Raw genomic sequence first — 144,179 nt, forward strand, 5'->3', positions numbered from 1 at the left:
CTTACTTTATTGTGCTGAGGTTAAAAGGCGCACCTCTTGGGGAGCGGCATTACTCTGCCCCCTGCTCTCTTTGATATAGCTGTGCATACAACAAAGAACAAGTCAGCTCAGTCAGACGAAGCCCAACACAGTTTGGGGAAAACTGAAAATGACCTGTGACAGGAGATACTGTCACTAGATTTTTATTTTTTTAACTGATTTTGGTGCACAGGAGGGGATGAGTTCTTTATTTTTATTTAGTCTGTAAAGGTACAAATTACTTGCAAAATAATAATTAAAAATCTGTATGTTAGGGTGATTCTTTAACTACGGGCACTATTGGCCTTGTAAATGTAATTTCCACCACACCATTACCTTACAATATAAAGCGCCTTGAGGCAACTGTTGTGATTTGGCGCTATATACATGTGCTCTGATGTCACTGTTTATCTCCATAGAAACTACCCAAACAATCTTTCATACAAACTGTTTAAAGGGACATTATGTGTTGTGGTGGAAATTACGGCAATAGTGTGGGACAACTACATTTTGTTTTAAAAAGTCACAACAGTTGTATGACATTGAATACCCCAATTATGTTTTGATTATTTTACTGATATTTTAAAACATTAGAAAAAATGTTTACCATTCATTTTTATCATTTAAGATCAAAAGTCTGCGTGTGGGACAAGCACAAAATGGCAATATTTGCATATAATGATGCTGAATAAAGGTGAAAAAGTCATCATAGACTACTAGAACAAATTTCTTAACACACTTTCATTGTAAAGATAACTATAAAAGTGTGAAATTTCCCCTTTTTTCTGTTTTTCATACAATATGATCAAAGGACATAAGTGCCCATAGTCTAAGAATCACCCATTAATTCCTGGCCCTGCAGACTGGCGTCCTGTCTGGGGTGCACACCGCCTCATGCCCTATGACTGCTGAGATTGGCTCCAGCCCCCCATGGCCCTTAATTGGAGTTAAAGATGAATGAGTGAGTGTATGTTAATTCCAAGAAATAAAGGGACTGGACAAATCAGTGTATCATTCATTCATTTGTTTTTCAACATGAAACCAAAAATGAAAGAAGTAGAAAAAACACTCATTGGTTTTATTTCAATTCAATTTATTTCATTTTATATGTTGCCAAATCACAACAAAGTTGCCTCAAGGTGCTTTGTTGTGATTTCTAAAACTAAAATGAAAACAACAACAACAAAAAGATAACTCATTTTTTCAATTTCCAATGTTCTGCAAATATGGAAAAGCAGGTAACAAGCACTCATATCCCATTTTAGAGTTTAGAAGTTTATTGAGCAGATTAAACAATACATTCATATACATTTATGGGGAAAAGAAAACATACAGCTCAAAAGGAGTAGGCTGAAGCTATTGCTTATGTGAGCGTACCCCTCTACAGTATCATCGTTTGTAAGCTGCTTCTTTTGCACAAAACTCTTTCAATAATTTTCATTACACTTTTGAGTGATTACTCAAAAGTGTACTTTTGAGTAATCACTCAATCACAACACTACTGTAACCAACTTCAGTCAGTAAACCAGTAAGGTCCATCCCAGCCACATGCACTCCACAGTGTGCAGGTGTCTGTCCATAGACCTTTTAAGTTTCACACAAATAGATCATTGATCTTTAGCATCCTCTTTAAATACATACATTTTATATAGTCTTTTAAATTGTAATATACTTGTAGCATTTTTCAAATTATCCTGTAATGCATTCCATAGGTTCACCCCCCTTCTGGTAATACATTGGCTTTTGAGATTTATATGTGCACACTGAACTTTGAGGTTGAGATTCCCTCGTAACTGATATCCTTCTCTTTTCAAAAACATATTTTGGATGTTACTAAGAAGTACGCAGTAAACTGCTTTGTATATAATAAGTAGAGTTTTCAACTTTATTATATCATCAAGTTTTAGGATTTGGGATGTTAGGAACAGTGTGTTAGTATGGTCCCTAAAGCCAACGTTATGCACAATCCTAATAGCTTTTTTTGCAGTCTAAAGTGGTGTCAAGTGGCTAGCATAGGCATTTCCCCAGATCTCAGCACAGTAGTTTATGTAGGGCAGGATGAGAGAGTAATACAGAATGACTAGAGCTTTTTGATCAAGTAGATATCTGCATTTTACCATTATTGCTACGTTTTTTGCAACCTTCTGGCAAATACTGGTAGTCTGCGGTCTACAGCTAATATCATGACTCAGAATCACACCAAGAAATTTAAATTTTACACAATCAATTTTTACATCAATGTGGATTTCGGGTTGGGTTTCCTTTCTACTTTTCCCAAATAACATTTTTGTTTTTGATACATTTAATAATAATTTGTTTCTATGAAACCACTCTTTAATTTTGCACATCTCTGCTGTGATTTCTCGGTCACCAGAAGCTGTAGATCTTTGCCAGAACCTTGTATTGTTGTGTCGTCTGAATACGTAGTATAAATTTTAATTTTGTGGTTACATTACAAAGGTCATTTATATATAACAGAAACAGTTTAGGCCCTAAAACAGAGCCCTGTGGGACTCCACACGATATAATTCTACATCCAGATGTGTGCTCACCCACCTGTACTTACTACTGTCTATTGTTAAGATATGATTCTACCCACTTTAGCGCAACCCCTCTAATCCCATATTTGTATAGCTTTTTTAATAGTATTTTGTGATTGATAGTATCAAATGCTTTCTGGAGATCTATGAAAATGCCTATGGAATGCATCTTGTCAATTTGATTAGTTACTTCCTCGATAAGATCAATAAGAGCAAGTGAGGTTGACATGTTTTTATGGAAGCCATATTGACAATCACTGATTAAGTTATTCTTGTTTATGAAACTGTCTAATTGAGCAACAAAGATTTTTTCTAAGATTTTTGATAGTTGTGGAAGTATTGATACAGGACGATAATTTGTAAATTGCTGACTGTCACCACCTTTATGAATTGGAATGACCTTGGCAATTTTCATGAGGTCTGGGAATACACCAGTTCTTAAAGATAAATTAATATCCCATTTTGTTTTCTTCATGTGACACAAGTGCTGTGACCCGGAAGTGACTGCACCAGCAGGAGGTAATTTATTTTCCCATCCTGTCTCAGTCCAACCAACATGGGTTATGCCTATATGCCTCCTGCTCATTACTGACAGCTACCAGTTAGTATTTTCCTCTTCAGGAGACATTTAAAAAAACAAACAAACACGTGGCCACCTTTATCCCATTTTGTTTTGTTTTTTCATTTGACATTGTTTATGATGTATTTAAATTGTGAAATAAATGTATTGTCTGGGATAGGGTCCAGCCCCCCTGTGATCCTTCATTGGAGTGAGCATGTATAGAACATGAATGCACAGAATAAGTGTGTTATATCCTGCATAACATGATGTTTTTGTTGTCCTCTGGAAGTTTGTGACTTGTGATGGTTGTATGTGTGTGTGTGTGTGTGTGATGGCAGTGCATATCGCTCTGTTGATTCCTTTAAAATGCATCCGCCGTGATGCTTTTTCTGAGATGCTGCTGGTGTTACATGTAATATGTTATAGACCTATCGCTGACTCAAGTGGTTTGTGGATATTGACAACATTGCTTCAATGCAGTTTATTGCTTTAAATTACACTGAACAAGAATATGAACGCAACACTTGTTTTTGCTCTCATTTTACATGAGCTGAACTCAAAGATCTAAAACATTTTCTATCTACACAAAATACCTATTTCTCTCAAATATTGTTCACAAATCTGTCTAAATCTGTGTTACTGAGAACTTCTCCTTTGCTGAGATAATCCATCCCACCTCACAGGCGTGGCATATCAAGATGCTGATTAGACAGCATGATTGTTGCACAGATGTGCCTTAGGCTGGCCACAATAAAAGGCCACTCTGAAATGTTCAGTTTTTTCACACAGCTCAATACCACAGATGTTGCAAGTTTTGAGGGAGCCTGCAAGTATCATGCTGACTGTAGGAATGTCCACCAGAGCTGTTGCCCATGAACTGTTCATTTCTCTACCATAAACCATCTCCAAAGGCATTTCAGAGAAATTAGCATTACATCCAACCGGCCTCATAACTGCAGACTACATGTAACCACACCAGCCCAGGACATCCAAATCCAGCATGTTCACCTCCAAGATTATCTGAGACCAGCCACCCGGACAGCTGCTGAAACAATCGGTTTGCACAACCAAAGAATTTCTGCACAAACTGTCAGAAACCATCTCAGGGAAGCTTATCTGCATGTTTGTTGTCCTCAGTGGAGTCTCAACCTGACTGCAGTTTGTCATCGTAACCGACCTGGGTGGGCAAATGTTCACATTTGATGGCGTCTGGCTGCTAATCAACTCGAAGCGAAGGAGATGTGTTGCACTGTGTGGGGCAAATGGTCACCAGATACTGACTGGTTTTCTGACATCCGAGACCCCCCCATTAAAGCAAAACTTAACATTTCAGATTGGCCTTTTATTGTGGCCAGCTTAAGGCACACCTATGCAATAACTTGCTGTCTAATCAGCATCTTGATATGCCACACCTGTGAGGTGGGATGGATTATCTCAGCAAAGGAGAAAAGCTCTAACAGATTTAGACAGATTTGTGAACAGTATTTGACAGAAATAGGTCTTGTGTATATACAAAATGGTTGTTTATATTTTTGTTGAGTGAGTGTATATGTAATTACAGCTGGTCTGGTCATATTTGTGTTGATTATATTATAATGGTTGGTTATGATCATTATTGTGCGTCAATGCTGTGCGAATATAATACAACCCCAATTCCAATGAAGTTGTGATGTTAAATGTAAATAAAAACAGAATACAATGATTTGCAAATCCTCTTCAACTTATATTCAATTGAGTACATCACAAAGACAAGGTATTTAGTGTTCAAACTGATAAACCTTTTGTTTTGTGCAAGCATTTACTCATTTTGAAATGGATGCCTTTGTGGTGTATTCAGTTTAATATAGGTTGAACTGGATTTGCAAAACAAGTACGAGGTCTGTTAGAAAACTATCCGACCTTTTTATTTTTTGCAAAAAGTATATGGATTTGAATCATGTGCGCTTGCATCAGCCAAGCTTGAACCTTCGTGCGCATGCGTGAGTTTTTTCACACCTGTCGGTTGCGTCATTTGCCTGTGAGCACACTTTGAGTGAGCAGTGGTCCACCCCCCTCGTCGGATTTTCATTGCGAGGACAATGTCTGAACGATTTGGAGCTTTGCTGCGTCAAATTTTTCCAGAAACTGAGAGACAGCCAGGTAGAAACCATTCGGAAGATTCAGACAGCTTTCAGGGACGATTCTATGGGGATCACACAGATTAAGGAGTGTTACAACCGGTTTAAAGACGGTGCACAATGGCGGAGGGCGCGCTGTGCTCCGAGTGGCGATCAACAGGCTGAAACGACCAGATCATTTCCAAACTGAATGCTGTGTTGATCTGGGACGTCCTCTGACTACCAGAGAAATGGGAGAAGATGTGCACATAGCACTTTTTCGCCACATTCCACTGTTACAGGAGTTTTTGTCATGAAAGAGGAGCGGAGGAATTCGCCACGGAGTCGCTAATGACGTGGGACAAAAGCACCTCCGTGTTCGTCTCACAGGACATGTTGTAACATGCCCAGCTCTTGCACCATTCAGAAGATTCAGACAGCTTTTGGTGGCTTTTCAGTCGTGTGACTATCCGAGAAATTGTGGACGAGCTGGACATGCCACAACATGTCCTGTGAGGCTTCATCGTGGTGTTGCTTTTTGTCCCGCGCCATTAGCGGCTCCGTCCCAACGCGTGAATTCCTCTGCACATCTTTTCTTCATGTGAGTTTATCACAGGGGGCGGGGTCGCCCCCCCCCCCCACACACACACAAAAAAGTGAGCACCGGAGGGTACCTGCCTCTGAGCATGCATATTGAATTGGGTGCACTCCTAGAAAGCTCGTGTAATTAGGCTACACCGTTGTAAGAGACTGATTAAGAGTGAAGACAGTATTTTTTAATTATTTGAACGTATAGACCCTCGGTCAAGTGATCTCCTGCATACCACAAAACCAAACCAACAACTGATCTGAGAAACGACACAGTAGATTAATCCCACATACAGCCCTCCATCACAAGGGCAAACACAGTGCAATTGAGCATGACAGTCACACAACGGGTCAAAGATAAACCTTTCATGTAGATACACCAGTGGTCCCTTGTTTATCGCGGGAGTTACGTTCTAAAAATAGCCCGCAATAGGCGAAATCCATGAAGTAGTCAGCGTTATTTTTTACAATTATTATAGACGCTTTAAAGCTGTAAAACAACTCAGTACACACTTTATTCACTTTTCTCAAACAGGCATTAACATTTTCTCACTTTTCTCTCGTGTGTAAACACTCTCAAAGTTCAAACCTTAGTAGAAAAACAACACCAACCTGTTTTCAGGCCCAAACATTTGTTTGAGAAATAAAAATAGAACGTTTTCCTATAAATAATTATGATGGCTTTTAGAACTAACAAATTTAATTTTTAACAATCTATCTACGAGGTTGGACACATAAGAAATTATTAATAGTGACTGACCAGTATTTCACAGTGCCTCTTCGTCCTGGCGCCGTGCCACTGTTGCGCCGTTTTCCACTCACACCTCGCTGCAGGTGTCTTTTTCCGAGTTATGGGTAGTTGTTGGCGCTCTTTTTTCTTCTGGGTGAGAAGATTCTAATAAACAGACACGCAGACACAATGCGTGTGCTCTCCCTTCGCGGTGCCACAACAGGTGTCCCGTCATCTCGACAGAACACCAGCCTGCTTGATGAGGACGCAGAGCACAATGCGCTGTAAAAAAAAAACAAAAAAAAAAAACATGCAATGTTGGACTAAAAAAAAAAAAATCTGTGAAACTGCAAGGCACTATATTTGCCAGTATTTTTTTATTTTTGATAACTCTCACATCCGAGGGCACGAGGTTGATGACGTGAGGGGGCGTCGACCCCAAACGCCCCCTCGTGGCGCCGGGTCCGTTCTTAGGTTTGTCATATTTGTCACCCGTTTTCACTCCATTCCATTTTGAGTTGACAACGGGTTGACTGGTGTCGATGCGCAGAGTTTCCGGCAGCATTCGCAGAGTGAACGGGCCTAGACGGTGGGTTGACAAGCGCTGACGGCGGGGTCTCCAGCAGCGGTGGAGTGGATGGGCTTTGACGGTGCATTGAAGAGTGCCGACAGCAGGGTCTCCAGTGGCAGCGGAGTGGATGGGCCTTGATGGCGGGTTGACGAGTGCCGACAGCAGGGTCTCCAGCGGCAGAGCGGACGGGCCTTGACGGTGGGCTGGCAATCGTAGGAGGCACTGGAGAGTGAAGGCGGTGGCGACACCATCTGGCCTGGGCTTGGCTGCAGTTGTCTATCAGCAGGCTGGTGTTCTGGCTGGGTAGCCTAGCCTACCAGCAGCTTACCACCAGACCTCAACAACTGCTAAGTGGTATAGCACGCCGGGGCTGCATAAATTTGTTTATTATGCCACCATAAAGGTCATAAGTGGAGAAGAACTAGAAGAGATAAAACAGTCTCTGAACTTTATGTCGGAAGAACTGAGTGGTGTGGTTAAAAAAAAAAGAAAAAAGAATGAATTACTGGGGTTTTTTATGAAGGAGGTATGTGAGCTGAGAAAATTGATGCAAGAAAAAGACAAAATTAGATTTTTGGAAAAATGAGTGGACGAGTTGGAACAGTACTCTTGAATCGATGATGTTATTGTAACAGGATTGAACACTAGACATCAATCATATGCCAGGGTAGTAGCTAACAGTGCTGGAACTATGGATGAAATGCAGGAAGAAACATTCCCTGGAGCAGCAGATCATTTTTTTGTCAAAAGACATCCGCATTAATAACAGTGACATTGCAGATTGTCACTCATTACAAGGAAGGATAACAAGGCCAAACCAACTATTATGATCAAGTTTGCGAACAGGAAAATTAAGAATGATTTGTTGAGTCTGACCAGGAAGTTGAAAGGAACAAATGTGTACATTAACGAACACTTGACAAAGAAAAATGCTGATATAGCAAGAGAAGCTAGAATCTTTCAGAAGCAACAGAAAATTCAGGTGACTTGGACAAGAGATTGTAAAGTGATAATTAAGACAAATGGAGCCCCGGAAGAAGCTAAAGTTATAGTGATAAGAGAACTTGTGGATTTGGAAAGATTTAAATGATGGGTTTTTGTTTCATTTAATAATGATTATGTCTGTGTTGTTAAAAGAACATGGGTATGATTAATTGGGGGCAATGATTTCCATGGTATGCTTATGTTTGCATTATGTTGGACTCTGATGTTAATTGTGTTTTTATTTTATGATGACAGCTGATCCTTTTGAATTTATTTCTGTACAAGAATTACAACCTTTTCATTACACTGAACATCATATTCAAGATTGAGAATATGAGATAGACCCGGACAGTCATTTTTATTCTTCTGTAAATTGTAAGTGCCAGTATTATACTGATGAACAATACAATAAATGCACTATATGGGATGGGAAGTTCTCAATAATCCACTTTAACAGTAGGAATTTGTACAAGAATAGAGTATTAAAGACTATTGAAAACAATTCTGCCAACCTTTCAGTATAGTTGCTATAACAGAAACTTGGCTTGCTGACATTGACGATTCAAATTATGAATGGAGAGTTATGAATTTAATCAGAGTAGATATAATAGAGGAGGCGGCGTAGCATTGTATGTTGATGTTGTTGTCCATTCGGCTGCTCCCACTTTTGTCTGGGGTCGCCACAGCGGATACAGCAGATCCACATTGGTATTTGGCACAAGTTTTACGTCAGATGCCCTTCCTGATGCAACTCCACTGTAACCTGGAGAAACACACAGCACTGGTGTTCCAAAGAGGCCTCCCATCCAAGTACTAACCAGGCCCTGCACTGCTTAGCTTCTGAGATGTGTCGGGATCGGGCTGACACAGAGCAGATCAGCTGCTAGAGTTGTATGTTGATAAAAGGCTTACAGACAAAATCAATGATCAAGTGAAAATGGCCGAAGAAAATCTTTTGGAATGTATCACAATTGAAATACGAGGTCTGTTAGAAAAGTATCTGACCTTTATTTTTTTCAAAAACTATATGGATTTGAATCACGTGTTATTGCATCAGCCAAGCTTGAACCTTTGTGCGCATCCGTGAGTTTTTTCACGCCTGTCGGTTGCGTCATTCGCCTGTGAGCAGGCTTTGTGTGAGCACTGGTCCACACCTCTCGTCGTTTTTTTTTTTTATTGTGAATAAATGAACTATTTGGACTCCTGCGCACATCTATCTCAATGTGCCGAAAAAGTGCTGAAGTCCACGTCTTCTGCAATTCTTGTGCTAGTCAGATGACATACCGGATCAAGACAGTGTCCAGTTTAGAAATGAACAGCACATTCCACTGTTACAGGACTTTTTTTCATGGAAAGAAAAGCGGAGGAGTTCCGCACGTCGCAGTGGAGCCGCATGGTGCAAAGCAACGCCGTGATGAAGCCTCACAGGACATGTTGGGGCATGTCCAGCTCATGCTCAATTTCTCGGTTAGTCACGCGACTGAAAAGCAACCAGAAGCCGTCTGAAAGCCATCCTGTGAGACCAACACGGAGGTGGTTTTGTCCCGCGCCATGAACGGCATGGTGGCGCAATCCTCCGCTTTTCTTTCCATGAAAAAAACTCCTGTAACAGTGGAATGTGCCGAAAAAGTGCTGAAGTCCACGTCTCCTGCCTTTTTGTGAAAGTCAGACGAAGTCCCGGATCAACAAAGCCTTCACGTTGGAAATGATCTGGTTGTTTCAGCGGGGTCTGAGCATGTCGATCGGCGCTCGGAGCGCGGCGCGCTCTCAGACGCTGTGGGCCGTCCTTAAAGCGGCAGTAGCACTCCTTAATCTGTGTAATCCCCACAAAATCGTCCCTGAAAGCCATATTAATTTTCTGAATGGTGTCCACCTGGAGATCTCTCAGTTTCTGGAAAAGAAATTGATGCAGCAAAACTCCAAATCGTTCAGACATTTATTCGCAATAAAAAAAACGACGAGAGGGTGGACCACTGCTCACACAAAGCCTGCTCACAGGCGAATGCCGCAACTGACAGGCGTGAAAAAACTCACGCATGCGCATGAAGGTTCAAGCTTGGCAGATGCAATAACACGTGATTCAAATCCATATGGTTTTTGAAAAAAATAACAAGGTCGGATACTTTTCTAACAGACCCCGTATGTTTGGGAATAGGTAAAAATATAATTATTGGTTGTATTTATGGAGCAGCTGGCTCAAAAATTGAAGAATTTCAAAATTGGATTGAGAAATATTTTTTACAGATGGGTAATAAACGAGTATTTATCTGTGGAGATATAAATATTGATCTTTTAAATCTGCATCAACATAGTGACAGATGATTTCATTAATACCTTGTACAGCTTAAATTTATATCCAAAAATTACGAGGCCTTAAAGAATAACTTCTCAGTCAGCTACCCTTATTGAAAATATACCGATACCAAAACAAGTGGTTTATTGATCAATGACATCAGTGACCATTTACCAATTTTTATAGTAACGGAGCTGAATTTGAATACTAAATGGAAGGAGAAAATGCAATATTGAAAACATTTGGAATCTGAAGAAGCTATTACCGCTCTAAAAAATTATTTACAGCTGCAGGATTGGAATTCCATTTATACGGAGAATGATGCCAATTTAGCATATGCCGAATGCGAAAATGTATTTTTTGATATACGAGGTCTGTTAGAAAAGTATCCGACCTTTTTATTTTTTGCAAACACCTGATGGATTTGAAGCACGTGTGCTTGCATGAGCCAACCTTGAGCCTTCGTGCGCGTGCGTGAATTTTTTCACGCCTGTCAGTTGCGTCATTTGCTTGTAAGCAGCCTTTGTGTGAGGATGGGTGTAGTCTCTAGTCATTTTTTTCTTTGCAAGGAAATGGCGGAATGAGTGGAGCAGCGCGATTGCATCAAATTTTGCCAGAAACTGGGCGACAGCCAGGTGGAAACCATGCGGATTATTCAGATGGCTTTCAGTGACGATCCTATGGACATCACACAGATTAAGGAGCGGTACAACTGGTTTAAAGACGGCTGCACAACGGTGGAGAGCGCGACATGCTCCGGTTGGCCATCAACATGCTGAAATGACCAGATCATTTCCAAAGTGAACACTGTGGTGATGTGGTACCGTCGTGTGATTATCCGAGAAATTGCGGAAGAGGTGGACATCAGCACTTTTTCGGCACATTCCACTGTGACAGAAGAGTTTGGCATGAAAAGAGTGGTGGCGAAATTCATCAGCACGAAGCTGATGGCGCAGCAAAAGCACCTTCGTGTTGAAGCCTCACAGGACATGTGACATGTCCAGCTCGTCCACAATTTCTCAGATAGTCATACGATTGAAAAGCCACCGAAAGCTGTCTGAATCTTCCGAATGGTGGACGAGCTGGGCATGTCACAACATGTCCTGTGAAACTTCAACACGAAGGCGCTTTTGCTGCAATGATCTGGTCATTTCAGCATGTTGATGGCCGACCAGAGCGTGGCTCGCTCTTCACCGTTGTGCGGCCGTCTTTAAACCGGTTGTACCTCTCCTTAATCTGTGTGATGCCCATAGGATCGTCACTGAAAGCCGTGTGAATAATCCGAATTTCTTGTCTACACGTGATTCAAATCCATCAGGTTTTTGAAAAAAATAAAAAAGGTAGGATAGTTTTCTAACAGACCTCGTATATAACAAAAATGGTTCCAAATGGTATGAAAGTGGCAAAGGTGATACCTTTATTTAAATCTGGTGACAAACATCTTTTTACTAACTACAGGCCTGTGTCTTTTTATTTTCTAAGATACTGGAAAAACTTTACAATAACACTGGATAGATTTATTGAACTACACTGCTTGATGACATCTGATGACATTCAATATGGTTTCAGAGCAAAAAGGTCCACTGCTTTGGTTTTGTGCAATGCAATCAAAGAGATCAATAAACATGTGGACCAAAGGGAATTAGTAATAGATCTATTTATTGACTTAAGAAAGGCTTTCGGCACAATCAATCATAACATATTTCAAAAGTTGGAACGTTATGGGATTAGAGAAGTGGCTCTGAATTGGATTAAAAGTTATTTGCAAAACCGGAAGCAGTTTGTTAAAATCGGGGACTGCTGTTCTGCATATCTGGTCATTGTTTGTGGGGTTCCCCAGGGCTCTCTGCTGGGACCAACATTATTTATTTTATATATTAATGATTTATGTAAAGTTTCCAATGTGTTTAAAGCAGTTCTCTTTGCTGATGACACAAACCTGTTTTGTTCTGGAGAGAATTTGCAGCAATTATTGTTTGATTTGAGAACTGAAATGATAAAGTTGAAGAGCTGGTTTGACATGAACAAACTGTCATTAAATTGGGCTAAAATCAGTGGTGGGCACATCTAACCAAAAAATTAGCTTCGATAACAGATAATCAGCTAATTGAAAAGTTATCTTTGATAAAGCTAAACTGATAAACCAACCCAAAAATTTATCAGAGGCTACAGCTAACCGATAACTTTCAGTATTGTCTCCGGTACACTTGCAACTACCAATAAGCTGATTGAGTTTTAACACCACAATAGCTTCCGGTAGCATCAAAGGCAACCACAAACCAAAACAATGAATCAGCACTTTTATCTTTGTGCGTCTTGCTCACTGCTGAAAACTCCTGTTTACTGCATAGCTTGCACCAGTGAACCACTTGAGAGAAGGAGCAAAGCTCAACTCTGTACAGTGGTGGCACCGTGAGGCGGAGGTCTTGGAAAATAAAGCAGTGCTAACTTAAGGTTTTGATTTATAAATAAAATTAATACAGATAGAAAAAACTCCATTAATGTCAATTCTGTCATTTGTACAAAGTTTAAATATAACACATATCTTTTAAATAATGCACTAATCCTGAAGTTTTTTAACAAACACAGACAGATGCCAAAGGGATTATGGGTAAATGAGCCTCCACCAACACTGGTTGACTCATTCTATGTTAAAACCAACACGTTAATGTGACATGATGTGTATGCTGGTATTTAAATTTGGTTTTGTAAAATATGCCATTTTATTTACATGTAAAAACAAAAAGCCATTTGCTGAAGCCAAAACTAAGGCAAGTTGTGATTTGACAACCATCTGATGTAACCGGGTCAAAATGCAGAGAACACTGCCGTCTACTGACACCCAGACCCTTACCCATAATCCTTTGCGTACAGTTTTTTTAATTTGCGCCAGAGAGTTCTGCAGTTTAAACAACAGAATCCATGACGATTGTAAATTAACATTACACAGCCAAAATGTATATTTTTATTTCTTTAGCTGCAGCAAGAGGGTGCAACAACTCTCAGGCATGCAAAGAATTCTAATTTATGTGAGATCTCAATACCTAGGATGAATACTGCCATGAACACTACTGGCTAGTAGATGGCAGTAGAGACTGTAGAGCAGGGGCGGCCAAGTTCGGTCCTTGAGATCTAACTTCATGACACTCTTAGTTGTCTCCCTGCTCCAACACACCTGAATCCAATGAAAGGCTCATTAAAAGCCTGCTAATGAGTCTTTCATTGGATTCAGGTGTGCTGGAATAGGGAGACAACTAAGAGTGTCAGGTAGGTAGAGCTCGAGGACCGAACTTGGCCACCCCTGCTCTAGAGCAAGCAGGAAAATATTGGAGAAGCAACCTGAGCTTCTTCTGACATTTAAAACAAACAAAAAGGCAAGTAACAACATCTATAAACCCAGAGAATATATTCATGAGAGTTTTAGGCACAATATACAGAGAGTTTAATGCTGTTGTCCGTGTAGAGCCTGATCAGAGCGTATCAAATGCATTTCTCCTGTTGTGACTGTACTGCGATTACCCATAATTCACCAGCATGTCCACACTAAAACCTTCAGAATTAGTGCAGTACTTTAAAACAACATATAGCTGATAATTTCACTTTATAAAACTTCAGAAGTGATGTTAATTTAAACAACATGTCCGAAATTAATTTGGTTAAAATTTTAACCGTAAGTTTTACTGTATGCCTCTGGATGACTTGGGTGATATTGCCGGTGAGTTAGCATGGGGTCAGGGGTAATTATCTTGTGACCAGCTCTTCTCTGACTGCAGAGGATAGAGCAGTTTTTCTGCTACAAAACCTTTAACAGGTAAGCACTAAAATCTTTGATATCAGATTTTTATGCCTTATTCATTTCACTCTCAAGAACATATTAGCGATCTAAAAATTATTGGACCAAAATTTATGGGATGATAATTGGTCCGATGATGCTTTTCAAAGTTATCTGAAAAGCTAATCTGGTAATGAAAACATTAGCTTTTATAATTAGTGGAACTGTGCCCACCACTGGCTAAAACTAAAATGATGTTATTCGGAAATCATAAACAGGATGTACAAATACAGTTAAATATACTTGGGGTAAATATAGATTGTGTCAAGGAGAATAAGTTGTTAGGTGTGATTATTGATGATAGAATTATCTGGAAAGTGCTTATTCAACATATCCAAAAGAAAGTTTCTAAACATATTGCAGTATTAAATAAGGCAAACTACATTCTAGATGGTAAATCGCTACACACTCTGTTTTGGGAGCTGTCTGGAGAAATATTTATATTTGACTTAGCTATGTGCTGCTGATTTTCAGATTGTGTTTGGCTATAATTGTCTATGTTCAGGCATATATGCCTGGTTTGATTTGACTTTATACAGAGGTGTAGGCGTTGATAAGTGTTGCTTCTGCTGACACATTTAGGCACAATGCATTTTATTTTCTTATATTTCTTTTCACTTTTGACTTTTCTGTTATGAGTTTGGTTGTTTGTATACAAGTGAATTTCTGTTATGCATGGGTGTCTAATAAATTTAAATTAAAGTCAGAAAACTGGCAAGAAAACCAATTTACAGGCTTATACCAAAAGGGCCCATTATGTAATGCAACCCATTATCTTGGCTTTTACGAGGTCTGTTAGAAAAGTATCGGACCTTTTTATTTTCTTCGTGCGCATGCGTGAGTTTTTTTCAAGCCTGTCGGTTGCGTCATTCGCCTGTGAGCAGGCTTTGCGTGAGCACTGGTCCACCCCTCTCGTCGTTATGGAAATGGCGGAATGATTTGGAGCTTTGCTGCATCATTTTTTTCCTGAAACTGTGAGAGACCTCCAGGTGGACACCATTCGGAAAATTAATATGGCTTTCAGGGACGATTTTATGGGGATTATACAGATTAAGGAGTGCTCCAGCCAGTTTAAAGACCGCCCACAGCGTCTGAGAGCGCGGTGCGCTCCGAGTGCCTATCGACAGGCTCAAACCCCGCTGAAACAACCAGATCATTTCCAACGTGAAGGCTTTGTTGATCCGGGACGTCGTCTGACTTTCACAAAAAGGCAGAAGGCGTGGACATCAGCACTTTTTCGGCACATTCCACTGTTACAGGAGTTTTTTTTTCATGGAAAAAGAAGCGGATGAATGCGCCACCGTGCCGCTCATGGCGCGGGACAAAACCACCTCCGTGTTGGTCTCACAGGACTTCTTTCAGGTAGCTTTCAGACGGCTTCCGGTTGCTTTTCAGTCGTGTGAATATCTGAGAAATTGAGCATGAGCTGGACATGCCGCAACATGTCCTGTGAGGCTTCATCATGGTGTTGCTTTGCGCCATGCGGCTCCGCCGCTACGCGTGGAATTCCTTCGCATGTCTGTCTCAGTGTGCCGAAAAAGTGCTGATGTCCACGTCTTCCGCAATTCCTGTGCTAGTCAGACGACATACCGGATCAAGACAGCATCCAGTTTGGAAATGAACAGCACATTCCACTGTTACAGGAGGTTTTTTCATGGAAAGAAAAGTGGAGGATTGCGCCACCTTGCCGTTCATGGCGCGGCACAAAACCACCTCCGTGTTGGTCTCACAGGACGGCTTTGAGATGGCTTTCAGACGGCTGTCGGTGGGTTTTCAGTCGTGTGACTAACCGAGAAATTGTGGATGAGCCTGGACATGCCAGAACATGTCCTGTGAGGCTTCATTACGGCATTGCTTTGCGCCATGCGGCACCGCCGCGACGCGCAGAATTCCTCCGCTCCTCTTTCCATGACAAAAACTCCTGTAACAGTGGAATGTGCCGTTCATTTCCAAACTGGACGCTGTGTTTTATCCGAGATGTCCTCTGACTAGCACAGGAATTGCGGAAGACGTGGATATCAGCACTTTTTCGGCACATTGAGACAGACGTGCGGAGGAATTCCACGTGTCGCGGTGGAGCCGCATGGTGCAAAGCAATGCCGTGATGAAGCCTCACAGGACATGTTCTGGCACGTCTAGGCTCATCCACAATTTCTCGGTTAGTCACACGACTGAAAACCCACCGACAGCCGTCTGAAAGCCATCTCAAAGCTGTCTTGTGAGACCAACACGGAGGTGGTTTTGTGCCGCACCATGAATGGCACGATGGCGCATCCGTCCGCTTTTCTTTCCATGAAAAAAAAAAAAAGAAAAAAAAAAAACTCCTGTAACAGTGGAATGTGCCGGTAAAGTACTGACGTCCACGTCTCCTGCCATTTTTGTGAAAGTCAGACAACGTCCCAGAACAACAAAGCCTTCACGTTGAAATGATCTGGTTGTTTCAGTGGGGTTTGAGCCTGTCGATCGGCGCTCAGAGCGCGGTGCGCTCTCAGCCGCTGTGGGTGGTCTAAATCGGCTAGAGCACTCCTTAATCTGTGTAATCCCCATAAAATCGTCCCTCAAAGCCATTTGAATTTTCCGAATGGTTACCACCTGGAGGTCTCACAGTTTCTGGAAAAAAAATTGATGCAGCAAAGCTCCAAATCATTCAGACATTTATTCGCAATAAAAATCCGACGAGAGGGGTGGACCACTGCTCACACAAAGCCTGCTCACAGGCGAATGACGCAACCGACAGGCATGAAAAAACTCACGCATGTGCATGAAGGTTCAAGCTTGGCTGATGCAATCACGTGATTCAAATCCATATGTTTTTTGAAAAAAATAAAAATGTCCGATACTTTTCTAACAGACCTCGTATAATAAGTATTCACAGCCTTTGCCATAGAACTCAAAATTGATCTCAGGTGCATCCTGTTTCCATTGATCATCCTTGAGAAGTTTCTACAGCTTCATTCTAGTCCACCTGGGGTAAATTCAATTGATTGAACATCATTTGAAAAGACACACCTGTCTACATATAAGGTCTCACAGTTAACAGTGCATTTCAGAACACAAACCAAACATGAAGTCAAAGGAACTGTCTGTAGATCTCCAAGACTGGATTGTCTTGAGCCACAAATCTGTGGAAGGGCACAAAAAGGTTTTGGTGCTTTGAAGGTCCCAATAAGCACAGTGGCTTCCATTATCCATAAATTTTAGAAGTTCAAATCCATCTCAATCTGGCCATCCATCTAAACTGACTGATCGGGGAAGAAGGGCTTTAATGACGGAGGTGACCAAGACCCTGATGGTCACTCTGTCACAGTTCCAGCAGTCCTTTGTGGAGAGAGGAGAACCTTCCAGAAAGACAACCATCTTTGCAGCAGTCCACCAACCAGGCCTGTATGGTGGCCAGATGGAAGCCTCAGCATGGTGTTGGCAGCATCATGCTGTGGGGATGTTTTTCAGCAGCAGGAACTGGGAGAATAGTCAGGATAGAGGGAAAGATGAATGCAGCAATGTACAGAGACATCCTAGATGAAAACCTGCTCCAGAGTGCTCTTGACCTCAGACTGGGCGATGGTTCAGCTTTCAGCAGGACAATGACTCTAAGTACACAGCCAAGATATGAAAGGAGTGGCTTCAGGACAACTCTGTGAATGTCCTTGAGTGGCCCAGCCAGAGCCCAGACCTGAATCCTTTTGAACATCTCTGGAAAGATCTGAAAATGACTGTGCACTGATGCTCCCCATCCAACCTGATGGACCTTGAGAGGTGCTGCAGAGAGGAATTGGCAAAACAGCCCAAAGATAGGTGCACCAACCTTGTGGCATCACATTCAAGAAGACTTGACGCTGTAATTGATGCCAAAGATGCATCAACAAAGTATTGAGCAAAGGGTGTGAATACTTATGTACATGTGATTTCTTAGTTTTTGATTTTTAATAAATTTGTACAAAAGTTAAACAAACAACCTATTTTCATGCTGTCATAATGGGGTGTTGTCTGTACAATTATGGGGGAAAAATGAATTTACTCCTTTTGGAATAAGGCTGTAACATAAAATGTGGAAAAACAAATCACTGTGAATACTTTCCAGATGCACCGCATGTAGACAAGTGTGTGCATTTCCAAATCATGTACAATCAACTGAATTTACCCCAGGTGGACTCAAATTAAGTTGTAGAAACATGTCAAGGATAATCACTGGAAACAGGATGCACCTGAGCTCAATTTTCATGGCAAAGAGTGTGAATACTTACATGTGACGTCTTAGTTTTATTATTTTTTAAATTAATTTGCAAAAAAGAAAAAACAATCCACATTTTCATTATGGGGTATTGTGTGTTGAATTTTGAGGGAAAAAAAATGAATATCATCCATTTTGGAATAAAGCTGTAACATAAAATGTGGCAAGGTGAAGCTCTGAATACTTTCTGGATGCACTGTAAATCCACAACCAAAGTCCAAGATGAGGGTGAAAGCTGACCATTCAGGATCAGGATCAATGATTAGTGATCAGGATCAGAGGTCAGCAATCAGGCTCAAAGATGCGTGATCAGCATCAAAGGTTAGCGTTTAAGCTTATTGATCAAGATGATAACGAATGATGTAAACAGGCCTGCTGGACCTTGGCAGACATGAAACCTCTGAATGCCCTAGTTGTCAATTTTTGGATTAACTTTACCTGCACCAGCTGAAGATGAAATGAATAAAGTATGAATAGCTGATCAAAGTATGAAATAAGTGATTTGGCTTCAGAGAAGACTGAGCTCCAGGTGGAGTGCCCGGAGCCATCCAAGATGATCTGTCTGACACATCAGTAACTTTCATTCTGTTTCACTTGACATCACAATGGTGGGATACCGAAATTACAAAATTAGTCAGAAAACAATCCAGACCTCAACAAAATAGAACTGCAATGACCCTGATTTCTCTAAAAGTGTAATGCAATACAATTTTATTTGTATTCTAATGACATATTCCTTTTATGTATAATCTGTTTCTCTTGAAGCCTGTCGGCCTCGGCACTCATTATTTTCAATCATCCACCAAAAGCTGGTTCACTCACAGCAAAATATCCAGTTGTTAGGAGGGCTCTCCCTGCAGAAGAGCCTGTTTTAAAATCAGTAGCTACGGCTTAATGCACTACAGCACTTTGAGCAAATGCAGATGACTATTTGAATAAGTGCTGTGTCTCCATTTCTACGGTTATTAATCATGATGTGGAGAAGCTTTGGGTTCTTGGTCAATGCAAACAGAAAAATTAGGTAGAATGTCTCTCTTCCTGCAAGTCTCTGCACATCTCTCCTGTTAATTCTTTGTGCTCTTGTGATGATCTAATAAGGACTAATGTTTCACAGATGTCTGTAAGCGGTAAGAAACCTCACAGTAGTCCAGTCAAAATGAGAAAAAAGGTGGAACCAAAGAATAAAAAGCTGAAAATTGTGTGTGTATGCATTCCTCTAAGTATCCTTGATATCATGTAGGAGCTTCCACTATTATATGAGTGAAGCGACGCGCAGCAGCGTGAAGCTCGCTCTTAAGGTAGACTAAGGCAAAAACCAGAAATGCCACAAAAACTCAGCCCCGGTGGAGAAAAAGCCACAGACCAGACAACTGTAGACGAACATAGACATTATAAAGAGGAGTAGATGCTGCATTGGTTGCTGAGACGCAAGAAATGTGGTTGCCATCTTGGAGCGGTCATCGTAGTGCAGGGGTGGGCAACGAGGGCCGAGACACTGCAGGTTTTCCTTGCAACCACTCACCTCAGCAGGTGGGTTGCTGATGAGCTTCTACCTTAGAGAGAAAACTGACCCACCTTTCGTCAAAAAAGTGACAGCTGCCAATCAAAATCGGCCACGTCACTAAGCCCCGCCCCCTCTATGACGTCATAGCCAATCAGAATTAATGACGTCACTATGTCCCGCCCCTAAGCCCCTCCCCTAGTCCCGCCTCCAAGCCCCGCCCCTTATGACGTAACAGCCAATCATAATCGATGACGTCATTATGCCCCGCCCCTAAGCCCCGCCCCTAGTCCCACCTCCTAGCCCCCGCCCCTTATGACGTCACATCCAATCAGAGTCGATGACGTCAGTATGTCCCGCCCCTAAGCCCCCGCCCCCGGCTCCTCCCCTAGTTCCGCCCCTGGCTCCTCCCCTAGCCCCACCCCCAAGCTCCTCCCCTAACCCCGGCCAAGCACCGCCTCCAAGCCATACCTCCCCTCCCACCCAGGGTCTAATATTTTAATGTCACTTTATTTCATGAATTAAAGAACGATTAAAAATACCTAGATCTTTTAATGTATTAAAGAATTAACTAATTCTGAAATAATTAAACATAAATCAGTGTCTATTATTTAATGCCCCTTTAATATTTTTAATTCTTAAATTATTACGTTTCCTTTTCTGTTTTTTAATTCGTAAATTAAAGAAGGGGGTACAAATAGCCGTCTCTCGGCTGTAAGTCTTTGCAGCAAGACGGTCAAATACCCACGCATAGAGCCGCTCGCGGAAACATGACCCCACGGCTGTAAAACCTGTTGCAGAGCTGTGTCTGTGTGAGTGCGTGTGTGTGTGCGTGTGTGTGTGTGTGTGTGTGTGTGTGTGTGTGTGCGTGTGTGTGTGTGTGTGTGTGTGTGTGTGTGTGTGTGGCGGGACACCCGCTGAGCGGAGATGCTGCCCCGAGGTGATGAACCCGAAGAACAATAAACAATGCTCCTTATCACTCACGCCAGATGATGTTTTCTTTTAAGATATTAGCCGATCGATCATGGGGCGCGGGACACCCGCTGAGCGGAGATGCTGCCCCGAGCCCGAACAATAAACAATGCTCCTTATCACTTACGCCAAACGGTGTTTTTAGAGCAAAAGGTAAGGAATTACGCCCCGCGGACGAAGAAGGGTTTAAAAATCCCCTTTCGACGATAGAGTGACATACAGCATTCACCATGGCGAGACGAACTCCGATCCTCCGCTACATCTGCGAGACCCCGGTTAACATCACCATGACAACAGAAGGCTCGCTTGCCCCAAAAAAAGCGAGAATGTACGTCAGCCGTCTGAGCCAGCCGATACCGGAGGAAGATCTGACGTACAGCCTGGAGGGGCACGAACGTTTAACTTACACGTTCGACCCGTATTATGCCCAAGTAAGTTTCTTCACTCTGACCGAGGGTGAGACTGCCACTCGAGGAACCCCACGGGTGGCGCTTACTTCCGCCGATTGGGGTGTCTTCTCCGCGGCGGCGGGCTCGATGATTCGCGACACGGTCAACCCTGAACCTCCAGGAGATCGGACGCCGGAAAAGAAGAAAACACGCTTCCAACTCACCTGGCTCAGCGCCCAGGGGCCTCGCTATAGGGTGATATTCCAGCGTGGACCTCCTGACACTGTCTCTGAGGGTGAAATTAAGTTGGAGCGGGTTAGTGCCAGCGGCCACGTCAGAAGCGTCACAGCTGCGGCTGAGAGCTGGCATGAGATGTTCAACACCTGCAACGACAGGATTACGGGCCTCTTTACAAGGTGCCTGGCCTGGAGGGACGTTATCGAAGTCCGAAAAAAACTTGGCCCCTCTTTTTACTTAAAAAAAATAAATAAAAAAATAAAATAAAAAATAAAATAAAAAAAAATAAAAAAAATAAAAAAACTCTGACGTAGCTCCTCCCCGCATGCACGGGGATTTCTATAAAAACCAGGGGACCACATCTCATTCAAGCATCGGACGACGAACCAGCATGAGCTCCTCAACCTCTCCCATTGCAGCGGCCGACGACATCGCTTGTGACTGCGCGCTCGACTGTGGAAGAGACCGGCCCTCCCTGAGCCAGGCTTCACGGACCCGCGGTGGGTACGAGAGCCCGTGGGGAGTTCAGCTCGAGGCGGTCTGGGGCGAGATCCATCCTTCTCACGCGCTTTCCAGCCCGGGAGGCGTGGGGTCTCTTCCCGCTGTCACGGAGGCCGCGAGTCCGCGGGAGGTACAAGACCTCGAGCCGGCTGAGAAATACGCCACATCTTTCGCATCTGACCGGCCTGACGGGTTCCTGTCAGAGGAATTCCTGAAAACGGTGAAAGTCGGCGTGGCACACTTACTTTTGGCTGTGATCAAAAGTTACAGACAAAAACTCTGTTACGGGTGTGAGATCGATCACCCCAGCCAGCGCCAGCACGAGTGCCTGGACCCGTTAAATGAATATTTCTTTACCGGACATTTTGAGAGATTAATGGTGAGACTCTGGAGACCGACCTTCATCCCGGCTGTGGTAAAGCTCCTAGCCCAGCGCTTCCTCAACCCATCGGCTGCGAGGGTTCAGGGGGTGGTAGAAAACATCCTCACTGAGCTGAAATACACTGATACTTTTGAAGCAAAGATCAACGAACTGTACACATGTTTCGGTGAAGACGCAGATCTCGACCTGGAGGGGATGGTAGCCGTCTATAACCCAGACGACTGAAGAAAAACCTGTTGTTTTTTTTTTTTTTTTTTTTTTTTTTTTTTTTTTTAAATATCATTATATTGTTTTACAGTCATGGGTAATTGTGTGATGATTCTCTTTCAAAGTTTGCGGGAAGTTTATATTATACGTGGACTCTCGTATAAGCTGGAGCGGGTAGTCATTCGCAGGCTGGAGATCCCAGACGCCCCGCCTTTATGCGCTATGGAGAGGGTTTTCGACGTTATCAGACGTCGCCCCGGGCCCGGAGTCTGGACAGATCATATCTACAGCGCGGCTCTCCATTCATCTGAAAAATCTCTGTACAACGTATTACTGAAAATCTCTGTTTTGACCACTGACGATTTTACACGGTGTAATACGATGCATCTGCTTACATTATACACTCTGTTTGTGGATGTGATAGCGTGCCGGGTGAAACAGATGGGGGTGTCCAGAGGGGAGATTGTTCCTACACTTTTACAGCTGAATACTGAAATAACCGTAAATGCGGGGGAGATGTATTACTGAGAGTTTTCCAGTTTTGTACGTGAACGTATGCTTTTTTCCTTCACGTATGCTGTGTTTAATAAACATGAACAATTGCTTTTTTCTCTGTGTGTGACTTTAATGAATGTAATAAAGCACATATTCTAAACCTTATACGGCCTGTGTTCTTTCCTATAATATTGTTGAAAAAGGGTGAAATGTTTTTCATATTGCAAGACAGAGTCATACAAACGAGGTTTTGGTGGAAAAAAGGTGCTCGTATGAATTAATGAGGGGTTTTAACACGGTCTCATTAAAAGCTCGAGGCTGCTCTGTGAGCGCTCTCCGCGGTGCTGAATCAGAGTTCAATTTAACGTTTCCAAGAGCTCCTATTTAAAACGTATACTTTTTTCCTTCACACATGTTGTGTTTAATAAACATGAACAATTGCTTTTTTCTCTGTGCGTGACTTTAATGAATGTAATAAAGCATATATTCTAAACCTTATACGGCCTGTGTTCTTTCCTATAATATTGTTGAAAAAGGGTGAAATGTTTTACAAATCAAATTTATATAGCGCCAAAACCACAACAAAACAGTTGCCTCAAGGCGCTTCATATTGCAAGACAGAGTCATACAAACGAGGTTTTGGTGGAAAAAAGGTGCTCGTATGAATTAATGAGGGGTTTTAACACGGTCTTATTAAAAGCTCGAGGCTGCTCTGTGAGCGCTCTCCGCGGTGCTGAATCAGAGTTCAATTTAAAACAAAAGACTAATATTTATGGTCGCTAAAACATATAAAAATGCAAAAGGACTATCCGGTTCATCATTCTGAAGAGATCCGTCTTAAAAGATGGGTGATGAGGGTTTAATGAAGGATGTATATTATAGTCCGGTAAATCCGGGGAGTTTTGGAGGGCCGGAGCGTTTACGCAGGGCTCTGCATGATCAACACAGCTCTAAAATTCGTATGAAGCATATCAGAGATTTCCTGTCGGGGGAAGATGCATACACATTACACAAACCTGCCAGGACGCATTTTCCAAGAAATAGAGTATTTGTCACAAACCCGCTTAACCAATTTCAGGCGGATTTATGCGACATGCAGGGGTTATCAGATTTTAACGACGGGTACAAGTACCTGCTGACCGTTATCGATATCTTCTCAAAAAAAGCGTATGCCAGACCTCTGAAGTCAAAGCAAGGGCGCGAAGTCTCACAGGCCTTTGCCTCACTCTTAAAGCAGAGCGGGGTGCCTCTGAAGATGCAGACTGATGCCGGGAAAGAGTTTTTTAACAAATCGTTCAAGGATTTAATGAAAAAACACCGGATTCTACATTTTGCCACCGCAAGTGATCTGAAAGCCTCGGTTGTCGAGAGGTTTAATCGCACGCTAAAGACGAGAATGTGGAGATATTTTACTGCTAAAAACACGAGAAGATACATCGACGTCCTACCGTCTTTACTCACGGCTTATAACGAGAGTTATCATAAAAGCATTAAGATGAGGCCGAATGAGGTTAATGATCGAAATGTCGATCAAGTGTTTCAAAATTTGTATGGGGCATCCACCCTACGCAGGAGGCCTGTGAAGTGTAAATATAAGGTCGGAGATATAGTCAGGGTCTCCAAGCTCAGGGGAGTTTTTGATAAAAAATATGAACAAAGTTTTACGGATGAAATGTTCACGGTGTCAGAATGTATACAACGTACGCCGCCCGTTTATAAATTGAAAGATTATGACGGTGAGATCATTGAAGGCTCATTCTATGAACCGGAATTGCAGAAGGTTAAAATAGCAAAAGACAGACCGTATCAGGTTCAAGAAATTATTCGTGAACGTTTTACCAAGGGAAAGAAATTTGTATTTGTCAGATGGAAAAATTGGCCCGAGAAATTTAACTCCTGGGTTCCCGTGGACCAGCTGATGGCCGTATAAATATGAGAACTTCCATCTTCAACCGACATATGAGAAATGGATCGGGATCTGAAACACGGATTTTATATGACTCTGCCTTCAAACGCCAGCCTAAAAGTATTCCCGGACAACACAATTTCATGCTACCAGGTGGACTTGGCTCGACACCTGGATCTAGAGGGTGACTGGGATGTGGCGCTGACGGAAATTTGTTATCCGCACACCTGGTTAAATATCCCGGAAAAAGCCTTCCTGTACGTTCCAGGTGATGAAAATTACGGGCAAGAACAAACTCGCCGTTCACTCGCGATATTTTGACACGGGATATTATGATAACTTTGAGGTTATTGCAGGGCTGATAAACCCTCGTTTGAAGACTATAGATCCGAATCTGACTTTAAAATATGACGATATCCAGAAAAAGTTTCTGTGGGAAGGAGACGGTACCAGCCAGGTATATTTTGAAGCCCCGACGGCGTACATGCTGGGGATGCACCCTAATCAATGGCTGAGATGCGGACCCGGGGTCACGAGCTGTCCCCGCTACCCCGATATAAAAGCAGGGATGTATCACCTGTTCTGTTATACAGACGTTGTACAGCCTCAGGCGGTGGGTGACGCTTTTGCTCCTCTCCTCCGAGCGTTCGAAATTGGAGGTCGTTTCGGGGAAATAATTACAAAGAAATTCAACCCCGCTTATTACATCCCGGTCTCCAAAAGACATATTGAGACAATACGCATCGAAATCAAAAGCGATCAAGATCAAACGGTGGATTTCAGATACGGTAAAGTGGTTGTGACATTACATTTTAAACCGGCGGGATAAAAAAAAAATGGCTGGGGCAGCGCACAAAGCCGACATTTATAGATTTGTGCCTTACTATGAAAATCAAGTCGGGAACGGCCTTCACGGCTTCCACGGCGCTCCTGTTATGTACGGGCGCGGGCTCGGGAACATATTTTCGAAACTGTTCAAATTTGTGTCGCCGCTGATTAAACAAGGATACACGATCGCCAAACCTCACCTGAAAAACGCAGCCCGAAGCATCGCTTCCGACGTAGTGAGCCGCGTTGTTGAGAGGGCCGGACGGAGTCAGGAGCCCGAGCAGCAGCGGGGGTCCGGGATCATGGTGCTCTCAAGAAGGCCCCGGAAACGCCCCCCGGGGAAACGGGTCAAAACAGTTAAAAAGCGAAAGACCCCCGGAAAAAGCAGAACAGTTCGAAGGAAGCATAAGAAGAGGAGGTTGTCCGGGGATATTTTCTCTTAAACAATGTCTCTTTTGCGAAATAATTCCCCCGAATGCACCATGAGCGAATTGGATTTATTCGCCGTCCCCGGGACCCAGCTGTCCATCGAGCAAAGCCAATACGTTGAAGTCAGCCCGTTATCAGCCCTGACGGACATGGGCCCTATCGAGTTTTTTATCCCCGGAGACGGTGAGAGGTATTTAGACCTCAATAATACGCTGCTTTATCTGCGAATGAAAATTACAAACGCCGACGGGACTGACCTGGCTAATGACGCCCGCGTGGGCGTCATAAATTATCCTCTCAATACGATTTTCTCACAAGTCGACGTGACTCTGGGTGACCGGCTGATTTCCCAGTCCAGCGCGACGCACCCGTACAGGGCAATGATTGAGACGCTGCTGAACTTTTCCCCCGCTTCATTGAAATCGCAGTTCACGGGCGGTTTGTTTTACAAGGACACCCCGGGTCAGCACAATTCGACCGCTGTGGATGACGCGGGCCCGAATAAAGGCCTCGTGAGCAGAGCGCGCTTTAGCGCCGAATCGCGTGAATTTCAAGTTCAGGGTCCGCTGCACGCGGACATATTTTTCTGCGAGAGGCTTCTTCTGAATAACATTGATCTAAGAGTTAAATTAATTCGAGCCAGCGATGCTTTCTGCCTGATGGGGCTGGCGGCCTCCACTTTCAAGCTGAAAATTCTGGGCGCATCCCTATTCGTTAAGAAAGTCACCGTATCCCCTGCAGTGAGATTGGGCCACTCCGCGGCTCTCATGAAAGGGAACGCCGTGTACCCGTTATCACGAATCAACGTTAAGACTTACGTGATCCCCAGCCATTCCAGGATATGCAACCAGGAGAACCTGTTTTTAGGAACCATGCCCAAATATGTGGTTCTGGGTATGGTGAATCACAATGCATTCAGTGGGAGAAGAGATCTGTCCCCGTTTGAATTTGCACACTATGACCTGGAGTACCTCGCACTCAGTCAAAACGGGAGACAGCTGCCGGCTAAAGCTTTCCAGCCTGAATTTAACAACGAACTCTCTGTCAGGGAGTTTTACAATCTCTACACCGCGACCGGACGACACCTCAAAGACCAGCCTCTCTGTATAGACCGGGAGGATTTTGCGCGCGGCTACGCGCTGTACGTCTTCAATTTAAACCCGGAGGAGGACAGCGGCGCTCTGAGCCCCGTCTCCACAGGCACCCTGCGACTTGAAATGAGATTCAGAGTCGCGACTCCGCATACCACCACGCTGATAGTGTACGCGTGTTATGATTCTCTCCTGGAGATTAATTCCAAGCGACAGGTCCTTGTGGATTTTTACTGATGAACACCCTGGAATTGGACGCAGTTATGAGGGGCTTAATAGGAGACCTGTTTGCCGGTGTTTTTGCGTCTGACGAGTTATTCCGGATCAAGCCGGGCCCTCCCGTATATTTCATTGTAAACACCCACCCTAGACATTTACCGGGAGAACACTGGTTAGCGCTCACCGTTGAAAAAAATGGTCAAGCCACATTTTTTGACTCGTTCGGCCTCAGCCCTGACTTTGATTACTACCCTAAAAGCATCCTGCAATATCTGGAGAATCTCCCAGATGTTAAAAACATTCTGTATCACAACAAGCAGCTTCAGCACGAGTTATCCGACGTATGCGGACAACACTGCGTGTATTATCTGTATAACAGAGCCAGTGGGAAGTCGTACCGGGACGTGGTGTCTTTATACTCCGAAAATACTATCGCGAACGATGATTTGGTTTCTGATTTTGTGAAAAGATATCGTTATTGCCTTAAGAAAAGCTGCAATACCTCCTGTAACCAGCTAGCAGGGCCTCTGCATGAGTTTAAATATTGTCACGGCTTGTGTTAACCGGCGTTCCTATTTTTTTATGTTTTTCCGTGTGAAAATGTAACCCCCGTCTTAGAACGCTCTCCCGATCATACCTTTAAAGTTTTATTGCGTTTGGAAAATTTAAACCCCCGTTTTTTAAATGTAGAAAGAAGCCTTGACCTTTGACCTTTGATTTTTGTATGTGTTTTTTTCGCCTGAAAACGGGGTGGATGTGTGAGAGCGGCCTTCCGATCATACCTTTAAAGTTTTAACGCGTTTGCATAATGTAAACCCCCGTTTTTAAACGTAGAAAGAAGCTTTGACCTTTGACCTTTGATTTTTTGTATGTGTTTTTTTTTCGCCTGAAAACGGGGTGGATGTGTGAGAGCGGCCTTCCGATCATACCTTTAAAGTTTTAACGCGTTTGCATAATGTAAACCTCCGTTTTTAAACGTAGAAAGAAGCTTTGACCTTTGACCTTTGATTTTTTGTATGTGTTTTTTTTTGCCTGAAAACGGGGTGGATGTGTGAGAGCGGCCTTCCGATCATACCTTTAAAGTTTTAACGCGTTTGCATAATGTAAGCCTCCGTTTTTAAACGTAGAAAGAAGCTTTGACCTTTGACCTTTGATTTTTTGTATGTGTTTTTTTTTCGCCTGAAAACGGGGTGGATGTGTGAGAGCGGCCTTCCGAACATACCTTTAAAGTTTTAACGCGTTTGCATAATGTAAACCCCCGTTTTTAAACGTAGAAAGAAGCTTTGACCTTTGACCTTTGATTTTTTTTATGTGTTTTTTTTTCGCCTGAAAACGGGGTGGATGTGTGAGAGCGGCCTTCCGAACATACCTTTAAAGTTTTAACGCGTTTGCATAATGTAAACGCCCGTTTTTAAACGTAGAAAGAAGCTTTGACCTTTGACCTTTGATTTTTTTTATGTGTTTTTTTTTTCGCCTGAAAACGGGGTGGATGTGTGAGAGCGGCCTTCCGAACATACCTTTAAAGTTTTAACGCGTTTGCATAATGTAAACCCCCGTTTTTAAACGTAGAAAGAAGCTTTGACCTTTGACCTTTGATTTTTTTTATGTGTTTTTTTTCGCCTGAAAACGGGGTGGATGTGTGAGAGCGGCCTTCCGAACATACCTTTAAAGTTTTATCGCGTTTGCACGCTTTAAACATTGTTATTAAGTACAGAAAGAAGTGTTAATCTTTGATCCTAAATTTTTTTTATGTTTTTTTTCGCCTGAAAACGGGGTGGATGTGTGAGAGCGGCCTTCCGATCATACCTTTAAAGTTTTATCGCGTTTGCATGATGTAAACCCCCGTTTTTAAACGTAGAAAGAAGCTTTGACCTTTGACCTTTGATTTTTTTTTTATGTGTTTTTTGTGAAAAATGTTCCGAATGTGTAGAAAATGCACCCCCGATCATACCTTTAATGTTTTTGCATCGTTGTTATTAAGTAGAGAAGTGTTGAAAGTTGTTTTTTAAACCGTATACCGAATAAAAGTGATGAAGGCCGGAGATGAGTTTCAGTCTGTGTTTTATTAGTAACAATATACAAAAACGTGACTGACTGCGATGTATTTTAAAGAATCTTGATCATAATATCCAGTCAGTTTTTAATTCGATACCCTCCTTTTATGGTGAGAAACCTTCCCAGCGTTGGAAGTCTTTTTTTTTCTTAAGTTTCTTCCTGGCCGGCGAATCGGTTAAAAGAAGGGATTCATCCGGCGAGCTGCTCCGGCCTTTTTTAAGCTTCTGAAGCTGCTCGCGGGCTTGCGGGTTTGATACGCACGCCACCGGGATGTTCCGCTCCTGTAAAATATTGAGGAACTTCACCCAGCCTGTAGGAGGGCTCGATTTCTTGAACGAGGATCCGAGATGTTTCATAAGATCTATGGCGTGAGACCCCCTCACGACTTTCCCCTTGTAAATAAATTCCCCCGACGGACTCCAGCGCGTATCACCCTTCGATAATTTCCTCATAATATATTCAGCGTTTCTACGCTCTCTGGAGGGGATATTCTTCAGGACCTCTGTGACAGTCTCATCCTCCTCCTCCTCCTCCTCCACCCCCTCCTCCTCAGGTTGCTTAGCGACGCGAGTCTCTTGCGGGGGTGAAACGCGTGATTCGAGTTCCCCCTGCTTGATCAGGGTTAAATAGCGCTGCAGCAGAGCCTCATACTTTTTAATTTTTTCATAAGGAGAGTGAGTACGTTCTTCCAGTATACCTCGCATTCGCGAGTCTAAATCATTTTCCGCCGTTTGTCTGATGTTATTTCCGCTCGGCGGAACGGAATGACCGAGTTGAAGCATCTGCTGTGGAGTGAGTAAAAACATCTTTTGCGCCGCTTTGAACGCCATTATCCTCTGGGTACTATTAGACTCGTTATAACGGGCAGGGCCGCGGCGAGCAGAGGCAGGAGAAAGCCGCCCGTCTGAATCAGCGCTCCCCGCTTCTTTTTATAACTGGTTTTTCTGTCGGCCAGAAGACGTAAAACTCTTTTTTCGTTTTTTCAAGGCCCGGAATTGAGAGTCGCTCAAGGCGATATTCCCCTTTAATATATTCAAAGCGATCTCGGATAAAGTTTTCAGAAGCTCCGCCCTGCAGGTCTTCAGGCTGTGGTGACGCTCCCTCGCCCCGGCTCTGATTAGCGCTTTAAGAGCGGGGGCGTTCCTTTTTAAAAGAGAGCTCATATCCGTTTATCTTTCTGTAAATAAACTGTGGGCCACTCGTGCGGGAGTAATCCCGATCTCAGTCTGAACTGATCTGGACACTCCTGCGTGCAATCCAGTAATAAATACCCGTAAGGTACGCTCGTAGCATCATCAAGTGCCTCCAAAAAAAATTGTTTTCTGCCGGGAAACATTTGCTGAGCCAGAATGTTCATCTGTAACTTGTCTCTGGGATTTTTAAACAGCACCATATAATTACAATTCAAACTGATGGTTCGACTGTATTTCCCTTTATGAAACACGTTCTGTGTGATCATGATGACGCTCATATTCCGGTGATGTCTGTACTGGGTGAAAATTCTTACAACTTCAGGATGATCCGTTGCTTGAAAGATGAGATCGTCCAAAATAACCAGATGGCTCTGACCTTCAGGGAAAAGGCTGTCGTCCAGAAATGAGTCAGGGAGTCCTCTTACAAATTTAATATTTTTATTCTTCAGTTCAGAATACAGAGGTTGTTCAGACGTATACAGCCATACAATGTTGTCAGGCACATGTCTCATAGCGTGGCTACAATTTTCCAGCAATGTTTTCACAAACACAGTCTTTCCCGAACCACTCGGTCCAACGATGAGACAGGAGAATGGGAGCTGAAGTCTGGGGTCAATCTCCACCGTATTTCCAGAGTGAGACATGTTTCAAAATCCGAACGGTTCGGTTTCCCCGTCCTTTAAAAGACGCCGCTTGTCATACACCACCCTGAAGGATTTTTGAAATGACACGTTTGTCAAACTGAAACTGCTTTTATGACGTTTAATTCCCTGCTGCGGCGTTATGATAGATGCAGCGAGGGCGGGATCTTTTATATAACCCTCGACCAGATCTTTGACGCTGTCAAAGTTTATTTTCTGACAGCTTTCGTGGGTTTGAGTGATCCCCTTCACACGCATGACCGTTTTACCTCGTGCGGTTTTATATGCGTAACTTTTAGGTCCCGCCGCTGCAAACTCTGTGATGACGTCGCCGTTCAACTCGTCGGTGAGCTGCCCCAGATAATTACCGGTAGGCAGCGGGGTTTCACCCCGCCTACAAACGTAAATCAGGCTATCGGTATCATAATACAGAATCCTGTCAGGATTTGCCACAGCCTCCATAAAACCGTACAAGGTCAAACGCGCGTACGCCGTTGTAAACGCCGCGATGAAAATATTGACGGTTTTACCCGGTCGGCTGACGTGCCGCGGGCCGTACCTCCATTGAACCATAGCCGCCTGACTGCTGAGGAATGTTAGATATGTGACCTCGTACTCTTCAGAAAACAGATACCTGAACAGATCGTCAGCATTTTTAACGAGCGCGGTCTGCGTCAGATTTGCCCTCTGGGCGAATTTCCCCCAGAAGGAGTTGAGGCAGATCTTAGCCATCTGACGTTTTGCCGGATTGTGACTGATTTTTTCTGGGTCTAAACGAATCTTCTGATTCAGCCAGTAGTCCGTGATGTATTTTTCTCTGCTCTCGGAGTCTTTATCAAATTCGGGAGGGAAACCAGAGGCTTCCTGCTTGTGTTTTAAGAAGGTGTTTATGTACCCCTCAAAGATTTTATCACTTTTTTCCTCAAAATGCCAGACTTCAAAAATCTTAGCTACAGCATAGCCTGTATCCAGAGCTTTGTGGAATTCCGGGGTCGTCCAAGTCCCAGACAGAGCTCTCTGCTGCTGACTGTGTGTGCACGCTGCAGCTTGATTATTTTCATCAGCGCAGGTGCGACACAGAGTAAACACCAGTTTACCGTGAGGAGTTCTGTGTGGGAGGACGGGGAATTTTAGCCCCTGGGGCGGGTACACGATGGCTTTGATGAGCCCGAAATAAGTCCTGGGGTCTCTGAAATTTCTCTCTATAATTTCCGGATGCCCCGTGGGATATGTGAAATTTACGTTAACGTAAGGATACAGCGAGGTCACGTCGACGTAATAGACCGTCTCATCTTGCTCAGCCGTGTACCTCAGACGGGCCGCGCAAGTCCGACCGCCGTATAAAGCGTCGCGAGGTTCGAGGGGCGGCGGTAACCCCCTGCGGGCGAGGAAACACCGAACGCTCTCATCCCTCAGCCTCATTTCAAGCCATTGATGCTCCCAAATTACGTTGAGGGTGACGCCCGGCATAGCCCGCAGAAAGGCTATTTTTTTCTGACACGCTGCGTGGAGCTCTCCAAATGAGGTGTTTGTGAGAGGGTTTATTTCATGCTGTGTAAAACACCTTGCACACCCGTGGTAAAAACATCCGAGAAACTCCCACACTTTTATCCGGCCGTCAATCTGAGCATACCCATCAACATAATAACCTCCTATTTTTTTCTCGCCCCTGTTTAGAGCATGATCGATGATAATGTTTTGCGTCTCAGCAACCCATTCTAACCATTGCACGGCCACGTCCGAATATTTTTTATGCCTCGTTCTATAATTGTCGGCGGAGGGGATCGCCAGCGTTTTTGGAGCAAGAAAGTTAGTTTGGAAGACTTTCATACACGCCGAGGCGATTGTAACGCAGGTAAAAGGATCCACGAGTGTTTCAGCGATGAATTCAGACATAAATTTGGAGCAGGCTGCAGCCAAGATTTTTGTGTCGTTATCACAATACATAACGGCCTCGGCTTTAAAATCGAAAATTGCGTTTTTTTCCGCACGTACCACGCGTTAAATTCCTCTCTTTCTCCCTCTGACATATTTGCGACCCCGTAAGCCGCTGAGTCAGGGTACGGACCGACATAGTTCAGATTTTTTTCTGAACTGAACAGGTGCGGAAAGTAACCTTTGCGGATGATTTCGTCTTTCAGCCGGATCCCCAGGGCTTTAGGCATCTGAGATAAGCGCATTGTAAGGAAAGATAACGAATCTATATATTTCTGTTTAAAGGCGGCGTCTGTCATGAGTAATAGTTTACTCCCGGTCATAATCACAGCGGGGGTTACGCCCTGCTGGACTAAATACTTTAGAAGCAAATAGCCGTCAAAACCTTTTGAGTTGTGAGCGATGAACACGTATTCTTTGAATTTTCTCGTTCTAAAATGTTTAAAGAAGCGGGCTATGCAGTCTGTCCCCCATGCGCTCCAAAAATCACCCGTCTTTGTTACAGCGCTGACGTAAAACGGTACGTGTTCCCCGTTATTATCGACATACGTTTCAAAATCATAAAAAACATATTTCTCTGAATGCGTCTCTTCAGCTTTGAGCGGGGTCATATAGCAGAGGTGACCCTCGCTCGGCTCCTGGAGAGCCTCGCCGCATATATGACACCTCTTCTGCTTACACACGTGCGGAGCGCTGTTTTTAGAAAACGCTATGTAATACTCACGTTTACATCGAGAGCATTTTTTCTGTTATCACACACATTAACGAACTTACCGGCGGAAGGACGATACTTCGGCTGTTTATGCAGGCTGTAACAGGTGGGAGAGCGACACTCCTTGTTACATTCGCTGCAGAATACAGGGTTATTTTTCTCATAACACTGCGTGGATTCACAAATTTTACAATATGACGGACAATTATGGGAGGCGTGGTTATTGTACCCCTCAAAGCAAAACTTACATACATATTTCACTCCCAAAAATCTCTTTAAATCGATGATTCCGTAAAAATGATTATTAAACAGAAAAACGAAAAGAGTTTTCTGCTGCGCCGGTATTCCTGTCTGGAATTTTGTCAGCTTTCTCTCCCCTTCGGCTCTGAAAAACACCACAATTTTACAACCCAGAGCGTTTTCAAATTTTCCCACCTGCTCTAAAGATACCGGCGTAGCTTCCGTTAATCCGACGCTATTTTGTAACGCCAGTCCGCGCTGCTCCGCCTCGTGCGTACTCAGATGAGGATTCAATAACTGAACGAGGTTTATCGCGAAACATAAACTGTTGTCAGGATTATACACGATATTAAGGCATTTGGATTTTTTCCTCAGAACCTCGTGATGGAGGAGGTCATCTATTCTGCGCTTCCCCGCGCCGTTCTGGTTGCGGATGACTTGAACCACTAATTCCAGAGACTCGTCGGCTAAAACGTTGGAATTTGATTGTATCAATCGTTCTAACAGATTTTGGAAGCCCGTCACATCGCCAGCGTCGTTATATGAGCTGATCAAAGCGGCCTCGTTGTAGACTGAGTCCCCACGAATCTCCATTTGGATAAAGTCCCCGGCCCTGGCGTGTGTTAAAGCCTTTTCGACCGAGTTATGAAGAGCCCCAACGACGTTACGGTAAAATTCCGCGTAGTCGGGAATTTCGTCGGCGCGCTGGAAATTGAGAGGCAGCCTGATTTCGATATTGTTAAAAGCAGGTCTCCTGATGACGTTAGCAGCCCCACCTCCTGTCATGGGAGAGTGTCGGCTGGGTCCCGGTCGTGCATCATCTCCGTCTTCCATCAAAACAGAGATCGCCGCGTTTATCGGGGTTAAACGAGCTCTGTTTAAAATCTCTTCTCTGCGCGCATTGCGCGGGGAGGGACTTCTTAAAGGTGAAAAAGCGCGAGCGTCGTTAGGCGTTTGATTTAATTCATCCACCGCGGATTGGACGTGAGGATTAACTTCACACGCGAGGAGGTTTACGGCGTTATTTAACGGAGTCAGACGTACCTGGTTCAACGCCGCGGGACCGGACTCGTCTGGAGGTGAGGTGTGCGGGGGGTCAGGGGGCTCTTCAGTATCAGACTGGACCGTCGAATTTATAGCGTTAATCGCAGAAATGATGTAGGGGTTAATTTCTTCCGATTCTCGTTCAGCCGCTAAATTGTTAAGAGCCTCATTTAACGGTGTTAAACGAACACGGCTTAAAAGTCTCTCTCCGGACTCGATGTTATTTTGAGGCGGCGAATTTAACGCCTCGGGTAATGGACCATCTGCTCCAGGAGCGCTCCCTGCTGAGTCGATTATTGAAGCGTTTAAATCCAATACACGTCCGAAGTTATTTTCCCGATGTGAATTCTCTCCTTCCATCTTTTAAAATCTGTAGCAGGAAGAATCTACCTCAAGAAATTCAGTTAATATACCTCTTCAAAATGAATTCTCCCGTTCCATCGGAATAAGAGAAAAAATAAAAAAATAAAAACAGACTACACATTTTCAAGAAAGTTGCGTGATGAGGTTAATCCCAGCTCAGAATATCTTCGAGCCTTGCGTCTCGGTGGAAAATAGACGGTCTCCCTCCACCGCGTGCTGAAAAAAGAGAAAATCGTTAGTTATTAAATATTTAAAATAAATAAATACATAAACTCCGACTCCTTACCGTGTACATCCGCGGATCGTTTTACGGGTCTCTCCCACTGACCCGCTTCTCCATGGGCTGTGACAGAAAAAATCGGGTTATTCCAGAGTTTTAATCGTGATTTAATCTCGATCGCTGTACTTACATCTGCGTGGTGAAGTCGGGGCTTCCAGCCTTCGAACTTCTTCAGGGGGCTCTGACTTGATTTCTAGAATTAACATAAATAAATGAATACAAAGCATCACCCTCGCAAGCGGATATTCTGTACTATTTCAAATATATTACCGAGGACGGGTCCGAACGCGCTCTGGACCGTCTGCGTGGTTTTGTCTAAAAAAAAATAAAAAAAAACAGTTTCAGACGGCGTGCATCATTTAAAAACACTCATTTCTATCAAAACAGATTACTTAAATCACTTACCCTGAAAGCTGATGCGGTTTTCGCACTCTGCTCGAAGACAAGAAAACTTAATTAAACAACATGGTTTTCCAGGATTTTTTCCGCAAATTTATTCTATTTTATACCCATAGCTGGGGGTCCAGGCATCTTCACTCTTCACCGGTTGTAGTGGAAATGCTCGCTGACTCGTTCCCAGGGACGTAAGTGATAAGGAGCATTGTTTATTGTTCGGGCTCGGGGCAGCATCTCCGCTCAGCGGGTGTCCCGCGCCCCATGATCGATCGGCTAATATCTTAAAAGAAAACATCATCTGGCGTGAGTGATAAGGAGCATTGTTTATTGTTCTTCGGGTTCATCACCTCGGGGCAGCATCTCCGCTCAGCGGGTGTCCCGCCACACACACACACACACACACACACACACACACACACGCACACACACACACACACACACACACACACACACACGCACACACACACGCACTCACACAGACACAGCTCTGCAACAGGTTTTACAGCCGTGGGGTCATGTTTCCGCGAGCGGCTCTATGCGTGGGTATTTGACCGTCTTGCTGCAAAGACTTACAGCCGAGAGACGGCTATTTGTACCCCCTTCTTTAATTTACGAATTAAAAAACAGAAAAGGAAACGTAATAATTTAAGAATTAAAAATATTAAAGGGGCATTAAATAATAGACACTGATTTATGTTTAATTATTTCAGAATTAGTTAATTCTTTAATACATTAAAAAGATCTAGGTATTTTTAATCGTTCTTTAATTCATGAAATAAAGTGACATTAAAATATTAGACCCTGGGTGGGAGGGGAGGTATGGCTTGGAGGCGGTGCTTGGCCGGGGTTAGGGGAGGAGCTTGGGGGTGGGGCTAGGGGAGGAGCCAGGGGCGGAACTAGGGGAGGAGCCGGGGGCGGGGGCTTAGGGGCGGGACATACTGACGTCATCGACTCTGATTGGATGTGACGTCATAAGGGGCGGGGGCTAGGAGGTGGGACTAGGGGCGGGGCTTAGGGGCGGGGCATAATGACGTCATCGATTATGATTGGCTGTTACGTCATAAGGGGCGGGGCTTGGAGGCGGGACTAGGGGAGGGGCTTAGGGGCGGGACATAGTGACGTCATTAATTCTGATTGGCTATGACGTCATAGAGGGGGCGGGGCTTAGTGACGTGGCCGATTTTGATTGGCAGCTGTCACTTTTTTGACGAAAGGTGGGTCAGTTTTCTCTCTCTTACCTTGAACATAAACACCTGGTCGTCTTGAAATTACCTGCTGAAACACCTGATCATTAATGAAATCACCTACTGAGGTGATTGGTAGCAAGGAAAACCTGCAGTGCTTTGGCCCTTCATGGCACATGATTGCCCACCCCTGTCATAGTGATTCTATCACAAGGCACAGTGAAGGTTTGATTTTATAATATTTTCTTTTTTAATCTTTCTAACATAATGTGTGAAATACCAAGTGTTCCAATACTTTTGGAGGGTACTGTATCCTAACTTTGTGATGAGTGCAAAATGAGTGTGGTATTATTAACTGTTTTAAGAATGTTTAATTTTCACTGTTGCTGCACTTTGTGTGAAATCATAGTCATATCTTATATAATATTGATATGACAATTTTGAGATATGATAATTTGACCATATTGTAGGCAAAAAAAGAAAAATGTTTAAAAAGGCAGGGGGTCTGGGGGGCGGAGCTCCCCCAGAAGCTGAAAGGCAAAAAACAAAACAAAAATTAAACATGTGAGGGGTCTGGGGGAGCAGAGCCCCCCCAGAAGATGAATGGTTTTAGCCATGCTCATGCTCCACCGAAGCATTTACTCAAAAACAAAACTCTGAAGGACCTAAATGACATGCTGAGATCCTGAAGAGCTTCACTCGTCATGTCTGCGACATACATATATACATATATATTATGAGCGAAGTGATGCACAGCGGAGTAAAGCTCGCTCATGGTACAGGGAGTCCTAAACAGGTGCCAAATTTGAGTCCACAGTGTAACAGGAAATGTCAAATGTCAAACTTCCTGGATGGACACTTCTTGGATTGACAGACAAGAACTCGTGGGAACTCAGTTGCAAGTTCACACTGAAACAGGAAATGTCAAATGTTGAACACTTCCTGGCATGGGCTGGCCTGCTTTTGATACTGTTGACCATAAAATTTTATTACAGAGATTAGAGCATGCCATAGGTATTAAAGGCACTGTGCTGTGGTGGTTTGAATCATTTATCTAATAGATTACAATTTGTTCATGTAAATGGGGAATCTTCTTCACAGACTAAGGTTAATTATGGAGTTCCACAAGGTTCTGTGCTAGGACCAATTTTATTCACTTTATACATGCTTTCCTTAGGCAGTATTATTAGACAGCATTGCTTAAATTTTCATTGTTACGCAGATGATACTCAGCTTTATCTATCCATGAAGCCAGAGGACACACACCAATTAGTTAAACTGCAGGATTGTCTTACAGACATAAAGACATGGATGACCTCTAATTTCCTGCTTTTAAACTCAGATAAAACTGAAGTTATTGTACTTGGCCCCACAAATCTTAAACATGGTGTCTAGCCAGATCCTTACTCCGGATGGCATTACCCTGTCCTCTAGTAATACTGTGAGAAATCTTGGAGTCATTTTTGATCAGGATATGTCATTCAATGCGCATATTAAACAAATATGTAGGACTGCTTTTTTGCATTTGCGCAATCTCTAAAATTAGAAAGGTCTTGTCTCAGAGTGATGCTGAAAAACTAATTCATGCATTTATTTCCTCTAGGCTGGACTATTGGAATTCATTATTATCAGGTTGTCCTAAAAGTTCCCTGAAAAGCCTTCAGTTAATTCAAAATGCTGCAGCTAGAGTACTGACAGGGACTAGAAGGAGAGAGCATATCTCACCCATATTGGCCTCCTGTTAATTCTAGAATAGAATTTAAAATTCTTCTTACTTATAAGGTTTTGAATAATCAGGTCCCATCTTATCTTAGGGACCTCATAGTACCATATCACCCCAATAGAGCGCTTCGCTCTCAGACTGCAGGCTTACTTGTAGTTCCTAGGGTTTGTAAGAGTAGAATGGGAGGCAGAGCCTTCAGCTTTCAGGCTCCTCTCCTGTGGAACCAGCTCCCAATTCGGATCAGGGAGACAGACACCCTCTCTACTTTTAAAATTAAGCTTAAAACGTTCCTTTTTGCTAAAGCTTATAGTTAGGGCTGGATCAGGTGACCCTGAACCATCCCTTAGTTATGCTGCTATAGACTTAGACTGCTGGGGGGTTCCCATGATGCACTGAGTGTTTCTTTCTCTTTTTGCTCTGTATGCACCACTCTGCATTTAATCATTAGTGATTGATCTCTGCTCCCCTCCACAGCATGTCTTTTTCCTGGTTCTCTCCCTCAGCCCCAACCAGTCCCAGCAGAAGACTGCCCCTCCCTGAGCCTGGTTCTGCTGGAGGTTTCTTCTTTTTAAAAAGGGAGTTTTTCCTTCCCACTGTCGCCAAGTGCTTGCTCACAGGGGGTCGTTTTGACAGTTGGGGTTTTTCTGTAATTATTGTATGGCTTTGCCTTGCAATATGAAGCGCCTTGGGGCAACTGTCTGTTGTGATTTGGCACTATATAAATTAAATTGATTTGATTGGTAGAGCTAGAGTGGAGGCCAGGGTTGCACTGGACTCCCCTGAAATCTGATTGGACACATCGTAGCACTGCATGTCTGGTTGAAAAGAGTTGCATTTTGCAATGCAGCTCCAATTAGTGGCAACACTAATTACTAGTAAATTGAATTTCGAGTGTCTATATGAAAAGAGAGACAGATGGGAGATTTGTACAACCCCTGGCAAAAATTATAGAATCACCGGCCTCGGAGGATGTTCATTCAGTTGTTTAATTTTGTAGAAAAAAAAGCAGATCACAGACATGACACAAAACTAAAGTCATTTCAAATGGCAACTTTCTGGCTTTAAGAAACACTATAAGAAATTAAGAAAAAAAGATTGTGGCAGTCAGTAACGGTTACTTTTTTAGACCAAGCAGAGGAAAAAAATATGGACTCACTCAATTCTGAGGAATAAATTATGGAATCACCCTGTAAATTTTCATCCCCAAAACTAACACCTGCATCAAATCACATCTGCTTGTTAGTCTGCATCTAAAAAGGAGTGATCACACCTTGGAGAGCTGTTGCACCAAGTGGACTGACATGAATCATGGCTCCAACACGAGAGATGTCAGTTGAAACAAAGGAGAGGATTATCAAACTCTTAAAAGAGGGTAAATCATTACGCAATGTTGCAAAAGATGTTGGTTGTTCACAGTCAGCTGTGTCTAAACTCTGGACCAAATACAAACAACATGGGAAGGTTGTTAAAGGCAAACATACTGGTAGACCAAGGAAGACATCAAAGCGTCAAGACAGAAAACTTAAAGCAATATGTCTCAAAAATCGAAAATGCACAACAAAACAAATGAGGAAGGAATGGGAGGAAACTGGAGTCAACGTCTGTGACCGAACTGCAAGAAACCACCTAAAGGAAATGGGATTTACATACAGAAAAGCTAAACGAAAGCCATCATTAACACCTAAACAGAAAAAAAACAAGGTTACAATGGGCTAAAGAAAAGCAATCGTGGACTGTGGATGACTGGATGAAAGTCATATTCAGTGATGACTCTCGAATCTGCATTGGGCAAGGTGATGATGCTGGAACGTTTGTTTGGTGCTGTTCCAATGAGATTTATAAAGATGACTGCCTGAAGACAACATGTAAATTTCCACAGTCATTGATGATATGGGGCTGCATGTCATGTAAAGGCACTGGGGAGATGGCTGTCATTACATCATCAATAAATGCACAAGCTTACGTTGATATTTTGGACACTTTTCTGATGTTTAAGGATGATGAAATCATTTTTCAAGAAGATAATGCATCTTGCCATAGAGCAAAAACTGTGAAAACATTCCTTGCAAAAAGACACATAGGGTCAATTTCATGACATAGTGTTAATGTCAACGAGCAGATGTGATTTGATGCAGGTGTTAGTTTTGGGGATGGAAATTTACAGGGTGATTCCATAATTTATTCCTCAGAATTGAGTGAGTCCATATTTTTTTCCTCTGCTTGGTCTAAAAAAGTAACAGTTACTGACTGCCACAATCTTTTTTTCTTGATTTCTTATAGTGTTTCTTAAAGCCAGAAAGTTGCCATTTGAAATTACTTTAGTTTTGTGTCATGTCTGTGATCTGCTTTTTTTCTACAAAATTAAACAACAGAATGAACACCCTCCGAGGCCGGTGATTCCATAATTTTTGCCAGGGGTTGTATTGATCCGGGGAAACCTGCAGGTGTATTGGTTACTTTAATATTTATGCCCCTCCAGGAGGTGAGTGGAAACTTTATAAACGCATTTTTCACCTGTTGAATTCAGAGGTATAGGGCATTCTAATTTGTGGAGTAAAAAGAAAAAGCCTTCCAACCCAGTCAGAAGAACCAGAAAGAAGTCTACTCCAGTTGCTGCTAAAAGACCTAAAAGGGCAGTTGCTCCAGTTACCTTGGAGGAAAGTGACCAGGGTATCGACACTGACAATGACTCATGGTACTGCGTGATATGTGATGAGGATCACGCTGAGACAGTGGTAAGATGTAAATACTGTAATGCATGGATTCACCAGAGCTGTGCCGGAGGGCTTCCTCCTGACTATCAGTGATATTTGCTTGTAAAGAAACTGTATTCAGGACTTTAGGCCAACATGTCTGTTAGATTGTATAGCCTATATGGCAATCTGACTGTTAGTGTTATTGAATGTTAGGGGCTACATTTGATAGACCCTATTTGAAATTGAAGTTTTGTTCACTTATTGACTGTTTATCATTTTTCAAAATGTTAATGAAATGGTATTAACTGTTATTTTCTATTTTTGATGACCTATAGTTTTTATTTTAATGTAAATCCTTGTTTAAGTTCACATATGGATGTCAAAAGGGAGTGTGGTCACTTAAGATAAGTACTGTAGCTAGGAATATATTTCAGCATACTCAGCAATTACATAGATGACATTTCCCCTCCTGCCTTGAGCTCCTGAAGTGAAATTAACTGAGAACTTACATTTTTAGTTTATATCTTTAACTGAGAGCTCAACGAAGCATTGTTAAAGAGTTTCTATGCCTTTGGAAGGTCATAAGATTGCCAGTGACAAACTGTAATAACATTGGACCACTGGTCCAATTTAGTTCACCGGGTCCGGATATTGGACCATTTTGAAAAAATTGATGTTGCCTAATTTAACAAAATATATAATAATATTTAGTGAACTCATTGTGTGCATAGACTGCTTATTTTACCTTATCCCTTGATGTAAAAATACAATTAATATGATTGAAGAGAACAGAGGTACACGATTATATTGTTAGGTGGTCCAATATAGGTACACCTCCCCTAATGATGGAGGAGCTCGGTCTATCAGACATATGGAGAGATCTAAATCCAGCAATGAGGGACAATACTTTTTTCTCACTCACATTCTGTATTTTCTAGGATTGATTATTTTTTTATGCTTCAAAGCAATTTAGACAGGGTGATAAATTGCTGCATCGGGAACGTGGACCTATCAGACCACACACACTAATTTCTATAGATCTGAGATTAAGTTTTGAAAAGAAAAACACTATTTGGATGCTAAATACTGGGATTCTAAATCAAATAAGGGAACAAATTAACACAAATATTAAAGATTATCTTGAGGAAAATGAGAATGGGCAAGTATCTCCACAGATTCTTTGGGATGCACCCAAAGCTGTACTTGGGGGGGTGGGGGGGATTATAGGCTACTGCTCTAATATAAAAAGGAGAGGAAAGACAAATTGGAAAGATTACAAACTGATTTTAAAAAATTTGAAAATGGCATAAAGAGACACTGAATGAAAAAAAAAAGAAACAGACGAATTAAATGAAATCTATTCAAGTGATCTTAAAAATAAGTTGATGTTACAGGACACCCCTCTGTTTTAGTAATGGTACGCTCCAAGAGTAGAAGAGCACATACGCAAACATACCCGTGTGTGGTCTGTATGCCAGTGAGCTTGCAATCACTACATTTTTGTGAATAGCTCTGCTTTTCGGTGTCATCACTACACAAACATGGTGTCAGAAGTGGTAACTCCAAACACCACCTGAGCAACATTGTTATTGTTGTAAGGACATTCTTTGTTGTTAAACGTCTTTCAAGTTTAAACCAGCGCTAACACCGGCTAAGAGGTGACAACATGGCAGCAACTATTCTGCCTCATGAAGAAATGAAACTGACCGGAGATGTGGCAAGTAATTGGGACAATTTTAGAACTGAATTTGAAGATTACTTGCTGGCATCTGGGTTGAATGATAACACGGAAGCAGTGCGGGCAGCAACACTGAGACGAGTGATGGGCAGTGAATGCCGTCACATTTACAAACATAATCTGGACTTGTCGGAGGAGCGACAGGGAGATGTAAAAGCCATACTAGATGCTCTGGAGGGCTATTTTAAGTTTGTTACAAGACTCAGAGAGAAAGCTGCCACTTGTGATTACGGAGAGCTGCGAGAGGAGTTAAAACGGGACAGGCTGGTTCTTGGTATCAATGATGAAAGCATACGGTGCCACTTACTCTGAGAAAATGGCTTTCGCCATTGATATATGCAGAGCTGCAGAAGCGACTGATGTAAAGCTAAGAATGATGGCTCAAGACAGACCAATGGAAAATGTGCACGCCACAAACAGCCGACAGTGGCGAGCCCCATATAAGTTTGACTGTTCAGGCAGGACCCGTGATAACAAGAGGCAAGTGGCGGTCAATAAAAGCGCATGTAAATACTGTGGCGATGCACACAAATGTAGGTGAGATGCATGCCCTGCATATGGCAAGATCTGCCGTCATTGTGGGATCCCCAACCACTTTGCAAAGGTGTGCATGAAAAGCGCACGAGCAGATCAAGTGAATGCAGCAGATGAGATGAGCAGTGAAGATGAGAACGCGGAGGACAGCATCTACACGGTGGAGAGGATTGGAGGGAAAAAGTGGTTTGCCACTCTGAAAATGCAGGGGGGATCACAAAGGTGCCAGCTGGACTCTGGTGCGACTTGTAATGTTATGAGCATCAAAGATAAGAAAACTTGCACCAGATGTACCACTTTTGCCCAGCAGAGCTAAACCCGTATTGTATTCAGGTGAAACGATGCACTCAGTTGGCATCTTTAAAACTGAATGCAAGGTGCAGGGCACGAGACATACATTGGACTTTGAGATAGTTATATGTAATCACAGGCCCCTCTTATCAGGCTCAACATGCATGCAGCTGGGTCTTATGCACTTTACCATACCTGAGGAGCTGAATAAAGTAGCACGATGCCTCTCACTAAGGAGCAGCTTATGGACTCATACGCAGATGTATTTAATGGACCAGTCCTCTCACTCCCAGGGGATGTTCACTTTGAGTTGGACACTATGGTGACACCTGAACACGCATCTCCACGGAATGTCCCGGCAGCACTCAGAAGCACTGTCAAGGCTCAGTTGGACAAACATGAGAAGGATGGTCACATAACACCTGTGTCTGAACCAACCGAGTGGATCAGCAATATAGTAATTGTTAAACAGTCAGAGAAATTGAGGATTTGCATTGATCCCAAGTTCCTTAATAAAGCTCTGAGGAGGTCCCATTACTTCATGCCCACACTGGACGACGTGCTCTACAAGCTCCCTAAAGCTCGGATCTTTACGCTTGTCGACGCATGCGATGCCTTTCTACAATGCAAATTGGACAGAGAAAGCAGCTACATGACAACATTTTGGACCCCATGGGGCAGGTATCGATGGCTGAAGCTGCCTTTTGGAGTATCTGTTGCGCTAGAGGTCTATCAATGGAAACATCATGAACTTTTGTCAGGACTAAATGGCCTCGAGCCAATAGCTGATGACATATTGGTTGTTGGGTGCGGAGACACTGATGTAGAGGCAGATCATGATATTAAACTGACAGCATTGATGGACAGATGTGGTGAGATTAAATTAAGACTGAGCCTGAAAAAGCCCCAGTTTAGAGGTAAGGAAGTAAAATTTCATGGACACATTATGTCAGCAGAGAGTCTGCACCCCGACCCTGAGAACATCAGGGCAGTTCAGGGTATGCCCCTCCCCATGGACATCAAGGCAGTGCAACGATGTATAGGATTTGTAACCTATCTTGCAAAGTTCCTGACATGCCTTTCAGAAGTGTGTGAACCGCTGCGATGACTGGTGTGCTAACCACTGCAACGACCTAAACACAAGGCAGCCTTTCAGGAAATCAAACAACTGGTCACGGTGGCACCAGTTTTAAGCTACTATGATGTGGACAAGCCGATCACCATTCAGAGTGACGCTAGCCAAAAGGGACTTGGCTGCTGCCTCTTGCAAGAGGCTCAACCTGTAGTATTCGCGCCTTGTGCACTGACACAGACTGAACAGAATTATGCACAAATTGAGAAGGAGTGTTTGAGCATTGTGTTTGCATGTCCACGTTTTCATCACTATCTGTATGCAGGGAAGAGATAACAGCGGAAACGGATCATAAGCCTCTAGTTACGATTTTCAACAAGTCACTCCTCACCACACCTAAACACCTACAGAGCATGCTCCTTACTTTGCATAATTATAATCTGAAAGTGATTTATAAACCTGGCCCAGATATATATATATATATATATTAGTGACACTTTAAGCAGATCTACTGTTAATTCTAACATGCCTGAGGCTGCATACAGGTGTAATTCCATTTGCAGTCTGCAAAGGGAACAGAACAGATAAATCAACCTGACTACTTGAACGTTACCAGCCAATCCCTGGCATAGATAAAGAAGCATACAGAGGACAATAAATGCCTTTAAATGTTAAAGACCATAGTCTTACAGCGGGGGCCAGAGCACAAAGACGATACTCCCATAGCCATTAGAGAATATTGGTCTATGAGGGACGAGATAAGTGCACAGGATGGGGTGCTTTTTAAAAGCCATAGAGTGATCATTCCAAGAGTGCTGCGATTAGAGATGCTTAAATGCATCCATGTAAGCCATAAAGGGGGTGACGCACGTGTCAGGGTGTGAGGTGGCTTGACACAGGTAACAGGTGGAGGCCAATGCAAACTCACAGGCATGGTTGGTTTTGATGGATAAAAGGCTTCATCTGTTACACAGGCATGGGGTTCAGTACACAAGAGGTCTAGCTTACAGGCAGAGGTAGCAGACATGGTGCAGGCTGAGACTTTGTCCATAAACCAGGCAGGGTTCATACACACGGCGTCGAGGAACAAAGCAGGCAAACAGAGGCAGAGTCAAAAAAACAGGCTGAGTTCAAAGTAACAACAAGGCGGAGATCGGAGTACACAAGCAAGGTAAAAAAAAAAATACACAAAAGCAAACAGGACGAGAATGAGAGGCGAGAAAGTGAACAGAGTCAACAATCAGGCAGTGAGCTGTGGAACTGTGAGGGTTTTAAAGAGGAGCAAACTAATCAGGTTGATGTGAAGCAGGCATGTGGAAAGAGGTGTGGCGAAGTGAACAAAGAGGAGAGAAGAAAGGCAAGAGTGTGCGAGAGGGCAAAACAAAGTGGTGCAAAAAAAGAGAAGTGAGTGACAGAAAAACTAACAGAGAAACATGACGTGTTCAAAAATGAATGTGAACAAAAACAAAAGGGGCAAACTTAAGAACTACCGTAACAAATCAAAAAGGGGAAAACCAGAAAATTAATGCTTAAAACTAAAACTACAATGGAACTGTAACTGAATGGTACAGAAAAGTGAATACAATAAAATGGCAAAACAAACTATTGGTTAAACTGCAAATAAACAAAACCCACTGAACACAGAATAATGCAATGATAAAACAAGATAACTGATAAACAGAAAATGTATATATATACACAGTAATTTGATCATCTCCCCTTCTTGGACAAATGGTTCAATCCACGAAGCGTGCCTGCATTCATCTCTCTCTCTGCTCTGACATGTGTTTGTGTCATGTGGTGCTGCTGCAGGTGGCGCTCATTTAGCAGAGGCGCTGTCCTGTGGGCGCTGGTGGTAACCTTGCCCAGCCGCGCTGTCAAGTGATTTTTGCGAGGTATTTATTCACAGTTTATGTCTCTGAATGTGAAGAGCAACTGCAACTTTCTGAAAAATGCTTATTTTTTTACTCACCTAGCTACCTATCGCAAAACACAGTATATTGTTCTACAAATTAGTGCGCGCTGTGCGTGGTCAAATGTAAGACTGATTCAGTGTTGTCTTTTTTTTCAACTAAATCCTATTGTCATCTACTAAATAGTGCTGCCTTTCAATCTGTGTAGCTTCCATTAACAAATCCCTCTCCTACATCAAATACCATGTACACAGATCTGACCTTAAATGCTTAGTTAAGGTCCTTAACTAAGCATTTCAGAATTAAGACAATAAACTTTACCACGAAGTTTAATGCACAGCATGATAATAAGTGAATAATTTAAATTCCCGCTAAACAGGCATAAATCATAAAACTCATTTTGTATTTTTATTTGTTGGCAGTAAGTGGCAAACCAAGCCTGCAGTGCAGTGATGGATATCAGAGCATTTTTTTCAAATGCAAAAAAGCTTGAGGTGATGTTCGTGCACTCTATAGCAGCAACTTACGCTATAATTTTGGACCGTTACGCTTATTTTCGACCATTACGATTTTCAATACAGCGTCTGTAATCAACCGTTTCTGCAGCGCAACTCCAGTTTGAAGCGTGAATCGAAGCAATGCTTCGATTCAATGGCTCGTGGCTCTTTGATTCGCTGCTCTTCAGAAGCTGTAAGTCCGCTTCTTAACCCCTGTGAAAGCCATTAAAATATCATGAGCCACTTTTGTGTGGATTAAAGTCACTAACTGGGACTCTTGTCTTGTTGCAGTCGACAAAACGAGAATCGTCCTCTGTGCGGCTCTCTGCTGAGACAGAGTCCGCTCGGAATTAATAACTTCAAAACAAATCGCTGCTTTAAATAAAATGACACCTCTTACAAACATTGCAATACAGACAATAAACTACAATTGACTAAAACGTTTTTTTCCTCCCAAAATTAGACGTCTTGCATTCTTTATAAACCTGATCTGCAGCACAGCTGTAAGAGTTCAGCTCATAGGTATGGAAATATATTCATGCCAATAATAATGTCTGAAAGGAAATGCTTTTGACAAAAACTAACAGATTTTATTTTTGTTTATGTCCAGAGATCAAGGATCCACCATGTAAAGTTTATTATGTCCAGAGTTTAAGGATCCAGTAACCAATTTATATTTATTTACTTTAAGACTCAATAAAATGTTGTTCAATTTCAACTTAATCAGCTTATAAAGTGCCAAATTACAACAAAATCCATCTCAAGGTGCCTCATACAGAACAGTTCAACATAAAAAAATTTAAATAAATAAATAAAAATAAAAAATTCAAATTCCCATTTAAAAACTGAAGTAAAAGAATAAAACATAACAAAATAAAAATGACTCATAAGAAAGAGAATAAAAACAGGTTTTAAGTATTGACTTAAAAATATCCTCACTGAGGGCCATGTACTGGCTAACCCAGAATGAGATTGCCCACTCAACAAACTTCCCCACCCTTCTGGACATGATGAAGGGACTTGGGCTGTCGTACCTGGCTTTTCCCTTTTGGGTACCCCTAGAATGACAACTATGACATAATAATCTGTTAAGATGAAATAAAAAATCTTCAATAACTATATAGGCTCATAATACTGTATAAAAACAAGGATAATATACTGTACTCAGCCTCTGAATATTTCAGACCTGCTCCTAAATTGCAGTTACTATTTGCCCTCATCACATTAGGAGATTAAATTATTTGTTATATAAACTGCACCAGAATGCAGAAATGTTATGTATGGGCCATTCATTATCCATTGCTAATATGTGTTTTTTTTTTATCATTCTGACAATGAATGCAGCTTTTACAAGCAATGTTTTCACTCTGAAATCATGGGAAATTGTATTTCTGGACATCTAGATTTTAAAAATTTTAAAAATGTGCTAAGCAACCCTAAAACTGGAAGTCTAAAATTGCCTCTGAGCAACACCAAAGATAAATAATAACAAAAACCTGTGACTAAACATTATGCAACAAATGTGATAAACAGAACTAAACTAAGACTAAAGTAACTTAAAAGACCCAGAGTGAGCAAATACAAACTACACAATAAATGATAAGCAAAGAATGAACCAGTGACGAAAGTCTAACACAAGAAAAAGCAACGAATAACTGAATGACTGCAAACTAAATGATGAGGTGCTGAATGAAAACAGTGACTAAATAATAAACAGAACCAAACTGAGACTAACATGTTAAAGTATGAACTAATGAAAAGTAAAACCAGAAAATCACAAAAGAAATACGCCAAGGGTTAAGACCTAAAACCTGAGCTGGGGCGGAGCATGACAGCATGTTACAGACAGGCAAGAGAGACGTACTGGCCGAATATGCAAGGTGAGATAAAGAGCATTATGTCAGTCAGTGTTCAGCATGCAATGAATACACACACAAACAGCAGCGGGAAACGATGATGTCACATGCATTACCCACACAGCCATGGCAAATTCTTAGCTTGGATCTATGCAAACAGGCAGGCAAAGACTTATAGTGGATCACTACTCTGATTTTTGGGAAATAGAACAGCTTCCAGACCTCACGGCAGAAACGACAGTTCTTAAATGCAACATCACAATTTGCTAGGTATGGGCAGCCTGATCGGGTCATTACAAACTGTACTCCCAGTTTGACAATGACACGTTTAGAAGATTTGCAAAAGACTGGAATTGTGAGCACATTATGTCATCCCCACAGTGCCCTAAATCAAATGGTAAAGCAGAGTCAGCTGTGAAAATAGCGAAAGACCTGTGGAAACGAGCAGCCAGCGCAGGTACTGACCCATGGCTAGCCATACTTCAGTGGAGAAATACACCCACTGATGCCATACACAGTAGCCCTGCACAAAGACTAATGACTCGTAGGTTGAAAACCTCACCTTCAGTTTCTGAGATGCTTTTAGAGCCATGTATCGTTCCAGGTGTTGCAGAGAAACTAAGGGCTAAACATCAGACGGCAAAGTCTTTGTATGACAGGTCCGCTAGAGATCTGCCTGAGCTACAGATAGGTCAGCCTATCAGAATGCAGCCATTACCAGGTGACCGGACAGGTAGATGTAGAAAGGGGGTGTGCCTCCAACAAGTGGGTCCTAGGTCATACCTAGGTCATACCATACAGCGGGGGACTTTGCTGCTGCCTTCATGGACTCTCAGTTTTATGCCATGAATGGACTGGTTTCTCCATTACTCCCAGATAACATCCTCTCTTCTTTCCACTCTACATGCACAGTCATTTTGGACTCTGTTGCACCGATGCGCTGCAAATCCAGGAAATCAAAATCCGACCCCTGGTTAAATGCCACGACCCGTGCCCTCAGGCAACGCTGCAGACGGGCGGAGAGAAAATGGAAAAAGGACAAACTACAGGTGTCTCTGGGTTTTCTGAGGGACAGTCTAACAGACTATCAGAAGGCTGTGAAGGAGGCAAAAGCATAATATCTGTCTCATATTATTTCGAGCAGTTGTCATCGTCCCAGTGTGTTATTTCAGACTATAAACTCAGTTGTAAATCCACACACCTCTGTTTTGTTGGACGCTACAACCACAACCTGTGAGGAGTTTCTTCAGTTTTTTATTGATAAGGTTTCATCAGTCAGACAGAACGCTGATCAGAGCTGTAATGTTGAGTTGTCTGCTCCTCGTGCACATTCTGCTGTGCTCGAACAGTTTGAGCCCATTTCTTTTGCATCTCTCGCTGATGTTGTAAAACACATAAAATCTACAAGTTGTCCTTTTGATGTTGTTCCAGCTAAGGTGCTGAAGGAGGTTTTTAATACTGTTGGGGCGGGTCTCCTAACTTTTATCAATGCTTGTCTTAGATCAGGGTCTGTTCCAGCTGCTTTTAAACATGCTGTGGTTCGACCTCTTCTTAAAAAACCTCACCTGGACTCATCAGTTTTATCCAATTTTAGACCTGTGTCTCATCTGCCATTTCTATCTAAGGTTTTAGAAAAGGTTGTCTTTTTACAGTTACAATCATTTTTAGAAGAAAATCTCATCCTTGAAAAATTCCAGTCTGGGTTTAGATCGCGACACAGCACTGAGTCAGCACTTTTAAAAGTTCATAATGATATTACTCTGTCGGTGGATGCAGGGAATCCTGCTGTGCTGGTTCTGTTGGACCTCACAGCAGCCTTTGATACTGTGGATCACACAGTACTCGTTTCCCGGTTGGAACATTTTATTGGCATTCATGGTACTGCACTTGAGTGGTTTAGATCATATTTGGCTGAAAGGAGCTTTTCTGTCATGATTGGGGACCTTTCCTCATCAACTGCTCCTCTGTGCTGTGGAGTGCCGCAGGGATCTGTCCTTGGGCCGATTCTATTTTCTTTGTACATTCTGTCATTGGGGTCAATTATAACCCAGCACAATTTGTCCTTTCATTGTTATGCAGATGATCTGCAAATCTATCTGCCTGTGAGGACTAATGGGAGTGATGCTTTGTCATCATTATTTAATTGTATTCGTGATGTAAAGCAGTGGCTGTCCCGAAACTTCCTTTACCTGAATGATGGTAAAACTGAGATCATGGTGTTTGAGCGCACTGGCATACCAAATGTGGTAACACCAAATTTTGGTGCTTTGGCTAACTATGTAAAACCAGCTGTCAAGAATTTGGGAGTGATATTTGACACCTGTTTGAGGTTCGATCAACAGATAAATTCTGTTGTCAAAGCTAGTTTTTTCCAACTTCGCCTCTTGGCTAAAATAAAGCACTTTCTCAGTAGACGTGATCTTGAGACAGCCATTCATGCTTTCACCAGCTCCAGACTTGATTATTGTAATGCACTTTATGCGGGCATTAATCAGTCGTCTCTTGTGCGTCTCCAGTTGGTGCAGAATGCTGCTGCTCGTCTTTTGACAAACACTTCTAGACGTGAGCATATTGCGCCCATCCTATACTCACTCCACTGGATTCCAGTTCGTTTTAGAATTGATTTTAAAATTTTAATGTTTGTTTTTAAAGCTATTTATGGCCTTGCACCTCCCTACTTGTCTGAAATTTTAACTTTGCGCACCTACAGTAGGACGTTAAGGGCGTCTGGCCAGCTTTACTTAGATGTTCCAAGGTCAAGATATAATCGCTGGGGTGATCATGCTTTCGCGGTAGCTGGCCCCAGACTGTGGAATGAGCTACCTCTTGAGTTACGTACTATTCCTGACCTAGCACTTTTTAAATCTAAGTTAAAGACTTATTTATTTAAACTGGCTTTTAACACTTAGTGGGGAGGTGACATGTTCTGTTATTTTTATGTTCTTTTTTTTACGTGTTGTTTTAAAATTTTATTTTATATGTGTTAAGCACTTTGGACACCAGTCGGTGCTGTAAAGCGCTTTATAAATAAATGTTGATTGATTGATTGATTGATAGTGGACACTGAGGGGACCTTGTATAGGTGTAACAGGGTGGATCTGAGACCAGCCGAAAGGCCAGTGTCAGAGATATCGCAAGAGGGACAGGTCGGTAAGCAGGATACCTTATCTCGGGTACAGGAAGAAAAGGATACACACCGTGATATTGGTAATCAGGAAGAGCAGCCCAAACAACCTGAGGCCCCTCCACTGACTCAAGACAGTACATGACCAGCAGGGGAAGGCTGGTGAAGATTCCAAAAAACACTTAATTTATAAAATAAACAATATAATGTTTATGCAAAGGCACTAATGAACTGTAGTTGACTGTGTAGGCATGCTATGTGTGTGGTGTTTATTTATTAACTAACGATGTGCAGTGGAGTTGCATTGATACATTTTATTTAACAACAGGTTTTATGGTTTTAAGTGTGGTTTGAATTGATGACTTGCAGTTGATCTGTATAGCCATGTTTTATTTTTTTATAGGCATGTGTATGTGTCCAACTACAGGTTTATGCGCTGCGTCTGGCTGTATAACTATAAAAGGGGAGATGTTACGGGACACCCCTCTGTGTTTTAGTAATGGTATGCTCGGAGAGTAGAAGAGCGCATGCGCAGACATACCAGTGTGTGGTCTGTATGCCAGTGAGCTTGCAATCAATACACTCTTGTGAACAGCTCTTCTTTTCAAAGTCATCCTTACACAAACAGTTCATTTTTCTAAAACAGAGACACTATGAGGCAGGGGGGGAATCAGCTAAACTGCTCGCCTACAAATAAAAAAAAACAGGAGGCCAAGAACACAATATTTCGCATAAGGGATCCTATGACAAACTCCATACACTGTAAAGAATAAACTTTTAAACTTTTGGGTTTAAACTTTTTAAACCCAAATCAGATAAATTGAAGATGGAAGTCTTTTTTGACCTGATAAATCTACCAAAAGTGAGGGGATGTTCAAGAGAATAGGATTAAAGGCATAACAATATTTAATCTAGAGCACAATCTCATTGTTTGCGGATGATGTTTTAATTTATTTGGCAAACCCAGAGAGTTCTTTTTTGAAACTATCATTCTTAGATGATTTTGGTTCTATCTCAGGCTATAACATTAAAAACACTCAAGACAAAACCATCACAGCATGTATTTTTTAAATTTTTTAATTACTTTTTCTTCACAGCAGCTGTGTTATGTGTAACCACATCGTGCAGCTGGTGGAACTGTGTTCCCGTGTACACAAACCGTCACACCGGCATCGTGCACGCCTGCCCATGCCATGGGCACTAACACACCATCATAGATGCTGGTTTTTTAACTTTGCACTGGTAAGAATCTGTATGGTCTATTTCCTCTTTTGTCCGGAGGACACGACGTCCATGATTTCCAAAAACAATCTGAATCAGACCACAGCACACTTTTCCACTTTGCGTCTGTCCATTTCAAATGAGCTCAGGCCCAGAGAAGGTGGCAGCATTTCTGGATGTTGTTGATGTATGGCTTTCGCTTTGCATGGTAGAGTTTTAACTTGCACTTAACTTGTTTTAACTGACAATGGTTTTCTGAAGTGTTCCTGAGTTCATGCGGTAAGATCCTTTACACAATGATGTCGGTTTTTAATGCAGTGCCGCCTGAGGGATGGAAGGCCATGAGCATTCAATGTTGATTTTCATCCTTGCTGCTTACATGTAGAAAGTTCTCCAGATTCTCTGAATCGTCTGATTATATTATGGACTGTACATGATGGAATTCCTAAATTCCTTGCAATTGAACGTTTAGAAACATTGTTCTTAAACTGTTCTTAAACTAAATAGTGAATTCACATTGTCTCGGGGAACACAAACAAAGCAGGGTTTGAGTCACATCCAGTACCTCTGTGGTTGGCCTGTTGAAATTTGGCGAGGCTGCACTTTGCCTGTTTAGAAAGGACATAATTAATATGTGAAGCGCAGTTAATTCAAATATTGTGGCAAATGGAGAAATCAGTTACCAAACTGTCCGAGGATACTCACAAGAGTGAGTTCTACATGAAAGCGAGACAATGTTTCAGCAAGGAATGATGGGACACCATGGCTTATGAAGGGCGGCTGTCATTTAACACCGGAAGCACGGACAAATGCTGTCGCTTGGCAACACTGAGACACAGGATCTACCCACAAGGTAAACAAATGGTGTAGAATGTAATGACGTGTACATACCAGCTATGCATCCATCAACCATGACACACCACAGGCTGAGTCTTTGAGGAGCAAAGCTGGGCAGAAGAGCCCCAGTTTTGCAAACAATGCATGACAAAATTATTAAAATGTATAAAGACAATGGGCCTCATTCACCAATATCTTCTTAAGAACCTTGGGGTTGGTAAGGTTAGGCCTTACTTGTGTGAAGCGCCTTGAGGCAACTTTATTGTGATTTGACGCTATATAAATGAAAGAAAAATTGAAATGAAATGGAAATAAATTGAATTAAGAATCTTCTTAGATTCCTTCTTAGCTGTCTGTAAGAAGGTTCTTAAGGGCCCCTTCACACATAGTGCGAATTTGATTGATTTGCGCATAAAGTGCGCATGAAGCAGGAATCTTGTGCAAAATGTGTAAAATCGTAGCTGCCTCGTACACCTGTTGCTACAACTATTTGCACACACCAATGGCTGAAAGACAGAGTGTGCACTGTGCAAATCCATTGATCCCTCTCGCGGCAGGTGTCGGACACATTCCAGCTGACACACACGAACACCGCTCTTTTGGCACTTAGAAAATGTGTGGCTATTCACACCATTAATACAACAAGGTGCTGGGGCTGAAGTAGAAGCATTGGTCCTAAGCAGGCAAGAGTCGGGCAATAGTGGGAATGCATGTGTCAGTGCACATGATCGGAAATAGCTGTTGCACACTAATAATAATAATAATAATAATAATAATAATAATAATAATAATAATTTTTATTTATAAAGCACTTTCAATCAAAGTGCTGTACAGGCAGTAAAAACAAAACACAGACAGTAAAATACAAACCAACAATTAGTTAAAATGAATATATATATATATATATATATATATATATATATATATATATATATATATATATATATATATATATACAGTGAGGAAAATAAGTATTTGAACACCCTGAGATTTTGCAAGTTCTCCCACTTAGAAATCATGGAGGGGTCTGAAATTTTCATCTTAGGTGCATGTCCACTGTGAGAGACATAATCTAAAAAAAAAAAAAAACAGAAATCACAATGTATGATTTTTTTTTTGAACACCTGTGAAAGTTGCCCTGGCTGTGTGTTTGGGGTCATTGTCATGCTGGAAGGCCCAGCCATGATCCATCTTCAATGCTCTTACTGATGGAAGGAGGTTGTTTGCCAAAATCTCGCAATACATGACCCCATCCATCCTTCCTTTAATACGGTGCAGTCATCCTGTCCCCTTTGCAGAAGAGCACCCCCAGAGTATGATGTTTCCACCCCCATGCTTCACAGCTGGGATGGTTTTCTTGGGGTTGTTCTCATCCTCTAAACATGGTAAGTTGAGTTGATTCCAAAAAGCTCTATTCTGGTCTCATCTGACCACATGACCTTCTCCCATGCCTCCTCTGGATCATCCAGATGGTCACTGGTGAACTTCAAACGGGCCTGGACATGTGCTGGCTTGAGCAGGGGGACCTTGCCGCCCTGCAGGATTTTAAACCATGACAGCATCATGTGTTACTAATGTAATCTTTGTGACTGTGGTTCCAGCTCTCTTCAGGTCATTGACCAGGTCCTCCTGTGTAGTTCTGAGCTTTCTCAGAATCATCCTTACCCCACAAAGTGAGATCTTGCATGGAATCCCAGACCGAGGGAGATTGACACTCATCTTGTGTTTCTTCCACTTTCTAATAAATAATCATAACAGTTGTTGTCTTCTACCAGGCTTTTTTTTAGATTATGTCTCTCACAGTGGACGTACACTTAAGATGAAAATTTCAGACCCCTCCATGATTTCTAAGTGGGAGAACTTGCATCGCAGGGTGTTCAAATACTTATTTTCCTCCCTGTATATAACAAACACAAGAACCATAAAGAGCAAATAAGTGAGGTATTCCCCCTATTTCGGGCCTGCCAAAAGCACTTAAACGGGCCCTGGCGTTCACTACGCTTCTGGCCCGGAGGCTGATTCTTTTGAATTGGAAGTTGCCCCATGCCCCTTCACATGTCCGCTGGGTCCGCAAAGTACTTTACAACCTTAAATTAGAGAAGCTGAGGTTTCAATTAATGGCTCTGTTAAAACTTTCCATAACACCTGGGATCCTTTTTTACAATATATCGACTCACTGAATATTGTATACGTTTTGGAGGATGATTAGAATTGATGTATTTTTTTTTTTGTGATGGGTGTCTATTTGGCCTTTAGAGGGGGGAGGTGGGTGGGTGGGTTTTGACATGTTGACAACTGTTTTGTGCTATATGTGGGGTTCAGTTTAAAAATGTTCAATAAATAAAGTTGGAAAAAAAAAAGAGCAAATAAGTGGGTCTTTAGCTTTGCTTTAAAAACATCCACAGAGCCTGCCAGTTGAATGTCCACAGGAAGATTGTTCTACAGCTTTGGTGCCCGAAAAGAAAAAGCTTGTTCACCAACACTGTTTTTCTTGACAAAGAAAAAGCTTGTTCACCAACACTGTTTTTCTTGACCTTCGGAACAACCAAACGGCCAGTTCCCTGAGAATGGAGGTTGTGGGAAGGTGCATAAGTGTTCATAAGATCCTTTTGGTAAGAAGGTGCAAGTCTATTTACAATTTTATAAGTTCATAAAAGCACCTTAAAATCAACGCGAAACTGACAAAGAAGTCAATGGAGAAAGGCCAGCACCGGGGTAATATGCTCATACGAGGTCTGTCAATAAAGTAACTGTCCTTTTTATTTTTTTCAAAAACTATATGGATTTCATTCATATGTTTTTACGTCAGACATGCTTGAACCCTCGTGCGCATGCGTGAGTTTTTCCAAGCCTGTCGGTGACGTCATTCACCTGTGAGCACGCCTTGGGAAGGAGTCGTCCCACCCCCCTCGTCGGATTTTCATTGTCTGGAAATGGCGGAATGATTTGGACTTTTTTTCCATCAGAATTTTTTCAGAAGCTGTTAGAGACTGGCACCTGGAAACCATTCGAAAAATTTATCTGGCTTTCGGTGAAAATTTTACGGGCTTCACAGAGAATAAGGTCTGTTACTACAGCTTTAAGGACCCCTTTAAGGGTGCTCGGTGCGCCGCGCTCCGAGCTGCGACGACGCGGCACAAGCCACCGGACCATTTCTAAACGGATGGCTCTGTGGATACGAGACCATCGTGTGCTCTTTCTCTGGTTATCACAAGAGCTGGACATCAGCCATTTTCCGGCAGATTTCACTTTTAACAAGAGATTTTGTCATGGAAAGCCGCGCAGAGGCTTCGCGCGTAAAGACTGATTCGCTTTGGAAGCAAGACAAAGGAACACCTCCGTTTCGGCGTGTCAGAGGACAAGTTTGGACATGTCTATCTCAGCTTTCAATGCTTACCAGTCCAGTAAGTATCAGTGAAATTGTGGAGAGCTGGACATGTCCAAACTTGTCCTCTGACACGCCGAAACGGAGGTGTTCCTTTGTTTCGCTTCCAAAGCGAATCGGTCTTTGCATGCGCACGAGGGTTCAAGCATGTCTTATGTAAAAACATATGAATGAAAGCCATATAGTTTTTGAAAAAAATAAAAAGGGCCGTTACTTTATTGACAGACCTCGTATTTCCCTGCTCTTTTCAGCATACGAGCAGCAGCATTTTGAACCTTACTCGTATGTAAGGCATGAAAGCTTTTCTTCGATAGTCCTGACAGAAGCACATTGCAGTAGTCCAGGCGAGATGTTACAGAAGCATGAATGAGGACTTCTGCATCCCTGTCAGACAATCCTTCTAAGATGAAAGAAGGACACCTTTGACACCTCCTTGATGTGTTTGTCAAACACAAGAGTCTGGTCAAATATAAGATTTGTCATTATTTCACTGCAATGAACCACACAATCATCCAGAGAAAGAGTAACATTTTCAAATAAATGATGTAAATTCTGAGGTGCAGTTATCATCATTTCAGTCTTTGCAGAGTTAAGCAGCAAAACAATTCTTAGAAAACCAGCTCCTGACAGCCGAAAGACAGAGCTCAAGTTTGGACAAGTTTGACCCATTTTCACAATTTACAGGCATATATACTTGTAAATCATCTGCATAACAGTGAAAACCAAAAGAACATAATGACTGACCAAGTGGTGCAAGATAAAGAGAAAAAACAGTGGACCCAAAACAGAACACTGCATTACGGGATCGTCTGTATGCCTACAGCTAGCTGTCATGGCGTCCATGTTTTTATAAAGAGAAATGCAATACTTTAAAGCCAATTTTGGACCCAGATGATGTACCTGGAGCCGTTATTAATTCACTATTTCAGGCAGCAGCAGTAGAGGAACTAAAAAGATGGTTAAAATGCAGAAATGCAAGTTTAAAAGGCAATAAAAAGGATATGATAGAGAGGTAAGTTCAGGCTAACTAGTACTTAAGACTGATTGTACATATCTTACTTCTGGGAGTTATTTTTATTTATGTTTTTTTTATGGTCCAGACAGTATTAAAAAAAAACATAAGTCACTGCCACTGTCACTCTTTTTGTGGAGCTATTGACACCGACAGCTGCCCTTTAAGATCTTCATGAAAGTAAGTTTTACTTACTTTGTGAACCAGCAATGCTGGATGTTGTTGGGCATTCTTTTCTCTGGATTTTGTTTGCCTTGGTGGTTTTGATGGAAGTGAGTTGAATGGAAATCTGTTGGTGTGTCAACCATGTATGTTTCTTCCCCAAGACAAAATGGCTGCTGCAGACTCGGTGGGTTAATGTAGGCTTGAACTACTAAACTATCCCTGATTTCCAGTGCTTTCCAATGTTGTGAATTCACTTTTTTTTTCCGAAGCATTGCATTCTTAGAAAAAACATAGAACTTAACGTTTATACCTAAGACGGTTATTGAAGCATTCAGGGACACAACAAGTAACCCCCAGCATTCTGAACCTTTGGTTTATTTTCTGAGCTTGTCTGTACATCTGCAGCTGGCATGCATTTCCCACAATCCCCTGCATGGCCAGAATCCAATATGGTGGCTGCGCATTCCCACTATTGGGAGAGAGGTAACAGTACATGGCTTGAGGTAAGGTCATAGGTCGAAGGCAGGCAGAGGTCTGGCAACAGGTAGTTTTATGGGCAGATGAAATGACAGTGACTCTTGATGGACCAGATGGATGGGCCCATGGCTGAATCACTAATGGACACACACCAGCAGTTCGAGTCAGACACCAGCAAGGTGGAGGGGTGATGGTTCATCTTCCAGCAGGATAATGACCCTAAGCACACAGCCAAAATATCAAAGGAGCGGCTTCATGAAAACTCTGTGAATGTCCTTCAGAGGTCCAGCGAGAGCCCAGACCTGAATCTGATGAACATCTCTGGAGAGATCTGAAAATGGCTGTGCACCAACCTGATGGAGCTTGAGAAGTGCTGCAAAGAGGAATGGGCAAAACTGCCCAAAGATAGGTTAAAGAAAACTTGACGCTTTAATTGCTGCCAAAGGTGCATCAACAAAGTATTGAGCAAAGGCTGTGAATACTTATGTACATGTGATTTCTTACTTTTTTATTTTGAATAAATTTCAAAAAATTTCAAAATAATTTTTTTCATGTTGTCATTATGGGGTGTTATGAGTAGAGTCATGAAGAAAAAACATACATTTACTCCATTTTGGAATAGGGTTATAACATAACAAAATATGGAAAAAGTGAAGTTCTGTGAATACTTTCCGGATGCACTGTAAGTGTACAGTTTTACACATTACATCCCAAAATAATCAAAAATTATTTTTCTTTCAAATTGTAGCGCCATGGCCTCGATTAGACTTGATTAAATAAAATATATTAATCCTGTCTCAACCACAAAAACCCACTAGAGACAGAGACTGCGTTTCCACCCCAGTTGAGAAATTCCTAAGTCATTTGGAGACGTCCCCAGATGGTCCAACACTGCTTTGCAGAAAAACAAAAAACAAAAAAACAAGTTCTTCAAAGAGAAGCCCTTGTTTTTTTTTTGTTTTTAAGTTTTGGTCATTATGAATTACATGACATTATAATGGCTTTACGTCAGAATCTGAGCTTCTCCAGGCCGGAAAACCCAAGGTTTATGGTCAAACTAAGGCAGGAACCTCTCAAGCCTGCAAAACCTTCCCCCCATGATAACGTGGTCATAAATTTTGTCTTGACAATCAGCTTTTATCTTGAGTTTAAAGCAAAGAAAAGACCTTTGGTTTGAAATAAAATTTGAGATCATTATTTGTTTCATTGATATCTAAATACTTATGATGTTGGTTGTATTGATTATCCAGACAAAATGTTTTGCATGTAATCATTCCAGTTTATTGACATGTGCTCATTTTAACTGATGTGTGTGTGACCTTTCTGCAATATCTAAAATGCTGATGTTAAAGTACTCTGTTTATCCAAAGGATGTGTTTAACTGACTAGTAATAATGATGTACCCATTTGAGTGTGTTCGAACAAATAGTATTTCAAATTAATTGTGTTTAAATGGTTGAATCATTACACACACCCTAAATGGGCGGAGTTTGGTGAACAGTCCCCCTTTAAAAGTTAGAACAGAGCCTTCTCCTCCCTCCTGCCGCCGCCTTTGCACCCTGCTTCTGCCTTCTCTCTTTCTTCTTTGTAAACGCTTAATTTCATTTTGGGTCAAGGCCTCATTGCTAAGATAAGCTAAGCTACCACGTGGCATTCATTCATTCATTCTTTCCTTTTGACAAGGTTTTAACCTGATGCTTTAAGGTGCGTCAGGTCTTTTGAATTTTTAAGAGAACGTCCGAGCAATTTACAGAAAAGTGACTTCTTTTCATTCAACTTCCAACGCTCTTAAAGTTTGACTTTTTTTTAAATTCACAAAGATTTTTAATCTGGTCCAAACAAACTTTTTAAAAGCTACTAAGAACCATTTTCAACAAATACCTTCTACCTCTGGGTCCCTGCAAGCTGACGACGGAGCTGAGTTCAACCCTGACTGCCAGCAGCTAACATCGGCGAAGCCAGCCAACACCAGCCCTGGGATCACTTGGGGACACCTCTGGTTAACCCCTCCGACCCAGGTGAGCTCACGCTGCCCGGAGCAGAAATATTGACGACAGATGAATGGAACCAACCCTCCAACCACAGCTAATTGACCCAGTCCAGGCTCCATGAAGGAGGTTTGTTGTCAATGGAAACAGGTGGCTCATCCTTTTTCTTTAAAAACATTCATGTCACATTTTTCTTCGTAATTGGCTTCAAAGTTCATCACTAAATTCCAATCTATCTCTATTCCTTCCAATGTCTCATGAGTGAGTAAGAAAACTGTTTCCATGAATGAACGTATTTTTCATTACTCTTTATCAAATGCCAGTCAAGTGTTCATTTCTTGTAGAAATTGTAAATAAATTGTAAATATTTTCGTCTGTGGCTTATTTTGTGTACAGAAGGAAACTCTTGGTCAACCGTATCATGAGAATTCATGAATTTCAGATCAGAGATTGATTAAATTAAATCGAGACAGATTAATTCATTTGAGACTGATAAATTAATTAATGTTTAAAGCAGAGTACCTGTGCACTTAACAACAATAAATAGGTGGTGCCCCGGTTTGCTGATTAAATAATAAGTATTAAATCCTAAATGAATTATTTTGGTGACCCGTTACATTGGGCCTAGTCCAGTCTAATTCAATTTGGGAGTTTAATTCACTATAAAGTGCTACATGCCTCTGGTTCCCCATGTCTGAGCCGATTCAGTACTAAATTTAAAGATTTAATTAAGTGTTACAAAATATAAAGCTCCATCCATTTTATGTATTTTGTTACCAATGCATTACATGTTACATGTGCTTTAAAAGAAGAAAAAAAAACTTTCAAAATGCAAACGAACTGTACATTACTAGGAAAATCAAAGGAAAATTTGCGGGGAAAGAATGAAAAAGACATACTTTACAAAAATGTGAGGAAAAAGAAGGCAGGAGAAAAGAGAAAGGCCATCCAAGATGAGGAAAGAAAAGGTTAATCCAAGAAGTGCCTGACAAAGAGCTGCTGACATCCTTTATGGGAAAGACAATATAACAAAAATATTGCATATAAAGTGGCTTTAATATGATAATTCAATAATTTCAATAATTAGGAATAGTTAACAATAGCAGCATTTGCATGGGGCGGTATGTCACTTGGTAGAGCGAGCCGTCTTGCCAATGTATGAATGAAGTGGTGTCAGCGGGGCCGTAGGTACAGAATGGCAGTGGCGCTTCTGTCAAATTGCCCCAGGGCAACTGTGACTGTACTGGTAGCTTACCAGTGTGAGTGAATGAATAATGCAACTTGTAAAGCGCTTTGGGTGTCTTGAAAAGTGCTCTATAAATCTAAGTCATTATTATTATTTGCATTCATATTGTCATGCTTGACCCTGGCTCGGGGTTTAGGTCCGGGTTTCGACCTTATGTCCTCTACGGTTTTCTGATCTTTGTTTTCATATGTTTATTCTTTGTCTTATAACTCTGTTTGGTTCTTTGCTTTGCTTACTATGTAGTCTCTCGTTCCATTTTTTATCTTATCATTTTGCTTTGCATTTATTTATTCTATAGTTAGGTTTTGTATTTCTTTAGTCATGGTCCTTACGTTTCTTTAGTCTTAGTTTTGTTCTGTTTATTGCATTCATTGTATAATGCTTAGTCTCAGGTTTTTGTTATCCCCTTAATGCCTGAATTTATAGAGCTGTATATAAAAAAAGTGTGTGTGTTTTTGCCTTTAAGTAGATGATAAATAATGTTGAGATTATTAATTACACTTTTGCACAAAAAATAAATAGTAATTTTGGTATTTTGGTAATAATTTATGTTATAGTGTTATAATAATAATAATGGTATGTTACAAATTTGCGACAACAGGCATACTGGTCAATTTGGTATGTTGCATATTTGAGTCAAATATTGTAGCATATATGTGACAATAGGTGTTAAGACGTTATTATTAATCTTTTATGTTGCTTATCAGATTACATTCATTTGTCGTTTATTGTATTATTCAGTTGTCACTGGTTTTGTTTTCTGTTCAATCAATAGTTTGTTTTGCCATTTTTATTGTACCAGTTCCATTCTCATTTTAGTTTTAATCATGAGTTTTCTTGGTTTCCCCTTTTTGATTTGTCACGTTAGCTCTTGGGTTTGCCCCTTTTGTTTTGCTCACATTTATTATTTGAGCACTTCATGTTTCTCACAGTTAGTTTTTCTGTCACTCACTTCTCTTGCTTTGCACTGCTTTGTTTTGCCCTCCCGCACTCTCTTGCCTTTCTTCTCTCTCCCTTGTTCACTTAACCACACCTCTTTCCTGAACCTTCCACACTAGTTTGCTCCTCTTTAAAACCCTCACAGTTCCACAGTTCACTGCCCGATTGTTGACTTTGTTCACTTTCTCGCCTCTTGTTCTTGCTCTTGTGTGTTTTGACTTTGCTTTTGTGGTCTGACCTCCACCTTGACGTATCCTGAACTCCGCCTGTATTTTGACTCTGCCTTTGTTTTGCCTGCTTTATACCTCAATGCCATGTGAACAAACCCTGCCTGGTTAATGGACCACGTCCCAGCCAGTACCATGTCTAATACCTCTGCTCCTATGTCTGACTACCTATGTACCAAACCCAATGCCTGGTTTCAAGATAAAGCCTTTTATTTATCTAAACCAGCCATGCCTGTGAGTCTGCATTGATCTTCTGTTGCTTCTGGTTCCAGCCCACCATGAGGCCTTAGTCAACACACTAGTATATTACTAAAAACAAACAAACAAAAATATTAACCCATTCAGCAATTGTCATACTGTTCCCTGAACCTCCGGACAATGTAGGCTGATGACACCCAGCATGTATGGAGTCAAGCTGTGGCTGTGTGCTGGGAATTCATGTCATCTCACAGTGAAGCATCAGAGTGATGCAGACACTTCCTGTATTCACAGCAAACCACATACAAGAGATATCTTACAAACCAAAATAGCAAACATGTTTGTATATCTGACTGAAAATGTGTCAAATGAATTTATTAAAAAAAAACACATCAAATTAGATGAAATATGTATTTGTAGTTTGCTTTATCATTCCCCATCATTTTTTGTTTGTTTCTTTTAACAACTAAATGATGTTCTCATGCCAACCCTGTCCAATTTTACTGGACTTGGGAATAGGTGCAAATGAAGGTTCAGTGTTTTGCTCCAGCATGCTTCAACCCGTAGTCTTGGATCTATTCATCGACCCTAGTCAGATCAAATAAAAATGAATACGTGAAATCGGCCAATATTTCAGTGTACTGTTAGACCTCTTCAGTCTTCCATTAGGCTTTGTTGAGGTGAGACAAGGACAGGACTGTGTCAGATGGAAAGGAGTAGCATTCGCTTCACAGCCACAGCACATTTTTTTTTCTTTCCGTTTGCTTCAGTGGGATAATATCCAAATCGAAAGAGGGTGATAAAGCTCAGATTGCACATATGACTCACTGGCATAGTCATTAGTCCACTGCGGACACACTTGGCCACATTTGTCTTTGTAGTTTCACCTCAGAGTGTTACTGCATGCTTTGCACTATGCTAAACAGCGAAATCAAACAAAATACTACATGCATGGTCATGCCCACTGTTACCATGGAAATCACCTCAGACTGAAAGGTTTAAAACATTTAAAAATCAACTCAGTAGGTTGTAGTTGCTTGTCATCAGGTGAAAACTCCTTTTGTTTTCATGCATTTCTGTGTATATATTATGCATACGCACTCTCTTTTTTTCCATTTAAATGTGAGGCTCTGCACTGCAAGCTCATAGTTATTGTATAGGCCTCATCAGACAGTGACCTGTGTGCACTGGGCAGGATTGGGGCTGTGTGTGAATTGACTGGGATGAAAATCACCACCTCCAAATCTGAGACCATGGTCCTCTGTCAGATAAGGGTAGACTGTAACATTTGGGCTTCTACAAGTGGAGGGGTTTATGTTTCTTGAGTTCTTGTTCACGAGTCAGGGTAAGTTGGAGCATGTTGGGGCAACATCTGATGTTTTACAGACGCTGTACCAGACCATTGTGGTGAAGAAAGAACTGAGCCAGAAGGAAAGGCTTTGGATTTACCAATCCGTTTAAGCTTTTGTCCTGACCTATGGTCATGAACTTTGGGTATTGAAGGAAAGAAGCTTACACTCTGGGACAGGGTGAGCCACTGCTTCTTCGCATCGAAAGGAGCCAGGGCATCTGGTGAGGATGTCCCCTGGTCGTCTCCCTTGGTGAGGTCTTCCAGGCACATCTGACTGGAAGGATGACCTGGGGAAGACTCAGGACATGCTGGAGGGATTATACTTCCCAGCTGGCTTGTGAACGCTTCAGGATTCCTCCCGAAAGAGTTAGAGGACTTGGCAGAGGATAGTGAAATGTGGCATGAGCTGCTCAGTCTGTTGCTACTGCAACCTGGATAGGCATCAGAAAATGGATGAATAAATGAATGAACAAATTATGCAAAATGTTAAATAGACTTCAAAACTCTTGATATTTGTGGTCAGGTTCTGTCTTAGCTGACAGAACCTCCACTTTTGGATCTTTCTGCAGCTTGTGACACAATTAATCATGGTATTCTGATTGAGACACGTAGGACTTGGGTAGGGATCTCTGGGTCAGACAAAGTGGTTTTATTCTTGTCTCTCTAGCAGGAGATACATATTTGTCCTCTTCTGCCATTCTGTCCTGTGGTGCACCCCAAGGTTATGTTCCTGGATCTATTTTGTTTGCTTTGTGTTTGTTTCAACTTGGACACATCTTGAGTATGATATTCAGCTGTACATCTTATTTGCACCTCAGAAAGTAACTAAATTATCTATCCTTCAGGACTATGCTAATGTCATAAAGAACTGGATGGCTGCTAATTACTTGTCACTTAGTAGAAACACAAACAGGAAACAAATGGAGAGCAGCTGAAGCTGTAGAAGAAGCAGAATATTGCCTACAGTACAGAGACATTGTAGGAAGTGTATGCAAGGTAAGACAAGGTCTAGGTACCGAACCCACAACTAGGTGGAAAGGTGCAAAGCCAAAGGATAGAAGACATCTGAAGGTTGACCTTGGAAAGAAGCTCGTATTTCCACCAATAATAGAGACAACTCTGCGACCAGACGTCCTGCTAATTTCAGAGAGTAGAAGGAAATTAGTTGTCATTGAGCTAACGGTACCATGGGAAACCCGTTGTCAAGAAGCCCATGAGAGGAAGCTTGCAAAGTATGATGAGTTGTTGGCAGACTGTAAACAACAAGGCTGGCAAACATGGAACTTCCCTGTTGAATTAGGAACACGTGGTTTCCTTGCAGTGTCTTGCTGGAAGATGATGGCAATCTTAGGAGTAAAAGGTAGAGAAAGGAAAAGAGCAATAAACACCACGGCTCAAGCAGCAGAGAGAGCATCCAGTTGGCTCTGGCTACGAAGTAATGACAGTAGCTGGAAGCTTGACCGTCAAGAGTAGAAGACTGATCACCTTCTGCTGTCCCACCATCTCAAGGATGTTCGGGGTTAAGGGATGAAACATCTGTAGACGGATGGACCCAGCTGATGACTTGACAGCCCAGCAGCTGTAACATCCTAGCTGTTTGTAACAACTAAAGGACACAATCCGAGTGTTATCGAACAAGTTTACAATTACAGTTGGCTACACACAAAACTCATCCTACTTCAGCAGATACATATCTTGAAAACATCATTTCTTTATATTGATTTTTTAACTGATTGATATTTGGACATCGGTTGAGTTCATCCGTCAGGTTATTCCATAGTCTAGGGCCACACATGGAGACACAGAAACCTTTCCTGGCTGTCCGTTCGCCAGCAATTTTAAAATGATACAAGCCCCGTAAATTATATTTTCCCTCTCTCTCAGTAAAATATTCTTGAATTCTAAATGGCACTTGTTTATTTTTCACTTGTTGTTGTTGTTGTTGGTCATTTGGCTGCTCTCGGTTTTTGTTCAGGGTCGCCACAGCAGATACAGCCTGATCCACATTGGGAATTGGCACAAGTTTTACGCCGGATGCCCTTCCTGACTCTACTCCAGTTTTACCTGGAGAAACACACACAGCTGCTGGTGTTCCAAAGAGGTCTACCATCCAAGTACTAACCAGATTCTGCTCTGCTTAGCTTCTGAGATCTGACGTGATCAGGCTGACAGAGCAGTCTCGGACTTGTTTATTTTTCACGTTGTACATTAATTGAACAGTCTTGAACAAAATCATATCGTGAAGTTTTAATATTTGAGATTTAATGAACAATGGGTTGGTGTAACCTGCATTATGAATTGTCCTTAATGCTCGTTTTGAAGAATGAATAATGGTTGCAATGTAGTTTTGTAATTGTTGCCCCAAACTTCAGCACAGTAAGTCAGGTAGGGTGCAACCAATGAACAATACAAAGTATGTAGTGCTCTGCAATCGAGAACATGCTTTACTTTATTTAATACTGCAATACTCTTTGATACCCTCATTTGAATATGCTGAATATGAGCTTTCCAATTAATTTTTTCATCAATAATGACACCTAAAATCTTATTCTCTTTGACACATTCTATGTTTACCACATGTATATTTAACTGAATTTGTATGCCTTTTTTATAATTTCCAAATAACATTAATTTAGTTTTAGACAAATTTAATGACAATTTGTTAATATCATACCATCTCTTTAACTTTATCATTTCAGTTCCTAAATCAGATAATAACTGTTGCAGATTTTCCCCTGAGCAAAACAAGTTTGTGTCATTTGCAAAGAGAATAGCTTTAACCAGATTTGAAACTTTACATAAATCATTAATGTATAAAATAAATAATTTTGGGCCCAACACAGAACCCTGCGGAAGCCCACAAATGATGTCCAGACATGAATAACAGTATTGCCCGAGTTTAACAAACTGCTTCCGGTTTTGTAAGTAGCTTTTAATCCAACTCAGAGCAACCCCTCTGATCCCATACAGTTCCAACTTTTGAAATAGCATACTGTGATCAATTGTAGGTCTTAGCAAAAATGTGGAGGAGCCATTCCGACACAGCAAATATTTTCATAAACCGACACAGTTGGCAGAAAAAAAGGTGTGGTCAGCTATGGCTCAAACGCATCCAGACTGCCTCGTGCACATCTGCAGAATGCAGCCCAAACATATTTCAGACAATAGATGACACAGACTGCTGTCAGATGGCACCAACATTGGAGCTGTCACTCACTCACTCACTCACTCACTCACTCACTCACTCACTCACTCACTCACTCACACTCACTCACTCACTCACTCACTCACTCACTCACTCACTCACTCACTCAGGCAATCAAATCTCCGCTCATCCTTACATTCCCACCGCTAAACTAACCTCTCATCAGTGTGAGTCTCACATGACAGAGTGCACGTGTGTACATGTGTAGAACGGGTCATTCTGGTGATGAGTGTGTACCTACTCAGCTGCGCGTATGTGTTCACAATGGCTGAAGGAGCCGTTGCGCACACGCATGTGCAGAACAGGTGATCAAAGCAGTGTGCGAGTGTGTGGCCGAAATGTTTGCTCAGCTGTGTGTATATGTGTTCATAAACACTATGCCAGCCACTCCGCATGCACACGTGGGGCGCACATGTCCGGCTGGACTCCTAACTGCTGCTGATTGTCCTGTCAATGTGCCAGCTTCCCACATGTGCACAACTTTCAGATGGAGCCAGTGGATTTTTTCTTTTTTAAAGTCTTTTTTGGTATCATTTTACTTGATACGCATCTTAACACAACTGCAGTTGGATTATCGGTGCGGGACAGCGCTTCACATGGGATTTATTTATACCAGAGGTGGATTATGCTTTTGTCATCTGATCAACAGCACACAGCACAGCAGGGTGAAGGGGAAAAGCTGTCTGTGCTGTGGAACTCAAGGTACCGGAGGTGAGTTACATGTTTATTTATGTCATCATGTGCCTGGCAAACATTTGCACATCATACCTGCTACAGACTTGGGAGCTGAACATGTAATAATACGTGCGTAACATGTAATAATACCTGCATTACAGTGGTGACATCTCGGTTCAGCTGTGTTGCTGGGCGCCACACGAGCCTCTGACACGTGCACAGTGCCACACATATGTTATTACATGACCAACATTTCCTTCACCCTCCCTGGCCGGGGTCCAGTGGAGGTGGATAAATGTGGAACAACATGTTGCCGATGTTGTTCCACGTTTGTTGTGACCGATCGATCTCAGAGCTCAATCAACTGTGATCAGATCATTTCAAATGCTGTTTTGATTCTGTCAGAATATGTAAATTGCAGTCAGATCATCGTGCGGTTACACATGGATCGCTGTCGGATTGGTGTCCCATCTCGAGGGCACCCGGAGAATTATGAACATGTGCGTCACACTCGGGGCTATCAGAAGATTTTGACCAACTGTGTCGACTTCCGCAGATGGCTGTCAGAACCTTTCGGATGTGCGCCAATTCATAAATCAGATGCCACTCTGCGTGATTCTGGCTATGTGTGACGGAGGCATTAGATTCACTTTATGGCACGTGTTTTCTCAAAGATATATAACTAATAATACAATAACATGCTTTTGGAGGGTGTATGCATTTTCAGAGGCCCGATGTTCATGCCCAGTCGCCCAAAATGACAGATATACGCCCTTGTCTAACTCAGGCGAATATCTGTCATTTTGGGCGACTGGGTATTGACGGCATGGCTCAGAAATGCATACCGCATGACAAATGCATGTTATTTGCATTATTATCACTTTACTGAGATACACAACATGTAACGTGTACATAACAAGTTGGCTCACTTTAACTTTTGTCGTGTTGGCTGGCGCGCGCTGCTCTCTGAATTTGGCAGCATGTCCTCATCACGCTGGCTGCTTTGGCTGCGCTGTTCATTGTCGTACTATCCATGAGAAAATCATCCAGAATATCCTTATTGGGACCAACACACTTCTCGCCTTTTTATGTTTTCCTCTGCGGACAGCTCTTGGGCTGCGCGCGCTATGACGTAATTTGTTTACGCACAGCGGGCGGGTATAGCCAGATAGCATTGACTTAAATCTATGATACCGGCCTAGCAACGCTTCAGTAAAGTGATAAGAATGAATAATATATCAATGTCAGCCAGGTGAGTCCTGTAATTAACTGAACATGATTCTGTCTGATTGTATTTCTGGGATTGGTGTTTGTAAATTGAAAGTGGCTGATTTTAAGTTAGTTCTGTATATATTTTTACTTATTTTTAATATAATCATGTTATTTATGGATAGATTTTTATTTGTAAAAGTACTTTGAAATGTATAATCTGCACCAGAAAGCACTGAACATAGTTTTGTATTATGATTAAAATATTATTGTGTGTTTGATAGATTTTGAGCCTGCTGTCCATTGTCTCTAGTGTCACATGAGCTGTTTATTTGACAGAGTGGTATAATTAAAGGTTATCTACCACATTAAAACGATGGCAAGCTCACAGCATTAGCTTACATATTAATGTAATGTGGTGCTGTTAAAGTATATTTGTTTGCATCTTCACATTATTTATAAATGCCCATTAGCACAGTATGACCAAAAACACTTTCGCAGTCGCCCCATAAGCCCATTTACTGATCTTATTCATGGGTTTTGTTTAAATAATGAAACTGAAAAAAGTGTTTGTAAGATCATTTAGTGAGCGCTGTAAGAAATGCACAGACACATCGAAGGCCAGTGTCACACAGAATGACCCAACAGGACACAAAATGGCCCATCACGATAATGGACAATGTCCGTCGAAGTGTGGCTTGATATGAGATGATGGTCTGGTATTTAAGTGGGAATAAAAGTAGACAACCAGATTAGGTACTGCAATAACAAAGCCAAAAAATAAATAAAAAATACAGATGTCCCAACTGTAGACACAAAGCAGCAGAAAGCCTAATGTCACAGTGATAATTTCACTCTGCACATGGCCTCTAAATAGCAGTAGAACTTGTGCTACAGGCTGTGTCAGTCTCAAAATAAGCCGGGCCATTTCAAGGCATTTGGGGCCCCCAAGCAAAATGGAGTTGGAGGTCCCCCTACGCCTCATCACCACGCCCTGCCTACCCAAAGTCTACATGAACCACAGCATGGACACACCGATTAAGCTCGCACTTTATATCAATAAAATTTTTCTTTGACAGTGCATTTGAACATTTACAAAAACCCCACCACCATCCCATAATAACCAACATATAAAGAGAGCGCAAATTGTGTAGTAACTACAAAATCCAAAATACTTCAAAAAATGTGCACAGTAACTAAATCAAACATACTTTAAAATGTTAATAAAAATAAGTTATTAATAAAAGTAATATTTAAATGTGAACAGGGAGAGAAGATTTGGTATCGTAGACATGTTTGTATGTCTACATACGACTCCTTTGGTATTATGCTCATAAGAGTCCTGCAGAGGGTGATGTGAGACAGTTGAGTTGCCAAATCTACATGTTAAAGTTATCACTGAAGTTGTCTGAGTGTGATTCAGTAGATTACTTTATGGGAAACTCAGTTCATGAGTGGAGATTAATTATTTTTATATAACAGCTGAGTGGATCCTTGTCATTTAATTGGTGGTTTGTATGTCACGTGACATGGATTATTCGTCCCATTTGTGTTGACTTGCATTTAGCGTGCAAATTTGGTTCCATTTACTGTGCAAATTGTTCCATATGTTTTGTACCATTGCATGCTTTAAACCCCGCCCATGCACACACTAGTAGGGTTGCCGTTTAGCTAAACATGGCAGAGTTTGTTTTGCTGTCTGACGACAATTTGAACGAGCTAACTGACAGTGCTAATTCTTCTAACACACACACACACACAAAAACAAAACAAATCCACGACGCCGTAAGCTGTCTGGAAGCATGAAGAGCTGTTAGGACGAAGAGGATGAAAAGGTGGACAAATTTCTGGTGTCTTTTTTCTTTTTTTTTTATTTGGAAGTACACAAAGATAGTGCACGGCATCATGGACTACATCGTCAGAATTATTTTTGGCCTCGTATTTAAAGTTTGTGTTGGAGTGTTGATGTCAAAACACCGGTGATGCACACCAAAATCTAAGTCCCTTTTCTGTTGTTTCTAAAGTAATATAATATCAAATGACAAGGATCTATTTTAGCCGTTATATAAGAGAGTGGCTATACGCCCAACCGTTGGGTCAATAAAGTAAATACGTGAGCATATACGCCCAACCACAACCGACCAATGAGCGCGCTTGTAAGCTCACTTCCGGCTTCAATGCAGGAGGGAAAAAAGGCAGATGGAGGGTTCGCAGCCCGCGGAGGAGCTGTGATCTAAAGCGGTTCTGTTTGGCTCATCACACCCAAGGAACAGTGTCAAACTAACACCATCTTACAGCCAACAAGCAGCATTTTGTTCAAAAACTGTTTCATCATTAACAGACTTCCATTCAAAATGCTTATGAAAATTGCCTGTTTTCATCCATTGTGGTGTTTTCGCAGTAATTAAAGATGGCGCCGTTAAATGTGTCAAACACAGCGCAATAGAGCCTTAAAAAGTGGTTTAAAAAATGTAGTTTAGATGCACAAAACATGTCAAATACACGATCACAGTTGGGCGAATAAGTTAAGATATTATATTTATCTGCCCAACGGTTGTGCATGTAACGTCAATGTATGACTTATCTGCCCGACGGTTGGGCGAATAAGGTAAGACATTATATTTATTTGCCCAACAATTGGGCGTATAGCCTTTGCCTATATAAAACAAATAATGGATGTTTTCATTGAATAGAACATTCCATCTTTCACCTCGAGAAATATTTGTACTATTGAACTCATAAACATTCATTATTTGTGTAATGAAAATACAACACTGTTACTATAACACAGCCAAGCAGGTAGATAAAATAAGCATTATATTTTGTTGACGTAGGCCTAATTTATCCAGTGCAAATTATCACTTACCACTGTCCTGTCTTTTTTCTTCCTCTTCCTTTTCTTTCTTCATGTTTGCTGAAGTTTTATATTTTGCCGGTGTCCTGAGTCCCATTGAAGTGAACTAGCACCCATCGAGATGAGTTCCACCGCGCAACTGCGCTGTGCATGCACATCTCTCTCTACCCCGGACTTTACATCTCACCTGTCGAGTTAAGCTACATCACGTGGCTGGCTACTGTGGGAGGGGCCCCCTTGAGAGGGATGTTGTTGCCCTTTCCTACATCGACTGTCACAGAATTTAAAGGGACACTCACACAGTTTGTCGTTGCATAAAATTCATAACCAGTCATTGTCTGGGGGCCCCAGGAGAGGTCGGGCCCCAGGCAGTTGATTGGTTTGCTTGCCTTATTGCAACATGCCTGAAAATAAAGTATGGTGAAGTGCAGAGCCAGGACGTTGGCATTTTCCATCACCTGTATTTGCACCATAGCCCACTAAAAACATGGTTGAATGTCCAGGGCTATCTATTGCTGTACAAAGAGGATAAGCAGCTTCTTGACGCATGTAGTACGTGCTGTTTGCCTGGACATATCATCTCAAGCAGTGGTGGGTATAGCTAACCAAAAACTTAGCGTCGATGGCCACTAATCAGCTACCTGAAAAGTTAACTTTTATAATGCTAAACCAATAAACCGCTAAAAATTTACCGGAAGCTACAGCAAACCAATAACTATAACTTCCAGTATTGTCTCCGATACACTCAACTACTGGCAGGCTGGTTTAGAGTCTAAACACTGCCACTGCTTCTGATTAGAATCGCAAACCCAATATAACCAACAAGCCAGCGCTTCAGTCTTTGTGCACCCTGCCCACTGCAGTATGGAAGCGTCATTTCCATTCACAGGATACGGCGGTTCCGCCGTGAGGCCAAAGTCCTCAAAAGGAAAGCAGGTTTGACTTATGGTTTTGATTTATAAACCAAATTAATCTGGATAGTTTAACTACATTAGTGTCAAGTCTGTCATTTGTACAAAGTGAAAATATAACACATATTTTAATTTTAAAATAATGCACTAATTCTGAAGTTTTGAACATTACACACACAGATGCCAGACTGCATTGTGGGTAAACTGAACCTCAATTTGAATTCAATTTATTCACTTTATATAGCGCCAAATCACAACAGAGTCACCTCAAGGTGTTTCACGCAAAACAACTCAGAAAACAAAATAAAATGAATGAAAAGATTAAAAAGCATAGTAAAAGAGTGAAAAAGTAAAAAGCATAGTAACATAATATGCCAGTGTGTAATATGCCATCAGTAGATGGGTTAAAATGCATAGAACACTACCATCTACTGGATGGCAGTGTGAATGACGCCCGGTTATAATACGGTTGTTGCTGCCTGGCTGAATCACAACTTAAACAGATTTTTCAGTTTTGCCTTTACAACCCCAATTCCAATGAACTTGGGGTGTTGTGTAAAATGTAAATAAAAACAGAATACAATGATTTGCAAATCCTCTTCAACCTGTATTCAATCAAATACACCACAAAGACAAGATATTTAATGTTCAAACTAATAAACTTTATTGTTCTTGTGCAAATATTTGCTCATTTTGAAATGGATGCCTGCAACACATTTCAAAAAAGCTGGGACAGTGGTATGTTTACCACTGTGTTACATCACCTTTTCTTCTAACAACACTCAATAAGCATTTGGGAACTGAGGACACTAACTGTTGAAGCTTTGTAGGTGGAATTCTTTCCCATTCTTGCTTGATGTACAACTCAGTTGTTCAACAGTTCGGGGTCTCCATTGTCGTATTTTGCTCTTCAAAATGCGCCACACATTTTCACTGGGTGACAGGTCGGGACTGCAGGCAGGCCAGTCTAGTACCTGCAATCTTTTACTACAAAGCCACGCAGTTGTAACACATGCAGAATGTGGCTTGGCATTGTCTTGGCATAAGCTGGGGCGTCCCTGAAAAAGACGTTGCTTGGATGGCAGCATGTGTTGCTCCAAAACCTGGATGTACCTTTCAGCATTGATGGTGCCATCACAGATCTGTAAGTTGCCCATGCCATGGGCAATAACACACCCCCATACCATCACAGATACTGGCTTTTGAACTTTGCGCTGTTAACAATCTGGATGGTCTTTTTCCTCTTTTGTCCGGAGGACGTGACGTCCATGATTTTGAAAAACAATTTGAAAGGTGGACTCATCAGACCACAGCACACTTTTCCACTCTGTCCATTTCAAATGAGCTTGGGCCCAGAGAAGGTGGCGGCGTTTCTAGATGTTGATGTATGGCTTTTGCTTTGCAAGGTAGAGTTTTAACTTGTAATAGTAGATGTAGCAACAAACTGTACTAACTGACAATAATTTTCTGAAGTGTTCCTGAGCCCACACATTAAGATCCTTTACAAAGTGATGTCAGTTTTTAATGCAGTGCCGCCTGAGGGATCGAAGGTCACGGGAATTCAATGTTGGTTTTTGGCCTTGCCACTTATGTGTACAAAGTTCTCTAGATTTTCTGAATCTTCTGATTATATTATGGACTGTAGATGATAGAATCCCTAAATTCCTTGCAGTTGAATATTGAGAAACACTGTTCTTAAAGTGTTGGACTTGTTATGGTTCGGCGTGGATGAAGGACGAACCCAAAAGCAGGGAGCAGAAAAGGTACGTAAGAAAATAGATTTATTTACAATGAGTTCAAATACTGAGGTTAATGAGTAAAGTGTGCGGCAATCTAGCCGCGTGGAGACCGGTCCGCTCAGCGGTGGAACCAGGTGAACCGCAGCCCAGATGTCTTTAGTTCAGGTGGAAGGGACCCGGAGCCAGGTGGCCGCCTGCAAGCTGTCGACGTGACTGGGGAGGAGAGACAGAGGAGTGAGTGCAGAGCCGGTCACTTCCAGAAGTGATTCTCACAGTCAATCAGTGACAAACTATCACAGTTGGTCCAGGAGTGCAGTTGTTGGACAGAGTTAATCAGTTCAGTTGCTTCTTAGTGTTTGTTATCAGGAAAAGTTCACAGTTCAGTTTGTAAGATATTCCAAGTAGAGTTCAGTGTGAAAGGGCTCGTGTGAGCAGAGGTTAACAAACACTTAGATGCACTTTCATGCAGGTAGATGCAGATTGTGTGTGCTCCGCGCACAGGCTGCAGGACAAGCTGGTCTCAGTGCGGCAGAAACGAGGACGAAGTCAGCTCTAAGCTGAGGCTCAGACAGGTGGTGTGTGGAAACACCCAAAAAGTCAGAAAAATTCTATTTCTGGAAAAATAGAGAGGCCAAGCTTACCGTGGAAGGTTAGCGGAGATTCTGGCCAAGCTAGAATGAGGAGCCAGGGTTCTTATGCAGGTGCTGATTGGATGGAAATCAGGTGTGTTGATCAGCTTGCAGCGTGCCACCTGTGCAGAGGGGGGAAAAGGAACAGCAGCAGCAGGAACAGAGCAGGCAGCCCACAACAGGACTATTTTTTCACACACTTGTCCACAAAGTGGTGATCCTCGCCCCATCTTTGCTTGTGAACGGCTGAGCCTTTTGGGGAGGCTCCTTTGATACTCAGTCATGACTCTAACAATTAGTGTCCTCAGTTCCCAAACACTTATTGAGTGTTGTTAGAAGGAAAGGTGATGTAACACAGTGATAAACATACCACTGTCCCAGCTTTTTTGAAACGTGTTGCAGGCATCCATTTCAAAATGAAATAATATTTTCACAAAAACAATAAAGTTTGTCAGTTTGGACATTAAATATCTTGTCTTTGTGGTGTATTCAATTGAATATAGGTTGAAGAGGATTTGCAAATCATTGTATTCTGTTTTTATTTACATTTCACGCAACGTCCCAACATCATTGGAATTGGGGTTATATTTAACAAATGAAAAAAATGACACATTTTACAAATACACATTTATTTGTAAAAACTAACACACGTTAAGTTTTGTGTTGGTTAAATGAATCAACTAATCAGTGATCACAGGCTCAGTTTACCCATAATGCAGTTTGGTATCTGTGTGTTAATGTTCAAAACTTAAGAATTAGTGCCTTAATTTTAAAATTAAAAGATATGTGTTATATTTTCACCATTCAAATAGGTTTCCGGTGTGAGCGACATGAGAATGTAGTGTGCCTGTGCTGTGGTCAAATAGTTGTGCCAACTGCTGTACAAGGTGTTTGAGGTGGCTCCTATTTTTCATGAGTGCAAATCAAATCCTCCTTCATGCTCCATTTGGCCTCATTTGTGTTATGTGTTTTGGGGCCATATCAGAAGACCAAAAAACTTGTACAGATCTTCCATTTCAATGTCAGTTCTCTCTCTCTTTGAGTTTCATTCTGGCTTTGCTGCAACCAGAGTCCTGGTGCTGCAACTCTAGGACTCTAAAGACTTTGACCTTCATTTGATACTAAACATATCAGCATCAAATACCTCTGTCCAATGACCTCATAACAAGCCAAGGACCTGGAGGCATGAATGTCACTGCTGAGATAAGTGAATGTCTCTACAAGTTCAATTCTTTCACCACATACAGATACACTTCTGATGGCTGAGTCCAGAAGTCTGAAAAGGCTCTTTTATGTTTTTGTCACACTGGAGGCCAAATAAGCCCGAATGCTGTCCGAATGAAAATTCGACTTCCATTCAGGCAAAGTCAAAGCGCATTCGAAAACCTCAGACAGCTATCTGATTGCATTCCAAACAGTCAGGCTCATGCAGAGCACATGCACCCAACTGTTGAGGAGCGTTCGAGGTGGAGAAAGCTCAAATGGCAGTTGAGGTGGTCTCTAATTGCATTCTGACTACGTTCTAAATAGGGATGAGCAAGTACACCACTATCTGTATCTGTATCTGTTCAACCATCTCAATTATCTGTATCTGTACTCGTAGTGGGCGTGGCCTAAACCGGAAGTGGGCGTGGTTTAACCCCAAATGACTGGGGCTTTAATCATTTAAGTCTGAAATTGATATGGATTGATCAGAAGTTGCTTTTTTATTGTTTATTTGAAAACTATTTACAGAACAGCCTCAAAATTGAGATTCAAACAATGTTTTTGATCACAAAAGTAAGAGAACCATTTACAGAACAAGTTTTTATGAACTCAGAACATGAATAGTTTTAAGTCTATGAATGAATATTTATAGAACAGCCTCAGAATTAAGATTCAATGTTTTTGATCACAACAGTAAATTAATTATTTACAGAACAAGTTTTTTATGAACTCAGAACATGAATATTTTTTAGTCTGTGAATGAATATTTACAGAACAGCCTCAGAATTGAGATTCAATGTTTTTGAGCACAATAGTAAATTAACTATTTATAGAACAAGTTTTTTTTAATAAACTCAGAACATGAATATTCTTAAGTGTGTGAATGAATAACAGAACAGCCTCAGAAGTGACATTCACTGTAGTAGGAAATTATGAACTACTAAGTATGCATGAATAAGTGTTGTCATACTCAACACAACTTCCTTTTTTTAAATTTTATGATCAAACTCTGATTTTTTTTCAATTATTTATTGTTTTTACTACCTAACGTTCTTGGCATTTTTTTCAAACAACCAGTGATGGCAAACAGGGAAATAATATGTCCGCCTTGTTCACTGTGTTCTTCTCAAAAGCACCGCGTTCAGTTCAGGCAAAGTTTTCCAGTTGACTTTATATAACCAACAAAACAAAGAGCAAACAAATGGTTAAAAGAAAAATAAATAAATTTATTATCCAACACGAGTCCAAAAATAAGCGAAAAAAATCACATCATAAATTAGTCCAGCTTTTCATTCTAACTTCCTCCTAACAGCTCTTCATGCCTCCAGACAGCTTACACTGCAATGAATTTGTTTTGTGTGTATGGGTGTGTGCGCGTGTGTTCACAGAAGTCATGCCGTCAGTTAGCTCCTCCAAATCATTGTCCATCAGCAAAACAAACCATGCATGTTTTACTAAATGCTGCCTGCACTAGTGGGCAGGGTTCACAAATGTATGGAACCAAATTTTCACACTAAATAGAACCAAATTTGCTTTTTTTCCCCCATTTGCCCTATTTCAGCCCCATTCGTGCTCATTCATGTTAAGTGTGACGGAGCCTTGAAGGAACTACTGTATCTCTTCCTCTCTCTTTCTCTCAGACAAAGCCACCAATTTCATGGCAAAAGTGAATTGAAATCAACTACTAAAGAGTTGAGTAGAGTATATAAATAGAGTATATAAATAAGAGTTAACACTCCTCACCTTGCTGCTTCACTGTTTCACCACAGGGAGCTTTGGTGTCTGCTGTCCAATCTGCGCTCTGACAGGATGGAGTTAATGTATTTACAAGCCAGAAATCCTTTTACTTGTGTAAAACCTTGTCAGGAAAATGTATAACCTCATCTAACCTTGTGATAGCATCTTTGCAACAGAATGTTTTTTGCATACAGAAACTCGTAACACCCTTAAAATTACTCATCGTACCTGTGCAAGAAAGTCTTGTGATTGTCTTCCTGGATGAGGATTGTGCAAACTGTGACCCAACCACAGGCTAATCTTGTGAAGCCCACCAAAGCTAACCATACATGCCGAAACCAGGTGAAAGTTTTACCATACATGATGAATCCAATGAAGCCACTTATACATGTCTGCATATTAGATGTGTTGTACATCTGTTGAAAGAATACACAAAATCATCTTGAGTTTTACCTTGAGCTACAGCACCAACTATGATTGTAGTCCTTGTAGCTTAACTTAGTTTCTCGCCTGTTATTAAACTAACTGCGGTTTACAGCTAACAGCTCGTTAGTATAATTACTGTATATTCACATAATGTCACAACTCAGCCACATGGGGTGTGCAGCCAGTACATTCTGAGTGCCTGTCCCAAGCCAAATGAGGAGGGTTGCTTCAGGAAGTGCATTTGGCGTAAAACAAGCCAACCCAACGATGCAGACTAAGAATCGAATTTCCATACCAGATCGGTTGCAGCCCTGGTTAACAACGTCCGCCACCGGTGCTGTTGCCCAACAGGGTGCCGGTGGAAATTGGGCTACTGCTGGGCGAAGACAACGAAGAAGAGGAGGAGAACATTTCCACAAACAGTGGGAGAAGAAGAAAACTAGAAGGGTGGAAATGAGAGTGGCGACTTTGAATGTTGGTAGTATGACTGGTAAAGGGAGAGAGCTGGCTGATATGATGGGGAGGAGAAAGGTAGACATATTGTGTGTGCAAGAGACCAAGTGGAAGGGAAGTAAGAGCAAGAGCATCAGTGGTGGGTACAAGTTGTTGTACCATGGTGAGGACAGGAAGAGAAATGGTGTTGGGGTCATTTTAAAGGAAGAGTACATTAAAAGTGTGTTGGAGGTTAAGCGAGTGTCTGACAGGGTGATGAGTGTGAAGTTGGAAATGGAAGGGGTGATGATGAATATCATCAGTGCATATGCCCCACAGGTAGGTTGTGAGAAGAAGGAGAAAGAAGATTTCTGGAGTGTGTTAGATGAGGTGGTGGAGAGTGTGCCCAAGCATGAAAGAGTGGTGATAGGAGCAGACTTCAATGGGCATGTTGATGAAGGGAATAGAGGTGATGAGGAAGTAATGGGTAGATATGGTATCAAGGATAGGAATGGGGAAGGACAGATGGTAGTTGATTTTGCAAAAAGGATGGAAATGGCTGAGGTGAATACCTACTTTAAGAACAGGAACGAGCACAGGGTAACATATAAGAGAGGAGGAAGGTGCACACAGGTGGACTGCATTCTTTATAGGAGATGCAAGCTAAAAGAAATCAGAGACTGTAAGGTGGTGGCAGGAGAGAGTGTCGTTAGACAGCATAGGATGGTTGTTTGTCGGATGACTTTGGAGGTAAAGAAGAAGAAGAAGAGAGTGAGAGCTCAACAAAGGATCAGATGGTGGAAGCTGAAGGAGGAAGACTGTTGTGTGAAATTTAGCGAGCAGGTGAGAGAAGCACTGGTTGGAGGGGAAGCAATTTTGGACAACTGGAAAAGTATTGCAGATGTGGTGAGGGAGACAGCTAGGAGAGTACTGGGTATGAGATCTGGACAGTGGAAGGAAGACAAGAAGACTTGGTGGTGGAACGAAGAGTTCCAGGAAAGCATAAGGAGAAAGAGGTTGGTGAAAAAGTTTTGGGATAGTCAGAGAGATGAAGAAAGTAGACAGGAGTACAAGGAGATGCGGCATGAGGCGAAAAGAGAAGTGACAAAAGCGAAGGAAAAGACATATTGCGAGCTGTACAAGAAGTTGAATAGTAAGGAAGGAGAAAAGGACTTGTGGCCAGACAAAGGAACAGAGCTGGAAAGGATGTGCCGCAGGTTAGGGTGGTAAAAGATGCACATGGTAATGTGCTGACAACTGAGGAGTGTGTGCTGAGAAGGTGGAGGGAATATTTTGAAGAGCTGATGAATAAAGAAAATGAGCGAGAGAAAAGGCTGGATGATGTGGTGAGAGTAAATCAGGAAGTACAAGAAATTAGTAAGGAAGAAGTGAGGGCTGCTATGAAGAGGATGAAGAGTGGAAAGGCAGTTGGTCCAGATGACATTCCAGTGGAGGCATGGAAATGCCTAGGAGAGATGGCAGTAGAGTTTCTAACCAGATTGTTTAATGAAATCTTGGAAAGTGAGAGGATGCCTGAGGAGTGGAGACAAAGTGTGCTGGTTCCTATTTTCAAGAACAAGGGTGATGTGCAGAGCTGCAGTAACTACAGAGGCATAAAGTTGATCAGCCACAGCATGAAGTTCTGGGAAAGAGTAGTAGAAGCTAGGCTTAGAAAACAGGTGAAGATCTGTGAGCAGCAATATGGTTTCACGCCGAGAAAGAGCACTACAGATGCAGTGTTTGCAGAATACTGTTGGAGAAGTACAGAGAAGGCCAGAAAGAGTTACATTGTGTGTTTGTGGGCTTATAAATGTTGTGTGGGCCGCCCGAAGAGGAGGTACTGCTGGCCCAACACCAGAGGGCGCCCTGCCTGAAGGCGGGCTTCAGGCACCAGAGGGTGCAGTCGCCACCAGGAGCACCAGGAGCCCGGAGTTGACAGCTGTCATTCATCACCTCATCACACCTCACCCATAAAAGCCCGGAGAAGACACCACATCTCTGCCAAGAAATCGTCAAACCTTTTCAGGTAAACTCTCAGCCATCTTTGTGCTTTCCGCAGTTAAGCTTAAATTGTAACGTACTTTGCATCTAAGCTGGGAGCTGTTAATCTGTGATTTTGACTTTGCAACCATATTCACTTACAGCCGAGTTGGAGGAAGTTGGGAGGAGTTGACGTTTTCCACTCTGCACTCCTGCACTTGTTAAGTGTATATTGGGGTCTGCACGAACACTCAAAGGAATTGTGAGATCAGGAGGTGGAGGTGTTTTCCCACCCGAAAAGGAACTGCTTGCTGACTGTTTTGCTGGGTGTGTGCACACACACCCACTATTAACTGTTTCTGTTTCCTGCCAGCAGTACCCGATCTGACAGCTGGAGACGGTGGCCACCTGGGGACTCAGGACTTGGCAGCTCCGGGGTGTTCCAGATCCGTTGGCAGTGGAAATCGTGTGGGTCCCGACTCTTCTCTGGATGGACGTCTCCTATCCTCGAGCCTGCCCACACGACACCAACTTTGTAATTGACTATAGTGTAAAACTATATCTGTATTCCGTTGTGCACATTTCACAACATTAAATTGTTACTTTTGCATTTAAATTGACCATTCATTTACGCCCCTTGTTGTGGGTCTGTGTCATCAGAGTTTTCACAACAAGAAAAAGCTTATGATAGGGTGCCAAGAGAAGAGCTGTGGTATTGTATGAGGAAGTCTGGAGTGGCAGAGAAGTATGTTAGGGTAGTGCAGAACATGTACAAGAATAGTGTGACAGCGGTGAGATGTGCAGTCGTAATGACAGACTCATTCAAGGTGGAGGTGGGATTACACCAAGGATCAGCTCTGAGTCCTTTCTTTTTTGTAGTGGTGATGGACAGGTTGACGGATGAGATCAGACAGGAGTCCCCATGGACTATGATGTTTGCAGATGACATTGTGATCTGTAGTGAGAGTAGAGAGCAAGTTGAGTCTAGTCTGGAGAGATGGAGATATGCTTTGGAGAGAGGGGGAATGAAAGTCAGTAGAAGCAGGACTGAGTACATGTGTGTGAATGGGAGGGAACCCAGTGGAATAGTGCAGTTACAAGGAGCAGAATTGGTGAAAGTAGATGAGTTTAAATATTTGGGGTCAACTGTTCAAAGTAATGGAGAGTGTGGTAGAATCAGAATCAGAAGAAGTTTATTGCAATTGCCAATGAACAGGATGCACAGACTAGGAATTTGCTTCGATATAATGGTACAACATTAAACAGAGAGCAATATAAAATGCTAAGATAAAATAACCTCCATGACCAGTGAAAGATCAAGGACCAAGACGTCGCCCGGTATGGCGGAGCCGGGGTCCGACCCTGGAGCCAGGCCTGGGGTTGGGGCTCGTGTGCGAGTGCCTGGTGGTCGGGCCTTATACCATGGGGCCTGGCCGGGCTCAGCCCGAAGGAGCAACGTGGGCCCGCCCTCCTGTGGGTTCACCACCTGCAGAGGGGGCCATGGGGGTCGGGTGCAGAGAGGATTGGGTGGCGGTCGAGGGCGGGTGGCCCAGCGGCCCGGTCCATGCTCACAGCCCCTGGCTGTTGGGACGTGGAATGTCACCTCGCTGGGGGGCAAGGAGCCTGAGCTTGTGCGGGAGGTTGAGAGATACCGACTAGAGATAGTCGGGCTCACCTCCACACACAGCATGGGCTCTGGTACCCAACTCCTGGAGAGGGGCTGGATGCTTCATTTTTGTGGCATTGCCCACGGGGAGAGGCAGAGAGCTGGGGTTGCATTGCTTATTGCTCCCCAGCTCAGTCGCCATGTGTTGGAGTTCACTCCGGTGAACGAGAGGGTCGCCTCCCTACGCCTTCGGGTCGGGGACAGGTCTCTCACCATTGTCTTGGCCTACGGGCCGAGCAGCAGTGCAGAGTACCCGACCTTCCTGGAGTCGCTGGGAGGGGTACTAGATAGCACTCCGACTGGGGACTCCATTGTTCTCCTGGGGGATTTCAACACCCACGTGGGCGGCGACAGTGAGACCTGGAGGGGGGTGATAGGGAATCACGGCCTCCCCGATCTGAACCCGAGTGGTGTTCAGTTGTTGGACTTCTGTGCTAGTCACAGTTTGTCCATCACGAACACCATGTTCGAGCACAAGGGTGTCCATAAGTGCATGTGGCACCAGGACACCCTGAGCTGGAGGTCGATGATCATGGGAGTTCACCCAACCAGTCCACATGTGTTTTGTGGATCTGGAGAAGGCATTCGACCGTGTCCCTCGGGGCACCCTGTGGGGAGTGCTCTGGGAGTACGGGGTCCAGGGTCCTTTGCTAAGGGCTATCCGGTCCCTGTACGACCACAGCAGGAGCTTGTTTCGCATTGCCGGTAGTAAGTCAAACCTGTTTCCAGTGCACGTTGGCCTCCGCCAGGGCTGCCCTTTGTCACCGGTTCTGTTCATTATTTTTATGGACAGAATTTCTAGGCGCAGCCAGGGTGTAGAGGGGGTCTGGTTTGGGAACCACAGAATCTCGTCTCTGCTGTTTGCGGACGATGTGGTTGTGTTGGCTTCGTCAAATCAGGACCTTCAGCGTGCACTGGGGTGGTTTGTAGCCGAGTGTGAGGCATCTGGGATGAAAATCAGCACCTCCAAATCCGAGGCCATGGTTCTCGACCAGAAAAAGGTGCTTTGCCCTCTTCAGGTCGGTGGAGTGTCCTTACCTCAAGTGGAGGAGTTTAAGTATCTCGGGGTCTTATTCACGAGTGAGGGACGGATGGAGCGTGAGATTGATAGACGGATCGGTGCAGCGACTGCAGGAAAAACACCTCCGTGTTGATAACCATTTGTAAAATCCAGGCGGCTTTTGATGGCTTTCAGTGGAGTGAGTATATGAGAAATTGTTTAACAGGCAGGACATGTTCCAACTTGTCCTTAAGGCTTTCAACAGAGGTGTTTTTCCTGTGGCGGAGCGTCGCTGCGGCTGCATCCCGACGCGCGGATCCGTCCGCACGTCTTTCATTAAAAAAATCTCCTTTAACAGTGGAATATCCGGATAAAATGCTGAAACCGACTTCTTCTGAAACTTCTCTGTTCTCTCACGACGTCCTGGATCAATAGAGCCTGAAATGTGGAGGTTTTCAGCTTGAACAGGCTGACGACGGCGGCTGAGAGCGCTGAGCGACGTCTCGCACCGTGAAAAGTCCTTAAAGCGACAGTCTCACCTCAAAATCTCTCATCAGACGTTAAAATTTTCACTGAAAACCAGCTTAATTTTTCGAACCGTGTCCACTTCGATGTGTCTCACAGGTTTAGAAAAAATTTTGATCAAACAACGCGCCAGTCTCTCAGCAACTTCTCAGACAAAGGAATTCCGACGAGGGGCTGGACGACTCCTCCCACAAGGAGTGCTCACAGGCGAATGACGTCACCGACAGGCGTGGAAAAACTCACGCATGCGCACGAGGGTTCAAGCATGTCTGACGTAAAAACATATGAATGAAATCCATATAGTTTTTGAAAAAAACTAAAAAGGACCGTTACTTTATTGACAGCCCTCGTATGTTGGCTTCAAGGTGTCCAACAGGAGGTTGGAGAAATCGCCGGAACATATGAGTGTCATACCGAATGTATAAGCTGACATGTGGCAGTTGCTGTGTCGGGTGCAACGGAATTATTTGTATTGTTGTGTGTGTTTTCCATCACACAGTGGTGTGTTTTATTTGACTATCTTTTGGGTGTTTTTTCTTATGTTGTATTCCCAAATTTTAAAGGCATAGCCAATTTGTTTTATATTAACCATTGTACTAATTAAAGTTAATGTGCTGCATGAATCCTGTTAATTGTGTCCTGAGAGGCAACAAACTCCCTGACAACATATAAAAAGCGTGGGCATCTATATATTAAAAGCCAAGTGGCCTCTGTGTACATGTATGTATGCGTGCATGTGTGTGTGCATGTATGACTTCCATTACGGAGAAACTGAAGAGAGTTGCCATTTGCCATTTGGTATATTTATGTATTTTGGGTCAAGGATGAACACCGCAAAAATGGGAAGTTGATAGGATTAATACTTTTAGAGAAATTAGGGATATTAGGTAACAACACTGAATAATGGACTCTGATAATTAAATTCTGGACTCACACGCCATTCCAGCAGGGGCTGGTAAATCACAAATACCTTTTCCAATACTTAGTGAACAACAATAGTGGGCACAGTTCCACTAATTCACTAGCCGTTAATTAGTGAGCTAAATTTTTTGTTAGCGGGTTAGCATTTCAGCTAACTTCAAAAACCATCAGTGGGCCAATTAGCTTCTGATAAATTTAGTTCCAATAACTTTTAGACCGCTAAGGTTTTTTTTTTTTTTTTTACTTAGTAACCGTGAAAAACATTTATAAACCCTGTTGGCTACGTCTGTTACAGATTTTGCAGCAGTGAGGCAGCTAAAAGAAGCTGAGCTCAACTCTACCCCAGCAAAAGGGGCCTGGCCACCAGGCTGCCACAAAAAACAAAAAAACAAAAGTCATTTACCTTGACAGCAAACAGTGCTGTCCAGCCATGATACAGACATCTTGAAAAGGAAAGTAGGTTTGATTTATGGTTTTGATTTATAAATCAAATTAATCCGGATAGAATAACTACATTAATGTCAACTTTGTCATTTGTACAAAGTGAAAATAAAACACATATCTTTCAAAATAATGCACAAATTCAGAAGTTTTTTTTCCAGTTGAGATGTCAACCTTAAAAAATATTTTAAAAAAATCCTTTGCCCTTCATGGCAGAATGAATGGCACCATTTCACTGAAATATTGGCCTTTTCTCCGCTTATAAAGTATCTTTGTTTGACGTGCAGATCTGGTAGGTAGGGTAGGAAGACATTCTATTGCTTTTTACATTGCTGGAATAGCAGCCGTGGGTGACCCCCCCCCCCCCCCCCCCCAAAAAAAAAGAAAAAAGGTGAACAAAATTTTAGGGAAAGCACAAGGTGACAGCAGTTTATTTATTTTGCCTTAGCCTGAAAATGGGATATTTCACACAAATTGTGTTCTTTCTGCATTTACCTGCCTCAAAGCACTTCACTGACATCCCGAGCTGGCAAGACATTTACAGTGTAGCTGCCTCAATGTCGTTACAGAACCGTTCCCTGCAAGTTCAACAGAGTTTCAACAGACTTTTTTTTACATTCTATTCTGAAATTAAAGAAATGCCTCCACACAGATGCACATCAGGATGATACAAATGTTGTTTGTGATGCTGAGGTGCTGGAAGCCCATCTAAAGGCAATACAGGTAACCTTGCATAATCCTATGGGTTGGGATCGAAAAAAAATCCATCCAGATTACAGCATGAGATTAAACCTTAAATCGTCTAGGAAAGGGACCACAAATTTCATTCAGATTATGGAAGGATACAAATTATGCAAGGTTGCCTGTATTGCCTTTGTCAGCTCCTGCTTGTCACAAAACCAACTTTCAAGCTTTATCCTATTTAATGGAAGACATATATTTTGTTGGAGTGTAGTTCCTTTGCAGCGGGTAATTCAACTAGTCTCTATATATAAAACACATTCTATGTATCTATGTATGTGCCACAGTAATTAAGCAATCAACACCAAACTTGGTATGGTGACTGGGGGCACCAAGGAGGAGGTCACTGATGCCGTTAGGTTGGAAGCGCATGTGCGTGAACACACATACATGCACAAATAAAAGGCAATCTATGTATGTATGTGGCATGGTTTGTGTTCGGAGTGAACTGCCACAGTAATTAAGCAATCAACACCAAACTTGGTATGGTGACTGGGGCACCAAGGGGAGGTCACTGGGGCCCTTAGGCTGAAAGTGAACGTGCACGAACACACACACACACACACACACACACACACACACACACACATGGTCAGCCTTATACGTATGGTAGATCACAACTTGCTCCACTATGCATGGCCACATTAATTAAGCAATTGACACCAAACTTGATATGGTGACTGGCAGCACCAAGTGGGAGGTCACTGGGGCCCTTAGGTTGAAAGCGTATGTACGCGAACACACACACACACACACACACGGTCAGTCTTATATATTAGATCACGACCTGCTCACTGGAGCCCTTATTTTCGCAATTCACGTGGTACTCAGATCATGTCGCAAGCATCACACTTTACTTATTACGTAGTAGCAGCTGGCTAGGGTGCATTTTAATTACAATATGAACGGGCCAGCGTGTGCCACATGCGAGTTAAGGCGCACATTTTTTCAATTAAAATGTACCTGTTGTGTAGGGCATGCCCTTTTTATCATCATTCATTTGAATCTCATGAATGTCACAAATTGCTCTATGAAAATTAATCATGACAACGTACAATGCAATGCATCTTACTACACCTTAACTAAAGTGACATGAAATATACAATGACATGGTTAAAATGATTCTCTATTACACTTCATTGTCCCTCCCGGGAATTTGTCTTGGACTCCAAGAGCTGCACAAATAAAACTGCCATGACATGATTACATAACTCATGTGTATTGCACATAACTTGATACACACACCAATACTGCACATACCCCTTTTGCACAGATGGCTCATACATATTGCACATATCCCCAATACACATATCCGAATTGCACATACCCCTATTACACCGCAGTCTCACACAAATGATTCATGCATATTGCACATATCCCTAAAAACACATACCCCTATTGCACAGCCATCTCCCACATATGGTTAAAAGGAAAATGCTGACAATGAATAAATAACACTGAATAGCAATGCCACCATGTCATTAATGCACAATCCTACTACCTATCCCAGGAACCATTATTTAAGACTCTAATTGACGTGGGCACAAATGAGTTTTTAAAGCGATTTAGTCTGCACCGAGGGACTCTGTATCACTTACCAGATGGTAGGAGTTCATACTCAGGATAGAGGATGTGGGAAAGAGCCGACAAAGCTCGCTGTGCTTGTTTGAGAACAGACTGTTCATACATGGACTGCAGGGAAGAGTTTTCATTCCTCCCCACAACTTTCTGTTGTGTGGGCCACCCGAAGAGGAGGTACTGCTGGCCAACACCAGAGGGTGCTCTGCCTGTAGACGGGCTTCAGGCACCAGAGGGCGCAGTTCGCCGCCAGGGACCCTGACAGCTGTCATTCATCATGTCATCTAGCCATCCATAAAAGCCGGGAGAAGACACCACACCCCTGCCGAGAAATCATCTGAGGTACTCAGGTAAAACTCTCAGCCGTCTTTTGTCTTGTTCAGCTAAGCTTATTGTCATAACGTACTTTGCTGCTAAGCTCGAAAAGCTGTAATTTATATTCTGAGTTTGCAGACGTTTCAGTACACTTGCAGCTGGTCAGGAGGAGTTGGTGTTTCCGCTCCTCAGCTGTTAAGTGTGATTAGAATCTGCACGACTGTGGATACTGTGAGAAGTGGGAGGTGGTGTTTTTCTCCCTTCATCATCAGAACTCTGCTGACTGTTTGCTGGGTGTGTGCACACACCCACCCTTGACTGTTTCTGCTTCCTGCCAGCAGTACCCGATCTGACAGCTGGAGACGGTGGCCACCTGGTGACTCGGGACTTGGCGACTCCGGTGTGTTCCAGATCCGTTGGCGGTGGAAATCGTGTGGGGCCCGACTCCTATCTGGACAGGCGTCTCCTATCCTCGAGCCTGCCCACATGACACCATCTGTATCCGTTTTGCACATTTCACAACATTAAAAGTGTTACTCTTTATTTCCATTGACCGTTCATTTACGCCCCCTGTTGTGGGTCCGTGTCATTACACTTTCACACAACAGGATTTCTCGGCCAACTGTCATGGATCCTGAGGGGCGTCAACCATCGAGTGAACCACCAATGGAAATGCAGGAGGCACAGGGACCAGCAGGAGGCGTACTAGGTGAGCTGCAGCAAATCCTAACCGCCTTCACTGCTCGGTTGGACTTGGTAACCGAGCAGAACGTTATCCTCAATCGGAGGATGGAGGCTCTCACCGCTCAGGTGGAAGCGCACGCGCAGGGCGCTGCTGCGGCACCTCCTCCTGCTGCCCGAGTGCCAGATACAGATATTCCAGTGGCCGTTCAACGACCCCCCCCACTCCCCCCCCCGTCCCCTGAAGCATACATAAGTCCTCCTGAGCCGTATGGAGGCTGTGTCAAGACGTGCGTTGACTTTTTAATGCAGTGTTCGCTCGTCTTTTCACAGCGTCCGGTCATGTACGCGTCTGACACAGGCAAGGTGGCTTATGTGGTGAATCTGCTTCGAGGAGAGGCATGCGCCTGGGCTACGGCGCTTTGGGAGCAGAACTCACGGCTCCTTACTACATACACTGGGTTTGTGCGGGAGTTCAAACAAGTGTTTGATCACCCCAATAGAGGCGAGACCGCTTCGAACGTGCTGCTGTCGATGAGACAGGGGCGTCGGCGCACAGCCGAATATGCAGTCGACTTCCGCATCGCAGCAGCGAGGTCCGGCTGGAATAACGTTGCGCTCCGCGCCGCCTTCGTAAGCGGACTGTCTCCGGTCCTGAAGGAGCATTTGCTGGCGAAGGATGAGCCGCGGGATTTAGATGGGCTTATTGATCTCGTTATACGGCTAGACAACCGACTAGAAGAACATCGCCAGGAGCGAGGCAAGGGGCGTGGCCGGGCACGAGTCGTCCCTCTTCCTTCCGGGTCCGAACGGATGTCGTCCCCCCGCTCCACTGCCAGAGCCTTCCGTGAGGCGACAGCTCCTCCTGCTGACGAAGCTATGGACACGAGCAGGGCTAAAGTAAAATCAGAAGACAGACAATGGAGGCTGGCCCGTGGGGAGTGTTTTTTCTGCGGCTTGAGTGAGCATATACAGAGAAATTGCCCCAAACGGTCAAACTACAACGCCCGCCCTTAGAGACTGGGCTAAGGGTGGGCCATAACACTCACGAGGGGAAATCCCGCAAATCCGCACGAATCCCAGTTACGATCCTAAGTGGGGATTTAACCCTTCATGCCCCAGCACTGGTGGACACGGGGTCAGAGGGGAATCTGCTGGATAGCAGATGGGCAATGGAGGTTGGGCTCCCTCTAGTGGCCTTACCATCACCATTGTCAATGCGGGCACTAGATGGCACCCTACTTCCATTAATTACACATCAGACACAGCCAGTGACAATGGTTGTGTCTGAAAATCACAGGGAGGAGATTGTGTTTTATGTAACACCTTCTACCTCCCGAGTGATTCTCGGTTTTCCATGGGTGTTAAAACACAATCCCCAGATTGATTGGCCATCTGGGGTTGTGACGCAGTGGAGCGAAACCTGCCACCGGGAGTGTTTAGGATCCTCGGTTCCACCCGGTGTGACAGCTAAAGAGGAGGTTTTAGTCCCCCCCAATCTGGCGGCGGTGCCAGCTGAGTACCATGATCTTGCTGACGTCTTCAACAAAGATCTGGCGCTCACGTTGCCCCCGCACCATCCGTACGATTGTACCATTGATTTGATACCGGGCGCTGAATACCCGTCCAGCAGGCTGTACAACCTATCACGTCCGGAACGCGAATCAATGGAGACCTACATCCGGGACTCGTTAGCTGCCGGGTTGATCTGGAACTCCACCTCCCCGATGGGTGCTGGTTTCTTTTTTGTGGGCAAGAAGGACGGCGGACTCCATCCATGCATTGATTACAGAGGGCTGAACGAGATCACGGTTCGCAACCGATACCCGTTACCCCTACTGGATTTGGTGTTCACGCCCCTGCATGGAGCCCAAATTTTCACAAAGTTGGATCTTAGAAATGCGTATCACCTGGTTCGAATCCGGAAGGGAGACGAGTGGAAGACGGCGTTTAACACCCCGTTAGGTCATTTTGAGTACCTGGTCATGCCGTTCGGTCTCACCAATGCGCCCGCGACGTTCCAAGCCTTGGTTAATGACGTCTTGCGGGACTTCCTGCATCGGTTCGTCTTCATGTATCTGGACGATATTCTCATCTTCTCCCTGGATCCTGAGACCCATGTCAAGCATGTACGTCAGGTCCTGCAGCGGTTGTTGGAGAACTGGCTGTTTGTGAAGGGTGAGAAGTGTGAGTTCCACCACACTTCTTTGTCCTTCCTGGGGTTTATAATCTCCTCCAACTCCGTCGCCCCTGATCCGGCCAAGGTTGCGGCGGTGAGAGATTGGCCCCAACCAACAAGCCGTAGGAAGCTGCAACAGTTCCTCGGTTTTGCAAACTTCTATCGGAGGTTCATTAAGGGCTACAGTCAGGTTGTTGGCCCCCTGACAGCCCTGACCTCCACTAAAGTCCCCTTCACCTGGTCGGATCGGTGTGAAGCCGCGTTCAAGGAGTTGAAACATCGGTTTTCGACTGCACCAGTTCTGGTGCAGCCTAACCCTGATCGCCAGTTTATTGTCGAAGTGGATGCCTCTGACTTAGGGATAGGAGCTGTGCTGTCCCAGAGTGGGGAGTCCGATAAGGTACTCCATCCTTGTGCCTACTATTCCCGCAGGTTGACCCTGGCTGAAAGGAACTATGATGTCGGCAATCGGGAACTTCTGGCGGTGAAAGAGGCTCTTGAGGAGTGGAGACACCTTCTGGAGGGAGCCTCGGTTCCCTTCACGGTTTTCACGGACCATCGGAACCTGGAATACATCCGGACCGCCAAGCGTCTGAACTCCAGGCAAGCCCGTTGGTCACTGTTCTTTGGTCGGTTTGACTTCCAGGTCACGTATCGCCCCGGGACTAAAAACCAACAGTCCGATGCACTGTTCCGGGTGCATGAAGAGGAATTCAGGCCAGAGCTGTCGGATCCACTGGACACCATCATCCCCGAGTCCACTGTCGTCGCAACCCTCACCTGGGACGTGGAGAAGACCATCCGGGAGGCCCTGACATGACACACGGACCCCGGAGATGGGCCAAAGAACCGGTTGTACGTCCCACCAGAGGCCAGGGCTGCGGTCTTGGACTTCTGTCACGGTTCGAAGCTCTCCTGTCACCCAGGGGTGCGTACAACCGTGGCAGTGGTCCGGCAGCGCTTCTGGTGGGCGTCGATGGAGACCGACATCCGGGAGTACGTCCAGGCCTGCACCACGTGTGCCAGGGGCAAAGCTGATCATAAGAAGGCCCAAGGACTCCTCCAGCCATTGCCGGTGCCTCGTCGCCCCTGGTCCTACATAGGCCTGGACTTCGTCACGGGTCTCCCTGCGTCCCAGGGTATGACGACCATCCTGACGATAGTGGACCGGTTCTCCAAGGCGGCCCACTTCGTGGCCCTCTTGAAGCTCCCGACGGCCCAGGAGACTGCAGACCTCCTGGTCCACCATGTCGTGCATCTGCATGGTATCCCCACGAACGTAGTCTCAGATCATGGTCCCCAGTTCTCCTCGCAAGTCTGGAGGAGTTTCTGTAGGGAACTGGGGGCCACCATGAGCCTCTTGTCCGGGTACCACCCTCAAACCAATGGACAGGCCGAGCGGACGAACCAAGACCTGGAGCAAACTCTGCGGTGTGTCACCTCCGCACACCCGATGGACTGGAGTCAACACCTGGCCTGGATCGAGTACGCCCATAACAGTCAGGTCTCGTCTGCCACCAGCTTCTCCCCCTTTGAGGCGTGTTTGGGGTACCAGCCCCCATTGTTTCCGGTCGTGGGGGGAGAGGTTGAGGTCCCCTCGGTCCAGGCCCACCTCAGGAAATGCCGTCGGGTATGGCGCACTGTCCGCTCTGCCCTTCTGACAGCCCGGACGAGGGCTAAGGACCATGCAGACCGCCGGCGTTCCCCGGCCCCTGCATACCACCCGGGCAGGAGGTTTGGCTGTCAACTAAGGACATCCCTCTGCAGGTGGACTCCCATAAACTGAAGGACAGATACATCGGACCTTTTCCTATCATCAAAGTCCTCAGTCCAGCCGCAGTGAAGCTGCGGCTGCCAGCTTCACTGCGGATTCATCCAGTCTTTCACGTGTCCCAGATTAAACCGTATCACACCTCCACCCTCTGCACTCCTGGACCAGCGCCGCCTCCTGCCCGGATCATCGATGGTGAGCCTGCGTGGACCGTCCGCAGGCTTCTGGACGTCCGTCGACGGGGCCGGGGGTTCCAGTATCTGGTGGACTGGGAGGGGTATGGACCCGAAGAACGCTCCTGGGTGAAGCGGAGCTTCATTCTGGACCCGGCCCTCCTGACCGACTTCTACGCCCGACACCCGAACAAGCCTGGTCGGGCGCCAGGAGGCGCCTGTTGAGGGGGGGGGGTCCTGTTGTGTGGGCGCCCGAAGAGGAGGTACTGCTGGCCAACACCAGAGGGCGCTCTGCCTGTGCTTCAGGCACCAGAGGGCGCAGTTCGCCACCAGGGACCCTGACAGCTGTCATTCATCATGTCATCTAGCCATCCATAAAAGCCGGGAGAAGACACCACACCCCTGCCGAGAAATCATCTGAGGTACTCAGGTAAACTCTCAGCCGTCTTTTGTCTTGTTCAGCTAAGCTTATTGTCGCAACGTACTTTGCTGCTAAACTCGAAAAGCTGTAATTTATATTCTGAGTTTGCAGACGTTTCAGTACACTTGCAGCTGGTCAGGAGGAGTTGGCGTTTCCGCTCCTCAGCTGTTAAGTGTGATTAGAATCTGCACGACTGTGGATACTGTGAGAAGTGGGAGGTGGTGTTTTTCTCCCTTCATCATCAGAACTCTGCTGACTGTTTGCTGGGTGTGTGCACACACCCACCCTTGACTGTTTCTGCTTCCTGCCAGCAGTACCCAATCTGACAGCTGGAGACGGTGGCCACCTGGTGACTCGGGACTTGGCGACTCCGGTGTGTTCCAGATCCGTTGGCGGTGGAAATCGTGTGGGTCCCGACTCCTATCTGGACAGGCGTCTCCTATCCTCAAGCCTGCCCACACGACACCAACTGTATAAATTGACTGTAGTATTGAATTGTATCTGTATCCGTTGTGCACATTTCACAACATTAAAAGTGTTACTCTTTATTTCCATTGACCGTTCATTTACGCCCCCTGTTGTGGGTCCGTGTCATTACACTTTCACACAACACTTTCATGGCAGTCTTCACCAAACGAGCAAGCTTAGATTTTAACTGGACAGAGAGACTACCGTACCAAGATGACATCCCATACCAAATAATGCTTTCCAAAACAGCATAATAAAACAGAAACAAGATGTTCCGATCAACCCCAAACACCCTGAGTCTGCGCAGAAAATCTAACCTCTGCTGTAAACGGGAGCATAAATTATTGACATGTGTTTCCCAGCTGAACTGGTTATGTAAGTAAATGCCTAGATACCTGTAAAAGCTAACCTGATTGATTTCTTCATCATGGATTATCAGAGGTGTATGATCACCAATAGAACGACGGTCAATTACCATCTCCTCAGTTTTCTTTACATTTATGGTAAGAAAGTTAGCATCACACCAGTGGACAAAAGACTGCACCTCCTTAAAGTACAATGATGAATCTGAGTCTTTGTAAAGCAGACTGAGGATGGCAATATCATCAGAAAACTTAAAAACATGGTTTCCATGAAAGTGGCTAATGCAATCATTAGTATAAAGAGTAAAAAGAACAGGCGAACTGACACAGCCCTGAGGTACGCCAGTACTGATGTTTTTTGGATCAGAGATAGTGTTATTATCTCTGACATTTTGAAATCTGTCTGTTAAAAAAGAATAGAACCATTTTATAATTACAGGGTTTACTGACAGGTGAATTAGTTTTTGGATCAGTAAATGAGGCTGTAACGTGTTAAAAGCAGAACTATAAAATACGTGCGTAAGTCTTTGGGTCTTCTAGGTGTTTTATTGACAGGTGAGTGATGCCATTAATGGCATCGTCTGTGCCCCGTCCTCTCCTCTGCCCCACCCTCTCCTATAAGCAAACTACAGAGGATCTAGATCTGAATTTATCTCTGACTTTAAAATAGACACTATATTTTTCTAAGCATTTCAAAACAACAGAAGTTAAAACTACAGGTCTAAAATTGTTAATTGTTGGGCAGGGTTTTTTGGGGACTGGAACAATAATTTATTTTTTTCCAGAGTAAAGGAACTATGTGTTGGTCTACAGACTGCTGGAAAACTGGGCACCAGGCTGGTGTGAGCTCTTTCTGCAAAAGTCTTTAAAAGAAAAGCTGAGATGCCATCTGGGCCAGCAGACTTACAGTATTTTTCTGAACCCTACTAAAAAGTGACTTGATTTTGCCTGGATCAACTACTAACCTAGGGCGCAAATCAGTAGGTGAAATGGAAGTTAAAATATTAGCACAATCCAAAGAAAAATCCTATGTCTCAAATAAAAGTCATTGAGCTCATTCGCTTTTTTCTTATCATCTGTTACAAAGCTTTTCCTTTTTATTGTCACATTAGCTGCCACTTTCATCAAATCCCAAAGTTTTTTAGAGTCCATTGAGGCAACATTTTGCACAATATTGTCCTTTTAACTCCATCCGGTAATGATTTTTAAAAGCCATTTTTTTATGGTTAATACAGTCTTTAACTTATTTGGTTATGTAAAGCTTGTTGTTTGGATACATAATAATATCCTTTTTGGTAACCATACAGTCAGTACAAAACTGTATGTAGTCTGTTATAGTATCCATAGCCTCATCGCTGTCCAGTGTATGAAAAATGTCCCAATCTGTGCAGAGGAAAGACCCCTTTAAAGCCTCTATGTTATCACAAGACCAAACAGACACGGTCTTGATCTGTGGCTTGCTGCTCTTAAGCACAGTCTTGTAAGTTGGGATCAGGTGTAATGTGCTGTGATCTGAATTAGACAGAGAAGGCTTTGCTCTGGCCCGGTAGGCGTTCTTAATGTTACCATAACATTTATCTAAAATCTTATCATCTCGGGTGGCACAGTCAACATATTGATCAAATCCAGGGAGGGACAGTTCTAATTTACAGCTATTAAAATCTCCAAGTATAAAAACAGGAGCACCAGGCATACATTGCAATTGAAGGTGAACAAAGTCTGCAATTTAAACTGCAGCTCGGGCTGAGTTTCCACTTGGGGGATAATAAACAGCAAAAATTTAAATATTGCCAAACTCCCTCGGAAGGTAAAAGGGTCTCATGGAGAGGCACAGAAGTTCCACATCTCTGTTGCACACCGTCTCCCTGACAGTGTAATTCCTGCACCAGCCTTCATTGACGAACACACAGATGCATCCTCCACAGCTCTTACCTGAGGATGCACTCTGGTCCGCTCGAATGACAGAGAAACCATCCACATCAGTAAGAGAGTTTGGAATGTCCGTATACAATAGTGTTCAGAATAATAGTAGTGCTATGTGACTAAAAACAGTAATCCAGGTTTTGAGTATATTTCTTATTGTTACATGGGAAACAAGGTACCAGTAGATTCAGTAGATTCTCACAAATCCAACAAGACCAAGCATTCATGATGTGCACACTCTTAAGCTATGAAATTGGGCTATTAGTAAAAAAAGTAGAAAAGGGGGTGTTCACAATAATAGTAGTGTGGCATTCAGTCAGTGAGTTCATCAATTTTGTGGAACAAACAGGTGTGAATCAGGTGTTCCCTATTTAAGGATGAAGCCAGCACCTGTTGAACATGCTTTTCTCTTTGAAAGCCTGAGGAAAATGGGACGTTCAAGACATTGTTCAGAAGAACAGTGTAGTTTGAATAAAAGTTGATTGGAGAGGGGAAAACTTATATGCAGGTGCAAAAAATTATAAGCTGTTCATCTACAATGATCTCCAATGCTTTAAAATGGACAAAAAAAAAAACAAAAAAACAAAGACGTGTGGAAGAAAATGGAAAACAGCCATCAAAATGGATAGAAGAATAACCAGAATGGCAAAGGCTCACCCATTGATCAGCTCCAGAATGATCAAAGACAGTCTGGAGTTACCTGTAAGTGCTGTGACAGTTAGAAGACGCCTGTGTGAAGCTAATTTATTTGCAAGAATCCCCTGCAAAGTCCCTCTGTTAAATAAAAGATGTGCAGAAGAGGTGACAATTTGCCAAAGAACACATCAACTGGCCTAAAGGGAAATGGAGGAATACATTGTGGACTGATGAGAGTAAAATTGTTCTTTTTGGGTCCAAGGGCCACAGACAGTTTGTGAGACGACCCCCAAACTCTGAATTCAAGCCACAGTTCACAGTGAAGACAGTGAAGCATGGTGGTGCAAGCATCATGATATGGGCATGTTTCTCCTACTATGGTGTTGGGCCTATATTGTTGTGGCTGGGGTGTCTGGCGTGTCTGGCTGGCTTTTGTTTGTCTTCTGTTTTCTGTCTTCTGTTTTTCCTTCCAGGTGGCATGCATGGTCTGTGAAAGAGGAGGGGGTGAGGTCTCATGCTCGTCAGCACACTTCCTGAGGTACTTTAGGTTTTGTGACTGAGTACAGTCAGTAAATGTGGTGTCCCTCACACCTTATTATATTGAGCTGTTATGTTAGTCGTTTAATCAGCTTCTACTGCAGTGGAGAATTGAACTGGGTGTTCCATGCCTGCAGGGTGGGAAGCTGATTGGTAATTAAGCCAGGAAGTGTTTGCTGTTTATGTACACCTTTGAGTGGTCTCTCTGTGTGTGGAGTGGTGGACTCACATGATGGTTTCTTCTTTCACAGACTCGGTTGGTCACGGCCACCTGGGGGGTGTCGGCGGGGTCCTTGGGTCCGAACTGTTCTGGCTCCGGACCGTTTGTGCTGCTGGGAGCGCACCGTTATTCCACCTCGCCAGACCGCGCACTCATTTGTTATTATTTAGCACTCACTGTTATGTTATTAAATTCTGTTAGCCTTTGAACCGTGCTCTGTTTCCTTTTTGCTGGGTCCTGTCAAACGCTGGTCGGTTCTCCGCCCGCGTCCGACACATAACATATATATCACATACACACACATACATACACACACACAGAGTATGGACTGAGGTGGTCCCTTCTCAGGGCCATCCAATTGCTGTACTCACAAAGTGAGAGAGGAGTTCCAGACACGTCCATCTGGAATGAAACCCCACGGAAGACCCAGGGCTAGGTGGAGAGATTATATATTCACACTGGCCTGGGAACCCCCATTCAGAGGTGGTCAATGTGGCCCGGGAAAGGGAAGTCTGGGAGAGGTGCGTTCACCCCTGTGTTCTGTGTGAGTTTCTGGTTGATCCAGCAATGAAGGCGCCAGCTTTAAAAGGAAGGCTGAAACCTTGCCTTCTCTCTGCTCTCAACCTGATGCTGTGTGTGTGTGTCTGAGGACATTTGACTGAGGACTTCCTGATTTTGAAAATCAAACTTGGTAAATATTGTAAATATGTATTTGAAAAGCAGTCCAAATCTTGTTTAGTAGGGGTGAGAAACTGTTTTTTTTTTTTTTTTTACATTTTCCCCTGCTTTTTTTTTTTTTTTTTTTTTTTTTTAGGAGTCTTAGGTAAGAAGACTGTCTTTTGGTTGTTTTATTTGAGAAATAGGTAAGAGCAGAATGCGGAGAGATTACTTGTTTGTTATTTTAGACTTTTCTCACTATGAAGCCTTTTTCCTATTTGACCTTGTGTTGAGTAAGAATAAACTCTCATATTTTGGACTGCAGACCTTTGTGGTTTGGTCATCGTTGGGTGTGGGGAAGGAGGGGAGTCACTTTATGTCATACAGTAGTCCATCCCTAGGCCAGTGTTGTGGCTGGGGTGCCTGGCGTGCCTGGCTGGCTTTTATTTGTTTTCTGTTTTCTGTCTTCTGTTTTTCCTTCCAGGTGGCATGCGTTCAGGACTGAGTGGCTGTGTGGCTGAGTTATCAGGACCTCACCCTGATCACCTGAAGCTTGTCATGTGCAGCTCGTCAGGACTCACAGCTGTGGTGCATCTTTATGGATTGGAGCATCGTTGCATTTAAGTCTGGAGTACACAGTGTGTATTTGCCAGAGACTCGACCTTGTGACCAGATGGGTGAGATTGTCGTCTAGAGAGCCATCTCATCATCATGGATGCAGAGACCGTACCAGGTTTGATGCCATGGTCTGTGAAAGAGGAGGGGGCGAGGTCTCACGCTCGTCAGCACACTTCCTGAGGTACTTTAGGTTTTGTGACTAACATGAGTACAGTCAGTAAATGTGGTGTCCCTCACACCTTATTATATTGAGCTGTTATGTTAGTCATTTAATCAGCTTCCACTGCAGTGGAGAATTGAACTGGGTGTTCCATGCCTGCAGGGTGGGAAGCTGATTGGTAATTAAGCCAGGAAGTGTTTGCTGTTTATGTACACCTTTGAGTGGTCTCTCTGTGTGTGGAGTGGTGGACTCACATTATGGTTCCTTCTTTCACAGATTCAGTGGTCGCGGCCACCTGGGGGGTGTCGGCGGGGGTCCTTGGGACCCGAACTGTTCTAGCTCCGGACCGTTTGTGCTGCTGGGAGCGCACCGTCTTTCCACCTCGCCAGATCGCGCACTTATTTGTTCTGCACATCACTGTTTATTAAATTCTGTTATACTTTGTACCGTGCTCTGCTTATTTTACACTGGGTCCTTCAAACGCTGGTCGGTCCTCCGCCCGCGTCCGACACATAACAGTAGTCTCTGGCCATACATCATGGACCCAGCGGTAGCAGAGGCGGTTCTGTGCCGGGAAGGCGGCAGCAGACGTCAGAAGTTATCCGGATCAGTTGCGGGTGCTCTCCGCCCGGATGGTGCGTGTCGGAGAACCCATTATTGAATAGTGATTTTGGGCTCTCTTGCAGCCGTGTTCTGTGGTATTGCCTTATCCGTGGGTTGTTGTGGAGTGTGAATAGCGACAGCTTTCGCGTCACACTTTGACCGGATAAGAGGTAAAACGGGAGCTGCATGAGTGTGTCTTTAATGGGTGAACGCGCACGGCAGAGTTCTGTGGCACGGGTCGCTGTGCTTCCTGTTGTTACAGTTGTAGCCCCGTCTCCCCGGGGAAGATAGCTACTGCGTCTGTTGTGTCAGCTCCGGCGTAATTTAGTTGAAGCAACATTTTGGTTGTGTGTTACACGTAGCTGCGCACAGGAAAGCAGCGTGAGTTGTTTTCTCGGTTACCAGAGGGGTTATTTTTTAGACTTTGGCTCCCCCTATTGGTGACTGAGTCACATTACCGTTATAGCTCTTAAGGTGGAACAGGGTGTTCCATTTGTTTGAGCTAATGGTATAAGTCACTTATTAGTTTGTGTTGGTTCATTTTTTGTGGGGTTTTTTGAGTTGGTTTTTGTGTGGATGTTTACACTATTAGTGTTCTGGGGTCGTGACCTTGCAGGCTGTCTGGAGCATAGACAGGACCCAGTAACCTTATGTTAGTCTGTTAGTCTTTCTTTTTATTTCTTTTGGTTTCACCTCCCAGGGTTGATGGGACGGTCCTCTGGGGGGTGTATGGGGGGGGTAATTGGGTTGTTTTTTCTTTTTTTCTTTGTTTTTTTTTGTTTTTGTTGTGCCCTCTCTTCTCCTCTGGCTCCAGCCATGTGAGCCGTAGGTTGTCGGCGTTGCTGTAGTGGTGCAGTGTGGTTATGCTGGGCGTTTCCCAGGTAACCTCTGCACCTGGGAGGGGGGGGGGGGGTTCGGGGTGTTTTTTTTTTTTTTTGTTGATTCCCTGTTCCACCTCCGGCTTCAGCGTGCTCTTGAGCCGTATGCCATCGGCGTAGCTGAGGTTTGGGGCAGTGGATATACCCGCGCTGGTTGGCTGGTTTGGAAGTCGGAGGGGTGGGCGCCGTTTTGTGCCGTCTGCCATTACAGCTGTTCCACTCCTCCCGGTGACTTCTGGGGTATAGTCGTGGTGGTGACACTGGACGTACTTCCAGTTTCCACTTGCGCCGAGGGGGTGGGGTTGGGGTTGTTTTTGTTTGTATGTTTTTTTTTTTTCTTTTGTTTTCCCCCCAGTTTTCCGCCCTCAGGGTGTGACTGTGGTGTCCTCTGGGGGGAAAGGGCTGTGGGTCCATCTAGCCATAGACGGCCGGGGCGGGTTCCGTTAGTCATAGGGGGGGCGTCTCCTGGGGTTTGATGGAACGGTCCTCTGGGAGGCGCTGAGGAGTCCCCGTGGGTGACTTTGGATCCCAGAGGGACCTCGGGTGGTTCTTACTCCTGGAGCTGGGGGGATGTCCTCTGGGGGGGTGTTGGTCCCTACATGTCGTCCGGGGGGGTGTTAGCATTTTCTTTTGCTTGCAAGCTTAAGTTTGGGTTGTTGTTTTTTCCTTTTCTCCTCTTCCCGGGGTTTGATGGGACGGTCCCTCTGGGGAGGGGGGGGGGGTGGTTTTGTTGTTTGTTTGTCTTTTTGTTTTATGACTAAACAGACTTTAAACATGGTTGGACAAAGGCTGACCGCACAGGTTCAAGAACTCCTGGCCACACCTGTGCAAATTGAATGACAGAACAAAGGCAAAGATGCAGTCAGAGGTGAAGACGTCAACAGTTCTGTTAAATGAAGATTCAGTTGGAAGATGAATGCAGATACTGTTTTCCAGCCATGGTCCCTGGAGGGGGGGGTTTTTCCTGGGCCAGGTTTGTGTGGTCGCCGGGAGGCTTCCCGTGAGGGTGGGGTGCTGTTGTGGCTGGGGTGCCTGGCGTGTCTGGTTGGCTTTTGTTTGTCTTCTGTTTTCTGTCTTCTGTTTTTCCTTCCAGGTGGCACGCGTTCAGGACTGAGTGGCTGTGTGGCTGAGTTAACAGGACCTCACCCTGATCACCTGAAGCTTGTCATGTGCAGCTAGTCAGGACTCACAGCTGTGGTGCATCTTTATGGATTGGGGCATGGTTGCACTTAAGTCTGGAGTACACAGTGTGTATTTGCCAGAGACTCGACCTTGTGACCAGACGGGTGAGATCGTCGTCTAGAGAGCCATCTCATCATCATGGATGCAGAGACCATACCAGGTTTGATGCCATGGTCTGTGAAAGAGGAGGGGGTGAGGTCTCACGCTCCGTCCAGCACACTTCCTGAGGTACTTTAGGTTTTGTGACTAACATGAGTACAGTCAGTAAATGTGGTGTCCCTCACACCTTATTATATTGAGCTGTTATGTTAGTCGTTTAATCAGCTTCCACTGCAGTGGAGAATTGAACTGGGTGTTCCATGCCTGCAGGGTGGGAAGCTGATTGGTAATTAAGCCCAGGAAGTGTTTTGTGTTTATGTACACCTTTGAGTGGTCTCTCTGTGTGTGGAGTGGTGGACTCACATGATGGTTTCTTCTTTCACAGACTCGGTTGGTCGCGGCCACCTGGGGGGTGTCGGCGGGGGTCCTTGGGTCCGAACTGTTTCTGGCTCCGGACAGTTTGTGCTTGCTGGGAGCGCCACCGTTATTCCACCTCGCCAGACCGCGCACTTCATTTGTTATTATTTAGCACTCACTGTTATGTATTAAATTCTGTTAGCCTTTGAACCATGCTCTGTTTCCTTTTGCTGGGTCCTGTCAAACGCTGGTCGGTTCTCCGCCCCCGTCCGACCCATACATATATATCACATTACACACACATACATACACACACACAGAGTATGGACTGAGGTGGTCCCTTCTCAGGGCCATCCAATCGCTGTACTCACAAAGTGAGAGCTGTGTTTGGGTGTTCGGCAGTAAGTCAGACTCATTTCCGGTGGCAGTTGGCCTCCGCCAGGGCTGCACCTTGTCACCAATCCTGTTTGTGATATTCATGGACAAGATATTGAGTTGTACTCAGATAGAGAAGGGTTTCCAGTTTGGTAGGCTCAGGGTCTCATCACTGCTTTTTGCAAATGATGTTGTCCTGTTGGTTTCATCAGCCTGTGACCTCCAGCAATCATTAGATCGGTTCACAGCAGAGTGTGAAGTGGCTGGGATAAGGATCAGCACCTCTAAATCTGAGGTGGTTCTCAGCAGGAAATGGTTCTGAGCAGGAATTTGATGGATTGCCTACTCCAGGTAGGAGTAGGCACACCACGTGACATGAGAGAAGGAGTTCAAATACCTTGTATTCTTGTTTGTGAGTGAGGGGAAAATGGAGCGTGAGATTGGCCATAGAATCAGCGCAGCAGAGGCGGTATTGCATTCACTCTATGGTACGGTTGCAGCAAAAAAGGAGCTGAGTTAAAAGGCGAAGCTCTTGATCTACTGGTCCATCTTCCTTCCTTCTGTCACCTATGGTCATGAGGGTTGAGTCATGATTGAAAGAACTAGATCACAGGTACAAGTGGCCAAAATGGGCTTCCTTAGGAGGGTGGCTGGTGTCTCTCTTCAAGATAGGACGAGAAGCTCAGTCATCCTTGGGGAGCTCGGAGTAGAGTTGCTGCTCCTTCGCGTTGAAAGGAAACAGCTGAGGTGGTTCGGGCATCTAGTAAGGATGCATCCTTGGCGCCTCCCTAGGGAGGAGTTCCAGACACGTCCATCTGGAATGAAACCCCACGGAAGACCCAGGGCTAGGTGGAGAGATTATATATTCACACTGGCCTGGGAACCCCCATTCAGAGGTGGTCAATGTGGCCCGGGAAAGGGAAGTCTGGGAGAGGTGCTGTTCACCCTGTGTTCTGTGTGAGTTTCTGGTTGATCCAGCAATGAAGGCGCCAGCTTTAAAAGGAAGGCTGAACCCTTGCCTTCTCTCTGCTTTCAACCTGATGCTGTGTGTGTGTGTGTCTGAGGACATTTGACTGAGGACTTCCTGATTTTGAAAATCAAACTTGGTAAATATTGTAAATATGTATTTGAAAAGCAGTCCAAATCTTGTTTAGTAGGGTGATGAGAAACTGTTTTTTTTTTTTTTTTGTTTTACATTTTCTCCGCTTTTTTTTTTTTTTTTTTTTTTTTTTTTTTTTTTTTTTTTTAGGAGTCTTAGGTAAGAAGACTGTCTTTTGGTTGTTTTATTTGAGAAATAGGTAAGAGCAGAATGCGGAGAGATTACTTGTTTGTTATTTTAGACTTTTCTCACTATGAAGCCTTTTTCCTATTTGACCTCATGTTGAGTAAGAATAATTAAACTCTCATATTTTGGACTGCAGACCTTTGTGGTTTGGTCATCATTGGGTGTGGGGAAGGAGGGGAGTCACTTTATGTCATACAGTAGTCCATCCCTAGGCCAGGACATAACATAAATTGTCCAGGAGCATTCAGTTATTCTTCTCTTGGTGCACTGCTAGTGTGGTAATTTTTTTTCTAAATGGTAAATGGACTGCATTTGTATAACGCTTTTCCCTGTGCATCAGACGCTCAAGGCGCTTTACAATAATGCCTCACATTCACCCCGATGTCACAAGGTACTCACTGCACACCGGGAGAAACTAGGGGATTAAGGACCTTGCCCAGACACACGTGTCTGTGACAATGAATATTGATTTGTTAAACATCCCACTCTGCTGGAGCTAAACAAGTGCATGAAGGTAGATCTCATGCTTATTGCCAACCTGTTCAACGTGCAGTTGCTGTTAAGTGCTAAAAAGGTAGAACTGAAAGAGATCCTGAAGGAGGATCTGGAGAAAAATGGTCTGCTGGTGGAGTTGCCTCCAGTGGAGGATGCGGTTAAAGCTGATGTGGAGCTCCAAGAGACGGTGCCTCCCGTCACGCCACACCCTGCAGATCATCTCCCTAGGCCACGGATGTCAGCAGAGAAGCTCCAGCTGACACTTTGCATTAAAGAGATAGAGGTGAGGAATCGGTAGTTAGAGGTAGAGGCACTGCACCGTCGGGTGAGAGCCTTGGAGCTGGAGTGCCAGCCCAGTGTTACCCCGTTTATCGGTTAGTCTGCAAATCCTGTTCTCCCCCAACACATCTTTTTATGTGAGCCGGCATATTGTGATAGTGCCTCTGCTCCGAAAGTTTGAGGTGGACTCATACTTTCGCACTTTTGAGCGTATAACGGCCATGTTAAACTGGCCGAAAGCTGTGTGCTCTTGGCTGCTCCAGTGCAAATTAGTGGGACAAACTCAGGAGGCGTGTGTCACTTTCACAACAGATCAAAGTCTAGAATATGACAGTAAGTATTCTGTACTCTGTGCCTATGAGTTGGTACCCGAGGCATACTGACAAAAAAATTATAATTGTGTCCTGCAACTACTGGACATATGTTTTATGAATGTTCATCCCCACTCTTGTTTTGGAGCAGCATTTGTGATGCCTTCTCAAACATTTGCCAGTTAACAATTAATCCCAATCCACTAACTGCTATATTTGGTGTGCCAGACAAGGACATGAACATAACTAACCCTCAATCTAATTTTGTGGCCTTCGGCTCGCTGCAGGTTCGGAGACTTATCGTTCATAACTGGAAGTCTGAGAAGCCTCCATCATTTATATCATGGGTTAAAGAAATGTTATCTCTTTATTCCACTGGAGAAGCTTAGATATAATAGATCTAACTCCAGACAGAAATTCATCAATACCTGGTCTCCATTTTTGCAATTCACCATTACTCTTTATTTTCCTGAGACTTTATGAATACTCTGTCTTGTTTTTTGTTGTTGTGTTTTTTTTCTTCCATCTCATATGTCAAATACGATCTTTTGATACTTTTGTGAGCCTGTGTGGGCATGTACACAATCTGCTGTCAGTGCTCATATACCATATTTAGCATACTGCACCCGTGCTGGGTATATAGGTTCACAGTTGAACATGTTAATATCGTCAGTGGCCAATAAGTGGTCCATTGTGTGAAAAAATGCCCCTTAACCATTGTCTCTTTTTTGTTTTTTTCCCTTTATTATTTATTTATTTATTTTAAATACTTTTTACTTTACTTGAGTATGACTTACTTATCCACTCCTTGCATATAATAGTCCTTTCTCTTTTTTTTTGGGGGGGGGGGGGGGGGGTAATATGGTGTGCTGTTTAATTGTTATTCTTGTATTCCTTTAAAAAAATAATAAAATTGTTTAAAAAAATATAAAGAGAAATGTCAACCATACTTCTGTGGAGTTTGTGCTTGAGAAAGGCATACTTTTTCATAAGTGATGCCAGGCCAGTAAAGGATTATGCGCAGCTATGAGAGCTTATCCTCTTGGAGGAATTTAAGGACTGAGCACATTGTTGTGTATTTAAATGAGCATAAAGTTGCTGCTCTGGTTGAAGCTGCTGTGTGTGCAGATGAGTTTGCCATAACACATAAAGATGTTTTTTCAGCCCTTGTGCAATGCAAAGCCCCAGTGCCGAAGGAGAATAAGAAGCCATGGACTCCAAAATCATCACAGTGTAACGGTGCTGCCATGGGTGAGCGTACGTATTTCTCCTGCCATGAATCAGATGATCTCATTGCTGTGTGTCCCAATCTAAAATGAAAGAACAAACTAAACATAAACCCCCCTCTGCTATAGGCTTAATTCAGAGTAAGCACAAAAAATGAAGTAAAGATCCGCACAGCCGGTTAGCGCCCAAACAAATCATTAATAACACCGATGGTGACGTTTCGGGCCTAGCCCTTCATCAGACATAATGATTGTGCCTGGACGCACCTGTATATATACTGACGTTGATTGATAACGTGACAAAGTGCAAAAAAACCCCACACATTTACACTGTTTTTACAGTCAAAAACATCAGGTAGGGTTCATGCTGTATATGATAGTCAACTTTGATCCTTAGAATATCAATTTCATTGGAGATCCCCAAATTTGCAGCCAAATGGGCCTGGATGTCCGGCTACAAACTTGTACCACTCTTCACAGTTACAAAAAATCAAGTAAACAAATAAATTTATATACACATTTGAAAAACACTATGCATGTTGTCAAGTGGATTTGAATACAGTCAAAAAAAAATTTTTTTATTTGTTTACTTGATTCTTTGTAACTGTGAAGAGTGGTACAAGTTGTAGCCGGAAGTCCAGGCCCATTTGGCTGCAAATTTGGGGCTCTCCAATGAAATTGACATTTTAAAGAACAAAGCTGACTATCATATACAGCATGAACCCTACCTGATGTTTTTGACTGTAAAAAGAGTATAAATGTGTTTTTTTTTTTTGTTTTTTGTTTTTTTTGCACTTTGTCACATGTTATCAATCAACGTCAGTATATATACAGGTGCGTCCAGGCACAATCATTATGTCTGATGAAGGGCGAGGCCCGAAACGTCACCCTCGGTGTTATTAAAGATTTGTTTGGGAGCTAAACGGCTGTGCGGATTTTACTTCATTTTTTGTGCTATTCGTCTGATGCCCCTGCCGCCAATACAGACTCGGATGTGCTGTGTCGTTCATTCCAATTTGTTCTACCTCGTGACACTTGCACTCTGCCTTGACTCTATTTTGAGATTTCTTACAATCGACATGGATGCTTTAGCTACGCTGACTTGACAAAAGAGGACTACTCTCGAATTATTTTACCAGATTCAGTCTTTAGCGACACGGGTGGGATCGCAGCTATTTCCTCATCTGATCTCCAGCTCACATTGGAACGCCTACAAGCTAAGGAAACACGTCTTTATCTCCACGCTGTCACTTTAAGTGATTATATCCGCGTGAAAAGAATTCCACGTGGTTTAAGAATAAATAAAGGACCCATTATTGGCAAAGACAATGCCACTTTTTGTGATCGATGGAGCGAAGTGTTGAATAAATGCTCCTTTGATTTGATAGCGCTTACAATACAGGAAGTCTCACAAAATCTCACGCGAGTTCGTAGTGAAATCACAGAAGTCAAACTACAAATAACTAGCGAACTCGCAGACCATACAGCTCAACAACTTCTCACCGAATGTGAACGACTTCAAAAAGCGCTACAGGAAGAGATTACAGCATCTAAGAGAAAGAAGTTCGAGAGAGACGCCTCGGACTATATAAGTGGCAACATCTATCAGTGGAGAAATTTTAATTCACGGAGCAGACGCGGGGCTGGAGCTACACGAGCTAATCGTGGAGGCAATACAGCAACATTGAGGTTCAGAACGACAACAACGATATTACTACAGACTTTGATTCTGAATCCAGCTCGGGCTCACTAAGTGTCGGTCCTTTTTTTGGACAGACGACGAGGAGAAGGAAAACCAAAGACAACGAGGAAGAGGAAATGCAGGAGGGGGAAGAGAACGCGCCATAAGGGACCCATATCCCAGGAGACAGACATCACGCAGGTACATAATGTCATAAACCTGTCAAGTAAAATGTTGTCTGAGACCTGTGTATCAGCGCTAAGTAAAGGCCTCTCATTTGTACCTACTACGCATTGTAAAGACTTTGACGCCATAGCTGATTTTCAGAAGTTCTTACGTAATTTACACTTGATGAAAGAATTTTATGGCGTCACTAATTCCGTCAACCAGTCGTCTCTGTCACTCAAGGCTCAGGACCGGAGAACTGAGACAGACACAAGAGCAACAGGAGGGGAATAACATCGATCAACCATCTATTACTGGGCAAAAAAACACCGTTCAGAGGTAAAAGTACGTTCATACCACCACAGAAGAGAAATGCCTCCATAGACACCATATTGCAGACTAGTTGAATATGACGTGTCTCAACTTTTTTCCACAAAAAGACAATATAAAGTAGCAGACAACCTTACGAGAGAACAAAGGACAATTGGAGTCCCTCAAAAAGGATAACTCGATCATCATAAAGAGTGCTGATAAAGGAGGAGCGATTGTAATATTGGACCGGATTAAGTATATTGAAGAAGTACAAAGACAACTAGCAATGCATCTTTTATAGAAAATTGGACAGTAATCCAACTACAGAGTTCAAACAGAGGATCCATAAAACTTGATGATCTTTGCAAGATAATGAAATTACGATACCAGAGCATACATTAATGAAGGTGGACAGCCCAGTGACTCCAGTTTTGTATATTAGATTCACAAAAGTACACGGACACACCTCCGGGCAGACCTATTGTTTCAGCTATTGGCTGTTTAACAGAAAATATTTCAGCTTTTGTGGATTATTTTTTACAGCCACTAGTCATATCACTCCCCTCTTATGTCAAAGACTCTATGGAATTTTTAAAAATGTTACAATCTATTACAGTCCCGGACCCGTGTTTATTGGTCACTATGGACATTGAGTCCTTATATACAAATGTTCCGATTGAGAGTGGACTCAGAGCTGTAGAATTCTTTTTAAACCAAAGGACAGAATATATACAGAGCACTAAAAGTATTGTAGATCTGTTGGAAATTGTGTTGGCATCCAATTTTTTTTATGTTTGATTCTGATTATTATTTGCAGATTTTCGGGACGAGCATGGGGTCCAAGATGGCCCCTAGTTTTGGCTCTTTGTTTTGTGGCTTTTTTGAAGAAGTTGTTCTCTTTGGAACCCATAACCCTTATTTACAACACATCGCACATTGGAAGAGGTATATCGATGATATATTTTTTGTTTGGAGCGATACTGAATCATCACTCAGGGAATTTCACAAGTTTATTAATGATAACGACTATAATCTGAAATTTACCATCGAGTGGCATGAACACCAAATGAACTTTCTGGACATTTTAATCCACAAGAAAGATAATAGACTACACACTAGTTTGTTCAGAAAGCCGACTGACTGCAACTCGATACTGCATGGCACATCTTATCAGACCATTCACTTGAAGAAAAGCTTGCCTTGCTCACAGTTCAACCAGATACGTCGGATCTGTAGCTCAAACTCTGATTATAATTTACAAACTGAGGATTTGCAAAAACGTTTTGAGCAGAGACAATATAATCCAGCATGGATTACAGAAGCCCGGAAAAAATTTGACACTATGTCCCAAAACGACTATCTTTACAGAAAGAACAAAAAAAACATTAAAACAGAGCCCTCCAGATTGAACTGTATTGTTCAATATTCACCACTAGGGAGGGAATTTGAGAAAATTATTAAGAAGCACTGGCACATCATAAAAACTGATCCCAAACTAAAAGATATTAAAGACTTTTCATTGCCACCCTGCTTTGTTTTTAAGAGGGCACCTAATTTGAACTCCATGCTTGTCCGTGCAAACCTGCCTCCACATTGTCAACCATATTTTTTACAAGCAACACCATATGGTAATTACAGATGTGGCCACTGTGCCCAGTGTAATTTTACTCATGAAACTCAAACATTTCTACATCCTAGGACTGGCAAAACCTTTACAATTCGTGGCATTATTACATGTAACACTGCTAATGTTATTTACATGTTAAAATGCCCTTGTAGCTTAGCTTATAATGGGAAAACAACAAGACCTCTTAAAATCAGAATATCGGAGCACAGATCTAACATTCGTAACAAAGACAATAAAAGTTCAGTAGCCATTCACTTTACACAGGCTCAATATAATGTGAGCACACTGAGATATATTGGGATAGAACGGAAAGTAAAGCTTACAAACCGTGGTGGTGATATTAATCAAAATTTGCTCAAAAGAGAAAATTATTGGATATACACTCTGGATACTCTCAATCCTAAAGGACTCAATGAGGATTTTAATATCGGACCCTTTCTGTGATTCTCCTATGCAGCTTTGTCATCATTACTAGTGCCAATGTTGTTGTCTTATGCGAACATGCCCCTGTTGTGTTGTTCAATGCTTCTACACAGATTTAATGTTCTATTCGAGCATCTTGTGTCGACTGTATTTGCACCAGATGGATGCACTGTTTCTCTTTTTTTGCTCTATTGACCAATAGTTTTTTACAATAATTTATGATGGTATATACCTGATGTTTATGACTGTAAAAAGAGTACAAATGTGTGTGCTTTTATTTATTTATTTATTTATTTTTGTAATCAAATCCACTTGACAACATGCATAGTTATTTTCAAATGTGTTTATAAATGTATTTGTTTACTTGATTTTTTGGAACTGTGAAGAGTGGCACAGATCTGTAATCGGAAGTCTGGGCCCAACCAATAATTTGCATCACATTTTACAAAAATTGATGCAACTTTATCTTTTGACCCCTATACAAACTGAAACAGACCTTTGTCACCATTCTTGCTGTTTTTACCCCATAACTCCATAACAGTCAGACATAGATAGTCCAAACTATACCTTTTTGGAATATTTATGATCAGACAAATAATGTGTTATACTTTTCAATATGATTGGAGCATTTTTAGATTTTGACCCCTGTGTAATTCTTTATTGACCCCTACCTGGCTGCCATATTGGATTTTCAAGTGGCCAGCACTTTTTCTCAACACAGATTTATGAAGAACATTCATGCCAAATTTGATGCTTGCATCACCAAGTGAACAATTCTGGCAATAAATCACACTTATCTGCTTCACTAAAGCTGGATGTTTAGAAACTTCCTACTTTTAAACTCTGATAAGACTGAAAGGATGGTTCTTGGTCCAGTGAGACAACGGCATCAATTTGACCAGCTAACGCTTAACCCCTTAACGTCCATCGCTGCATATATGCTACAATCTCTGACTCAAATATGCAATTTACCAAATAAACCTGTATGCCTGTTGTCGCAAATTTGCAACATACCATCATTATTATTATAACATTATAACATAAAGTCATTACCAGAATACCCAATATTACTATCTAGTTTTTTGTGCAAAAGTGAAATTAATAATCTCAACATTATTTACCATCTACTTAAAGGCAAAAACACACACACAAAACATTTTTTTATATACAGCTATATAAATTCGGGCAATTAAGGGGTTAACCTAGGCTTGTGTGTCATACATCACACGGACAAAGTGAAGAACCTTGGGGTAATTTTTGATGCCCCATTGACCTCCACATTATAAATATTATGAAGACTGCTTTTTTTCCACCTGCGAAATATAGCAAAGATTCGTCCATCTTGTCTATGGCTGATGCCCTGATCCATGCATTTATCTCTTCTAGATTGGACAACTGCAATGTTCCCATTTTGACATCCCTTCACTGGCTTCCTGTCCCAGTGAGATCAGATTTTAAGGTTCTGCTACTAGTCTATAAAATTGTTCACGGACTGGAACCTCCCTACCTAGCTGACCTAATTAAACCTTACGTACCGGCCCGGGGCTTTGCATTCTCAGGGTGCAGGACTACTTTGTGTCCCTAGGGTGAATAAAAAGTCTGCAGGTCACAGAGCTTTCGCTTATCGTGCCCCTGTTCTGTGGAATGATCTCCCTGCGTAAATAAAACAGTCAGATTGTGGAGACTTTCAAGTCCAGACTTAAGACGCACTTATTTTCCCTTTCATATGGTTAGCATACTGGTATAGTTTTGTTTTACGCTTTTTACTCTTTTAAGTCATTTTATTAGGAAACTGAGCAGGTCGCAGCCTCAACTTTACCTAAATGCTGTGTCTTTTAGTGAAGCTTAGGGCTAGTGGCCGGCGATCACCTTAGTATTTCTTGATTTTCTTGTTGTTTAATGCTGACAAAATATACTGTATTTCTTGTCTTTCTGATGCCTGGTTCTGTTTTTTCTCTCTGTTTAAGGTGCAGCTCCATCCAGAGATGGGAGTTGTATTTGTGCTGGAAACCCTCCTGTCCTGTGCACCAACCGCATTTCCTGTATATTCATTTTGTGAATTGTTTCTATGAATTGTTCTGTAATTTATGTTTGTAGCATGGCCCAAGCAGAGAGTCACCGCTTTGAGTCTGGTCTGCTTGAGGTTTCTTCCTCAGAGGGAGTTTTTCCTTACCACTGTTGCTCTGAGGGTTAGTGAGGTTAGACCTTACTTGTGTGAAGCACCTTGAGGCAATTCTGTTGTGATTTAGCGCTATATAAATTAAAATAAATTGAAAATTGTGGGTCTGATTTGTTAGGGGGTGAAACTGAATGTTATTCATGTGCCGCTGCACGCAGTTCATGTCTTCTCTTCTATCCTGTCCGGTGTCGCAGACCGAATGGTCCATCCCTAAAAATTGGTCAGACTTTTGCATCTGTGCGTGTGTCATTTTAGACCACAGCAGCACATCTGAGACAGTCTCTTCACCCTCCATCCATCCATTTTCTTCCGCTTCATCCGGAGTCGGATCGCGGGGGCAGCAGCTCAAGCTAAGCTGCCCAGACCTCCCGATCCACACACACCTCCCCCAGCTCCTCCGGGGGAACCCCAAGGCGTTCCCAAGCCAGCCGAGAGATATAGTCCCTCCAGCATGTCCTGGGTCTTCCCCGGGGCCTCTTCCCAATGGGACGTGCCCGGAACACCTCTCCAGCGAGGTGTCCAGGGGGCATCCGGAGAAAAGATGCCCGAGCCACCTCAATGACTCCTTTCGACGTGGAGTCCTCTTCACCCAAAGCAATCAAAGGATTTAATGGGATTATTAACCATCAGATGATAAAGGTTTAAAACCTCTTAAATCATTTAAAGGTCAGTTTTAAGCAGAAATGAGGCAACATTTTGTGACGCTTTGAAATGTCTGATGTGCAGTGAACACATCAGGTAGTAGCACATTAGCCACGGCGCTCGATCGCTTCCCCCCGCTCTTTATGAGGAAATGATGCTGAATTTCTGTGGAAAGATTGTTGTACTAAAGCTTTAGATATCTGTTCGCCTGAGATAGATGAGGACTGGAGTGCAGTTTGAAGCAGAAACAAGGTGTTAATCTGTGAACTGCATCATCGGAGTGACCGATTTTTAGGGAGACCATTCGGTCTGCGACACCGGTACTGTGCGTATTGGGGTGCGTGACCAACTGTCTGTTGCAGTTGTGATCCTTGGGAATGATGTGGCTGGGGAAAAAAGTGTTCCCCACGTCTCCCCAAGGTAACTGAAACACCCACTGCTGATGTGTGTGTTGTTACCCCCTCTACCTTCTGCGCCGTGTATTTTTTGCCGCGTGCGTCGTAATGCAAGCCGAAACCCGCAAGCTTAGTGATTGTGTGGATCTTTCCAATTCTTTTTTGAACATGTCTGCTAACTTGGTCAGCCCCTCTGCTAAATTAAAATGTGCGCCCCGTGCTGCAGAAGTGTTGCCATCAGTAAACAAAGATCAATTCATTACACTCTGGCAAGTGGAGAGCACATTGTGTAATTATTTGTCTGTAGCCCAACAAAATAAAAGGTCTACACAGGCTGTGACATACGTGTTTGATGACAGTGTTGTCGTGTGCAAATGGCATCCTCAAAACAGGGAGAGAATTTGATGTGGTGAACCAAGGTATAGTCCCAAAAGAGTTCAGACTCCAGATGTTAAGCCTTACACATGACCACAATTTATCTGGTCATTTGGGGATTAAGAAAATGTATCACAAAGTGCTCCAATATTTCTTTTCGCTAGGATTAAAATCCGATGTTGCAAAGTTTTGTAGATCTTGTCATGTTTGTCAGCTCACAGGAAAACCAAGCAAGGTTATTCCCCCTGGTCCGTTACATCCTCTCCCGGTAATTGGCGAGCTGTTTAAACATGATCGTAGACTGTGTTGGTCCAAAAACAAATGCTGGACATCAGTACGTCTTAACCGTGATGTGTGCAGCCATTCGTTTCCACGAGGCCATCTCTTTTTGCACATTACGGCCTAAAGCTGTGGTGGAAACCTTGGTTAAGTTTTTTTTTTCTTTTTTTTTCCAGTTTTGGGTTACCCAAATGCATCCAGTCAAACCAAGGAACAAACTTTATGTGCAAAGTTTTTGAGCAGGTTAGGAGTGAGCTGTCTGTTAAACACCAGGTGTCCAGTACATATCACCCAGAGAGCCATGGTGCAGTGAAAATATTTCACCAGACATTAAAATCCCAGCTTCGAAAATATTTTTGCGAGTCAGACAGGTAGTGGGACGAAGGTCTGCCACTGCTGCTGTTTGTTTTTCATGAGACCACTCAGGAGTCCCTTGGGTTTAGTCCGGCTGAGTTGGTTTTTGGGCACACCATGTGCAGTCTTCTATGTTTGCTGCCTGAGAGGTTGCTGGCAGACAAACCGAGCCCTGCACACAATATCTTAGATTACATGAGTTCATTCAGAGAAAAACTGCACACTGTGCAGCTCTCTGTCCGCTGAATGAAGAGAAACTATGAAAAGGAAACTTTGAGTTGTATTTTTCAGCCCAGTGACCATGTGTTGGTGTTGCTGCATGTGTTTGGACCCAGTCTTCAGGTGAAGTTCTGTGGTCCATCCCATATGGAAAATAGAAGAAACTTGCAAGAAGTTACACATCAATTCCAGTAATAAATCTTTATGTTTGACATGTGTTGTGCTTATAAGTCTCAGTTTGATATTCACATATCTACTAAGGATTATGTATGTGGAATTACTGTCATATATTGTTCTTTTAAGTTCACAATTTATATAGGTTACATATTGTACAAATTTACTAAGGATCTTATATCTGGTTTGGCTGTCACATGCATAACTTACAAGTTCCAGATAGAAGAGATACAAACTGTATAAAATTTATGTATATCTTTTACATATGGGATATGTGGTAGAGTGCACGCTAAGCAACACGGATTATGTGATTAGAACACCAGACAGGAAGAAACAGAGTCGTGTGAGTCATGTCAGTATGTTGAAACAGTACATTGTTCGTGATGATGCTCTCATGTCACCTGTGGTGTGCTCCTCTCCTGTGGTCATTGTGGTGTCCCTGCATTACTGTCCTGAGAAGGACGGGTTATGGGAACCGACAGGTTCTGCCCTAAGTGCGCGACTGGAAAACTCAAAACGTTCTGAGAAACTTGGAGGGACATTTATCGTACCTGCAAGAGCAGGCCTGAAAGGACATGTGCCAGCTCATTCGTAGCCACCTGCCCATATTTGGTGATAAACCCACTCAGACCACCGTGTTGTGCCATGATATTGATGTTGGAGATAATAAACCCATTAAACAGCATTCATATTGGGTGAATCCCACAAAGAGAGCGGTCATGCAGAATGAGGTGAAATACCTGCTGGAGAATGGTTTTGCTGTCTCCAGTTTCAGCCCATGTAGCTTTCCCTCACTGCTGGTCTCTAAAAACGAAACACCACTTTTCTGCAATGATTAACGTAAAGTGAATGCTGTCACAAAGCCAGATTCATTCCCACTACCACGCATGGATGATTGCATTGACCAGGTTGGCCCAGCACAATTTGTCAGCAATTAGGATTTGCTGAAGGGATACTGGCAGGTGCCCCTCACACCACAGTCCTCTGAAATATCTGCATTTGTCACCACAGTCCTCTGAAATATCTGCATTTGTCACCCCTGATCATTTCCTCCACTACTCTGTCATGCTTTTGGATGGAGAAACGCTCCTGCCAGCTTCCAAAGGCTGATGTTTTCTGTATTGTCTGGTGTTAAGAACTGTAAGGTGTACGTAGATGTCATCATGGTTTTCTCATCCATTTGGTCCCAGCACGTTGAGGGGTCTTTAAACGGGTACTACTATGGGTACTATTGGGGTTTCTGTAAATACTCTGCCAGTGTAATAGCCCCACTCACCACTCTGACCAGCCCCTCTGACCAGTCTGTACAGGTGGACCCCGGAATGTCAGGAGTAATTTGAGTCTGCCAAGGCGCTTTTGTGTAGTGCTCCTGTGTTGGGAGCATGAGATTTCGGGTATCCTTTACAAATGGAGGTAGATGCCAGTACTTATGGGGCAGGGGCAGTCCTACTTCAAGAAGATGACCAGAGCATTGACCACCCAGTGTGCTACTTCTCAAAACAGTTTACCAAACACCAACTTCATTACAGCACCACTGAGAAGGAGGCCCTCACGCTCATCCTGGCTCTTCAACATTTTGAAGTGAATGTTGGCTCCAGCTCCACCCCTGTTTGTGTTTACATCAACCATAACCCACTTGTGTTTCTGTCCCACATGTCTAACAGCAACCAGCTGCTCATGCACTGGTCATTACAATTACAACCGTTTAACATCCAGGTTCACCACATCAAGAGAAGTCAGAATATTGTGGCTGGAGCCCTGTCCCTTACAAGTGTGTTAGCATCAATCATTTCTTATAGGGGAAGGAAAAATTTGATCTTAGTGGGGTGGGTGTTATGAGCTTTGGTCATATTTAGTACCTTTGTGGTGTATAAATGTGTTTCCCCTCCCTGGCTGGGGGAGGTGCTGTTCACCCTGTGTTCTCTGTGAGTTTCCCTTACCAGGTGGGCTTGTTTCAGGTTGCAACAGCTGATTGGTCCAGCAATGGAGACACCAGCTTTAAAACAAAGGCTGAAACCAACACCAAGGGCTCCACCTTCTGCCTGGTCCCAACCTGATGCTATGTGTGTGCGTGTGTGTGTGCATGTGTGTGCGCGTGCGTGCGTGTGTGTGTGTTATTTCGTTAACATTTTCTGTTTTAGGTAAGAAGACTGTCTTTTGGTTGTTTTATTTGATAAATAGGTAAGAGCAGAATGTGGAGAGATTGTTTGTTATTTTGGCCTTTTCTCACCCTGAAGCCTTTTCCCTATTTGACCTCATTTTGAGTAAGAATAATAAACCTGTCTTATGTTGGACGGCACACCTTTGTGGTTTGGTCATCCTTGGGAGTGGGGAAGGAGGGGAGTCACTTTATATTATGCAATGGTTCACCCCTAGGCCAGGGCACAATAGATGATGGAGGCCACTGTGCTCATTGGGACCTTCAAAGCAGCAGAAATGTTTCTGTACCCTTCCCCAGATTTGTGCCTCGAGATGATCCTGTCTTGGAGGTCTACAGACAATTCCTTTGACTTCATGCTTTGTTTATGCTCTGACATGCAGTGTCAGACTGTGGTGGAGGGGCTGGATGAAATGATCGGCCACATCGAACCCTGTCCGACTGTCCTGAACGAGCTACCCTCCACACCAGCGGCCAAATGAGGGCAAATGGCACCCGAATGGCCATTTGACCCACGCTCAGCCAGAATCAAGGTGCCACCCACAAACTTTCAACAGCAGTCACGGGGCACTTAGTAAATGTGGGCCCATTCACGTGTCCAGCATGAATGTAGTGCCCAGGACACCACTGTCGAGGTGTGGTGGAGGTGGCAAAAGGTCAAAGAGCAGTCAGTGTGTCGTGTCCGGCCCCTGAGCAACACAAATATACAGTGAGTGTTGTGCCCCCCCACGAGCAACAGTAACACAAATGGCATACAAGTGTGTCTTGACTCCCCCACACCCCAACCCCAGGAGGGTACCACTCAATATTATGGCCAAATTTTTTTTCAATTTTTTCCAGGTCCCATCCCCTAATTTCTTTTCCTTTTATGAAGCATATTAACTGCTACAAGTTTCATTCAAATATATAGATAGTTACTAGTAGCTCAATGAACTGAAGTGTTTCCTGTATAACGTAATATAATTGGGGCTCAGTTGACCAGTCTGGCTATGAAAGTGGACTAGATGTAGAGTTCATAGTGTCAGCCGTCAATCCAGTTAAGAGTGATATCATTCACTTCATTCAGCACGTAGGAGCACCGAAGCTATGAAATCACGGCCCGGGCATGCCATGGTGAAAGATAAAAACAGCTCACCGGCCCACTGTGCCTCACGTGACACGCGATCACAACATCCACATGGCAACATGAATGGCATGCGAGTGTGTCTTGACCACCACAGTTAGATGCCACTCAATATCGTGGCCAAAACAATTTTCAACTTTTTCCAGGTCCCACTCCCTAATTGTTTTTTCCTTTTATGAAGCTTATTAACTGCTCCGTTTTTGTTCAAAAATAAAAACAGCTCACCAGCTCACTGTGCCTCATGTGACACACAATCGCAATGTCCACTGTCATATGACAGCCTGACTGACAGCTCACATGTGTACCTGTGTGAGCAGCTCATTTGTCCCACATTCTGGAGAGGGGAAAGCCGTGAGCTGCTACGGACAGCGTGGGGTGTCGCTCACATTATGTCAGCGTAGGCAGGAGCCCGCGAGGCAATCATCATGTCGCACCTGACCGCTGTGTCATCACAACACATATCATCCCATGTAGAACATACAGCCCCCTACAAGCCACCGCGATGCACGTGTCAGAAGGTTTTCATGACTTGGACAAAAATGACAACACATATCACCTTTGGAATGCATTCAGCTGTGTCTCAGTGTGCACTGCAGACACCATCAGCCAGGCTGCCCAATGTGAAAATATTCATCTGATCATTTGAACGGCCAGCTGGCAAGGCAAATGTCACGTCTACCACATGAGTTATAGTTCACATGATATGATGTCCTTCAGCACGCCAATTGGCCAGAGACACCCTGGACACACGGACACTCCATGTGGCTAACCGATGTGTCAAGATGTGAGTGCTTCATTTCATTCGTATCAATTCTTTAAGTCCTTGTTTACTTCCATGGGCATGGTTCATGAACAAAAAGGAACAGAAAGACGAGAATTCTTGTATTGTGTGGTCTTTATAACAGGAATGAAACATTTTAACAGACAAAAAGTAATCCATTTGTTTCCTCAATTCCAACACAGACACTGTCCCAGGTCAAGTCATCAAGCATCAATTAAACATCATTACCAGAAACATGATTGTCTTACATTTAACAGTACAGTCATTGCTCTTATAATGTTCTGTGGTTGCTCATTATTTTCCCTCACACATTTTCTTTAATTTATGAACATTTGTATAACATTTAATTGCTTCCACTGCTGTGTGAGCATGATGTGGTATCACACCTCTCACGTGGTCGTACTGTTTGTGCGTGTGCACAAGAGCATGCACGAAACCGTCATGGACATGGTGGCCACTTTTCTCCACATAATGTGGCGTTGCATCAGGAAGGGCATCCGGTGTAAGACCTGTGCCAATTCAACATGCAAATCCACCTTGGATTTTGCTGTGGTGACCCCGTGTGCAGAAGGAGGGCTGTTAGTAGTTTCTCGATGCACTGTAGCTAAGAATTAGATATGCCATATCAATGCTATTTGAAGAAGCCTGAGGAGCCAAAATGTCAGCCCTATCTGTGCTTCATGCATATGCTATGACAGTAATATATTAAGAAATAGTTTATGTATTAAGAAATAGTTTATGTCCCAAAAGAAAGGTACATTTTAAAATTGTATTACAATAACATTTAGTGATTAATTCCATTACAAACCTGCTAATTAATCATCAAAAATAATTAAGGCTGCCCCGAGGCCAATAAATTGTTTTCTCACCCAAGCTTGATAATCATGCGTAGTCACAATTAAGGGCCCATTTTCTTTGCCCCTCAGCAGTAAAGTCACTTCTCATTTTTCACTGGGATTAAGCAGTTGGCAGCTTTATTTACATTAAATATTCTGGACCACTGTGCCACGTTCCACATAACATGTATTTGCCTTCTTTACATGGTTTTGGTTTTTATTGGGTAAACAAGAGAAACTTTGACTTCGCTTGTGGCCTTCATAGGACGATGAAAAAAATGAAGTTAATTAAAATAAGTAATCAGTTCTTTCTGCTTGGAAAATGACATTGTTTGTGTGTTTACATGCTGCAGGGAGCCCTTTCAACAATAGGATTGAGTCCTCTATGTACAGACACATTCAAAGCAAATTTGTAAAGAGGGAACAAGTTCTTGTGTGTAATGTTTGTTTTCTGTCCATCAGAATATAGTTGTGATTTTATCTCAAAACCTTATTGTCATTTATTGTTAACAAAGCTTTACATAACGGCAGTGTCAGGCTTACTGGCACAAAGTGGCTGGACACCAGTGCAGGATTCAGATGTCACAGTAACAGAGTTTGTTATTTCAGGCTGGGTTCCATACACATAAGACAGATAAAAAAACAATAACCGAAGCATGAGGCAGACACAGGGTCCAAAAAATGGGAAGACAGGTCAAAAACACAGGTAGGCAAAACAAGGCAAAAACACTCTGAAGGTACATGCTCGAAAGAGCCACAACACACAACAATCTTGCAAACTGATAAGGAATAGGGTGTGACTTAAATAGAGGGACTGACTGGTGGACTGGTCCTGGCAGGCTTAACTTGGCTGACTTGGAAAGAGGGATGCGCCCGAACGGTCCTAGGCAGCCGAAGGCAAATCTTTGCAGGTCTCTGTTGAATAATTCTTATTGTTTGATTTGTGCTTATGGCATTTTTGCATGGCTGGTAGTCGTATGACTAAATGTGTCTGTCAAGTGGTTGCTATGCTGCCAGCTGGGTGGGGACAAAAATAGATGGAAAGTCTATTTTATGTAAATGCTAATTACTGCAACATGATGACTACCAGTCTGAGTGAAGGCACAATGAAAGCAGTATAATGTATGTTGGCTATATTTATAGTTATTTATAATACAATTCACGTTTAAACAGTAAAACATGAAACCTCAATTCCATCTCTTTTTTGTAAGGGTTTGATAAGAAAATGTTTGGAATCACTGCCATTTTTGTGGATACATCGACAGATATATCGGTATTGTAAATGTTTTACTCCCTAAAACTGGTATCGGCCCCCCAACAATCCATGTTAGTTTGGGTCTGTTTATTTTGTTATTGTCACTATGGCAAAAGCAAATTTGCGAATAACTGAGCCTGGTCTGCTTGAGGTTTCTTCCTGTAATCGAAAAATGCTTGAGGGACTTTTTTACGGTCGTCAACATATTTGCACTTGATCAGTGGGTGGGTAAGGTAAGACTTTACTCTTGTGAATGTAGCACAGCACACAACGATAGCTGAACAAAGGAAAAAAGTCAAAGTCACAAATCGTTGAGAAAAGGTGGAGGAATGATCCTGCCCTTTTCCCATCACCGAAAAGCCTGCAAATCAAGAGCACATAAAAGAATGTAACAAAACCGAAACTAATGACAGAAAAATGAAGCGAATGTCGACCTCAATGCTTTAAACAAAGTCAAAAGGAAACATTCATGATGACGTGACTGACAGCGGGTATGAGAGCGAGTGCAGCCATCCCTGTGCTCATGTCCGCAGCACTTTCAGGGGCGGAATTTGGTCATCTTAACAACAACGTGTGTGCACACGCAGGCCAGCCACAAACACCTGAAACATGCATAAATACAACCCCAGTTCCAATGAAGTTGGGACATTGTGTAAAATGTAAATAAAACCAGAATATACAATGATTTGCAAATCCTCTTCAACCTATATAAGCTGGGACAGTGGTATGTTTACCACTGTGTTACATCACCTTTCCTTCTAACAACACTCAATAAGCATTTGAGAACTGAGGACACCAATTGTTGAAGCTTTGTAGGTGGAATTCTTTCCCATTCTTACTTGATGTACGACTTCAGTTGTTCAACAGTCCGGGGTCTCCATTGCTGTATTTTGGGCTTCATGATGCACCACACATTTTCAGTGGGTGACAGGTCTGGACTGCAGGCAGGCCAGTCTAGTACCCGCACTCTTTTACTATGAAGCCACGCTGTTGTAACACTTGCAGAATGTGGCTTGGCATTGTCTTGCTGAAATAAGCAGGGACATCCCTGAAAAAGATGTTGCTTGGATGGCAGCATGTGTTGCTCCAAAACCTTTCAGAAATGTTGGTGCCATCACAGATGTGTAAGTTGCCCATGCCATGGGCACTAACACACCCCCATACCATCACAGATGCTGGCTTTTGACCTTTGCACTGGTAACAATCTGGATGGTCTTTTTCCTCTTTTGTCCGGAGGACACGACGTCCAGGATTTCCAAAAACAATTTAAAAAGTGGACTCATCAGACCACAGCACAATTTTCCACTTTGCGTCTGTCCATTTCAAAAGAGCTCAGGCCCAGAGAAGGCGGCGGTGTTTCTGGATGTTGTTAATGTATGGCTTTTGCTTTGCATGGTAGAGTTTTGACTTGCACTTGTAGATGTAGCGACAAACTGTGTTAACTGACAGTGGTTTTTTGCAGTGTTCCTGAGCCCACGCAGTTAGATCCTTTACACAATGATGTCGGTTTTTAATGCAGTGCTGCCTGAGGGATTAAAGGTCACGGGCATTCAATGTTGGTTTTCAGCCTTCCCGCTTATGTGTAGAAAGTTCTCAAGATTCTCTGAATCTTCTGATTATATTATGTACTGTAGATGATGGAATCCCTAAATTCCTTGTAATGGAATGTTGAGAAACATTGTTCTTAAACTTAAAGTGTTTTAACTTTAAAGTATTTTTTCATGCAGTTGTTCACAAAGTGGTGATCTTCACCCCATCTTTGCTTGTGAATGGCTGATCCTTTTGGGGATGCTCCTTTTATACCCAATCATGACACTCACATGTTTCCAGTTAGGTGTTCTTTGAGTATTCATCAACTTTCCCAGTCTTTTGTTGCCCCGTCCCAGCTTTTTTGAAATGAGGTGCAGGCATCCATTTCAAAATGGGCAAAAACAATAAAGTTTATCAGTTTGAACATTAAATATCTTGTCTTTGTGGTGTATTCAAATGAGTATAGGTTGAAGAGAATTTGTAAATCATTGTATTCTGTTTTTATTCACATTTAACACAACGTCCCAACTTCATTGGAATTGGGGTTGTAGTTACAGTAGTTAATAAAACGTTCTTGCCGCTATTGTTTCTGTATGAAAGCGTTGCTTTTCATCCCACAGATGGACCAAGTCATGTTCAGCTCGTCGGATCTTTAGTTATTGATCTGTTCAGATATTGTCAGCGTTTGTGCAAGACATCAGACTTAGGAGGTTGGGCAACGTTGGATGACAGTCAGACAGAACACTGACGGTACGGGAACTACACAAACGACAAGGAACCATCAAGATAGAAAGCAAAACGGAATACAGACGAATTGAGGTTGTCGTCAGGATTCATTCATATTTTGTTGACAGTTAAAAAATTCTGACGAAGCGCCAGCTACAGGGACGAAGCTGGACGATGGTTAAACAATGTCAACATAAGTCCAGATTTCTTGTTTAGTTTTGGCTTTGGTGTCTTTCGTTAGTGCCGTGTGACCGGGGCTTAAGTTGTGATTTGGTGCTGTATAAATAAAGTGAATTGAAATGCTGCTGTTGTTGTGAGTCTTCTCTTGTTTCTTTGGTAATGACAGTGATTTGGGCCATAAGTGATGTTTATTTCTGATGCTGCAGCATGTGACTCTATGATTTAACTGTGGGAGGATCGCTTTGAAGGCTCATGTGCAAAATACTCTCCTTGTCACCTGTTAATGCATCTTCTTTTTGTCGCCTACATATACAGAGGTTAACCACATTTTTTTTTCTTTCAGGCTTTTCATCACAAAAGATTTACTCCATATACTGTACATAATACATGAAAGCAGCTGGTGTGTCAGAGCTTGATCAGAGATCTGTTACCCAGTCTATGCTCTCAAAAAAAAAAAAAAAAAAATACACAACTACAGTGTGGTTAAAGAATAATCTGACAGAAAATCTATATATGATCTTTATTTTCTCTGGATATAATGTGATTAAAGAGGTTTTTCATCACTCGTTATTGTTGTGGATTGATGGCAAACATATCAGATAACATCTTAATAAGGCAATGTGTCTTATTGTCTTTGGAAAAAACAAACTATTGTTTCAGAATTAATAACCTGCATTAAAATTCATAAGATTGCAAATAATTAACATAATTACATGTTTTCTGTTTTAATTTATTTTGTATAGCAACACATTTTTGGGAGGCAAACACAAGGACAAAGCATTGACATTTCAGGATGTACTGTCAATGTAATGAGTCTTCTTTGTTTCTTGAAAGGATACTCTTCCTTGGTTCAGAACAAATCTTTGAAGGATTAATCATTTAACCAGCCTAGATGTTGTTTCTGCCAATGCTGAATGGCTACTCCTACGTTTTGCACACATACGTTGTTGCCATTTCAAATCAAAAACAGAGCCATGGAGCTGAAAATTATAGTCTATAGAAGAAGTGTCCTTTTAAATGATTAATGACTATATGCATGCATTAGTTCTGCGTTCTACGCCTGATGGCACCGGAGCTTCTGGTGTGGGGGAGACTATAGCGGAGTGGGTTAGCGCTCGGAGCGAGCGCTAACATATTTTTGAAACATTAATTTTAGTCATTCAAATGTTCTAGCCTTCTTACCTTGTGTATAACCTGATGTCATCATCAGGGCAGCAAACCGCTCCAAGTTAAACTTGCAGCTGCTGGCTATCTGTTATGTGTCGACGCGGATTGAGGAGCGAACCTGCGTCAGACAGGACCCAGCGCTAAAAATAACCAGAAAGCGGTTCCAAACAAAAACTATTTATTATACACCTGTGTTTAAAAGTGTAAAAACATAAAAAAAACAACGTCCCTCTGGTGGAGTGATCCGCGGCTCGCTCTCCAGCGCCCGCAAGGCTTAAAGCCGGCGCTCCTGGACTTCCTACCACCGCCAAACACCCCCCCGGTGGACACGACAAACTGATTCTCTGTGAAGCAAAGAGATGGTGAGGTAAATCAACAGATACAACTATATCTTCCAATAAACACACGCTGCCAGCAACACACTCAGGTCAGTGTCCTTTTTTTACTTTATGCAAATGAGCAGCCTCTCACAACAAGTGGAGGATCACTTATCCTTCACGCCACAGCAGTGAGAAGCAAACTACGCAATTCTCTTTACAATTCCAGTACACTGTGTAACAAAACACCAAGTTACTATCAACAAGTACTTAAACACTTAATTACCTTTCGTGTGTGCTGACAGCATGTGTCCTCACCCCTCCCTGCTTCACGGGCTCGATGTGTCAAACCCAGGCGCGGTCCTCAGCGTCTCACAAACGAACGTCACAAAGTCGAGTTCCCGGCAGTTCTGCTTGAATCACACATGACAAATGCAGAACGCCATCCAATTATCTGCTTCAGCTGCAAGTCGTCCAGGTTGCACGTGAGCACCAAGCACAGGTGCTTTCCATGATGTTGATGAGGGTGAAGACTCTTCAGCCAGCACCTTCTTCACAGACAAATCAGCCCTCATGCCACCTGGAGAGCAAAGAAAAGAAAAGAACACCAAAACATCCAGCCACGCCCCCCCAACACACAACAGTACCCCCCCCATCAACGGGAAGCCTCCTGGCAACCGAACAGACCAGGCCCGAGAACAGCCCCTCCCTCCGGGGTCCACGTCAGGAAGCAGACGGCAAGACAGGCACCGCAGCTGGAAGGCCGGCTGGAATCAACAAAAGCCCCAAAACATTCCCCAGAACAAATCCACTCACACAAAAAAAACATAAAACCCACCCAAAACCTCCCCAGGGGACCGTCCCATCAAACCCCGGGAGGAAAAGAAAAACTCCAAAACACAAAAACCCAACACAGTCCCACAACACAGTACAAACGTAGATGCATAAAAGAAAAACAACAAACAACCCCCCAGAATGACCCGCAGAGCCCAACCCCCCCTCAGAAGGCCTTCATTGCCAGTTCCAGGAGGAACAGCCAAAACCGTGATCCCACAAAGGTCCCCAGGTATACATGGAGTGAAACGGTGCCCCCCAGGGGACCGTATCATCAACCCCAGGAGGCACCCTCCCCACAACCCCGGAACCCCAGATCCGGTCACACTTGGCCGGTCGGTCCCAAGCCAATTCCCCCCCCAGAGGACCGTCCCATCAACCCTGGAGGCGGAACCCGGAAGGAAACAAAATAAAACCAAAAACCAACCCCCGGAGGACAACCAAAAACAACCCCGGGGGGATATAAAACGACCATAAACCCCGTTGCCCTCCCCGGCACCCCGAAAGACCCCAGGTCCCTCCCAGAGCCCTTTGGCGGCTCTATTTTGGCAAACGGATCAAAATAGTAAGCCGGAGAAGGGAACAGGTAAAAACTAACCCAGCTCCAACCCCAAAGCGCAGCGGAGAACCGGAAATACGTCCGGTGCCCCAACTTGACCATACCCCAGCCACTCGGGAGGGGTGGAACTACCGAAATGGCAAACAGCAACAGATCGGCCCACCCCTCCGACTGAGGCATGTCTCCGCTGCACCACACCCCGGCAACACCCATGACAATCGGTCCAAAGGCTCACCGAGGCTGGAGTGGAACCGGGCCCTAACCAAACCAAAAAGAACACCTCTAACACCCCCCCCCCCCCCCCCCTAGGTGCAGAGGTCTTCTGAGAATGCTCAGCGTGACCAACCTGCACCACCCCACAACCCACAAGACAAACGGTCTAAGGGCAAGTGAGGTTGGGGTTAGGAATGTAGAGAAATAAAAACAACAAAACAAAACGACCCAACAACCCAAACAGAAAATACCTAAAAACACATACACAATTGACAGGTAAGTGAGCCCAGGCGGGCTTCTAACCGCCTATCACTCACCAGATACGCCCCTACCTCCCCAAACAAGTATAACCCCTGATTAAAGAAACCAAACATTTACGTGCGCTAGAAATTTTTTTTTATTTTTTTTATTTTTTATTTTTTTTTATGTGGGTTCTTTTGCCTGTCCCAGAACACTTGGAGTTACGTCACCATTATATCTCTTGACGCTTATGTGTGGGGGCAATACAGGAATCTCGACTCGTCCGAGCTGCATGGGCTCGTCAATAGGAGGAGCCGGAGGTCCCGTCGGAGGAGCCGCAGTGGGGCGAAGAAGAGGCGGCCCAGCTTTGTGTCGGGGAAAGCCCCGAGACAAAAAAAAAACGCTCTAATGGGCGTCCTCTCTCGCGTCCACGCTCCTTCATCCGATCATCTAGATGAATCACCAACGATATTAGCTCGTCTAAATCGTTTGGCTCATCACGGACCGCCAGCTCATCTTTTAATGACTCATTTAACCCGTCCACAAATACGCCTCGTAAAACTACGGCATTCCAACCTGTGGGTGACGGAGTTATCGGCACCGATATCGATAGTGCCGCAGCTGGAGCAGCAGGAAGCAGAACAGCTTGCGCTGCAAGCTCCGTAACACCGGCATCTGTTTGTTTAATTTGATTCGCGAGATGCTGTAATTGCTCCCGTATGTTCTCCAAGTGTTCCTGAACTTTTTCGACAAAAGGAACCGCTTCTGCCGCTGGGTCCATTATGGAATGGCCGGGAACTACTGTTATGTGTCGACGCGGATTGAGGAGTGAACCTGCGTCAGACAGGACCCAGCACTAAAAATAACCAGAAAGCGGTTCCAAACAAAAACTATTTATTATACACCTGTGTTTAAAAGTGTAAAAACATAAAAAAAACAACGTCCCTCTGGTGGAGTGATCCGCGGCTCGCTCTCCAGCGCCCGCAAGGCTTAAAGCCGGCGCTCCTGGACTTCCTACCACCACCAAACACCCCCCAGGTGGACACGACAAACTGATTCTCTGTGAAGCAAAGAGATGGTGAGGTAAATCAACAGATACAACTATATCTTCCAATAAACACACGCTGCCAGCAACACACTCAGGTCAGTGTCCTTTTTTTACTTTATGCAAATGAGCAGCCTCTCACAACAAGTGGAGGAGTGAGAAGCAAACTACGCAATTCTCTTTACAATTCCAGTACACTGTGTAACAAAACACCAAGTTACTATCAACAAGTACTTAAACACTTAATTACCTTTCGTGTGTGCTGACAGCATGTGTCCTCACCCCTCCCTGCTTCACGGGCTCGATGTGTCAAACCCAGGCGCGGTCCTCAGCGTCTCACAAACGAACGTCACAAAGTCGAGTTCCCGGCAGTTCTGCTTGAATCACACATGACTTAAATGCAGAACGCCATCCAATTATCTGCTTCAGCTGCAAGTCGTCCAGGTTGCACGTGAGCACCAAGCACAGGTGCTTTCCATGATGTTGATGAGGGTGAAGACTCTTCAGCCAGCACCTTCTTCACAGACAAATCAGCCCTCATGCCACCTGGAGAGCAAAGAAAAGAAAAGAACACCAAAACATCCAGCCACGCCCCCCCCCAACACACAACACTATCTACTTCATTTGCCTCAGTAGATCAGCGACCTCTGACCAGAGCACTTCGGTCTCGTCAAAAACAAGATCCACTGTAGCTGGCACTGTAGAAGAGCAGTAGTCGTGGTCAGGAAAAGTTACCTCCATCGCTGGTTTCTCCAGGTGATCAGCGAGAGGGTTTGGTCGCTCTCTTCACCCCCAAACACTGGGAAGAGGGGCAGGAATGGAGTAGGCTTTCCACTCGAAAAAAAATGGGGACGGCTCCTTTTTTAAACAAACGCGCCCCTGTGTGGCTGACGGCTGGATCACATCAGCAGGCAGAAAATGTTGATAACAGACTCTGGTGTTAACTCACAGTAGAGGGCACAGATAACCAAAAAATTAACTTTGATAACAGATAGTCAGATAACTGAAAATTTATCTTTGATAAAGATAAAACGATAAACCACCCAAAAATGTATCAGAAGTTACAGATAACCGATAAATTCCAGTATTGTCTCTGGTACACTTGCAACTACTAACAAGCTGATTTTGAGTTTTAACACCACAATCACTTCTGGTAGCATCAAACGCGACAACAGACCCAAACAATGAGTCAGCACTTCTGCTTTTGAATATCTTGCCCCCTGCTGGAAGCTCCTGTTTACTACATGGCTTCCAGCACAGACGCAAGCTGAGAGGAGACACGAAGCTCAACTCTCTACTCAATCACAACACTGCCGTCAGGTGGAGGTCTTGGAAAATAAAGCAATGCTGAGCTATGGTTTGGTGTATAAATAAAATGAATACTGATAGAATAATTCCATTAATGTAAATTCTGTCATTTGTACAAAGTTAAAATATAACATATATCTTTTAATGTTGAATAATGCACTAATTATGAAGTTTTGTAACAAACACAGACAGATCGCACAGGATTCTGGGTAAGATGTGCCTTCGCTAACACTGATTGGTTGAGTCATTCATTATGTAAACCAACACATTAATGTGACGTGTCATGTGTTTGTTGTTTACAGATAGATGTGCTTTTGTAAAATATTATTTTTTTTATTTGTAAAAACAGGCATTAAAAAAAGCCCAGTTGTAATTAGATAACTGTCTGATATAACCAGTGTGAAAAATAAATAGAACACTGCCATGATCTACTGGTGCCAGACGTTCAGTACTTAAGCTGGGTTTACACTGTGCAAGGTTTGGCCCTTTTTCATCTGATTTTTCATTCATGCGAGAATTTTTTGGATTGCACTGAGATTCAGGTTAATCGCGCGTCCCGCATCGTTTAGTATACATGGAGTAACAAGCTGCATTTAACATCTCACGTCCACCTCCTGACTGGCAATCGTATGGTCAGATGAAAATCAAACCTGTTTGATATTCTGGTCAGCCGTTGTGAGGATATCCCACTGCTGAAGCGCTACAGGCGTCCAACCTCTCGCACTGTGCCTGTGCAAACACAGCAGACCTGTCTTGTAATGTTTTTTTTAAACTTTGATGTCTCCCATCGAGAGTTTACATTTTGCTTCTGGAAACACGAGTCCAAAGTGTGGTCTTTGAACTTACAGTGTGTGTGAGAACATAAATCAGGCGCTCTGAACTTTTACACTGTGAGGTTCTGTCGTACAGTTTGAGCTGGAACCGAGTACAGTGATTGAAAATATCAGCCCAGCTTCAGGGTGAATACTGCCATGAACACTACTGGCCAATAGATGGCAGTAGAGACCGTAAAAACTTGCCAAAACAAAATTCCAGATAATCCGTGTCTGCTACATTTAAGATGCGTGGAATTTAAAAAATGCAAATACAATAACATCTATAAACCCAGAGAATATATTCACAAGAGTTTTAAGCACTAGAGTTTAATGCTGTTATCTGTGGAGCCTGATCAGAGTATCTGAAATGCATTTCTCATGTCGTGAACACACTGAGATTACCCTATCATACCCATAATGCACTGGGCACAACATGTTCATACTAAAACCTTAAAAATTACTTTAAAACTAAAATATATATCTGATATTTTCACTTTATAAAACTTCATACGTGACGTTAATTTAAATAACTTGTTCGAAATTAGTTTGGTTAAAATTTGAACCATAAGTTAAAAATGTATGCCTCTGGATGACTTGGGTGTGTCAGATCCCGCTTTTTAGATACATGACACACGCTCACCCTCTGATGAGTGTGTTTGTATAAAAACCAGCTCTCCATCTCTGGGGTCCGACCTTCGTGTCTCCACGGGTATTACCCGGCAGGGCTGCACAAAGGCTGTTCAAGCTGGTGGCGAGGAGATTTGTCTAGCTGCTCACTGCCTCCATCCGGATGTCCACCCCGATGAAGCTGATCTCGCACCCCGGTCGAATAGCCTTCTCAGGAACCAGGATACGAACCGGCCACGCCCATTAACGGCAGCTCTCCTCTTATGGATCAGGGCTCTTGGAATGTTGCTAGATTTTGAATTTAGTGACTCGTACAGCGAGGTTAGGGTCCCCAGCTCGATGAACTTGATTTCCTCTTCATCAGCTATTAATCGTTAGCTGACCACGATCCTTGTGTGATGTTGTAATCCTTCAGGAAGTTAATCCACATAAGGATTTATTCTGTCTTCAATCAACCAAAAGTTGATCTAATCCATTCTGGTATGCGGTGATGTTCCTTGAGAGAGAAATCGTTGAACATTCCCCACTCAGACTTAAGGCCAGTGGTTATTCTCTGTTGTTCTGCTACTCCGTGACTGGATGGCCTGAGTGGGAGTTGAAATCTCTCTTAAATGATCTTTTATGGCTCCAATCCTCTCACTCCACGATTCCAATTGCTGCTCACAAGATGGTCAAGTCTTGTGATCTCCTCGTAGCAGGGGGGTAGTGGCAACAGCACCTCTCCCTGGAAGAATAACCCCGTTTTCTGGTGTTTCACAGGTTATATATGTGCTTGACTCTTGTCGTCCTCAGATGATCTTGGTTACCATGGGGACACTGTTGACTCAAAACCTCCTCCCTTCTCCTTCTACTTTACTGGAAATCCCCGCAGCCCCTACCAGTAACTTATTTCTCAGGTTCCTCTTTTCTGTTAACACTTCAGCTTTTCTGAGAATTCATTCTTTTAAATCATTTCTTTAGAATCACATCAATCATATTCAATCATTTCATTACAACTCTCTTTCACATAAAAACAATTCATATGATCATATACAACCATTCTCATTCCTTATTATTCATTTCATTTTTACCAACATTTTAATCATTTGATCAGTTGTTTACCATCAGCTTTTCTTGCCCCACTTGCAACATCTTCTTCACTTCCTCTTTTTCTCTGACTCTGCACTCTTTATGAAAAACAACTCATATAATCATTCATTTCACTTATTTGTAAAATACTTTTTCTAATCAACTCTTAATTTTAACACATTAATACCTCATTTGATCATACTTGTCATGTTAGAATCATTCACCACCGAGTTCATTCCGTGGGCCTCCCCATTTACAATGGAAAAGTCCGGTATGACCTCACTTAATCCTGGAAGGTACCAAAAACTGTGCAGTTTAATCCAACAGCATGTATATTAATTCCATGGCACATATTATATTCCAAGATGAAAACAAGCTGAAAGCAAGCTTAAAGTAATCTTTCCTGACACCCCCTCCATGACTTGAAGCTCCGCTGATCTCTCTATACCTCCATAAAAACATCCTAATCATCGTCGACAGGATGAAGGGTGAGCACTTCTTTTTCATCCACCATTGGAGACAGAACAGGAGGAGCTGGAGTTGAACGACACTCATCCAGCACCACGTACTCCTCTCCGCCCACCTGTAGATTGCCATCGCCGTCAGAAGGCTGCTCGTCCAGTAGTGGTGATTGTGGTGGTAATCCCAATGGAAACGGATTTGCCTCATATTCCTGAGATGATAATCCATCAGGGAACGATGGTGCGCATGGTGAAGTGGGGGTGACGGGTGTATAACATGATGTAACTGGTGTAGATGGCCGCGGTGATGTATCCTTCATTTGAGGTGAAGCTTCAGCGACAATATCCTCAGGCTCGGGCTGTTGAAGGTGTTCGTCCAGGAACACCTGCGTGAGGGCCTCCAAACACCAGTTCATTTCCTCAGTTTGCACCCCAACCTCTGTAGTACGCTGTGGAGATGAACGTGGAACTGGTGGTAATGAAGGACCAATGGCCACGATCCAGCCATCGGCAAAATGAGCTGTGGAGAATCTTATTCCTGTAGGATACATCCACATTTTGGTAAAAACGGGGCAGTACATATATCCCTCTGGAAACACTATGGTGTCAGCTCTTAATTGATCAATCAAGAGAGAATGCCAGATCATGTCTGCCTCAATCTCAATTTTTAAGTATACTTCTGATGGTACCTGGGGCAGAAAAGAAGTATCCTTCCGTCCCACTATTCCCCGTGCCACTTGAACAGGGAAGTTTTTGGCATAACACGTCGGGCACCACAGAGTCGGTGTTATCTCCCAGAAGTAGAGCGCTTGTTCCAGGGTGGCTTGACAATGAATACATCTTATATCCCCCTATAGTGTAAGAGGAAACATTAGTCTTTTAACTATTATATTGCAAGCAAGCAAAAGTGTTCGTCGGGATTATTCAGATGTACGCCAGAGCCGCCTCATGATCACCGTAGGAGAGTGTGACTGTGGTGACGTTGTCATTCCCGCTGTAGCTGAAGGAGCCGTACGTGGGAAGCAAGCATCATAGGTCGTAAACCATAACAGCAGGAGTAGTTGACTAACCATGGACAGCCAGTATAAAGCTGATAACATTCTCCATCCTAAGGCCCAAATTATGATAAGTCCAAGTTTGTAGAGCCAGGGTTTCCTGCGTTGTATGGCTCCAGTTAACGTAGCTATGCACGCCAATAGGGTCAAGGCCATCACAGCTTTGCACACAATGTCAGCTATCACTGTGGGGGCGTAAAAGATTGCTGTCATATCTATCACCATCCAAATTGTAATTGATGTGTACTGCCATATTCCCCAACAGTCAAACTGGAGAGTAAAGCGACCGAGGACGTGAGTAATGAATAAAGACAACCCTAAGTCACTCTGACCGTAGTGCAGATTGATGATCGCCAATCTGACACATCCATGTAGTAGCGTTACTATTCGCAGTGGTTGTCGTAAGTCCCAACAGCCGACACAGCAGTATAGCAGCCATATTAACAGTAGTGCAATAAACTCCACTCTACTCACTTTGAAGATGGTGTCATTTATGCCGCCAGTATTGTTGGACATTGTGCTCTCTTATTCTTTTTACTTATCTCCTTAAGTTTGTATGCTGTTATGTAGATGCTTCTTCTTCCTTCACTCCCCCAAGTTAGAATGAACAGGGCGTGTCTCGGCGTCGGGCTTTGTGGGCTTCATCGCTCCTCCCCTAACGGAGGAGGGGCTCCATATCACTGTGTTGTGTGCTCCTCCAACACAAGTGCAGGGCGGCTGCGAAACCTCCTTTTAACAAAACATATCCAATCACTGCAGCAATAATAAGTCCTATTATGATTGACAGATAGGGCCAAAGATATCCAAACAAATGTCCAATCCAACCAGTCACCACTTCGAGACCTTCTTTAATGACTTCTCCAGTCTCTGCAGCGAAAGTGGTGATGATTCCTCCAGCTATTATTTGCGTTCTTTCCCACCAAGAACATTCATGCCGACCTCTTCCTTTTCCACAGCTCAACCAATGTTCTGCAGGCGATTCACATGTACCATTATTGTAAATCCGATTGGGTCCCAACCATTCGTAACCAACAACTTCTCGTCCTTCGCATAGACTTTTCTTGAAGGCATATCCTTCCTCAAGCATTATCAAAGCATCACCAACAAATGGCACTATGTGGCCTAGGACCTGCTTCCTTTTCGACATTCCATGTCCCAGGACAGCCTTGGCACATCCAACGTTGGGTGGAAAAGCTCTTATCCATATGCCAGCACTATTCTTCTCCCAAACTGTTTGATGGCCGTAAGTGTCATACTCGCCGTCATAGTAAGCGTCACAATATTCTTCCCAGCCAGGAACATTTCTACAATTTTGGCGGGCAAGGCTTATCATGCATGTGGTATTACGTCTATTACAAATCATTTTCCAGGGCCGTGGCGTAACATAAGGGTTTGGTCTCCAGAGTACACTGGACCAAGTAGCTCTGTCTCTGGAGTAAACCGTGGCGATGTATTAATATTTAACCCAATAATTATTAGTTTGATCCAAACAGGGGAATACCCAATCTTCAACTTCATATTTCTCCATTCCCCACCAGGTGACGTCCTTACTACGTCTAACTCCTTCCTGCCATGCTTGAAGGGTCCCCTTAATGGTTGGAATCTGTAACAACTGTGTACAGTTATATACCCATCTTAGCCAATTCCTTGTCTTAATTTGGTCTATGGGACATCGGGGGGATTTACCAGAACCTTCAGCCAAATTATTATGGTATTATGTCTCATTCAAGCTTTTATAAATTCTATTCGCCACGCATTGATCAATTTTGCTGAGGTACTGACCTTAGCTCATCAGGCTTTGGTAGTTTTTGCACATAGAATTTTGCTTTATGTGGACCCCGCAAACTATGCCCAGTCCACGTGTATCCCTTTGGAAAATTCCCCTCAAAATGTATCAGTGGAATGCTCCAGACCCACGGAAAGGTGTCGTTAAGCCATTCATCATGTTTTGCCTCCTGTTTTTGTTTCCAAGTAATCCTGTCTATCAAATCGGTGACTGGTGCAAGCACCATGTAATTTTGAGATTTACATCCAATAGGTCGATTCCAATAACATCTATCTAATTTTGCTACTTTTTCTTTTACACAATAATCATGAATCTTCTTCCATCTATTTTTAGCCGCGTTATCAATACTTTTAACTTTTGGTTCTAATACTTGCTGGGTATCTTGTGTTGGCGATGTAGGGAGTGGTTTGGCTTTTCCCTGTGTTGGTGATATCTTTGTGGATCCCACCAATGCTGCTGAGATGACGGTTGGTTTGGAATATAGTATTCCTGTTCCCATGCCGGTAGTGTTGTTCAACGGAGGGACTATTGTAGATGTAATATCCACTTTCGGCACTCTGCTGCGGGTGTTGTCACAGGTGAGGTTATAATTACCCCAATGTTTCCAGGTAGGCATTATCATTCTGCAAACATTATGTCTTGCTGATGCTGGAAAAACAGCTTCTTTTTCCCAATATCCTGCTCGATAGCCCAGCAGTACTCTGCATCCCCATGAGCTACCAGGCTGGTTCACCAGGTTCAGGTCTTATCCAAGTGCAGCCTACTTCTCTTCGCTCTCTTTGTTTTAACCGTAAAATGGTTGCCACGATAATCTCTTGATCCCTCACTTGTAGGTTTTGAAGGATGTCTGCTCCGGTGGTCAGGTTGTAATTGGTGGTGACGGTTGGAAATTCCCCACTGTCGTTCAAGTATTGCAGCCACTTATTCTTTAGCATCTGCTGGGTTAGGTTCTTCATCTTTGCCCATTTCTCTGTAGAATTCTGGTCCCATATCATGTAGGTGTTTCTTGATTCAACTCCCCAACATGTCTGTTGAAAAGTTTTAGTTGTTGCGTACTGGACCCTGATATGGGTTAAGGTCCAGGGCGTACTACCATAGTAGTACAGGATAGCTAGAAGTACAGCAACGCCGACTAATAATGCTGTAATTCTCGCCATCCAACTCCAACATTGGAGGCACTTTTTCTTTCGCGGCTGGCTTTGTTGCTGCTGCTTTCTTCCAACATTTTCGTAGTAGAATTCACTTGGTACTGGTGGCAGCGGCTCCATCTTTTGGGGTTGTTGTAGTAGTGGCATTTCTATGCCAAACTCCTCTTCTCTTGGTCTTTCGTTGGTTCTTTGAGGTTGCGTGGTGATCACGCTGTCTTCCCGTGGTTCTTCCATCTCGGAGATAGATGATCTTAGGTGCTGTTGTTTGTCTCGTGCTCCCAACAGAGACGCTTGATGCTCGTTGCTGAAGAAGGGTGACTAACAAGGGAGATGGCCATGGGAGTCTAATATCTAGTCCTCGCCACGCCCATTTCCAGGTGACGACTGTCACCTGCTTCATTTCAGGCGGTGGTCCCTGGGGTGTGTAGAAACACTGTGAAGATGCAGGATTCAATTCTCTACGTAGGTGCAAGATATCCTCATAGGCGTCCCAATATGCCGTTCCACTGTAGACATACTGCGTCATCACAGAGTACAGAGGAGTCGATCTCCGAAATAGTCCTCTTCCCGACTTTATGCTAAGTCGTATCAGTATAGCCCTTGGCGGTTGCCAAAGCCCCACTAGTATTCTGGTTCGCCATCCACTTCTAATAGGCGGGAGACTTCCGCCTCTCTCGATGTCAAGGTACTGTACTGTTGTGCATATTGGCAAAGTTTGGTTCTCAATCAAACAGAAAGTTGAACATGCCTCTTGTAGTTGAAGTCTTGTAAACATATAGGGACTACTGGTCCAGATCTGGAAAGATCCAAGCCAAATATCCACATACATTCCCTGTAATGGATCAACATAATTAGGTCCCCACCTTATTTTAAACCTGTAGCCCCTTTTCTGTACATGCACTACATTCAAGATGCAGGGGTATGAGTCTGGACACCGGGGAATTGGGTAAAACTTCCATCCGACCCCAGGGCAACACCAGTGTTGTCCAACTTTGTTCACGATAGCTTCCAGAGGAGTGTATATTCCAGGCTCTGCAAGGTCAGCAGTCCTTTTATATGAATCATTATCTACAAAGTATCCTCCTGTTCCCAGCAACCATCCTTTTTTCTTTGTAATCCTTTTGTGGCCAGTTTAAACATATTTTCTTGTAGGGTAATTCCAAGTATGGTGTAAGTCCTCCATGCCCGGATCGTAGACTATTTACATTATTTTCATCCAGTTTGAAGGTCCGCAGCATGATTCAGAGTGAGTTGTCACTCCGCCATCGGTCTCCTTCTCTTTCTGCCAAGATACACCACCATAGGGAATAGTCGTTGTCTCTTAAAGAGATGAATGTAGATGGGAGATGGGTGCTTAAGTTCTGAATCCATTCCTTTCCACGCCCACTTCCACATCGTAACAATTATTCTGTCAGGTTTAGGGAGGGGTCCCTCAGGGATCCTCTGTACCTGATGTGGGGGTACATAGTTCCATAGATCTTGCCAATGCTGCCAAAACTCTTTTCCAGAATACCTGGTCTGTGATAAGGCTAGATAAAGGGGAACTATAGGTTTCTCTTCTTGATCCTCAGGCTCAATTTGAAGCTGAATTTTTCTTGCTTGACAACAATTCCAGACTCCTCTTTTGTACAGGTAGAAGAAGTCTTGATTTACAAAAATTGTTGGTATGGTTGGGGTAGGCAGCTCACACAGGCCCGAGGTTGATCGATAACTCTCAAATTTAATGTCTGGTTATCTAAAACGTGATATCTTGGGTCTTGCAGTCGTCTGTACATTTGACGTCGCATGTTGGGGCTCAAGCACTGGTTAAGGTATATTTCAACATAGACTCCTTGGAGTGGCTCAATGTAATTAATCCCCCATCTCAATGTGAATCTCAGGCTGTTGAGTTGTAGGTAAACCACATTTAATATCCAGGGGTAGGTATCTGGACATCTTGGAACTGATTGGGGTATTCTTCGGCGTCCTATTATGTACCAACGCTGCAGACTTTCCTCGCTAAGCACTCGTTCAGCAAGTAATTTTTGTCCTGTTGTCTCTGTTAAGTCGGCATCTCTTTTATATTTTTAATTTGAGACATAATATCCATTAGATGCTAGTTCCCAGTCTTCTTCCTCAAAATCTTTTTCTGGCCAATTTAAGTATAATTTCTCAGCACCAAGGCCACATTGTATATAGGGTCCAAGTCTTCCTCGATTATTAATAATGGGTACTCTATTTACATCTGGTCCTTGCGACATTTTGCAAACAGCCACTTCTTTTTACTTCTTCCTTATCCCGCGGAAAATGGAGGGAAACATCCAGCGACTCTGTGGCTTTCCTGATTTTTTCTCACCTTGAGTCGGTTGGTGTAACGACTGCTGCTGTGCCTCCAGGAGGTCAACATGTGCCCCGACAGAGTAAACCCCCACATAGGGAACCAATACCATCAGCACTGTGAGCCGCACCTTAAATGTTTGGTCCGGCCTACTAGGAGTGTCCGCTCTGCTAGCCACTCCCCCCATAGATTGTATCCTCCTCTTTCTCACCCATTCCTCAGGTGTCACGTGGTACTCGGCTGAATTCTTCTTCGGTTTTGCTGTTTTCTTTCCCCAGGCATCTAGTCCAGTGGTAAAATAATACATGAGGGTTTCTCTGCCCCCTTTTTCTTGTGGCACCTCTTCTGCATCTTCCAGTGGAATTTCTGGGTTTTTTAGAACTTCTTCTATCAATTTGACCCAAGTTGTCAGTTCCCAAGGGCCGATCCATCCTTCTTCTTGGGCTTTTTGCTGTTGATCATCGGTCAGTCCTCCCATCATGTCTGTATATCCGGGTCGCTCCGGATCTCTATACACTCTGAACACTAGTGGAATTTGCACTGTGTCTATTGGAGGGTCATAAGTTTGCCCATACTCTGGACCATGGGACCAACTTTGATGTATAGCTTCATGCAACAAAGACGGCTTTCGCTCACCACCTCCTGCAGCTTGGTCACTTCCTCCTGCTCTAGTTGTTTCTAACATCAAATAGACACTTGCTGCCGCTGGACTCACGTCACCGCTGCCTTGATTCCCTTCAGCTTGATCACGCGCAACTGTTGCTGCAGGATTAGCCCAACAGGCTTCATCGGTGTGAAAGGTCCTCAGGGGGTCCAAAAACCTTCTCACTTGCCATACTTCTGCTCTTGCCACATGCAGTAGTCTTCCCATATGAGTTCTTGCTTTACACACCAGGCAATACTCGATCGCATGTCCATTCCAATAGCATGAACACACCTGCATATCCACATTGTCTCCACGTATGTCCCACTGGCTGTAAAAGACCATTCTTAGCAACTGGGTTAGTCGGCATAACCCACATACATCCAAAACCTTCACCGGCTTGTGAAGTATTTGCTTGAACTCATGTTTTTCCCCACTTGGAATTGGGGGTTTTCTAACCCCAGGTCCCGACCATTGGACCGTCAGTGGTACTTCTTCACGGCAAATCACACAGTGATTCTCAACTTTTTTCCATTGTAATATCTCCTTTTCACTGGATAAAAATCCTTTCTTTGCATGATATAGTTTCCTCAGGGCTCTGCCTGCCCAGAGGTCATTTTTTGTTCTTCTTAAGGCAACCACCCCATTGACAGTGGCCATTCTGACGAAGGGTGGAAGATCTTGGGTGTTTTTGGCCATGTTTAGCTCCTGGTTTCATCTAGTTAGGAGGTGGCTTCAGCTGCTCCACTCCTTGGATTCCCTTCTTCTTCAATTCTACTGTGTTGCTGTCCAGTATCTTCACTACTGTATCTGTGGTCTCATACTTAGGTTTAACAGCAGTGTTGGTTAGGTGATCTCGAGCTCTCACACACACCTTCTGCCCAACCTTAAATGGGATCTTTGGTTCTGGTTCTCCATCCTTTTTAGTCTGACTCCGCCCCACTTACGGTGTCGAAAATGGGCGTTGGTTCAGTTCTTGCGAAGGGGTGGGCCTGCCGGCACAATGGCGGTCATTCAGGGCCTGTCCAATTTCCAGGGCCTTAGTACTCCATTCCCTCGTGTTAGCATTTTTTCCAGTCCAGTTTTTCTCCAGTCCAATAGCCCTTTCCACAACTTCATTTGCTTGTGGGGTGTATGGGGGCGAGTAAATTCTCATTACTCCATTTTTCTGGCACCACTGGTCGACCTGAGCATTACGGAAATGTGCCCCATTGTCTGTTCTCAGCTCCCTAGGTATCCCCAGATTTGTACACACTTGATCCAACATGCTGATCACACTGCTGCCGTTGGCTTTTCTCACAGGCTTAACAGTCACATAGCCCGACATAGAGTCCACAAGTACCAACAGATACTTTTCTCCTTTCTTACTGGTCACCCCAATGGGCCCGGCAACATCCATGCATACTGATCCCCATGGAACAGTACTCTTTATGGTGAAACCATCCACCCTTTGTCCTCGTCGTCCTGCATTGTATCGACCACATACTTCACAGTCTTTGAGGACTCGGCAGACTTGGTTTCTCAGAATCCAAAGTTGCAGCTTCTCCAGCTCCTTCCGTGTGGGAATGGTGCCTGCATGGCCAAGCGCTTCATGCACGGCCAGCACCACTTCTTTCATGGACTCTTTTGGAACTACCCTTCCCTTGGGTGTCTGTTCCCACTTTTCTCAGCTGCACATAGCGGTCCACTTCTTCGTTCCCGCTCCAATGTGCTCCTTCTTTTACATGGGCCTTCTGATGTACCACATCTAAGTCCATTGTTAGCCTCAACTCGGCTATTTTCCTCCACAAATCCATATGAGCTACAGGCTTCCCCTTAGCTCCCTCGAATCCATTTTCTTCCCAAATGGATAAGTCCTCTTTCAGGGCTTGTGCGCAGTAATGACTGTCTGTAACTGTTGGAGTTATTCTGTAGATACACTGTTTTATTTTATCATGCATGTTTTGTGTTCCCTGCTCTGGTGGAATGTAGTTCTCTCTCCTCTGATAAAGTGTATTGTACTGATGTGATGGGTGAAGGTTACTTAAGATATGTGACATGACGTGTTTCTGCAATAGAGAATTGAATGTTCAACCACAGTGTGATTGTGATACATCAGTCCTTTTGTCAGAAGAAGTGTGATTAATCGTTAGATGTCTTAAACACATCTTAACCGAGCCCAAGATTAAAAAAGGTTCTGAACATCCTGAATGTATTATGCAATCAGCAGTTCTGCGGCAACAGCTCACGCGCTATCACTCTTCCCCTCAGGAGCTGTACCGCCCATGTATGTAGGGAAGTCCTAAATAAAAAGAGCGGGAGCGCAGGCCAGACTTTAGTGTAGCTTTGGTGTACAGCCTGACTGCACTCCTCGCGAGCTTAAATTGAATTCTATTTCTCACTTGTTTTATTGCCTGGTTGTCTCTTCCTCAAAGCAAAAGGTATTCTACACCCAACAAAGACTGGGGGCTCGTCCGGGGTCCCAACAGACCTGATGGTTCCAGCGAGCGTGATCGACACCAGAGAAATCCTTGGCCAAGGTAACTCAGACCCTTTGACGGGACTGGCTCAATCCGTTGGCTGGAATCTGAAAGGTTGACGGGATCACCGAGAAGGAAAGAGACCGACGGAGTGTGAGTATAGAATTTGATTCTGATAAAATTGTTGTTGTGAATGGTGGCAGTAGGCTGCGTAAAATAGAAATGTTGAAATAGTGAAATAGTGACAGAAAGTCACGGTTAAACAAGGAAATAAGTGCACAGTGAAAAGGCAGTTAAACCTCGCAGGGATGGTGGAGTCCCCTAATGCAGGACATTAGTTAAATTCCACGGGAGGGCGAGCTCCCCTGACCTAAGAATACGCGTACGGTTATTAAAAGTGTTTCTATGTATTTGTGTAAATAAAATAACTGTGTGTGAGTGTAATAAAAGTGACTGAGTGAGAGTGTGGAGTCACTTCGACT

The sequence above is a fragment of the Thalassophryne amazonica genome, chromosome 4 (genome assembly GCF_902500255.1).
Source record: "Thalassophryne amazonica chromosome 4, fThaAma1.1, whole genome shotgun sequence".
Classification (NCBI taxonomy): domain Eukaryota; kingdom Metazoa; phylum Chordata; class Actinopteri; order Batrachoidiformes; family Batrachoididae; genus Thalassophryne; species Thalassophryne amazonica.